The 144179-nt window shown below is 42.4% G+C and overlaps 2 protein-coding genes and 1 pseudogene across 2 annotated transcripts; 2 read left to right on the forward strand and 1 right to left on the reverse strand.

Moving 5' to 3' along the window:
• Positions 1–6090: 6090 nt before the first annotated feature.
• Jmy (junction-mediating and regulatory protein) lies at positions 6091–75802 on the reverse strand. Its single transcript, NM_021310.3, has 11 exons — positions 74296–75802; positions 48615–48788; positions 40561–40711; positions 35614–35783; positions 29922–30087; positions 29382–29569; positions 28801–28887; positions 18580–18675; positions 17009–17615; positions 15433–15743; positions 6091–11413 (listed from the first exon to the last, which is right to left on the reverse strand). Exons 1-10 carry the CDS (start codon positions 75298–75300, stop codon positions 15436–15438), a joined length of 2952 nt encoding a protein of 983 aa, NP_067285.2. The 5' UTR covers positions 75301–75802; the 3' UTR covers positions 6091–11413; positions 15433–15435.
• Positions 24415–24884, forward strand: Gm6109 (predicted gene 6109). The gene has a single exon (XM_884704.8). It carries the CDS (start codon positions 24482–24484, stop codon positions 24827–24829), a length of 348 nt encoding a protein of 115 aa, XP_889797.1. The 5' UTR covers positions 24415–24481; the 3' UTR covers positions 24830–24884.
• Gm30155 lies at positions 37839–38178 on the forward strand (annotated as a pseudogene).
• Positions 75803–144179: the final 68377 nt, after the last annotated feature.

Consider the following 144179-nt stretch of genomic DNA (forward strand, 5'->3'; position numbering starts at 1 on the left):
TTTATTATCTGAATAATACCCTGAACACTATAATTTTGCTTGTTTTTAACTTGACTGGAATAATGTATACCATGTATATCAAGTATACATTTGGCTTTGATTTGCTCCTTGAGGGATTCACCCAAATTGCTGTCTTAAGCTAGCCCCCTTTCTCTTGCTGTCCCCGACTGTATGTAGGAATACTTTGTTCACTTACCTACGGATAAGACACTGGATTGCTACCACTAGGACACTTGTCTCCTGATTTGGATGTATGTACATCCAACACAAAATTGTGTCTCGAGAGCATCATGTCCAGTCTTTGTGGGTGTCCTGTAATTTTCCATTACAGTACCTGTTTAGAGTACTGTCAGCAGGATAACACTATATTCCAAGTCCATTTCTACACTTGGAATTGTTGGTCTAAAGGATAACCATTTATAAATGCATGTCTTGCTATTCAGTGAGAATAGCTACTAAGGAAGCTAATTGTTTTTGTAGGTGCTATACTGGTTTTCCTCCCATTTCTCTGACATTTTTTAAGTGCTTATTTTTTTAAACTCTTTATCTCCTAGATTTGGTAGTATTGCAGTATTTACAAAGTTCAGCAGATACTTTTGAATTCTGCACACAGCCACCCCCAGTCAAGTGTCTTGCTTCCTACCTTTCCTCACTTTGTCTAGCTTGTAACAGAAGCAACTCAGATGAAGCAGCCATGGTGTCTTTCTCACCTGAGAGAAGTTCAACTACTTGACAGAGCAGAGGGCCATGCCCCAGGCAAGAGACCAGTGTTAGCACTTGTACTGGCTGGTTTTGTGTATCAACTTGATACAAGCTGGAGTTATCACAGAGAAAGGAGCTTCAGTTGAGGAAATGCCTCCATGAGATCCAGATGTAAGGCATTTTCTCAATTACCGATCAAGGAGGGAGGGCCCCTTGTGGGTGGGACCATCTCTGGCTGGTAGTCTTGGGTTCTATAAGAGAGCAGGCTGAGCAAGCCAGTAAGGAACATCCCTCCATGGCCTCTGCATCAGCTCCTGCTTCCTGACCTGCTTGAGTTCCAGTCCTGACTTCCTTGGTGATGAACAGCAGTATGGAAGTGTAAGCTGAATAAACCCTTTCCTCCCCAACTTGCCACTTGGTCATGATGTTTGTGAAGGAATAGAAACCCTGACTAAGACAGCCCTTCTCATCCTGTGGATACAGTTAGTTACCTGGTTCATCTGAAACAACTGCAGGGGCACTCAGTGAGACAACTGGATGGTCTGATTTGTCACACAGGTTGAGTCAGGTAATGGGACAGACTTGAGAAAAGGTGAAGGTCCTTAGGTGACGTGACACCATGGTAGAAACCTGATGGATGCTACCTTGGTTTGCTAGGGCTGCTAAATCCAGCTGTCACAGGCTGATAGCTTCACATTGCAGTTCAGGAAGTGCAAAAATCAAGGTGTCTGCAGGACTGACTCCTTGTGAAGGCAGAAAGGAGAGGATTTATACTGATGCTGAAAGTTTATAAACAGCTTTCCCACAGTGACCAAGCACTGGTAATACTAGGTGAGGGCCCACCCTAAAAAGATCACTTTGAGTAAGAGCTCTGTGTACTCCACATAAAAACAGGCATGGTAGCATCGATCTGTAAAATCAGCACTCACAAGGCAAGAACAGGGAGAGGGTAAGCAACTTAAACCCAAGCTATTGCTAGTGACACCTTCCCTTTAAATAAAACACTTCCAAGTGAGAACATGTGCTCAGATACAAATGTTAAGACATGGATATATGGGGATTCCATCTGCACCTGGAGCTGACCCTGTGCCACAGCTCTCCATCCCCAAATCCCTTGGGGAGAGACCTGATCTCCCAGGAGTGCTGACACAGATTTACAGGAGAGACAAGTCACAAAGACAGCAAGACCAACTAACACCACAGATAACCAGATGGTGAGAGGCAAGTGCAAGAACATAACAAAAACCAAGGCTATTTGGCATCATCAGAACCCAATTCATCCAATACAGCAAGCCCTGGATACCCCAACACAACCAGAAAAGCAAGACTCTGATTTAAAGTCACATTTCATGAAGAAGGACATAAATAGCTCCCTTAAAGAAATACATGAGAACACAGATAAACAGGTAGAAGCCCTTAAAGAATTACAGGAAAACACAATGAACAAAACCATCCAGGATTTAAAAATGGAAACTGAAACAATAAAGAAATCAAAAAGGGAAACTAACCCTGGAGATAAAAACCTAGGAAAGAGATAAAGAGTAATAGACATACATAAGCATCACCAACAGAATACAAGAGATAGAAGAGAGAATCTCAGGTGCAAAAGATACCATAGAAAACACTGACACTAACCCAATCACAAAAGAACACACATGTTATACATGTACTGATAAGTGGATATTAGCCCAGAAGCTCATAATTTGCAAAACACATGAAACTTAAGAAGAAGGAAGACCAAAGTGTGGACACTTGGCTCCTTCTTAGAAGGGGGAACAAAATACCCATGGAAGGAATTACAGAGACGAAGTTCGGAGCAGAGACTGAAGGAATGACCATCCAGAAACTACCCCACCGAGGGATCCATCCCATAAACAACCACCAAACCCAGACACTATTGCAGATACCAACAAGTGCTTGCTGACAGGAACCTGATATAGCTGTCTCCTGAATGGGTCTGCCAGTGCCTGACTAATACAGAAGTGGATGGTCACAGTCATCCATTAGACAGAGTACAGGGTCCCCAATGAAGAAGCCAGAGAAAGTACCCAAGTAGCTGAAGAGGTTTACAGCCCCCTAGAAGGAACAATGATATAAACTTACCAGTACCCCCAGAGCTCCCTGGGACTAAACCACCAATCAAAGAAAACATACGGAGGGACTCGTGGCTCCAGCTGCATATGTAGCAGAGGATGGCCTAGTCGGTCATCAATGGGAGGAGAGGCCCTTGATCCTGTGAAGGTTCTATGCCCCAGTGTAGGGGAATGCCAGGGCCAGGAAGTGGGAGTGGGTGGGTTGGGGATCAGGGGGAAAGGGGAGAGGATAGGTGATTTTCAGAGGGGAAACTAGGAAAGGGGATAACATTTGAAATAAAAAATCTAATAAAAAATAAACTAAGTCTGTACAAGAGAGAGAGAGAGAAGGAAAGAGAGAGAGAGAGAAAGAAAAGAAAAGAAAAAGAAAAAGAAAAAAAGAAAGATAGATACTGACACAACAGGCGAAATGCAAAAATCTTCTAACCCATAACATCTAGGAAGTCCAGGACACAATGAGAAGACCAAACCTAAGGATAATAGGTATAGAAGAGAATGGAGATTCCCAACTTAAAGGGCCAGTAAATATCTGCAAAAAATTTAGAGAAGAAAAGTTCCCCAACCTAAAGAGAGAGAGATGCCCATGAACATACAAGAAGCCTACAAAACTCCAAATAGACTGGACCAGAAAAGAAATTCCTCCTGTCATACAATAGTCAAAACACCAAATGCACAAAACAATATTAAAAGCGGTAAAGTAAAAAGGTCAAGTTACATATAAAGGCAGACCTATCAGTATTACACCAGACTTTACATCAGAGACTATGAAAGCCAGAAGATCCTGGGCAGATGGTATATAGACCCTAAAAGAACACAAATGCCAGCTTAGGCTACAATACCCAGAAAAACTCTCAATTACCATAGATGGAGAAACCAAGATATTCTATGACAAAACCAAATTTACACAATATCTCTCCACAAATCCAGCCCTACAAAGGATAATAGATGGAAAACTCCAACATAAGGAGGGAAACTATACCCTAGAAAAAGAAAGTAATTGACTTTCAACAAACCCAAAAGAAGATAGCCACACAAACATAATTCTACCTCTAACAACAAAAATAACAGGAAGCAACAATCACTATCATTTAATATTTAATATCTTAACATCAATGGACTCAATTCCCCAATAAAAAAACATAGAACAACAGACTGGATACACAAACAGGACCCAACATTTGCTGCATACAGTAAAGGCACCTCAGTGACAAAGACAGACACTGCCTCAGAGCATGAGGCTGGAAAACAACTTTCCAAGCAAGTGGTCCCAAGAGACAAGCTCTAATGTCAAGCCACTCTAATGTTGAGTAAAATGGGCTTTCAACCAAGTTATCTATAAAGGTAAGGACACTTCATACTCAAAGAAAAATCTACCAAGATTAACTCTTAATTCTGAACATCTATTCTACTTCATGAAATTCGCAGGCAAATGGCTGGATCTAGAAGATAACATTCTGAGTGAGGTAACTCAGTCACAAAAGAACACACATGGTACGCACTGATAAGTGGATATTAGGCAAAGACCGTGGAATAACCATAATACAACTAACACATGAAGCTCAAGAGGAAGGAAGACCAAAAAGTGGATGCTTCAGTCCTACTTAGAGGAAACAATATAATCAAGGGAAGTTGAGGGTGGGAGGAACTTGGGAGGAAGAGAGGAGAGGAAAAAAAGAGGAGAAGTTTTGCTTAGAGCTCCAGCAGTTTGTCTACAGAGAGCTCAGGAGGCAGAGGAGCAGTTGGCAGAGGTTAAGTTAATCTCCTGGAGTCCACAGAATGCACCACAGGGTGGGTGCATGCATGACTCAACCACTCTATAGAGCTATGCAGAGGCAAAACAGTGGAAAGACCATGTGGAAGCCATTGCCACAGAATGGCTGAAAGATGAAGATCGAAACCAGAAGATGGCTTTATGCCAAAGGGGAGGTCAGAGTCAACTCTGGTAAGACTGAGAGTCAGATGTGGGCAGAGATCGAAAGGTCTAAGGGCAATAGTTCATGAACTGTGCAAAGTGGGGAAAAGTGGACAGGTCTGGGTTTACCTTAACAGGGATAGTCAAGGACACCATTTCTGGATCAGAGATTCAAATGAAGAACTCATTAAACAGCTGGACATGGAGTGCTAGTGAGCTGAAAAGAGTCATAGGCCAGAAGAAAACCACCTATCCAGAAGAATCACTGAATAAGTTAGGTTTTTAGCTCAGCCATTATGAAAGCCTAAGTTTAATGCTCATAAAGGTAGTATGAGCTGGGGAGTAGCCCTTAAAACTTAGGTAACAAGAAAGCAAGTCAGAGCAGGTAAAAAACCTTCAGGTATCGGGACATACAACACTATGGCCACCTTTTCTGACAGTTTAGGGACGTTGTAGTTATGTCTTGGCTCAAAGATAATAGAGCTGAGCCCTGCATTGCACAGACATAAGAGCCTTGTCTGAAAAGAGGATCAGAGCTGGACTCCAAGACCAAATACTGAGGAGAATAATGTGAATGACTGGAAAACCTGGTCTACCAGACATCTGGGTCTTTGTTGCAGCATGAAAATGATCCATTTATGGGGAGTAGCTGCCAACTGGACAAACCTGACCTCAGAACCACAGGGCTCTGTGCAGGGCTGTCCTCCAAGCAGCTAGGCTCCTAACCTAAAATCTGCCATGATCTGGCATTCGGTTACATAAAACATAGTGCTAATCCAAGTCCCATGCCTTGGGGAATAAGTAGATCCTACCTGTTCTGCTACTGCACTATTAGGACAGAAGGTGGCCAGTGTCTGCTGGCCTCTAGTAACTATTTCCAAGTATGAAGATAATCTCTTTAAATTCATGAACTCCTGAAATGAAGACATTGAAAAGATCTCTGAGTTTGGAGAAGGATGCTGTACAAGTAAAGCTGCCATGACTGTTTCATAATAGCATTCAAGGAAGAAACAGTTCAGGGGTGGACAGTCCAGGAATCTGGTTAATTGTGAATCATTATGGGAATGCAGCATTGGAAATACCTATGAATGTTTTTGCAAAGGTGTAACTGACGAAGAAAGACTTTCAGTGAATGTGTGGACACCATCCCGTGGTTACCTGGACTGAACGGAAAGGAGAAAGCAAGCTGAACACAAGGGGTCTGTTTCGTGACCAGGCCGTCATGGACTTGTTCCCCTAAACTCTAAGCCAAATAAGCTCTCTCCCAAGGTTGCCCCTTGTCAAGGAAGTAACTAATAAACTTACTAAACTTGTACCATATTGCTATGCTCCATTTTGAAATGAAAAGTTACTGGTGATAATATATAAACAAACAAAATCAAGTTAATTCAAATAAATATCCTTTATTAAAGAAAAAAAGGAATATTGTTAAGCACCAAAACTGTGTGTTGTTACATTGCATGTACAATAAGAAAGGTGAGTGCAACACTGGATGAGCAAGTACTTAACTCTGAAGTCAGGAGTGTGAAATGTAAAAAAGCAGCAACTACGATGCAGAAAGGCTGCACTAAGGAGAAGGCGACAGTCAAAACAGTGATTGGAGATTTCATAGTATTGCTATAAATGCCTGCTTAGTAGTTTCCTTATACTTGTAATACTTAAGTGTTAATTGAGCATATTTACGTATATAAATTTGCAAGAGATGGCATTTATAGTATGCTGTGGACAATCCACTTAATGTCATGGTGGGAATGCCATCTGTAAAGCCAAGCATAGTGCATAGTGTTTTGCCTTTATAACATTGCACAAAGCAAGTAATGGTGAGTCAGTCTGCCATTGTAGTCTTCATTTACCCACAACTGGGTAAAATGACAAAAGTGTCAGTTTATGTAGCCCCAGTGGGCTTTACTCATGCAAACTGACCTGCATCCTTCCGTTTCTCATTAAACTACATATTATGGTCTCACACTTGGCAGTGCATACAGTACAGAGAGAGATTCAACAAGGCAGTGGGGACTGTGTCGAAAACATTGTAAGAAACTGCTATAGGATGCAACCCTTGTTACATCACACAAAATAAGGGGAAACCACAGGAAAGGGAAATGCCACCGGTAACTGCAAAGACTTCATAGGAAAGACAAAGGAATTTGCATGGAGAAACCTAAAATGCCGCATTACACCCCTTGACAGTTAACTATACAACATGCAAGAAAAAATGTTTTCTCCTGTTAAAACTCAACTCTAACACCCATGCCTTTAGTTTTTAAACATTTCATTGTCTTCCCTACTCATTTCCAATACCCTAAATTGGGCCACTGTTAACTATAAGTGAATCTACAAAAAAAAAAAAAAAAGAAACTTCCCCTTGCTCTCAAAACAAGTGATTCTCTGAGGGTGGAAGTGAAGCAGCTCTCATGAACACTTTAGCATGTCATCCTCAGAGGTAATTTCTCTATATGCACCTTACAGTGGCCCCAAAAAATTTGCTTTGAAGAGAGGGTACATTTATAAACTTGGAGCTCAATCCATTAAGTCATATAAATGCCACATTGTATATTTACTGTGGACAAAACAAAAAATTTAAAATAAGAACATCTTTAACATAACTCAGGGAACATTTAGTGGACTGTCTCTCTCATTGTCTCTCTCTGCATCAGGACTGCCTCCTACCTTTAAAAGCTTCTGTTTACACATGGGATAGTTTAGATAACAATATAAACTCATTTTCTGGGAAAACCTTTTAAGTTACATTACATAAATAGGCTAAAAATACCATCGCCTCCTATTTCCAAGCAATTAGGCAGGATTTTAACATGCTCTAACATAAAGTTCAGGCCTCACGACTGCAGTCGTGAGGCCTGAACACAGTGTGCTCAGCAGTAAGGTGCTTCTGCTTTCTCACCCTCTTCCATCTAAAGTCTTGATGGTCACTGGCAACACCAAGCACAAATAAAATGTTCAATATGCACATTTAGCTTTATATAATCATTTATATTCAGTGCAAAGATGAGGAAAAATTAAAGGTCTCCGCTTTCCCTGTCAAGTGCTTGCATCTTAAGCAATAGTCTGAAATGTCCTGCAGTTGGTCAGGATCTATACTTATTTTACTGGTAAAATGTAAGAAAGCTCAAAACTCCCTGACAGGCCCACTAAAGACCCAAAGTCACTGTGCAGATTGATGTCTGTTGATGAGTGTATTACAAGGCTGGACTCAAAATATTGGTTTAAATAAATACAAACATATTCTGTGAGTGGATTCCATAAAGAAGTCTCAGGGAGTCTAGAGAATGCAACTGTATCAATGTGCGTGCCCCCATGCCATGTGGATGCTGTCATTCTATATCCTACTGAATTCTAATTCTTAGTGTGTGGTGTCTGCAGTACACCGTGCAACTTACCACATTCTAGGACTTACTGTGGCACCAAGGATTGTTCGACATTCATATTTATACAAATGAGAACCCTCTGAACGTTCACACACACTGTAGAGTCCACAAAGTGTTCACTATACTACACCAGTATCTTTTAAAAAATGGATTTTGCAACAGGTGTAGTCGCACATGCCTTAGTCCCAGCACTCGGGAGGCAGAGGCAGGCAAATCCCTGAGTTTGAGGCCAGCCTGATCTATAGAGGGAGTTCCAGAGCAGCTAGGGCCACATGGAGAAACCCTGTCTCAGGAATGGGGAGGGGGAAGAAAGTTTTAAGTGCATGATGAGCAACTAAGGAATGATTGTTTTTATGCTGTCTCATGAACTTCATATCCCTATATAAAGCACTCTTTAACTAGGGTCATTGCTTAGACCCTAAAATCCTCATTCGCCAGCAATTTCTTACTACTAAAAACCAACTAGGACCTTTAACCTAGAGATATCTTTTCTATACATAGCACATCGGCTACTATACATTATTTTGGTTGTATCGGGGACATATTTGAAATTTGACATTCAAGTATGAATAATAACACTAGATTAAGCATCTAGTTAACTCCTGCTTTCCCATCTTCAGTATAAAACACTTGGGAACAGCAAAGACAAGCAGTGTCTGTGGATACTGGGCACCGTGGAAGGCTAACTACACTGGGAACTGGAAACATTGACTGACTGCCATGACAACTAGACACATGAATGAACTCTGAAGGCCAGAGCTTATCACTTATGGTCTGATGACTGCATCTAAAATTAAGCAAAACTTCTGTGTCTAGGAAAGTAAGGGAGAAAAACCACATCATGCTTATTGTCATTTTCCTGGGGCCCTAAAACCACTTTAAATTAATGAGGGCTCACCTGGTGATTTGATGAACACATGTATACTAGTTATTTTAAATTATATTATTATGAGTAACTCCAATGTGTGTGATTTTGTGAAGTAAAAATCTTTTCTTGAGGATTAAGAAGCCAATGCTAGAGATGGAACATAAGGTGTTGCACTTTACTACTGAGCCATGCTCCAGTACAAAAACAAGACTCCCGAGGCAGAGAAGCTGGCATGTTGGGAGAGAATCATTTACTTGAAAACAGGCTGAAGGCTCACTCCAGGCTGTAATCTTGGATTGTCAGGATGTGCTGAGAGCTGCTCATTGTCCCAGTTCATCCCCACTTACAAAGCCCAGGCACGTGGTGCTAAACAGAGTACAACACAATGGCTTTTGATAAATTATATTTCATATTTTCCTATAGTTTAAAAAAAGGGACTGGAGAGATTGCTCAGAGATTAAGAGCACACACTGCTCCTTCAAAAGACCCAAGTTTGGTTCCTAGTAACCAAGCCAGAGCCTCTGTACATAGTTTACATAATTTAAAGTAATTTTTAAAATGAATCTTAAAAAAAAACAAAAACCAAAAACAACCAGGGACGCAGGCATCTTGGTGCATACCTGTAAGAGAGGCAGAGAGAAGCAGACTGCTGCAGAGTGCCTGGCCTGCACAGCAAATCCTAGGCCAGCCAGGGCTACACAGCAGGGCCTGGCCTCAGAAGTAAGTAAGCAAAGAACCTGAATATATAATGCATCGATGGATAGATCTGTAAATATTACAAGTTTATAAACGATGGCTGATTTTTAGAACATTTGTAAGTTTTGAAGCTTTTCAAATATTTCTTTATCTAGCCAATGACTCTTTGGGTTAAACACATTTTGGTGCTTTACTGGGGGTATAAAGGACACACAGATCATCTTAGAATGAGGCTTATATATCAGAGCTCTTTTAATTGTTGCGGACAAGATGTGTGAATTATGCTTGGACTAAAACCAATATATAAAGTAATTGCTACATGAGCTCCCAGTCTCATCAATAAACATGAATGTTTTAAGTGCAAAAATTTGGTTTTCTATAACCCGTTACAAGAATCTTTTTCATAATTAAAGAAACACATCTCTTAAAAGTGACCAGGAAGCCATGTTCCTGGAGGAAAACTATGGCGGGCATTGAGAGGCTTTCGCTTCTGGGAAGATTCTGGGCAACGCCGGGAAAGAACTTTCTACAAATGAAGTTCTTTTTGGTATTTCAATTCCTCCATATAAAGCACACACTACAATGTACTGTAAACTGGGTCCAGCATATCTGCCCTCATGCATGTTCACATAATCAAACCAATGACAATCCCTGCCGGCCCCGTTCATAAATGGACCCTTTAAGATACAGCCAGGTCAGCATTGGATCTACACATGTGAGTTTAAAGATTTAGTGACAGCAACAAACGTTCTCCTAAAGTTCTATACACAGAATAAAAAAACAAAAAACAAAACCACTAAAATGCCAGCTGGAGGCTTCGGGCCCAGCTGCCTTCTGGACCTTTACTGAATACATGCTCCTCACCACGGAGCATAACAATAAAAACGTAACCGGGTGCACGGCTTGTAATTTGAATCCCCACTGTTGAATCCTGCTTTTTTGATTCTCAATAGGAAAGTCTTGAGTTATAGTAATCAAGCAGTAGTTCAAACAAAAAGACTAAAAATAACATTATCAAATTACAAAGCATTGCTTCTCATAAACAGGATGCACATAAAATTCAAACTATTCTAAATTCAGAATTATGAAACGCTATTTTAAAAGCATGGAAATTTTAACTTCAAATTCTTACAAAATGTAAGACTGTGGCCTCTTAAAAATATGCCTTGTTAAATGTGTCGTGTTCTGGTGCACACATTGATAGGTATATCTCCACTGGCTTCTCAGATACTGAACTTCTCTGGAGATGAATAATGTGGAAATTTTAAGTGCATTTCATGGTTTTTTTTTAATTCCTGACCATAACTACCTTGATCAATGTCTTCTGTAGCATGTCTCTCTGTCTCTACAAGCTGACATGGAAGCGGCTGTGCTTCAGCACAGATCTTCTCAGTTCACTGAAAGATGAATCCCAAAGTAGCTCGTACAGCAGACCTCTGCCAACCCAGTGTTCTTCCAATTCATAGCAATGGGACTGGCCACTATGAGATTATGATTGGGCAGATGGGGAGGAGGGGTGGGGAAGGAACAGCCGTCTCCAGGAGGCTTGTTCTCTCTGCAGTCGGGAACATTGCACTATCAATGAGAGGGACTGGACAGTAGTAACCTCCCGTTTGTGCTTCCTTTTTCAAACCACTTTGTCAATATACTCAGGACATAATGGAATCCAATTGTGGGACCAAGAGCTTAGATTTTTTCCCCAAAGGAACCAGAGCCAGTCTTCATCCATGGGTATTTTTCTTCTCTCTTAAGTCACCTGTTTGCAAACAAAATGATACAATATTAGAACAAAATGCCTGTAGGACATAAGTCAGTTCCCTCCCACTCTTGGAAATACCTTCAATGCACACTTGTTTTAATAGTCACCTATGTGGTAATGGTATAGGGTTTCCTTTAAATAAAATGTTTATAATTTTTAAGTTAGATGTTATTTTATGTGTATGAGTGTTTGCCTGAGTATGTCTAGGTACCATGTGCATTCAGTGCCTGTGGAGGCCACAAGAGGATGTCAGATCCCCTGTGACTGAAGTTACCTACTGAGCTGCCATGTCGGTACTGTGAATTATATACAGGGCCTCTGGGAAAGCAGGCGATGATCTTAACAGTTGAGCCACCTCTCCAGCCCCATGATGTTTGTATTCTTAAAGTAGTAAGAATAAAAGTCATTTCATATAGATTTTGGTCACTATTTTTTTTTTCCATTTTTTATTAGGTATTTAGCTCCTTTACATTTCCAATGCTATACCAAAAGTACCCCATACCCACCCACCCCCACTCCCCTACCCACCCACTCCCCCTTTTTGGCCCTGGCGTTCCCCTGTACTGGGGCATATAAAGTTTGCGTGTCCAATGGGCCTCTCTTTTCAGTGATGGCCGACTAGGCCATCTTTTGATACATATGCAGCTAGAGTCAAGAGCTCCGGGGTACTGGTTAGTTCATAATGTTGGTCACTATTGAGAGTGTTGGATTCCCTTTTGTTTCTGCTCCTCTTAGGAAAGTAACACCCATTAAATGGGTGTCTTTAAACTTCAATACAGGCAGATAGGTTTTATCAACTGGCCTATTAGAGGAAGTTTAGATAAAAACCATTCTTTAAATATACACCAACAAGAAACATGTTTCTGAAGTTATACATGGGCACTGAGTATCTGAAACATAGCTTGTGTGACTCAGAAGCTAACCAATTTTAGACTATAAGGCTCATATTTTTCCAATAAGTATATTTTTGTTTTGATAGGATACTTCACTGAGATGTGCTAGCAGGAATTACAACATAAAAACAGCATCTGAATCAAAACCTGGGTTTTGGGGCCTTAAATCTAAAAGGCTAAGTGCAGAGGGGTAACTATTCAAAATGTTATGTCACCTGCATACTGAAAGGTATTGTTGTAGCCCCTGTCAGATAAACATTATTAGGATAAATTTCTTGTGTTCCCTTTTCTGCAGCTTTCTTAGAATGATATATGTGCCCCATTTTCTTTTCACAGTTATACTTAGAAGTTTGAGAAAGGGCTGGAGAGATGGCTTAGCGGGTAAGAGCACTGACTGCTCTTCCAAAGGTCCTAAGTTCAAATCCCAGCAACCACATGGTGGCTCACACCATCGGTAATGAGATTTGATGCCATCTTCTGGTGTGTCTGAATGTACTACAATGTACTTACATATAATAATAAATAAATCTTTTTAAAAAAAGATGAAATTTGAGAAAGACCCTACATGAGACAAATCAGAACCTTGTCATAAATTATAATTCTGTCTCATGAAGCTACTTCAGGACACTGTTAGCCATGGCTATCTCTGGGAAGCCTTACAGTAGGATGAGGCAGAGCAACATTCATCTTTCAAAAGGAACTCTAAAACTTTCAAAGGTGTATAGATCACACATCTGCTGATTGTTTCAATACTTTAAGAACTACCAGCCCCTTGCAGTCCCTCACACAGTGTCCTGACACTCATGGCCAGACATGTAAATCACCTCAGCTGAAATATACAGATGCTGAGGCCCTGCCTTACGTGTCAGCCAAGACCTGGTGAGATGGGAGAAGACAAGCATGGAAATGCTGGCAGAAGCTGCCGTAGCAAAAGAACTAAGGATAGCGAGCGAGCAGTGGTGACTGGCTGAGATACACGTGTAAGCAGCAAGAGAAGCCACAGGAGACATAGCAGGAGCAAGAACAATAAAGAGGGAGGTGATACATGAATATCTACTATGGAAGAGACTCTAGGAAGACAACCCGAGCCTCTGAATATCAACACACTAATGAGAAACACTGAGGTCTGTATACTCCTCTATGTTTCTTAAGAAAATAAATGCCAGTCTTTTTTATAAAGTACAGTATAATATACACATATGTGAGCAAAACAGTTGAAATCAGGGCCTCTGCACACAACAGCAATAAAGGGAAACACGGGGGGAAGGCAATGCTCAACCACATGCCGGAGAGAGTGTGATGTTAGCCTGTGTGTGAGCTTGAGGGGCACGGTGCAGGGAAAGGTGTTTTCCGAATGCACCTCTAGGTCCTAAAGTAACAGGTAACAATCCTTTTAGGAGTAATGCTTTGTTTGAATACTTCATATTTTATTGCACCAAGTTTTAGAAATCCATGTGCACTTGCATATACATTAAAAATCCACTTAGATTTGGAGTCAGAGACAGGAATCCACACTTAACAAGTGCCTAAGGCTAGTTCATAGACTCCTACATAGTCAAGGACCACGGTACACACCCTCTCATCCTAAGATGACCCTGTATACATCCCTGCTAAAATTTATTTTAAAAATGAAGCTTTCCCCCCAAGCCCCATGAGACAAGATCTGTCTGTAGTCTTTGCTGTCCTGGAGATGACTATGTAGACCATGCTGGACTGAACTCAGGGATGCTTCCTCTGTCTCTAAATGCCTGAGATTAAAGGTGTGTGCCACCACACCCAGGGTAAAAAAAAAAAAAAGCTGTCTTGTCTATATCCCCTCTAGAAAGAGTGCTCCCTCTCTCTTTGGGGTTTGCTTGTCTGTTTTTGTTTTGAGATGGAGTTTGGATACATAATAAACGCTGTCCTCAAAGTCCTCAATCCTTTAACTATGTAACTAACTTATGACATATGCCATAATCACTATTCTTTTAATGTAGTGTAATTTGTGCTAATAACCTTTAATGTCACAACTCACAAAGACCAAGGCAGATGAGAAGGGAGGCAAAGACTAGCCTGATCTATATATCTAGTGGCCAGACCAGCTAAAGCTACAAGATGAGATCCCATTTGGTGGGGAGGGGGGTACCCTGCAGGGGTGCGCAAGCAAGCAGCAGATTGCAAGAATTACAATGCATGTGTGTAAACAATTATACTGTACACAGGATTCAAGTTGTTTATAACTTATTTATCAATGTAGCTATAATGTTTATTATAGACAATGAAGAATGGCTGAATAGTTTTCAATATTTAGAAAGCTATATAACCAGACAACTTAGTAATTTTCTAGACTGAGAAAACTCCCTTATGGGCAGCTAAGAAAGGATCAAAATTCAGTAAGCCTAACTTAAGTAATTCAGTTAAAAAGGCTTTTCTGGTCAAGTTAAAAATAAGACTATATCTCTTTACTTGGAATATAACTACACTGTAGATATTTTTAACGAGCAAGATAGAAAAAACACACAGCTAGAAGTCTTTTAAAGGTGCTTTCCAGAGTTGGAGAAATGGCTTAATGATTCAGTGCTCTTGAAACCCTGCAAGAAGACCTGAAAAAGATACCTAGACTATATGTCAGAGGGCTCACAACTGCCTGTAACTGTATCTCTAAGGACCCAATGGGCTTTTCTGGTCTCTCAGGGTACTGAATATATACTACCCACCAACACACACACACACACACACACACACACACACTGAAAAAGAGAAATAAAATACTTTGCCAGCCATACTATGTAATGCATACCATGATGGCAAGAAAATCACAAGGAGTTCCAGACTAGCCTGGATACAGAAGCCCTAACTTAAAAGGCAAATAGAGGAGAGAAAACAACTGCAACAGTAATACACTAGAAATACACATGATTAGTTGCAAGGGGGACTGTTGTATAAAGGGGCAAGATTTAAAAAACAGACACTGAACTGAATATTTTTGAGTTAAAAATTGGAATTCACACATCTATTATCCATGCTCTACAATGAAGCCATACACGACGCACATGGTACAGACTCCACAACAAATGCTGGAGCTCACCAGCGAAGTCAAAGCCGTTAAAGCCGGCTGCTAAAGGCTAAGTAAGGCTCATGTACCTGCTAGTTCTCCCAGTCTGTGCACGGCAAAGCCTCTTCCTCATCCTCTGACTCTGGGGACGCTTCTTTGATTCTTCTTAGAGCTTCGTGGATACTCCGTGTCAAAGGGTCGGTATCAGGCAGAAGTGTGAAGGATTCTCTCAAAACTTCCTTCTGAACCTTCTTCAACTTTACCCCTTTCCTTATCTGCGCCAAAATATTATTACTATCATCTTCATCAGGAAAAGGAGGCAGAGTCCGCTGTTCAACCTTTTTCAGATGAAAGCTACCACGCTTCAAGGATGCTAACACTTCATCCATGGGTGAACTCACTTTGGAAAACAAAATAAAACAATCAGTAAGAATTATTGCTCTTAAAAGTCAATCTGTGTGACCTCCAATGCACGGTGACTAGGACAGGTCTTGACATGTGAGACCTCTTTGTACCCACAAACCAATCCAAAGTAAGACAATGATTGATTACATATTTCTTTCTCTTATTGTTTTTTAAATTTAATATTGGAAGATGCCTCAGTGGGTAAGGTCCTTGCTGTCCCCAAGTTCAGAAACCCCAGAATCCATATAAAAGCTGGACAGAGTTGTGCACACAGTGCTATAACCCCAGCTCCTGGGAGATGCAAGGACATGGCAGAGGCTGATAGGCTGGGGCAGGGTTATTGGCTAGGCAGTCAATCTGAAACGGTAAGCTCCAGGTTCACAGGCAAACTCTCAATAAGTAAGGCAGACAAGAACTGAAAACAATCTTAAAAGTCGACTGACCCTCATCCGTCCCCCACTCCCACACATCTCCCCCTACACACTCCCATCCCCCCGACTCCCACAAATCACCCCATGTACTCCCATACACCTCACACATACACACACTCTCTCATAACTCACACACTCATACACATTCCCCACACACAAGCACTCCCACACACACCTACCCCTCATCCAACCCCCCCCACACACAAGCACTCCCACACACACCTACCCCTCATCCAACCCCCCCCCACACACACAAGCACTCCCACACACACCTACCCCTCATCCAACCCCCCCCATACACACAAGCACTCCCACACACACCTACCCCTCATCCAACCCCCCCCCCACAATTTAATGTTGGGTCACTGTCAGTGCATTTTTACAGTTAGTTCACATGTGAGGTTCTATTCAGATTGTTATGAAAGATTTTACAGAATATTCTCAGATCAATATGTAATATGCAAGATGCTCTGTTATATTTGCCCCTATGCAAACACAAAGTCCCTCAAAGGCAAGGGAAATGTGTTTAGAAATAGCTTTACTAATGCATATTGTGTATCTGATGAGTTGCACATATAACTACCTGTTCTTTGTCTTTTTATATGAAGATCACTCTTAAGTCTTCAACACAAACCAAATAGATGGCCTTTTCTTACGGAGAACAAAAAGTACTACTTAATCAAATGTCACTTCAGAGGCTATCTTAGAAACATGACTATCAAATAATGTTCATAAACTGTATTTTAAGCTTTGCAACACATAATTCAATGCAAAGCTCCTTCCCTGTGCTTCCCTTTACAGCAGAACCAGAAAGGTCCTGTGCACTCACCTCTCCTCCTCTGCAGCCCTTCCACAGTCTTTCTGAGCTTTTTCCGTGCGCTGACCAGCTGGCTGCTATCAAAGAGGTGTGCTGCGGGGGCACTGGCCGACTTTGGGATGCTCCTCTCATTGCCCTCCGTCCTAAGTGCATCTTTCTCCAGTGTCTCTGCAGTGGTGGAGGCCCCATTGTCCTTTGCAACAGGCAGGGGTGGGGGTGGAGGTGGGGGTGGGGGTGGGGGAGGGGGAGGTGTTGGAGGAAGAGGGGGTGGGAGAGGATCTATAGTAACAGAACACGGTTTGGGGTCAATACTAGTCAACAGTGGAGCTGACTGTGGAGGAGGCAGTTCAGAGCTGACGACAGCACGAGGAGGTAATGAGGTGGATTCAAGTTGTTCTGATGAAGTGTCTTCAAGTTGGACAAGGCTCTGGGGTTCTGCTGTCTGTGAAGGCCCAAGCTGGCTTCCTCCTCCTCCCACCTCTGTCTTCTCCTGCCCCTGCAGCACTGTTGGCAGAGAGTGACACTGCTCCTCACAGGGCACAGGGCTTGCTGTGCTTTTTCTTCTTGAATGCGCCACTCGTAATCTGGTCGACTTAAGGATGACTTGCCCGGGGTACCTCTAAAATAACAGTTACTGAGTGAGTTATTGTATGAAACTAACTTGACAACAAATGCTTAATTTCTTTTTTCTTTTTTTTTTTTTGGTTTTTCGAGACAGGGTTTCTCTGTATAGTCCTGGCTGTCCTGGAACTCACTCTGTAGACCAGGCTGGCCTCGAACTCAGAAATCCACCTGCCTCTGCCTCCTGAGTGCTGGGATTAGAGGCGTGCGCCACCACGCCCAGTCGCTTAGTTATTTCTTTAACAGAATGTTATTCATTTAGCTCTTTACTGCTTTTATTCAAAACAGGGAAAAAACAAACAAGAAAACAAACTAGGATACCTGTGCCTGTCAATTCCTTTGAAACAATTATCCCCAGCTCCTTTATTATCTACTATCAAATATGCTAAGACTTGTTCCCTCTTATTCTCTTACCTAATTAAGCCAACTGCTTAAAAACAACATGGGCAGGGCCTTTTGTTTAGTCCCAGCACACAGAGTCTGAGGGCAGCCTGATCTATATACATTCCAGTCTAGCCAGTGCTACATAGAAAGACCTTATCTCACAAACAAGAAAACTAGCCAAGTGACTTTAATCTTCAGTGGAAGAAACAGTACATAAAACCCAACGTACATACTAAGAAACTATTTTCAAATGCTTAAGTAAGGGGGGAGGGACTTCTAGGGCACCTTTTAAGAAAATACCTGATAATTTTCTTATAGGAGTGAAATAAAGTGTTTTTGTACTGTTAACATTAACAATTTTTTTTTTTTTAATTCAAAAGATTCCAGGCTTTCTTGACACTATCTTTACTCTTTATATACTCAGGAGGTGGTGCTCCAAGGGCAAAGAATATTACTGCTGACTTAGCCAATTTAACTGCTCCAGCTGGGAATACACTCTAAACAGAACCCCTACAATCAGAGTCCTATGGCTCTCTCTGAAGAGCAATGTAAATCAAACATTAGCACATTTCTATTACCTGCTTAAATGTTCGAAGTCTATCCAGTGTCCTCTGTCTCTCTTGGCTAACCCAGGCACTTTTTCTTTCCTCTTCATCATGCAATTTGTCTCTCTTCTGGTAAAGAAGAAAGTAATTGCATTATACGGTGCCCAATTTATTTTAATTATTAACAAGAGAAAGGGAAAGGAGAAGATTTCTCCCTAACATGTCAAATTAGTTAAGATGATCCACTGAACAAAATCTTTGACAATGCAAACCTCTATACTTCCAATAAGTTCACGGTGGTCAGATAAAGTAAACTGAACACTGCTTTGTCTCAGGGGTTTAGGCTACAACAAATTTTGTCAGAATTATTTCTGGCTTCACATTCAGCCAACTCAAATATAAGTGACTTTTCAAATAAAATCAGCAACTACCACATCAATAATTTTTCGTTTGTCTGTTTTTGTTTTCAAGATAGGGATTCTCTGTGTAGCTCTGGCTGTCCCAGAACTCTATAGGACATGGCTGGCTTCAAACTCAGAGATCTGCCTGCCTCTGCCGCCTTCAACTTAAATCCCTTTTCTTTGAAAGGAGGGGAACCATGTTAATTTAATGTTACACAGTGTATCAACCAGCAGTTAGAAAAATATGCTTCCAATATTGTTCATGAATCATGTGAGTAATACTACACCCTGTAGTAGGCATGCTATTAACACTGATGTTTGTAACTTTCTCCTTACTGTTGAATTACCTAAGAGTTACATAACAAAATCTCATTTGTCAGATATTTTAGTTAAACAAATGAAGACTTTCTAGGTAGGCAAAGTGTGTACTGGCTGGTTTTGTGTACCAACATGACACCGCTGGAGTTATCACAGAGAAAGGAGCTTCAGGTGAGGAAATGCCTCCATGAGATCCAACTGTAAGGCATTTTCTCAAATAGTGATCAAGGGGGAAGGTCCCCTTGTGGGTGGGACCATCTCTGGGCTGGTAGTCTTGAGTTCTATAAGAAAGCAGGCTGAGCAAGCCAGGGGAGGCAAGCCAGTAAGGAACATCCCTCCACGGCCTCTGCATCAGCTCCTGCTTCCTGACTTGCTTGAGTTCCAGTCCTGACTTCCTTTGGTGATGAACAGCAGTATGGAGGAGCTGAATAAACCCTTTCCTCCCCAACTTGCTTCTTGGTCATGATGTTTTGTGCAGAAAGAGAAACCCTGAGTATGACCAAGTGTTATCACTTTTCTAATGTTATCCTCCCCACTTCAGCACGGAGTGAGAGAGACTACCATGACCTGCTCAAGGCTGACACACAAACTCAGGAAGCAGTCATATTTAAAACCAGAGACAAAGCCAAACTGGAGCTGCCTCTCAAGACTAATTTCACCTAGGAATTAAGCTCTTTTCTCTCACCCTTTCACCTCATGGCTCAACTTCAGCCCTGACAATAGCAGTTCTTGCTCCATGTGCTTGGATGATGATATCAAAGCCACAATCAAAAGATCTTTGTTTCCTTAAAAACGTAAGAGGTGGATTGGGAGTGGTGGCACAAACCTTTGATCTCAGTGCTCAAGAGGCAGAGTCAGGAGAGGTCTCTGGATTCAAGGCCAGCCTGGTCTACATAGTAAGTTGCAGGACAGCTGTCGCTAAAAAAGACCCTGTGGTGTCTCAAAACAAACAAGCAAAAAGAAAAGGAAAGGAAAGGAACAAAGATGGATTAATCAGCAAAGTGCTTACTGCAAAGAGTGAGAAGCCATGTGTAGAAGGAGGTACCAACAGGCAGACTCCTGGAGCGGCTGCCAGCCAGTGTAGCCACTGGGGCAATGAGACCCCTACACAGACAACTAAAATGGAAAGAGACTAAGAAAGACAACAGAAATTGAGCTCTAGCATTCGAGGATGCTCCCACATGTATGTATGCAAGCATGCGCACGTGTACACATAGCCAAGGCCCAGTGATACACATTTATAATACTTGAGAAACAAATACAGAGGGATTGTTGTGAACTCTATTCTACCTTTAAAAAAAGTAAAATAAGGTGTGAGGATAGGTGTGAAGATATCTGGATAATATAATTTAGTAATAATATTTACAAAGGAAAAAAAAAAACCACCTCAGAAAGAACCTGTATCCAGAGTAAACACAGCACTTGGAGGCCATGATAGCAGGAAGGCGGGCGTTCATTCTGAGTCAGTCTGAAGACAGTGACACCTTGTCAACAGACAGAGCAGCCAACGATAGAAAAGATCCCGACTTACAACCCAGGAAATCATTTGGACCTCAAGAATGGGCATGTTAGGGCGGAGATAACCCAGTGAATACAAGACAGGTTATCCTTGTCCCATTCCAAGACAGTAAGAAAGGAAAGCACACAGGGCTAGTGATGGATGACTGTGCCTTGAAAGCTGCAAGTACGTCTGAAACAGAACCTGAAGGTATCGCACGCACTATGACACAGCCCTGAAGCACGGCATTTCCCTGGCATACACAAGCCGCTAAGTTCTATCTCTAGCAACACAAAACAGTGACAACCACCACAAAATGGAAAAGAACAGTTTACAAGACAACATGAACTGAAAATTTCCATGTGAAAACATGGTATTTCTTAAATAGGTCATCTAATAGATTCACCAAAAAAAAGGCAAATGTAAATATTAACAGAAAATAACATCCAATGAGTGGTGGGTCTCAGACGTACTCACTATCACATCATTACTATAAAATATAGGGGCAGTATCTCCAAATTGTGTTGGAGAGGTAATGATTACTGGACACCCAACCTGTCTTGTTGTTGCTGTTGTTGTTGTTCTTCTTCAGTCCTGAGTCAGGGCTTCTCTGTGTAGCCCTGGCTGTCCTGGAACTCACTGTGTAGACCAGGCTGGCCTCAAACTCAGAGATCTGCCTGCCTCTGGAGTGCATGCATCACCTGGCTAACCTGTTCTTTTTGTACAAGGGAAGCAAGACATTCTCCAAACAAGAATTTAAGAAATTATCAGAACACTGTCCTAAAACAGTTCCTAAAGAGAAAACCCATGCCATGCATTCCAAAGGGAACAAATATACTTAGAAATCAAGAACTGAGCAGAAGCCGTGCACTTGTCCAGATCTACAGCTGAATCTCAACTGAGAGGGAGGGAGGAATCTGATATTTTTACATCGAAATCTGTAGCACACTCAACAGAGACGGGAACTATGAGGAAGTTTCCATATTGCCAGCATTTATCTAAACAGTGCTCAATGCTTCCCAACTGTCCTGTAAAGGAATCTATACAATTCTAGTAGTTCTGTCAGAGTTGTGATTAAGACCTCTTGCTAGAAGGAGTAACAATTTTGGAATTCATTTTTTAACTTGTAGCTTTACTTTGGGTTGTTTTATTCTTCTATAATGATCACACATCACAATATACACAATAAAGGTTTTCAACTGGTTGAGACAAACACTGCTTGTCAAGTCGCTAAATTAAAACTGCTCATAATAAACGTAAACGCCTGCCTCTGACTCCTGAGCGCCAATACCACGAGGCATAATTAATCTTAGGAGTAGTAGTGAGAAAAACGCTTAGGACATATTTCAACATCTGATGTGTGATCAAACATAGGCACAAAATACAAAGGGGGTAAAACATGCTTACATAAGAAAACCATTCAAGGTCACACACTAGAAAAAGTGATGTAATTTGTTAAAATAGTTTCCATGTACCAAACCGGTAAGAAAGGCCCTTTAAGAACAAATCCAAGTTCTTCTTGGTCACTGATTTATGAGCCAACTACATACTGCATCACACATCAAGAGAAGGGTGGAGCTGGCATCCTTTTTCTTTTAGCTCGTGCTAAAAGAAACCTTGGGTTTTTTTTGTTTTTGTTTTTGTTTTTTTTGATAAAAGTTCTCACAATGAAATTCAGGTTGGCCTTGAACTCAGCATGCACTATGATTGGCTAATAGAGTGGGGATTTCTAGGTGGAGGTAGAGCATCAATATGCTGGGGGGGGGGGGGAAAGAGTATCAGTTTTCTAATTTCACCAATGATGGAGGTAGGAGGTAGGATGCTACCCTTTAAATTGGGAATGCAGGAGAAAAAGAGGTTTGGATTAGAGAATGGAACAGACAAATCTAATGAGATTAAGACAACTTGGATATGTGACAAGAAGGAATGGTAGATACTATCCTTATGAATGAATGTATGAATAAAATTCTTAACTATGCAGCAGATAGTGTGTAAAGGGAAGCTCTTGGCAGGAAGATGAATGGATGAAGTAGTATTTTACTAACTATTAGGTTGAAGGGCAGGTAACGAATTCATACGTAATTAGGGAACATCTTCAAGAAGGTCTGAATGGCCATCCTGTTTCCTAATGGGTGGAAATGTTTTCAGAGAGGCTAGATACAGTTTATAAGTCTTGGTGGTAGTGGGACATATCCTCTGGGTAAGTGTTGGTTCCATGACTACAGCACAGGACAAGGAATTCTAAATGACTAATAATAAACACAACACCGGCTTTTCTTTCTCTTATGTTAGCTGAGTCAATTATTACTAGATACAAAAGCCAGGCCTCTCTTCCTAGGTCTCAGATACAGACTCACTACACCATCTTCAAGGTCTCCAGGCAAAAACAAAAACAAAAAACCAAAGAGAAAACATGCTTTAAAGTCCACATAATAGCAAAGTGGATATTAGCCAAAAAAAGTACAAATATCCAGGATAAAATCAAGAAGGTCAACAAGCCAAAGGGCCCAAGAGAGGATGCCTTAATCCCACTTGGGAGGGAGAAGAAAGGAATCACAAGAAGGGGGAGGGGGTAGGAGAGGGGACAGGAGTAGAAAAGGAAATATGATCAGGTATTGGGTGGGGGGAACAGAGCTGAAGCCCTGAAGACCAGCAGAAAGAATAGAAACAGACATCCTCTGGAGGTAGGAGGTGCGGAGACCCTCTAGAATGTACCAGAGACCTGGGAGGTGAAAGACTCTCGGGACAGGTGAACAACTTTTTAAAATTCATCTATTTTTATTTTATGTACACTGGTGTTCTGACTATATATATATGACTATATAAGGGTGTTGGATCCCCTGGATCAAGAGTTACTGATACCCGTGAGCTGCCATTGGTGCTGGGAATTAAACTCAGGTCCTCTGGAAGAGAAGCCAGTGTTTTTTAACCACTGAGACCTCTCTTTAGTCTCCAGAGGGCAACTTTTAGAATCAATTCTTTCCTTCCACTTCCATCTTAGGCACCAACTCGGGTCACAGACATATATGGCAAGCACCTTAATCCACCCACTGAGCCCTTGCCAGCCCAATAATGTAGTGTAGTGAGAAAATCTAAGGACAGGGATTGGATATGGCACAGTCAGAGCACAGGGAGTATGTTATATACCCAGTAGGACTCCACTGGAGAAAACTGAATTTTTCTTTGACCGTGGGAAGTAATTGCAGGCAGCTTCTTAGTCAGTGCTGTGTTATTAAGTGTATCAGTCTTGTTGTATCTGGAAGACAGTCTCCTTGGAAACAGATACCACCTCTGGTTCTTAGGGTCTTTTTATCTTCTCTGCCCTACACATAGATTCCTGAGCCTTGAGGGCAGGGGTGTGAAGACAACCTGTTTAGGACAGAGTAGTCCGCAGTCTCTGCACACTGTCCAACTGTGTCTCTGTTAATATCCACTTACCACAGGAACAAGCTCCTCTGATAGGAGTTAACCAAGGCACTGACCTATATCCCAGCCTGGTGTGATCTTTTGATATTTTTGAGATTGCCGTGTCTAAAGCCAAATCTGTCCTCAAACTTAGAATCCTCTGTCTCAGCTTCCAGATTACAGACATATACCCCATGCCCATTGTAAGTATGTTTTTGTTGTTTTGCTTTTAAGACAGAATGTCCTTTCTCGCTCCCCGGCCATCTTGGCGGCTGGTGTTGGTTGGGGGTTGTCCCACACCTAAGGCAGGAAGATGGTGGCCGCAAAGAAGACGAAAAAGTCTCTGGAGTCGATCAACTCTAGGCTCCAACTTGTTATGAACAGTGGGAAATACGTGCTGAGCTACAAGCAGACTCTGAAGATGGTCAGACAAGGCAAAGCCAAGTTGGTTATCCTTGCCAACAGCTGCCCAGATTTGAGGAAATCTGAAATAGAGTTCTATGCCATGTTGGCTAAAACTGGGGTCCATTACTACCGTGGCAATAATATTGAACTGGGCACAGCGTGTGGAAAATACTACAGAGTGTGCACACTGGCTATCATTGACCCAGGTGATTCTGATATTATTAGAAGCATGCCAGAACAGACTGGTGAGAAGTAAACAAGAAAGTTTTCCTTTAATAAAACTTTGCCAGAGCTCCTTTTGAAAAAAAAAAGACAGAATGTTTCTATGTAATCCATGCTGGTCTCAATTTTTCGGTGATCTCCCTGCTTTTATTTGCAAAATGCTAGGATTAGAGTTGTGTACCACCTTATCTGTGAAGGATGTTTCTAATGGGAAAACACAATTTGCTTTCTGACCATACTTTTCTTATTTAGGAACTTGTTAGGGGTAGTGCTAGTCAGCAAGCAAACCACATTCTCTTCAGGATTTTAGAGTGAGTATTAGATGTTAAACTCCCCTCGGAGCTGCACTTCGAGACAGGGTTTCTCTGTGTAGCCCTGGCTGTCCTGGAACTCACTTTGTAGACCAGGCTGGCCTTGAACTCAGAAATTCGCCTGCCTCTGCCTCTCAAGTGCTGGGATTATAGGCGTGCACCACCACACCTGGCCCGGAGCTGCACTTTTAACTTATGTGGTTTCTATGGAAAACTTAACAATACGGTTAATGTATTAGGAGTTATATTTTAAATGCTATTATCACCCAAGAAATTCCAACAAAGATAACGTAAGTTTCAAAAGAGGCTTTGAGAGGCATTTACCAATTGTAATCAATTGAAGATTCTAAGCATGCACAACCTGAGATTTATGAGCCATGCACATGAGCGTGCAGCTGAATGCAGGCCAGGACAACGCTGAATGATGTCCTCCAACACAAACAATGCAAACTTACAGCATTATGCCATCGGGGAGGACTGCGTAGTTTGCGTGTGAATTTGAGGTAACTCGAATGGCCACGCCTGAAGCCGACTCTCCTTTCCCTGACTGTGTATGTTTTACAATGACTTACCTTGTTTCTGTTTCCCTCCATCACATCACATGTTCTATCTAATTCTGAGGTTTGGTCAAATTTTAAGATAACATTTATCTCTGAGATTCCTGTTTTTATTTCTTTCTTTGTCCTTAGAAAATTCTTTGTGGACAAATTTAAGAATAGAATGTCAGTAACTAAGCTAAGAACCCAGGTACAAATGAGAATGGGGCACCATCATTACCAGTTCGATTCCTTGTCTAACTCTACACAGCACTTTCTGACCCACAGACTTAGAAATGAAAGGGCAATAATTAATTTGCTATTTCTAGCTAAGAGAAAGACAGTCATATAATTTAAGGATAAGTGACTAATATCCTGTTTAATTATGATAATAAGGGACAGCTTTAGCTAAATTGTGCCAAATTAGCTTAAGGAACTAAAAATGAACTAAAGTTTACTGATCTTTAGGGTGATGCCAAAGGAAGAAAAGAAGCTTTAAAATAAGCAAGTGCAGAAAAATATAGCCATCCTAGCATTTTTGGTACTCAATTATTTATAAGCTACATGTGTTGATTAATATATCAAAACCCACTGCTATCAGAACTCACTGTATGTAAATATGATATAGTACCATAATGGGAAAGGAGGAAATTCCTAATGTAGCTCACATAATGTAAACTAGTTAGTTACACACAGCCACTTGGGAATGTAGGACAGCAGTAATTTCTCAGCGTGACAAACATGACATCATACCCAATAGTAAGAAGACAAAGCTTTCTGCTAACTGGAAAAGGCCAAGGTGTCCCAGCTAGAGGTCCTAGCTAATGTAGTAAGACAAGAAAATGAAATAAAGAAAATGAAATATACCACTAGAAAATATAAAATTCTGGGCTGGAGAGATGGCTCAGCAGTTAAGAGCACTGACTGCTCTTCAAGAGGTCCTGAGTTCCCAGTAACCACATGGTGGCTCACCACCACCTATAATGAGATCTGATGCCCTCTTCTGTTGTGTCTGAAAACAGCTACTGTGTACTCATCATATATATAAAAATAAAGTAAAATCTTTTAAAAAGAAGGAAATATAAAATTCTAATAAATAGGAAAATTAGTCCATGTTTGTAAACAGTAAAATTCAATAAAATTGCTTCTTCTCAATTTTATCAAGAGTCTCAATTGCAAATTATCTTGTGGTATTCTAAACTTTAGGCAGACTGCAAGGAAAAGCCTAGGGTTAATAAAACAACCTCTAAACAGACCCTTAGAGACAAGGTTACCTGACCTTTGACTAAAGGACAAAGGCAATGCCATGGAACATAAGCAATTTGTCCAACAAGTGGTGCTGAGGCAAACAGACATGAGCATGCCAAAAGGGGATGTAAACACCTTAGACTTTCCAGACAACTTAACTCAAAACAGGTTGTAGGGCTAAGTGTAAAATGTAAAGCACAAAAGCCTTACAGTGTTTAAATAAGAGATACAATGTACTGGCTAGTTTTGTGTCAACTTGACACAGCTGGGGTTATCACAGAGAAAGGAGCTTCAGTTGAGGAAATGCCTCCATGAGATACAACTCTAAGGCATTTTCTCAATTAGTGATCAAGGGGGAAAGGCCCCTTGTGGGTGGGACCATCTCTGGGCTGGTAGTCTTGGGTTCTATAAGAGAGCAGGCTGAGCAAGCCAGGGGAGGCAAGCCAGTAAAGAACATTCCTCCATGGCCTCTGCATCGGCTCCTGCTTTCTGACCTGCTTGAGTTCCAGTCCTGACTTCCTTGGTGATGAACAGCAGTATGGAAGTGTAAGCCGAATAAACCCTTTCCTCCCCAACTTGCTTCTTGGTCATGATGTTTGTGCAGGAATAGAAACCCTGACTAAGACATACAACATAGCATGAGACACATCATAGCATGAAACACAGCAACTAGGAACTCAGGTTTGCTCAAAGTAAAATCTCTGCAGAGGACACTTAGGGATAACCGTGTACTAGGGAAAATACAGTAAAAGACATCTGATAAAGAACTCTTTTAAAACTCAACAAAAGCCAGAGTGGGTGCACACCTGGGAGGGGGGGAGGTTCTCTATATAGTGACTTTAAGGGCATGCTCTGTACGCTCTGTATGAAGTCCAGTCAAAAAGTAAAAACCCTGAGCAAGGAATCTGATGATGACAGAAAACCATGCTCAGCAGCAGTTACTTGAGAATGAGAACTAAAACGACTGAGATACTACTCTACCTATTACAACAGCTGTCAGTCATTCTGAAAACAACAAAAAGCTGAATAGGGTTTAACAATATAGAGCTCTCATTTAATGTTGGGTAAGTGCACACTAGCACATTTACTTTGTAGACAGCCTGACAGTTTCTTAAAACAATATAATCTTACCTTAGTATCCAACAATCCAAACATTCAATCTGCACTATTAGGTGAAGTAAGTCAACCTGAATATGCAACATGTGTATATTCCAAACATACATAGGGCAGTAAAATTAATCTGATCCTATAGTCACAGATTCATGTCATTTTGCACCTGATCTCACAATACCAGGCAAGAACTTCAATGTAATCAACAGGAACAATGTGCCAACACTGACCGCTACTAACTGTAACACATGTACAACTGTAATAGTAATAGAAAGCTGGAGGTGCGGCTGGGAAGGGCACATTGGAACTCTCATATGTATAATTTTATTTTGCCTAAAACTGATCTCTCATTCACTCATTCAAACATAATCATTCACAGTGGACATAATTCTCAATCAATAGTTACCCCTTTCAGACACAAGTGCAGAGAGAATCCCTATAGAAGCATCCCCTGTCAATAAAATGTCTTTGCTCCATTAGCTTAGCAGGAAATAGGAAAAGTGGATGTTCTCATATAGAGAGAGGATTTCTGAGAACAGAGTCAGGAGCAAAAGGGGAACTCTGAGGAGATGGCCGCCTAAAACCGATAAAGTGACCAGTCACGTGGCACACAGGATAATTAAGTTATGGGCTAGTCAGAGAACAGAGCCAGGCAACTGGCCGAGGCAGGTATTCACTTGGAAATCTCAGAGTTGTTATTTCTAGGAACAAAGCACACAGGTGGGAAGCCCGAAGGTTACAGATGGTGTCAAGTACACACAAGTAAGATTCTGTCCCAAGGCCCTAGAAGCCCTACTTACTATTTGTATTGTATGATGGGCTCTATATTCATCTTCACTCTGAAAACGCTGCTGGAACTTCTCATGGTGTTTTGCAATGCAAATTTCCTAGAAAAATATAAAATATATAAAACTTAGGAGGACCACAGCAAAGTCTATGAGACTTGTTTTACTTAGAAGCACGGGAGCTAATGAGGACTTGCTCCTCTCTCCTTTACCAGACTAGAGCGACGGTCAGGACTGACCACGTGAGATCTGTCTAACCCTGACAGCTGTGTGTCAGTTCACTCTGTAACACCCCAACCTCATTATGTAAGGCTATGCTACTGACATCTCTCCATCAGGGAAACCTCTCCTGCAGGGATGCAGAAACCATGTCCATTAGCAAGTAACCCTCTGAATAGCTAGAGTGCAGCCATTCAGATGTATGTAAGACGGCACCTCTAAGAGAAATATATTTAATGTAAGGGGCTGAGAATAGGTAATAGAGATTTCCTTTTAAGAATGGAAGTAAAAATGGCCAAATCATAGTACTAATCATAATTTGAATTATTAGACATGGATCAAGGATAAAGTAATGAACAAAAACAAGATTTCAATACTTTTTTATTTCTGAGGTAGGCTTTCTTGGCTGAGACACGGCCCCTTCTTGCTTCCAGCTGGCGTGCCTTCTGCTGCAGTTTCTGTAGCTCTTCCCTCTGGGCGTGCACAGACGCTGCCATCTCTTCCTTCTCCAGCATGGCCTCCATGCTTTCGTAAGTGTCGTAGTACACCACTTCATCTCTCTTTTCTGTTATAGAAGTGGTGGTTAAAGAATGAGATTCTTCACTAAGTCATGATTAAAGGGTAAGGAAATAGACCTCAGACTAAATTAAGCAAATGCTTAGCAGTGTCTGGTACAAAGTAAGTGTTCAATAAATACAGTCCTCACTCTCCCACATAGCACACAGGCAAAACTGCAAATTCTGATTCTAGATGAAAATCCTTTAACAAAGCAGGTACACTACAAACTACAAACGCCATGTGTAGCCCAAACTGTTGAGTTTAAGGGTTCCTCTAGGAGCAGCACAGCTGGGATCCACGTGCACTCCCTCCTCACCCTCTATCTTTTGTGGACTTCTGTGGTTAAATGCACACCATACCTGATATAAGTCTCTTGATGCTCTCCAGCTGTGCAGTTAATAACAACTCTTCACACTTCAAGATTTCAAACTGTACTTCATACAACTGAAGTTGCAGATCATAGTAGTCAGATTCCAGCTGATCCAATCGAGCTATAGCTTCTGTACCACCCTGTAAGCTTTGCATCTGCAGTGGAAATAACATTATTAACTGCTTTAGGAAAGAAATGAGAGCCAGGCACTGGCAGCACACTCCTTTAACCGCACGCCCAGGAGGCAGAGGGAGGGGAATCAGTTCGAGGTTAGCCTAGTCTACAGAGTGACTTCCAGGACCAGCAGGCCACAGAAAAGAACAAAACAAAACAAATGAACAAATGAGTGAATGAAATAAGTAAAAATGAAATCAGATTCCTGAGCTGGGTGTGGAACTGATAATGGAGAGAAGACCATTTAAGGCTATGTGCCTGGAGAACTAGGCACAGGCTTGAAACTCTCGACTCAGGAGGTGAATCTGTTAGATCAATTCAAGGCTAGCCTGCTAAAGAATTTGTCCAAGGTCAGTCTGACATTATCTTAGACTAAACTGTAAAGGAACTGGGAACAGCTCAGCTATGAAAGTGCTGGCCTGCTTGTACAACAGTCCAGTCTAGGTTTAGCTTCCACTATGTAAGTGGCAGGGAGAGACATCTATACGTTTAGAAAATATGCATAGAACCAAAGAAGAGAAGGGCACCTCTTACGCATAAGGGAAAAATAAAAACACAGTCATAAAACAGTAAAAAAAAAAAAAAAAAAAACCTTTAATATAACCTACCACAAAACAAACTTTCAATGTCTCCATCATAGCTTGTTCACATTTAGGGGACCAATGTCTTATCACCCTAACACAAATGTCAATATTCCTCTTCTCAATTCAAAAGCAGGCATTATGTTAGATGGCTCACATATGCCAAGTCGTGGGATCATGACACCTAGAAACTAGACAGCACCATTTTCTCTAGAAGTAAGGAGTAAGCTTGCAGATCTGAGACCCACAGAGTTGTTCTGTTCACATAAAAATGTGCTTACTACCTTCATTGTGAGATGTTCTGAGGGACAGTACCAAGAGCTTAAATACTCATACGATAGTGTTCAATATTCCATGTACTAAAGTAAAACTCAAATAGGGAAATATAAACTTATTTTGAACTTGCCTACATGCTTTTAGGCAAAGGCGGAAAGAAATAAATGAATTGGCTTCAATACACACACACACACACACGTTTAGAATATATATACTCAGAAATCAAAAAAGACCATTAGCTTAAATTTTCTGTTGTGAAAGAGAAAATGCTGTCAAGCTTTTTACATGAAGATGGGCTCCTTTCTGAAGTGTTGTTGTGCATTCTCTGCTAACCAGAGGACAAGCACTCTGATAACTGTTACTGTGCTTCTATAACTAGTCCCTTAATAGTATCTTAGCTTAAGTATCTTCTACTTCAATTAATAACTATAAAGAAAATACCCGAAGTTTAAATCAAAATCAAATCAAAAGAAACAGTGCTTAATCTTTGTCTTAGTCAACGTTCTACTGCTGTGACGAGCCACTGTGACCAAGGCCACTCTTATAAAAGAAAGCGTTTCCTTCAGGACAGCTTATAGCTAAGACCTAATCCTTCTCAAGCAGTATTGCTTCTTGATGATTAGCATCCAAATGGGGTCCAAATGGGGACCAGTCTCATTCAAGCCACCACAGCTTAAATTTGAACAAAATTCAAATGCTCATGGGATTATCAATACCTAAGAGTTAATTTGGAAAATGTATGTATTTCAAGTTCATCATTATCTTCATGAAAAGCATTACCAATTATATTAATTCACAATTTTAACCTTTTAATTTTATTATCAAGAATTTTCTTTTTATAATAAATAAAAACAGTGCTCTGTTTGAGCTCCAATGACTTTCCCTTCCAGCAGTTAACTTCCCACTACCTCAGTGTCTTCCCAGACGACACAAAGGTTAGGGCTGGGTTACCTGGTCCTGTCTCTTCCCACCTGAAAATGCAATACTGACATTGTTTTAAGAACAAATCTCCAGCACGCAGGAAGCCAGCCTCTGTTGTACAAGGTAAATTTCAGGCCTGCCAGGACTATCAAGACCTTGTTTCAAAACAAACAAACAAAAACAAGCCTCTCTTAATCTAAAATCATGGGGTAGGACTATGTTACAAACAAAGACTTCAAGGGCAAAGCATTTGCTTGGAATGGGTTTAATATTTTACATGTGTTCTTTTTCTCATGAGTAATGCAAGACGCCTTAAATTATAGCTATTAAAGCTGACAGTACATCACAGTTAAATACATATAAAGCACAATACCTATATTATACATACTACAAACATAAACTTGGCAAGAATGACTGACAATTGTTTTAAATGCTCTGAAGAATTCAGACACATAATGCAGACACATAAAAGCACACTGTTACAATCATGGATGTTGACGACACAGACTCACAAACTCTAGACCTCAGCCTCTTCCTTCTCTACGCTGGAGGTCTATTTATAAAAAGCTGTACTTTCTAATGTTAGGGGTCAGGGGTCTTTGCCTTTGGCACCCTGTATTGCCAGAACAGCTCAGGATCAGACAGATCATGTCAACACTAAGAAATGAGATGAAGGTAAAGTCTACTTCACAAACAAACCGGCTGACTTAAAGGAAAATCCAGATTAAAAAAAAAAAAGGAACCAGCTCAATAAAGGGAGAGTGCAGTAGAAATGCCTCAGGGAAAAATAGGATGGGGCTGAAATCCTTCAGAGATTGAATACAAAGTGTAAATTGGCCCAGACAAGGTCCAATTTTACCTACTCGAATAAGAAAACATAAGGGTAAAAAGAACTGCTTTCTAGGGTAATCTATGAGCCCTTATTTCAAACAAGCAGAGAAGCCTAAGGAAGTACAAGGACATCCTGGACTATACAGTGAGACACTATATTACATTTTTTTAAATTAGTAACTGTCATTGTAGAACATCTCAGTATACCCAAGCCAAAATAGATGCATTAATATAATCGTTATGTGTAAAAGTTGTTCACTTGCATTTATGTCTAAGTGCCACAAGCAGGTAGTACTAAAGGAAGACACAAGGCTGCTGGGCCCTTCTAGAAATGGAATTACAGTAGGTTGTTAGCTGCACTGGACGTGGTCTAGAAAAGCATCCGGTCAGTCTTCTTAACCATTGATCCATCCGCCTCTAGCCCTGATAAAGCAATACATTCCACACAAAATGGGGGGCCTGGAAAGATGGCTCTGCAGGTAAGAGGACTTGTTACTCACACGGTAGACAACCACGCATAACACCAGTTTCAGGTAATCAGATGTCTCCCCTCCATGGGCACCTAGCATCTATATGGTATACATGCATACATACAGGCAAAATATTCATTCACATATATATATAATAAAATTTTAGCCTGTACTATTAAACGCAGACATTAGAGCTTGACAAATCCACTTTCAACCTGGTAGGAGGTGGGCCATGGTGAGCTGGACTTTCTCACACACTCACGGGAGTCTGGACTTGTGTAGCTGAGGATGAACTCAAGCCCTGACTTTTCAGTCTCCACATTGAAGGTATGAGAAGCATGCTCCACTACACATAGCTCCATGTTCAGTATGTTAAAGTCAAAATGACTAACCAAGAGAGGGGGAGAAAAGCAGGCCTATACTGGGTAACGGACCTGAATCCAGAACAAAATTCTTTAAAAGAAAAAAGTTATTAGAAAAAAAATCAGCTAGATATTTGGACAGACACTTCTTAAAAGTAAATATACAACATTGTTTTCGAAATTCTAAAAGTCATACATTGTCAGTGGAACTGAATGCCTAAAACTCAGGGTTTTATTGCTTTATTATGCAGTTCTCTGCACACACTGGCTGGCGATAGCTAGATTATTATATTATGTGACTAAGTGGCTTTATTCTATTGACTTTTCATTATTGTTTTAGTGCTGGATATCATGTGCATTCTATGCAAAAGTTCCACAATGGAATTACACTCCCTAATAAAAAAGGCAAGTGTCTTTAGCCCACTGAACCATCTCAATCCCAGACGCAGCCTTTTAAAAAGGCTGTATTTTGAAAAAACATGAATAAGATATGGTCAAAGATCATAGTGAAATTTGACAAATATATGTGAAAATGATCTGTGGGCTTGATCAGATCACATGTCTGTGTACACTAGTCTCAAGCTTGGGCACAGCATGGAGATGCAGAGAAGGTATAAGGAAACCACAAGAAACATGTCTTTCTTCTGGGCTTAAGCATGGATGTGCACTCCTTTAAGCCCAGTACTCAGGAGGCAGAGGCAGGAAGATGATGAGTTCAAGGCCAGCGGCTTGATAGAGCAAGCTCCAAGGTAGTCAGAGTAGCACAGAGAAATCATATCTCAAAAAACAAAAAGAAAAAAAAACAAAAACAGAGAGAAACTTTTATTTCAATAAGCATTGAAAATTCATTGGCCTTTTTTGTACCTTGGTGTATGCTACTCCCTGTTAAATAAAAAGCTACCATGTGTCCAGATCTTTACAGGTGGCAATCTTTAAGTGGGTGCAATCACAAACATTATCTCATAGAAATGGTTTAAAAATGGGGTACAAAGCCTGGTAGTTTAAAGGAGAATAGGCCCCTGATAATGAATGGCCCCACAGGCTCAAGTTTGAGTGTCTGGCCCCAGTTGGTAGGGATGGGAGGCTTTGGTGGAGGACTTATATCACTGGGAATGGGTTGTGAAGTTTCAAGACAGTCACTATCGCCAGTTGGCTCTCTGCCTTGTGCTCCTTTTCAAACTGAAATGCAACTGCTCCAGTGTCATGCTTGGCTACAACTATGCTCCCTGTTATAATGGTCACAGACCCTACGCCTTGAGAACCATGCCTTGGTCATGATGTCGTAGCACAGCTATAAAAAGTAACTAAGACAAGAAGAGAGCCATGTGTCCTAATTATCAACTGTCAACCTGACACAGCCCAGAACAACTCGTAAAGAATCTCAGTTGAGTAACTGTCATTTTATCATGTTGGTCTGTGAATATCCATCAAGGGCTGTAATGACTGGTAACAGATGCTGGAGGCCTTAGCACACTGTGGGCAGAACTATTCCCTGAGCAGGTGGTCCTGGGTAGTTTAAGCAAACTAGCTGAACAGGAGCTGAAGCCAGTTAAGAGAAGAAGCCAGCAAACAAGTTTCTGCTTCAAACCCCTGCCTGGATGTTCCTCAGTGATGAACTGTGACCTGGAAGTAAACCAAAGAGGCCCTTTCCTCCTCTTAGCTATTGGTCTATATTTTATCACAGCATCAGAAAGAAACTAAAACATGCTAAGTATGGTGTCATAGGCGATAGACACAGAAACTGGATGCCTGAGTTGGCCAACCCAGCTTAATTGACAAATCCTAGGGCAATGAAAGCTCTTTCCTCAAAGTGGTCATCAACTGAGGAATGATACACAAGGCTTCATGCATACACAAACACATGCATCTACATCTGAACACACGTGTATACTAACACACAAACATGCACACAGGTACACACACACGCACAAAGCACATAATATTCACTGACAATATTATCAAAATGGTGTTATAAAAATATTAAATGTTTCTCAAAATCAAGAATCTTATTTATGCAAATCGTAATGTTTTACGTTTTCAACATTCTTAATGATAGCTTTTGTTACCTCTTCTTTTAGTGCATGTTTCTTCTGTTCCAGACAAATTTCTTTAGCTCTCATCATCTGCAAAGTCTCTTTAGAAACTGCATACTGGAGTTTTTCCATTCGCTCAGCAGCTGCTGCCCACGATGCTTTGCCAAATTTCTTCTGATCTGCTCGCATCCGATCATACACAGCTGTTAATAGTAATTTAGTAGAAATATTAAGGCACAAAACTACTAGACACTGAAGAACTATAAAGTTTTCGATTTCACTGGCTTTCACAATCAATTACACTCAATGTCTCTATCTCATAGTGCTTTCTCTGTTATCATGTAGTGGTGTATGCCTTTAATCCCAGCACTGAGAGGCAAGTAAATCTTCAAGTTTGAGGCCAGTTTGGTCTACATTGTGAATTCTTGAACAGCCAGAGCTACATAGTAAGACACTGTCTCAAACAAAGCAAAGAAACAAGCTTCACCACGCCCTGGGGAGATGGCTGAGGAGGGAAGCATGTCTGCTGCTCCTGCAAAGGACCTGGCAGCATCCACACAAGCACCTGTTAAAACCACTTCCAGAGAATTAGATGCACTTCTTCTGGCTTCTGCAGGATTCTGTAAAAATGTGGTGCACATAAACTCACAGACTCACATACATACATACATACACACACACATAAATTAAAAATATGTATAAATTGTAAAATAAAAGAAAATTGAGGCTGGATATGATAGGCTACATATTGAGTTAGTTACAGGACAGCCAAGGTTACATAGAGAGACCCTGTCTTAAAAAACAACAAAAAAGAAATAATCAACAAAAATAACATTTAGGAATGGGAGGGGGCGTGAACATATTGAACACACATGCGCAAAAAGAGATATATGTATATGTTAGCTGAAATCTATCTAATCCCTATATATTCAAAATATTCACTGACTCCCCCAAATGATAAACTTAATGTCTTTAATGCACAGTCTAATATACATTCTGTTATCTTGAATAGTGGTATATGCCTTTAATCCCAGCACTCAGGAGGTAGAGTAGTTTCAGAAACAACATTTAGGAAACTTTGTGATGACCAGATGCCGGAGGAGCTAATGCCATGTGCCAGTGCAGATGGAACCAGCAAGCCCTCAGAGGCAGCACAGCCCTCTTCTTTCCCAGAAGAAAGAGCTTCTTAGCTTGTGATAATAGGACTGACTGGATGAATCAAATGCTCATGTTGATAGACAGCTAATATGTTCCAATTTTAAAACGCAGAAATGGAGAGATGGCTCAGCAATTATGAGCTCCCAAACTCTTCCAGGGGACCCGAGGTCAATTAGCAGCATACATATTGGACAGCTCAGAGAGAAAAATGCCAGCTCCAGAAGCAATACCTTGGGCCTCCATGCGCATCTGCAGTCACATCCATACAACCACACAGACATATGCATACAAATGACTAAAGTAAACTCTTTTTTTGAAAAAGCATATCACAGATAGGAGCACTGGCAGTGGTGCCTCCTGAAATCCAGATACGTATGCCAATCCCACTTTAACAAATGACAGAAGCTGGAGATTAGACTAGCAACATGGGATAATCTCACTGTATTTTCAAAGGTGATTAATTCTGTAGTATTTGTCTTTTACAATATAGAATTTAGTATAAGCTTTGCTTTAAATTTTTCAGAAATCGTTTATTTTAGTTCTATTTATATGTGCAGGTATTTTGCCTAAATTTGTGTCTGTGCATGCCATGTGTGCTTGGTGCCCATGGACACCAGAAAAGAGCATCAGGTTCCCTGTAACTGGAGTTAACAGACAGTTGTGAGCCCCTAGGTGGGTGCTGGGAATTGATCTGTGTTCTTTGGAAGAGCAGTCAGTGCTCATAACTGCTGTGCCATCTCTCTAATCCCCGAACTTCTTTCTTTAAAAAATAAATAACTTCATTAATAAGTCACATACATCTTAAAGTAACTGTAAGTCAATTCCTTATGCTTACCTTCCCCATTCCTACACTGATGCTCAAATACAGCCATCTATTAAACCACTTCTGGTGCTTACTTTACAAATATTGGTATTTCTTGACTTACAGTCTTCAAAAATCACATGTTCCTGTTCTGACAAATAAGGAATTTGCTTCCTTAGAAGTTCTGCTCTTGGGATAGGGGCTGTGGCGGTATGTGGGATTACAGCTGCGGTAGCTGTGGGACTGGCTAAGAAATACGAAAGCTCCTCTGGGCTCAAATAGAATTTTACAAGAACATAATGGATGGAGAGGAGAAAACCTATGGTAGCTATGAAGGCCCTGATGCTATGTATGTAAAATTAATACCTTCTGATGGCCCTGAATTTATTGTAAAAAGAGAACATGCATTAATATCAGGAACAATAAAGGCCATGTTGAGTGGTCCCGGTCGGTTTAACGAGAATGAAACCAACGAGGTCAATTTTACAGAGATCCCCTCACATGTGCTATCAAAACTGTGCATGTACTTTACCTACAAGGTTCACTATACTAACAGCTCCACTGAAATTCCTGAATTCCCAATTGCACCTGAAATAGCAATGGAACTGCTGATGGCTACAAACTTCCTAAATTATTAAATAAAATAAATTAATTTTATTAATTATTAAAATTAATATTAATAAAATTAATTGTTAAAAATTAACTTAATTTTTTTCAGTATTTAATACCTGTAGTTCAGTCAGTAATTTTTTCACATATAGCATGTTGCCTATATGAATTGAAACTCTAAAGCTAATTGCTGAGCAGATTTCTTCTGTCATTTGCATGCAGAGTTGAAATTTGTTTGCTACATCAACAAATTAAGGACATTTCACAAGCCAAAAAATAAATAAATAATGCCAGTCTATAGATGGGTTGCTTTCTCCTTTGGATATGACCTTTAAAATTATAACTGATATAGCAAATCCTGGAATGTAAATGTAAATGAATATATTCTACGGGTAATATAGGGGCTTTTTATGTTTTTAGTGATTTTTTTTTTAAAAGAACCTGATCTTATGCCACTGAGCATTACTAGAGTTATGCAAATAATTACATGGGAAACATGTTCATAACTTAGCCAAACCTTGATTTTTATAACTCAAAGAATAAGAGTTGAAATTTCTTATGTGTTATTTTATAAACTGCAGTATCTTATGTTTTGTTTATTGCCACAATTCAAGTACTTTATTTAAAAGCAATTTTGGAAGCTAACCAGTTATATCTTTTAGAATAGTAACTGAACTGTAGCTATCTAGTCAAGTAAATGACTTAAAAGTTCAAAAAAATAAATTAAAAAATTAAAAAAAGAAATTCTAAGTCAGGCGTGGTGGCGCACGCCTTTAATCCCAGCACTTGGGAGGCAGAGGCAGGCGGATTTCTGAGTTCGAGGCCAGCCTGGTCTACAAAGTGAGTTCCAGGACAGCCAGGGCTACACAGAGAAACCCTGTCTCGAAAAAACCAAAACAACAACACCACCAAACCCAAACCCAAAAAAAAGTAGTTCTGCTCCCTTTTCTTGGTCTAAGCTTTGCTGCTATAGTCACTGCTGTTCTTAGTGGCTCTGAGGGAATAGCTTTTTTCTGAAAATAACGCTTGCTTTCAAATACCTGAAATCATATTAAATAACATGCCTTAAGCTCATTTTAGACTGTGTTCAATCTGTTTCCCTACAGTGTGCTCAGTCTAACTTGGCCTTAAGAAAACAATGAAACCACCATTACTATACCTTGAATTTTTGATGTAGTCATATTGTATAATAAGCTAAATGCATAGCTTTGATCTTAAAACTATATACACTGCCATTCCCCCCATCCAGAATAATGTATTTACTGAAAGTAGGCAACAACAGGTTAAAAGAAATACTAAAGAAACCAAAGGTCCACCATAGATGTTGGAACCAACATGTTAAAGAACATAGAGGTTAAAGAACATGTTTGCAGTTTTGAGTACTATCTTGGGTCAGTAAAAGACCTCTTGTAAATTTTTGTAGAATAGAATCCTTTATTTCTTTCTCATATCATGTTTCTTTGCTCTTCAATAAATACAAAGCAAAATCCTGTTAGGGAAAGGCTGCAAATGAAGAGAGACACAGGAAGACACGTTTGGATTCACTGTTAGTCTAAACAGAGGAAGAATCTTTGTAAACATGTACTGTGACAACAACAAGAGGAGCTGAAGTTTTCCACCTAGCATCTCCTTGGTCCTTAATTTAGGGTCTCAAAGAAAATATCCCCACTGTCTATTTTATATCAAAATTATTTCTGCCATTTTAAATTTCCTAGCCATCTTTTAAAATTGTATTCAAATAGTAAAGCAACTGTAAGATCAATAAAGAAGAGTGTACTACAGGGGGAACAGTCTATTTTAACTAAGATACATTTTAAAGTCAAGTCTGAGGTTTAGTTCTGTAAAAAGTTCACTTGTTTGCATACACATGGGAAATTGTTTCAATCGTGTTTCTCCATCCATTGGCTTTATCCAAGATTAAATGACCTTACTGTGCCTGTTTCTGTATTTTTAATGGGGCTTCAGACCTTAGTAGGCCCCAGACCTTATCAAAACTGACTGGCATCCAGGCCATAAAACTCAGCACATAGACAGTACCACCTGACAAAGGAAAAACAAAGACCTAATCCATCAAAAGCCATAGCTCTGGGAAAGTCTCTAAACGTACTGGCCTTGCTTTTTGCTTCTGTAGTTCTGCTTCTGGCAGACTAAAATTGTTAACTGAAGTATGTGAACCCAGAACATAGTTTTCTGCTTAAAAGTTCATCCTAAGAAAGGCTCAGATTTCAAACACCCAGTGCAATCCAGCGGGGTAATAAACCCAAGCAGTCTTCTTGGTGGCTACCCCACAACAGCTCTCTCTAGCTTTTGCTATTGACTTAAAGAATGGGTATGGCATACACAGACGCTTTGTTCTAATCATAAAAAACTTAACTACTCATCTTTGAAAATGCCTGAGTCTTAAAGCTTACCTTTCTGAGCTTTTGCTGTTATTTCAAAATATTTGACGGTGAGATCCTGAATAGACAAAACAGCCATGTGAGCTTTCCGCTGCCAGTCAGCATCTTCTTTCTGTAGACTCTCAATTCTTCGAGGGCCCAAATAATCATTCTCCATGGAAATCTTCAGAGAAAAGAGGGGAAATCTTTTACTCATTCCTCAAACATTTTATGGGTGTAATGTGCCATAGTCAGGCTTAGTGCTAAAATAAAGAACACTACTTGCAACCTGCTCTAGAAGAGAAGTTAGTGATTTTAAACTGAACAACAGTACTGAAGACTTCTAACATAGGAATCTGTCCTCCATTCTTCCCTTTCTACCTTTGTCAATCTTCCCATTCCCACCCATCCCCATCCCTACCCCGCTAAATAAATACACAGCATTTGGTCATTTCTGAGTGTTAAGACAATGAGTAATTGCCAGGCATGGTGGCACGCGCCTTTAATCCCAGCAGAGGCAGTCTGGTCTACAGAGTGAGTTGCAGGACAGTCAGGGCTACACCGAGAAACCCTGTCTTGTAAAACCAAAGACAATGAGTAATTTATTTCCTCACTTACAATAGTTATTCTCTTTTAAATTTCTGTTCCCTTTGTTTTATGTTTTTTGTTTTTTTAAAGGAACTAAGGTCTGGCATATCCCAAATAAGCACTTTATTCTTTTTAGATAAAAATAAACTACCTATGTATTATAAAAGTCACAAACAACAAAGCTGAAAACAAATGAACCATATATCTATATACATAATCCTGCTTTATCATACACAAAAGATTGATTTAAACAGATACATTTAAGCAGATTATAGTGGCCCATGTCTGGTACCCCAGTCCTTGGAAGGATGAGGCACAAGTGGAAGGAATGTTAATAACACTGTTAAGGATTAAAAACCAGGAGTTGGAGTGTTGGTGTATGCCTTTAATCCCAGCAGTCAGGAGGCAGAGACCAGTCTGGTCTACAGGGTAAGGTTCAGGAAAGCTACAGTTTCATAGAGAAACCCTGTCTCAAAAAGGGGGGGGGGGGTTTTAGAGAGATGGCTCAACGGTTAAGAGGACCGGCTGCTCTTCTAGGAGACCCAGATTCAATTCCCAATACCATGTAATTCACAACTATCTGTAACTCCAGTCCCAGGGGATCTGACACCTTCTTCTGGCTTCTGTGGGTGCCAAGCACACACATGGAATACAGATAAACATGCAGGAAAAACACCTTTGCACATTTAAATAAATAAGCAACAAAGAAAAACTAGAAAACAATGGAAAGCAGATAAATGTAACTCATCCATGGCACATCTTAACATAATAATAAAAAAAAACATCAGGTATCAAATCACTGAAATCTAATAATGGATTCCAAAAGTAAAAATAAAACAAGCCATATTCTCTAAGCAATGCAAGAAACAGAATTAACACCTTAACCAACTGAAATTTAACACCCTTACTTTGAGGGAGAATGGAACTTTAAAAATTAAGGACCTAGGATTTAGTTTTATATATGTTGGAATTAATTTTGTAAAGGTCGGGGCCAGAGATATAAACCTGGGCATCAGTAACACAAAGGAAGCATTAATAAAACCATGAGGGTAAATAAGGTCATCTAAGGAACGAACACACACACACACACACACACACACACACACACACACACACACACACACACACGAGACAGCCAGAGCTATTTACACCAAGAGCTTTTTGAACTAAAGGGGGAAATGAATACCAGACATGTAATGAGAAAGCTGTGTATAACCAGTCATAAAATTCAAGTCTTTTCAATATGAATGTTTATTGAGTTTCTCTAAATATAAAAATATGCTATAACAGTAGGTGGATACAGATCAAAACCATAGATAAAATAAATTTCAATTACACAATAGAGTACCAAAGAAATAAAAGTATATAAAATATACTACTGATGTCATCTTTGGGTGACAAATTTTCTACCAGATATTTTCTCCCTGTTCAATAACTGCATTTTCCAAGGGCCAGTGATATAAGTCAGTGGCAGCACTCTTGCCTAGAACTGCGTTCAATCCCTAGCACTTTCAAACAAACAAACAAACAAGTTTCTACTGGGCGTGGTGGTTCAAACAGATTTTTTTCACAAAGTTAAGAGACATAGTTTCATTATTTATTACAAAATCTTTTGCAAATACCTTATTGAATCAACAATACATTTAAATGATCATGGTGTGGCATGCCTGAAATCCCAGGTACAGAGAGAGGCCTTCCTGTCTCAGCCTCCCTCATCTCCTCCTCCTACCTTCTAGTGCTAGTTTTGGTGTCTGCAAATGCTTTTCAGATCCTGTCAATGGGAAGGTTGGAGGTGTCCTTCTTTCTTCTATCTGTGTACCTTTGACTCTGCCTTACTGCAGTGAGGCATCCTCCCAGGCTTGCTCCTATACACCAGAACTAACAGTTGCTTCCTCAATGACAAAATCAAGTCTCCAGCTTTTTCAACTCCAGCCTCATGTTGCAACTCTATCTTCTCCACCAAAACATGCCAATACCAGAATACTAAGTGCCCTATCCTTAGAGGGCTGGATCTAAGTGGGCCATCAAGGCCAATACAAGAAGCAGCATATTAAGCTCCATGGAGTCTTCTCTGTGTTTAACTCAGTAAATCCAGTCCCTTCCCTTTGTGGGGGCTCTTTTTATAGCTGCTTCCTTTAAGGTAGCTTACTCTCTTGCCTTAAGTACCTGCCCTACTAGTTAACTAGTACCTAGTTAACAAATCTTTCTATTGGAATGCTCACTGTTGATTTTCTAGCTTAATATTCTGGTCAAACTGCAACAGATTTTACTATGGAATAGAATTTAATAAACACAACCTAGAATATACAAACTCAAAGCTCCTAGCTCAGAACATTAAGACAAATTATTTCTATCTACACGAATACACGTTGTACCTCTGAGCAACAGACAAAAGGAGGGGATGAACATCTAGAAAACTGGAATTCTGTGCTATGGCTTCTGTGGGAGGAGGTTAAAAGCAGAACAATACCTCCATCATCTGAATGCTGTTGGATTAGTTATGTGTCTGCCTCCGCCTTCACAAACAATATAAACATGCTTTATGCACCACGTTTCCTCCGCTGCTCTGTAGACATTTGAACTTAGCAGCCAATTGCTAGAAAGCTTGGCTAATCATTTTATTATATTTTATTGTACTCAAGGCACTAAGCAACAATCCTCTCGTAACATCTTTTCCTAACTTGGGAAACTTGAAGATGTTACCGCAGCCCTGCTCAGCTGGGTTATGTGCTAAAAACAATGACAGCTCTGTTTGGAATTTCAAGGCTAGAGAGAAAACAGAGCCTGTTTTAACATGGAAAAAGGTATGTGTCAGTTTTGGTAGTCAGCAGGGTAAAACAAATTTATAAATACAAATTGTCTGGCATGAAACTCCTTAAGTACTTCATTGCTAGGATACTGCATTTTGTAAGAAACTATTATGATATCTCTGTGCATTAAGATATTGGGAGAACCTAACTTCGGGTTCCTCAGTGAAACAAATGCCAACACAGATTTGTGAATATACTTATTGATACTGTAAATACAATGTAACTTTTTAGGCAATGGGAATGTTTGTTCAATGATAAGCAATTATCAAGAACTTTTTTAAAAAGCCTTATGTGTTTATTTATATGTATGTGTTTTTCTGTGTGTGTGTGTGTGTGTGTGTGTGTGTGTGTTATGTGTGTGTGCTAAAGTGACAGTGGAGGCCAGAAGAGGGCATTAGATCCTTTGGAGTTGGAGTTAAAGATGGTTGGTTATAAGCCACCCACTATGGGTGCTGGGAACCAAAATTAAGATCCTCTGGAAAAGCAGTAAGTATTCTTAATCATCAACCCATCTCTCCAGCCCAATCAGAGCTTCGTAATACACCAGCCAAGACTGAAATATATAACTGTAAACCAGGAGGCACGTGCCATCCTTGCTACTCAGGATGCCAACAAGGCGGATCCAAAGCTCAAGGCCAGATTGCTCAGTGAGAAAGCTGAGGATGCAAGCCAGAAACAAAGTATGAGTAACATCAAAAGACCCTGGATTTGATTCCCTGCCATATATCTCATAAAAGATTAGTATCCAAATAGGAGATGCCAATTTAAAAAACAACAACAACCTGGCAAAGAACCTAAGGAAACAGGACATATGGCTAATTGGCATATGAAAATTGTTCTATATCCCTAATCATTGGGGAAAGTAAGTCAGACCCACAATGAGGTATCATCTATTTAACTGGATCTTCGCAAAGACAAAAGGTTACAAATACTGGAAAGGAAGTAAAGAAAGAGGTTTTGTACACTGCTGTGGGAACACATTGGTGTTAACTATTATGGTAGCTCCTCAGACAAGTAGAAACAGACCACATAGTCTTCCAAGCTACATCTAGATGCATGCACAAAGGACTTGCCATCAGTATGCTGAGATATGTGTGTCCAATATTAACTCAGCATTATTCACAATAGTGAAAAGATGGGATGAATGTGCGTGCTCATCCACATGACGAATGGACAGAGCCAGCACAGACATGCACAAAGACACATATAAAAATGCCACTCAGCCTGTACTAAGGAGTAGAATGGTACTAACCAGACACACACAAAGACACATATAAAAATGCCACTCAGCCTGTACTAAGGAGTAGAATGTACTAACTCATGTAGAAGGGAGGGACTTGGGGCATAGGGAAGATTTTGGTTAAAGGACACAAAATTTCTTTTAAGACTAAGTTCAAGAGATCGATACAACACGGGAAAATATACTTAACAATATATAATACCCTTTTTAAAAAACCTAACAGCAGATCCTAAGTTGTTCTCACCAAAATCTGACTAATTATTTAAGTTAACTAGTTCAATTTTGCCCTTCTACAGTTTGTAGAATATAAAACACATGACAAATAGTTTTATTAAGTATTAACTTAATAAATATAAATTGTAAAGACACTGTTAAAAGTGATTTTATTCAATATACCAATTGAGACCTCACTACCATAGTTTAACCATGTCTCCTTAGCCCAAAAGGTTCATCTGTTACAAACTTGTTCCCAGAGTGGTGGGTAATGGAAGTTTGGTAAAGCTCTTGAAGAGGGTGTGCCTGGTAAAAGACTCTTCCTTCAGCTCAGGGCCTGACTGACTGCACCATCATCTCCTCACACTTGCACCTCCAATGCTGCCTCCACCTAACACTGTCATACTGATGCTCTCCCCGGAGCTGACACCATGCAAAGACTACTAACTTACCTTTCCTTGGGACTGAAAAGACCCTGCCTTAGACATTTTGTTTCAGTATCAGAAAACAGACCAACATACTGACATACTATAAACATTATTACATCTTCCAATCTATTAATATGCTCCACCTTCCAGTTAGACACCCAAAGCTATAACTCACAGCTTTCATGCTGATTATACACCAAAATTCCATTAAACTTGCATATTTTTCCTAATAACACCTTTAAGATTCCTTTGAATTTTTAACACGACCTTTCTAAGAATACTACGTTTTACTTAACTTTTTCCAGTGTATCTATTATTTGACTGCTGTATTGGTTTACTTCTGGGGAGCCTTCCAGACCAACCCTGACGAAAAGGAGTGAGAAGATGGAAATGCAAACTGGGAGAGGCTCAGGGTCAGGTCTACATAGCGAGCTTCGGGGCAAATAGGAGACATAAACAGAGACCCTGTCTCAAAAAAGAAAAAGGACACACACTGACACACACACAATCTATGTTTGCTGACTTAAAAATAAATTTAGACTAAGTTTCTAACCTATACTGAAATATGTTTTTCATGTAACCAAAGTTTGGTTTCACAGGTTTTTGTCTAAGTTTTGCCTGTTTCCTTTCTTATTCTCAATCTTTTTCCTTTTTAATTTAATCCATCTTTTTGAAACTTGTTTGTTCTGTAATGCTGAGCATACACTCTACCACGGTTTTTTTCTAACAACTTTGGTGAGAAGCTTCAAGAGTTATTTTAGACGCTACTCTAAGAAATGCTTAATGTCATAAAATGTTCCACAAGCCAAGCTTCAGTTTCACCCCTGATGTCTTGTAAAGGGTGCAGAGCAGAGTCAGTCCTCCCAGAGACATCAGTAAGCCTGCCCAAGGTTTAGCAGTGCCCACACAAGGCAATCCTTTTAGAGACGTGCTAACAGCAGTACTAAGGACTAACCAAAACCACTGTAGACTACCGGTTAGAAATGCTTTTATAATGCTATCAACTGAATATAAATCTGTTACCTATACATACAAAAACATAAAAGTAGAATAAATTTCAGCATCCGTAAGAACACAGTAGTTAAATATACATATTGCTACTTTTCCTACTTCGAGACTTGTAAACTGGTAATTATCCCTACACACAATACACATCATACCAATGGGTCAGAGTGAAACGTGTTTCTACCTCTATTTTAGGCAATAATTTATCTTTATAAATTAAGATAAAATAGTTCCAGGAATTATAGTATTAAAGGGGCTAAAATATAAATCCTAGGTTTAATTTAACCATTGTAAAAAAAAATGTTAAAACTTTTGAAATTTTACTGCTATAGCTAGCTTGACTATAATCTTCTATTTAAGTCCCAATTCTCAATTATTGTGCTGGTTAGTTTGATATCAACTTCATACAAAACCAGAGTCATTTTAGAAGGAAGCTCAATTGAGAAATGCCCCCTACTAGATTGTCCTGTGGGTAGGCCTCTTTGATTGATGATAGGACTAGGAGTTGGGGGGTAGGGGGCACACAGCTCACTGTAAACAGTGCTGCCCCTTAGGCTAGTGGTCCTGGGGGTTCTATAAGAAAGCAGGCTGAGCAAGCCATGGGGAACAAGTCAGTAACAGAACCTCTCTATGGCCTCTGCATCAGGTCCTTCCTCCAGATTCCTGCCCAGTTTGAGTTCTATCTTGACTTCAGTGATAGACTATGATGAGGAATTGTAAGCTGGAAAAGCCTTCTCCTGCCCAGGTTGCTTTTGGTCATGGTACTTTATCACAGCAAAAGAAACCCTAAGACAATGATCTTCAGTGAAACTAAAATGTATCATATCTACAAGATACTATGTAATCCTAATAAGCAACTGATTTTAGTTGTGCTTATAACAAATACTTTGCCAAACAATTATACTTACTTTTTAAAAAATGTGTGTATTTTCTAACTTAATATATAAATAAATATAATTTTAAAACTTTGTCTTTGGAATGACACCAATCTACACTGATGACTATTTCAAGCTACAGACAAAGACATAAATGATCCCATTGTGTAATGTGTGTAATAGTTCCACTTACCATAGTCATCTGACACACTATGAACTCAAGAACTGGGTGCAGTGAATTACTAGGAAATACGCCTGTATACAATATATATACACAATATATATATACAATAAGCATTCTTAAGAATCCCAAAGAATAAAACAGTAGAGGTTGAATGGTGTGAGAGGTAACAGCTTGGAACAGCAAGTATAGGGAAATATCATTTTTCCCTTAAAGGAAGTTACTCATGTAAATAAATGTTCCTCCTCCCACTGGTTCCTAAGAAAAATGGAGTGACAGTGACAGTCTACAGCTTTTCTCAAGTGGATACTCAATACTCACCGTGTTGATTAATAGAATCTTAACTCGTCAATCCTGAATTGCAAAGGTGCAACACTGCAACAGTCCAAACTGGTGGGACAACCATGACATCTAGTTCTTTCCTGCCTTTCAGGTTAGAGTCTCAAAATGTCTACAGTTCATTTCTACAAGTTAAGTAAATTCTAATATCCAGTCTTAGGTTTCTGACACCTTTTTAATGAAAGTGCGTATTTATAAATAACTGAGAATTCAGTATTTTTCAAAAGTTTAAGACTATGGCAACTGAGGATCCTAACAAGGACTTTGAAAAGGAAAGACCAAGAATCTGTTTGCATTATTTAAAAAAAAAAAGAAAAACTTTTTTAATTAAAATGTGTGGCTAGCAAGCCTCTGAACTACTAAGCAGAGTGGCTACAGTTTAGGCTTAAAAAAAGAAAAGCAAAATACCTTGATCTGCTGTCTTCGTAGCATGGCCAGTTCTCGCATGTCTCGGAATGGCTGAAGTAAATACTGGTAGAGTTCAGTTGTGGCCTCTGCAAGGCTGCTGTAGGCTTCATCCTCCATCTGATACAAGTCCAAAAGCTCTACCATGCTTTCTATAGTCTTGTGCTTGTCCAAGAGCTGTGAACAAGAAAGATTCAATGCTAAGAAAACTAAATACAGTAACTCATAATAAATACTGTACTTGCTTTTGAGCCAGAATCAAGGAAGTAAACACACAATTTGTATGTCATCACTCCTTTCTATACTTCAAGTGTCTCAATGTACAAGGTCACAACCTAATTCACTAGAGGGAAAGAACTACTACCTGCCTGCCTTTAAATTGACATCTAGTAAATGTTCTTCAATCATATAATGAAACAAAACCAAAGAATACTCTATCATTGTGCTGGTTGATTGCTGACACAAACCTATACCCATCTGGGAAGAAGGAATCTCAACTGCAGACTGCCGTCGGGCTAGCCTATGGGCATTTCTATGGGGCATTTTCTTGATTACTATTTGATGCATGAGGGCCCAGTCAGCTGGGGGTAGTGTCATTCTCAGGTAGTTGAGTAGACGCTGTAGAGAAGTTTCGTGACATCCTCATCCATTTACTGAGTGGGAAAGCAACCGCAGCTATATAAGATCCTATCTCAAAAACTACCTACCAGTACCAGTATGCGACAGACACACACAGACACACACGAAAACCCACTACTACCTCCCAAGCATGAAGACAGAGCTATCAAAAAACTCTTAAAAACTGAACAGAACTAGTATAGTGAGTATTGCTTTTCGTTTTTTGTTTGTTTTACCACAATGAAATTATAAGAACTTGAAAATTCTCAAAATCTATAAGAGACTATAAAGATATGGCTCAGCACGTTTGTACCTTCTAAAGGGCCCAGGTTTGATTCACAGCACCCACATGGTGGCTGAACAACTAACTCCAGTTGACAGGGGGGTCTACACTTCTTCTGGCTTCCAGGGCCCCCAGGCACACACAGTGTACCGCCATACATTCAGGAAAACGCCCACACATAAGATTTTAAAAAGTAACTTTTTTAAATCTGAAAAATAAAGAACATGCTTAGAGATATACTAAAAGAATCACAAGAAATGTAGACAATATTTTAAACTGATAATTTATTGTATGCATGACAATGGTTCAAACTCTACATGCTAAATTGAAACATTTTAATTGGTTGCATTCTCATTATATATGAAAATTATACTACATACTTTTCACTGTTAAACAAGGGGAAAATTCCAAAAAGGGGGAGTGGGGCTGGGTGGGTATGGGGGACTTTTGGTATAGCATTGGAAATGTAAATGAGCTAAATACCTAATAAAAAATGGGGAAAAAAATGAACTGGGAAAAAAAAAAAAAAAAAACAAGGGGAAAATTTACAGTCATGAGACAGGCTGCTACCCTTGACATTTTGTCTGATGGGCAAGTACAGAGAGCTATAACTTTCTGAAGAAACCAAGAACAGAAAAAGTCAGTGTGAGGAGAACTGGATTGCTGTGTTCAAGCACACACATCCCCACCTGCTCCAAAGACAAGTAGGGTCACTCACTGCCTGGGCCTAGAATTTCAAGACCAGCCTGGGCACCTCTTCTCTCAGAAAGAACAAAAATATAAATAAATATGGAAAAAGAAAGGAGGAAAAGAGGAAGGAGAGAGGGGGCAAGGAGGGCTGAAGGGCAAGCAAGCTCATTTTCTGGGAACCAAGAACAGGGTGGGAAAACCTAAACTGAATTGGTGAACTGTTGCCATCTCACTGTAGACAAATTTGAGAGTCCTGGTGCTAGACACCCTGGACCAGGAATGTAGTTCAGTGGTGCAATACTTGTCTTGACATATCCCAAGTCTCAGCCGGGTTCAATGACCTAGTACCACAGAGGAAGAACAAGGCCCTATCCTAACTTTTTTGCGTTACTTTCTGGATGAGAATGATTCTTGTCTTAGTTAAGGTTTTACTGTGAATAGACACCATGACCAACGCAACTCTTACAAGGACGGCATTTAATTTGGGCTGGCTTACAGGTTCATAGGTTCAGTCCATTATCATCAAGATGTCCAGGCAGACATTGTACGGGAGTAACTAAGAGTTTTATATCTATCTGAAGGCCCCTAAGAGACTCGTGGTTAGGAAGGTCACATTGCCCACCCCCACAGTGACACACATTCTCCAACAAGGTCACACCTCCTAATAGTGCCACTCCCTAAGCCCAGCATATTCAAATCACAACAGTTCTCGGGCAAAAATTCCGAAAAATTCCTTCTGCTTCTAGAAGACTAAGTAGCCATTCTGGATCTATCTGATGCATGAGGGCCCAGAATTTCATGTCACTTTCTGTGACATTCTGTTCTTTTTTTTTTTTTTTTCCATTTTTTATTAGGTATTTCGCTCATTTACATTTGCAATGCTATACCAAAAGTCCCCCATAGCCACCCACCCCCTCTCCCCTACCCACCCACTCCCCTTTTATGGCCCTGGCGTTCCCCTGTACTGGGGCATATAAAGTTTGCGTGTCCAATGGGCCTCTCTTTCCAGTGATGGCCGACTAGGCCATCTTTTGATGCATATGCAGCTAGAGTCAAGAGCTCCGGGGTACTGGTTAGTTCATAATGTTGTTCCACCTATAGGGTTGCAGATCCCTTTAGCTTCTTTGGTACTTTCTCTAGCTCCTTCATTGGGGGCCATGTGATCCATCCAATAGCCGACTGTGAGCATCCACTTCTATGTTTGCTAGGCCCAGGCATACTCTGACAAGAGACAGCTATATCAGGGTCCTTTCAGCATAATCTTGCTAGTGTATGCAATGGTGTCAGCATTTGGAAGCTGATTATGGGATGGATCCCCGGATATGCTAGTGTCTACATGGTCCATCCTTTTATCTCAGCTCCAAACTTTGTCTCTGTAACTCCTTCCAAGCTTCTAAGGAGGGGCATAGTGTTCACACTTCAGTCTTCATTTTTCTTGAGTTTCATGTGTTTAGGAAATTGTATCTTATATCTTGGGTATCTTAGGTTTTGGGCTAATATCCACTTATCAGTGAGTACATATTGTGTGAGTTCCTTTGTGAATGTGTTACCTCACTCAGGATGATGCCCTCCAGGTCCATCCATTTGGCTAGGAATTTCATAAATTCATTCTTTTTAATAGCTGAGTAGTACTCCATTGTGTAGATGTACCACATTTTCTGTATCCATTCCTCTGTTGAGGGGCATCTGGGTTCCTTCCAGCTTCTGGCTATTATAAATAAGGCTGCTATGAACATAGTGGAGCATGTGTCCTTCTTACCAGTTGGGGCATCTTCTGGATATATGCCCAGGAGAGGTATTGCTGGATCCTCCGGTAGTAATATGTCCAATTTTCTGAGGAACCGCCAGACTGATTTCCAGAGTGGTTGTACAAGCCTGCAATCCCACCAACAATGGAGGAGTGTTCCTCTTTCTCCACATCCACGCCAGCATCTGCTGTCACCTGAATTTTTGATCTTAGCCATTCTGACTGGTGTGAGGTGGAATCTCAGGGTTGTTTTGATTTGCATTTCCCTGATGATTAAGGATGTTGAGCATTTTTTCAGGTGCTTCTCTGCCATTCGGTATTCCTCAGGTGAGAATTCTTTGTTCAGTTCTGAGCCCCATTTTTTAATGGGGTTATTTGATTTTCTGAAGTCCACCTTCTTGAGTTCTTTATATATGTTGGATATTAGTCCCCTATCTGATTTAGGATAGGTAAAGATCCTTTCCCAATCTGTTGGTGGTCTTTTTGTCTTATTGATGGTGTCTTTTGCCTTGCAGAAACTTTGGAGTTTCATTAGGTCCCATTTGTCAATTCTCGATCTTACAGAGCAAGCCATTGCTGTTCTGTTCAGGAATTTTTCCCCTGTACCCATATCTTCAAGGCTTTTCCCCACTTTCTCCTCTATAAGTTTCAGTGTCTCTGGTTTTATGTGAAGTTCCTTGATCCACTTAGATTTGACCTTAGTACAAGGAGATAAGTATGGATCGATTCGCATTCTTCTACATGATAACAACCAGTTGTGCCAGCACCAATTGTTGAAAATGCTGTCTTTCTTCCACTGGATGGTTTTAGCTCCCTTGTCGAAGATCAAGTGACCATAGGTGTGTGGGTTCATTTCTGGGTCTTCAATTCTATTCCATTGGTCTACTTGTCTGTCTCTATACCAGTACCATGCAGTTTTTATCACAATTGCCCTGTAGTAAAGCTTTAGGTCAGGCATGGTGATTCCACCAGAGGTTCTTTTATCCTTGAGAAGACTTTTTGCTATCCTAGGTTTTTTGTTATTCCAGATGAATTTGCAAATTGCTCCTTCTAATTCGTTGAAGAATTGAGTTGGAATTTTGATGGGGATTGCATTGAATCTGTAGATTGCTTTTGGCAAGATAGCCATTTTTACAATGTTGATCCTGCCAATCCATGAGCATGGGAGATCTTTCCATCTTCTGAGATCTTCTTTAATTTCTTTCTTCAGAGACTTGAAGTTTTTATCATATAGATCTTTTACTTCCTTAGTTAGAGTCACGCCGAGATATTTTATATTATTTGTGACTATTGAGAAGGGTGTTGTTTCCCTAATTTCTTTCTCAGCCTGTTTATTCTTTGTGTAGAGAAAGGCCATTGACTTGTTTGAGTTAATTTTATATCCAGCTACTTCACCGAAGCTGTTTATCAGGTTTAGGAGTTCTCTGGTGGAATTTTTAGGGTCACTTATATATACTATCATATCATCTGCAAAAAGTGATATTTTGACTTCTGTTCTTAACAATAGTAACTATTTTACCAGAACCTAAACTACTGGGGTTTACCAGAACTGTACTTACCTAAAAGAAGAGATACAGATCCAACTCATAACCCCCCTTGCCTTCTGTCACAGGATGAGGGGGGATAAGGTTAAACACTGAGAAGCACTTGACAAGATGAAAACCCAAAGTCACAGCCTGTAAGACTGACACCTCAGTGTTCCATAGAATACTTCCCCACACTTCTTCTAGTACCTTGCCACCATACTAACAGAGGCTCCTATGATAACAAGGAAGAACCAACTGACAAAAGGATACTACATCTTAACAAGCTCTCTAGGGACACTCAACGACTATCAGACAAAATTTTAACCTGATACCTAGAATAACAGTCTTAATTCCTAAGCCACCTTCCTAATGCTGGGATCCTTTAATACAGTTCCTCCTTTTGAGGTGACCCCCCAACCATAAAACTATTTTAGTTGCTATTTCATAAATGTAATTTTGCTATTGTTATAAATTATAAATATCTGATATGCAGGCTATCTGATATGTGACCCCTGTGAAAGGGTCATTTAACCACAAAGGGGTCGCAACTCACAGGTTGAGAACAACTATTCTAGTCAGCTAAACATAAAACTGCACACTAAACACCTATTAACATCATCTTTTCCACTCAGATTATGCCTAGGCTCTTAATACAAAGTCACAAGACACACTAAAAGACAAAATGTAAGAAGAAATGATCCTAACCAGATTCAATAAAAGACAAGATAGATAGTAAAATTAACAAAACAAATTCTACATGACTATAATTAATACTATATACTTAATCGGAGAAAAGAAAATAGGATTAGCTAAATTAATTGCCTGACGTAGACTTCAGTGCAAAGGAAGTTATCAAATACAAAAGAACATTAAATAATGAAAAAACATCCTTAATATGTGTGCATGTGCAAATGGAGCACCAAAATTCAAGACAAATGCAGCCTGCAGGAGAGAGACATGGAATCTACTGTTAAAGAGGAGACTCCAGGACCCAATAAGAAAACATGAACCAACGGTACATCTATCAGCTGGATATAACCACATCTATCTATCTACCAACCACGCTGGTAACTGCAGCAGAACACATTCGGCATTCTCAAGCTCACACATCCAACAAGGCAGACATCTGTGTCATACAAACATGACAAATTTAAGATTAGAAAGCTTATCAGATATGCTCTCAAACTCTAATAAAATTAAATTAGAAATCATTAGCAGAAGGACTACCAGATCTTGTAAATACTTAGATATAAACCAAGTTAATTCTAAATAAGGCATGAGTTAAAGAAAAAGTCTTTAAAAAAAAAATCATGCTGGGGAAGTTTAGAGAAGTGGTTCAGCATATTACTCTTGCACAGAACCCAAATTCATTTCCCAGTACCCATGTTGGATGGCACAATTGCCCAGAACCCCACCTTGAGGGGTAACCAACTTCTGAGCTCCTTAGGCAAGTGCACTCACATGTACATACTTACACACTGGCATAAGTGAATTCTCATAATTGAAATTAAAATCTTAAAAAAAAAAAACCAGTAAGTGAAAATACAACATCAGACTTTTAGACATACAGAAAAGCAATACTTAAGGGGGGAAATATGTAACATTGGAAACAAATATTTTAAATTATATAAAAATAAAAAAAGAAGGTCTGGAGATGGCTCAGCAGTTAAGAGCACCAACGGCTCTTCCAGTGGTCATGAATTTAATTCCCAGGAACCACTCATTGGCTCACAACCATCTATAATAGGATCTGATGCCCTCTTCTGGTGTGTCAGCAACAGTGTACTTAAAATAAATAAATCGCCAGGAGTGGTGTCGCACACCTTTAATCCCAGCACTTGGGGGGCAGAGGCAGGCGGATTTCTGAGTTCGAGGCCAGCCTGGTCTACAGAGTGAGTTCCAGGACAGCCAGGGCTACACAGAGAAACCCTTTCTCGAAAAACCAAAAAGTAAAATAAATAAACAAACAAACAAATAAATCGTTTTAAAACACACACAGGAAAAGATCAAATTAAACCTACAGTAAGCAGAAGAAATGAAAACAAAAAAGAGGGGTCATGAAATTGCTCAGTGGGTAGGGCATGTAACCTCAGGGAATTGCCAAAAGGAGAGAACCCCTCCCCTACTCCAAAACACACACACACACACACACACACACACACTCCCTACCTAAACATTTAAAAGTCAAACTGCCAGGCACAGTAACAGGAAGAGTCTGTTGACAGCCTACTCTTCAGAGTTCCAAGCCAGCTAGAATGACAGAGAGACCTTGTCTAAAATTTAAAAGGTAGTTTTAAAACTAATGATATCAATAAAATAGAAATCACTTTTATTTAAGTGATTTAATAGAAATCGCCTTTTATTTAAGATTTAAGGCGATTCTATGAAAATAATAAAACTATTAGGCCAGTGGTGGTGGCACACGCCTTTAATCCCAGCACTTGGGGGGCAGAGGCAGGCGGATTTCTGAGTTCGAGGCCAGCCTGGTCTACAAAGTGAATTCCAGGACAGCCAGGGCTACACAGAGAAAACCTGTCTCAAAAAAAAAAAAAAAAAAAAAAAAAAAAGGAAGAAGAAAATAAAACTGTTAACAAGAGTTAATGAAAGGTTAACAAAGAGAAGACATAAATACTAACATCATTAGTTAAAGAGGATTTATCCTTTACTGGTCCTGATCTACATCAGGTTCTGGACAGCAAACAGCAAAAACACATTTAAAAAAGATGGTTTTGGGGGTAAAGATCTATATAGGCAGCATGAAATTATTCTAAAGTGCTACAGCTACACAAACAGCTGAAGAAGAGTTCTGGTATTCTTGCTGCAGGACTCAGAATTGTTATATACAATTGGAAGGTGTGAATTCAATAGAATGAAAAATAGACGCAAGTCTCCAACAAAAAAAGAAAAAGAAAAAGACTAGTGTTGACTATTCATAGCATACTCAGAATACCTGATTGCTTTGTCCAACAAACATTTCAACCACACTACATTGCAACAGACTTCTCAGATTGTATGGGACAAAAATGCCCCTTATATGACATATGGATGCCATTTCTTCCTTCAATGAACTTGTTTGAAGTCTACTGGAGAAATACATTAATCAAACTCAGAAAATGTAAAATTGCAATGTGAACACCCTGTGAAAGAGGTTCATCACTTGCAAATAAACTTGCAGATTCATGCACCAGGAAGGCCATAAGGGATTCTTTGCACAAAAGGAAGCAAGCTGTTCCTTTCAAATATCCCAGGTTTCAAAGAATCAGCAAGGAATTATTTCCACACACACAGATCTTAGCCTTGGTGTAATATCACACCCACAATCCTAGCACTTGGAAAGCATTATGTACTAAGATGTAATTCAAGGGCATCATGGCTACAGAGTGAGTTCCAGGCTAGCTTGGGCTACCCAGTCATACAAACAACAAGAACAATAAAAAACAAACAAACAAACACCTCTAACAACAATCTTAACCTTTGTGTGAACATACACAAAGAGGAGTGGGATTACATCAAAAGTACACAGTTGGCAAGCCGCATTAAAAGACTGGAAGGTTTACATAAAATTAGTAAACTGGAGAGGATGGGGGAGCACACTAAGAGATCCAAGAAGTACTAGCCGGCCATGATGGTCCAGAGTTACAAGACTAGGAAGAGACAGGTTAGTTCACAGGCTCCTTGTACTGTCAATGAAGTTGTTGGTGACTGTTAGAAATTTATTTAGATACAAATTTTAAATATAAATTTGGAACTGGAGAGATAGCTAGCTGCCTCTATTCTCATCACCCCATGGCAGCTCAGAACCATTTGTAACCAGTTCCAAAGGATCTGGTGCCCTCTTCTGGTCTCCAAGGGCATCAGGCACAAAAGAGGTGCACAAACATGCAGAAAAAACACACACATCTTTTTCTTTTTCTTTTTCTTTTTTTTTTTTGGTTTTTTTCGAGACAGGGTTCCTCTGTATAGTCCTGGCCGTCCTGGAACTCACTTTGTAGACCAGGCTGGCCTCAGAAATCCGCCTGCCTCTGCCTCCCAAGTGCTGGGATTAAAGGCAAGCGCCACCACGCTGGGCACACATACACATCTTATAAAACAATAGAATTTGGTGATAGACTGGACTTTAATGTATTAGCATTAAGGATGGACTACTAGATTTCTGACAACTCAGTTTCTGATGTATACTAAGACTAAAGACAGGAACAAATAACAGTATTTTTAGCCAGGTGGTATGGTACATACCTTTTAATCCCAGCACTCACCAGGCAAAAGAAAGCAGATATCTGTGTTTGGAGCCACCCTGACTACATAGAGAACCCTGTATCAAGAAGGAGGGAAGAGGAGAAGGAAGAGGAGAACTAAGGATGACAACTAGGTTTCTGACTATTAGGTTTCTCAGGTTTGCTGAGCCTGGAACAAACAGCAATGCTTTCGTAGGAGCAGAGAGATCACAGATGGAAGGCAATGCTTCAAAACGGTGGAGTAAGTGCTGAGATCCGATCTGTTGCTTTGTACTGGAATGTACTCTAAATTCTGTACTCTAGGAGAAGGTTCTCACATGTATAAGCTTTTGTTGTGCAAACCTTGATTCTTGATTTAAAACTTTGGTTAAATAAAATTGACTACAACCAATTAGTGGAGGGATTAGAGATAGGTAGGTTTTATGTTGCCTGAGTGAGTGGAGAGACGAGAGACCAGGTGGAGAAGGAGGAAGAATGAGAAGAGAGGAAGAAGCTGCCATGAGGGGAGATGAGCCATGAGCATGTGGCCAGAATAAACAGCAAGTATTTGGGTACACCACTGAGGAGGCAGCCAGGCCAGCAGTTAGAAATATAGACTAGCGGTTACCCCCAGTAATTGTCAAAGCCAAGTAAAATAACCATTGCCTGAGTCTCATTTATTTATAAACTAGTGGGGGATAAGCTAAAGTTGGTGTATTACAGAAAAGTCTTGTAGGGGTTACAAATGTTCGAGGTAGTCCTCACACTATCAGAAAGACTAATTGAAACAATCTAACAGGCTTATGAAAAATACTGACAGTAAAGGACAGTAAATGTTTTAAGTTCTCAACCCTAATACTGCAACTCCTTTAATACAGTTAGTTCCTCCTGTTGTAGTAACTCTGACCATGAAGAATGGAAACACTGTAGGGCTGGAGAGATGGCTCTGCATTTAAGAGCACTGACTGCTCTCCCAGAGGTCCTGAGTTCAATTCCCAGGAACCACATGGTGGCTCACAACCATCTGTAATGGGGATCCGATGCCCTCTTCTGGTGTGTCTCAAGACAGCAAGTGTACTCACATATGTCAAATAAATAAATACATCTTTTAAAAAAATTTATTTTGTTGTGAGAGCACTGAGACAGGCATGCTACAGGGTCACGTGTTCGACTATACTCATAGTGGATAGCCAGAAGCTAGAAATCACCCAGATGACCTACAGTGGAAGAATGGATACAGAAAATGTGGTTCAGTTACACAATGGAATACTATTCAGCTATTAAAGAACTAGGATATCATGAATTTTGCAGGCAAATGGTTGGAAGTAGAAAATATCATCTTGAGTGAGGTAACTCAAACCCAAAAGGGCATACATGGTGTGTACTCTAAATTAGTCAAAAAAGTTCAGAATACTCAGGATACAATCAAAAAGGTCAACAAGCTGAAGGGCCAAAGTGAGGATGCCTCAATCCCACTTGGGAGGGAGAAGAAAGCAATGGGGGTCAGGGAGCCACAGAGGGAGGGAAGGACCTGAGTGGGAGAGGGGACAGAGAGGGGAAAGGAGGAACATGATCAGGTATTGCGGGGAGGGGGATCAGGAGTGAAGCCCTGAGGGCTAGCAGAAAGAATGGAAACAGGCAAGGGGGGGTGTCAGGAGGGGGTGTGTCTAGAATGTACCAGAGACTTTCGTAAGAGACACTCAGGACTCAAAGGGAGGGACCTTGGATGAAATGCCCAACAGTGGGGAGAGGGAACTTGTAGAGTCCATCTCCCGCAGGAAGACAGGGCATCAAGTAGAGGGATGAGGTTGCCATCTCACAGTTAAAAACTGACCCAAAATTGTTCCTGTCTAAAAGAACTTCAGGGACGAAAACGGAGAAGAGATTGAGGGAAAGAAGGTCCAATGACAGGCCCAACTTGGGATCCATCTGAAAGGGAGGCTCCAAGGCCTGGCACTATTACTGATGCTATGGATGGAGCCTAGCATGGCTGCCCTCTGAGAGGCCCAACAAGAACTAAGAGTCAGATGCAGATACTTACACCCAACCAAAGGACAAAAGCCAGGGACCCCTATGGTTGAATTAGGTAGGTTGAAGACTTACCATAAACATGGAACTGTCATTTCATTAGAAAGAAAAAAACATTTTACCACCCTGGCCCCCCAAAATTCTAGGTAGCATTCAACGGTAGTGAGAAAAGAAAAACAGAGTTCAGCTGGGTCAGTAGGTATTAATAAAATCAAAAAGGAGAAAAAACAGGGTAGGGTTTTCTGTTTTTGGTCGGCATTTGCTTTAAATGATTATCATGGAAAGAAATTTAACCGTGGCTCAAAAATCCAGAATCTTGCAGAGCTTCAGTTCCCAGCAGCACAGGGTCACTCACAACCATCTCTAACTCCAGTTCCAGGACACTAGGGACACCTTCTTCTGGCCTCTACAAGTACCAGGCAAATAAGTTGTGTACAGACATATACATGCTGTCTAAACACCTGCACAAAAGCACAAAGTTTGACTACCGGCACCACAAAAATAACTAAAGAACAATGGAACAGGGTTAGGTGTGGTAGTACACTCCCTTAATCCCAGCACTTGGGAGGCAGCAGGCTGATCTGTGAGCTCAAGGCCAGCCTGGTCTACCTAGTGAGGTCCAGGACAGTCAGGGCTGTTAGAAACCCTGGGTGTTTAAAAAATAGAGAGAATGGAATCTCAGAACATAGTATTTGTAAGAGTCATAACCACTTTTAAAATGTTAGCCGGGCAGTGGTGACGCACACCTTTAATCCCAGCACTTGGGAGGCAGAGGTGGGCGGATTTCTGAGCTCAAGGCCAGCCTGGTCTACAGAGTTATTTCCAGGACAGCCATGGCTACACATAAAAACCCTGTCTCAAAAAACCAAAAAAAGAAGAAAATGCAGATAGTTAGTGTGACAAAGGCCCATAATTCCTGAACCTCCTTTCTCTCTTCCCCTTTGCAGTTAGCCAATTCTGTGAAGTCCAACTCTCACCAGTGGGATGAGACAGTCATCATACCTAGATCAGTGATAAAAGATGGGAAGCCACCATAACCAAGCCAGTTAGCTCAATGCTCACTATTCCAGTTTGGGATGACACATACACATCATTTTTAATAAAAATAAGTCACTGCATGTGTTCCTTTGATTGTGCTGGCTTTGCTTTGTGCTCCTTCCGGCAACACAGACACAAAGGGCCTGCGGGGGGGGGGGGGGGTCCTAAACAGGCACATCCCTACAGAAAACAATTGTACCTTACAGATAAACTTTACTTGTAAATATTTCAACAAATAGACACAGAAAAGATGAGCACTTGCTTAGCATGCAAGCGTCGCCAGCACCACATAAAGTAGGTGTGGCTGCACATGCCAGGAACCTTTAATACCCAGGAGGTAGAGTCAGGAGAGCAGTTCCAGGTCATCTTACTTATGGAGTTTGAGGTCAACCTAAGCTATGAGACCTTGTCTTAAAACTGTTTTAATCTATAAATCAAAATCTACTCAATAGAGTATTGTATAGTTACTAAGAAACTATAGCTTGTTATGGGAGAAAGAATATATGAAGTAGGATAGATAAGGTTCTAAGATCTGGGTAACTATCTGAAAGAAGAGACTCCTATGAGGTTGCCTCCAAGAGAAGGAACTGAACAGACTGAAGAATGGGAAATGAAGATGGGTTTTATAGTCATATTTTTAAAAAATCAGCCATCAAACAAATATGTATGTGGGAGGGTAGGGGGCAGGGGATGGCTTCTTGCTAAGCCAGGGTTCTACTATGTAGCCCAGACTGACCTTGAACTCAACTCCTCCTGTTTCAATTTTTTGGGTTCCAGAATTACAGATATACACTACTACATCCACTGTATAGGTCGTAAATAAGGTTTTGTAGACATTCCTTCTTCACTTACCAAAGGAATTCTAACTTACAAAAAGCAGGGAAGGGGGGAGGGTTAACTAAATCATCTCTTCACCACAATATCCAAAACTATGTACACCTTTCCCAAGGGATGAGGCATAATAGTCTAAAAATGATACATGCCTCTCTTCTTCCTGTGTCCTGACTTTTCCAAAGTGGCAAAGTCAGGTATAGATTTGTCTCTATTTAACAACCCATGTGACACTGAGGTGATGAAAGCAGTATCTCCTACAGCGGACATGATTGATTAGTTTATCATTGAGCTCTCCTCAGATCCCAGCAGTGTTCTAACTTGAGGTCAGAGTGCCCCCCTTCAATGTGGCTCACCACTCGCAAAGCATGTTGTAGGCTACAGATCAAAAACAATGAAAACAGGAAGGATGGGGGGGGGACCTAAATTTTTAATCATAAGCTTTTCTTTTTTTTACCTTTAAAAGGCAATAAATCCTTGCAAGAAAAAGTACATACATGAACCTTATCTTTAATTCTACTTGAAAATGAAACACTTTATTTACAATGATTAAACAAGTTTCACAAACAGCAAAATAATTAAAAAAAAAAAAAAAAGAATGGAAGCGACATCTCTAAACAACGCTCTTCCCAGTCATTCCCAGGAAGTCACTCAAGTGGTGTACAATAATTCAAGGTTACAAAACCTCAGATACTAAAGTGGCTTGAGTTAGGCTTCCAACAGCTGTAGATACTATATTCTGCCAAAATAAAAACATCAAATGACTATATGCTTATTAGTTTATAAGTTTCACAGATGTGTGCAACTGGGGTAGAAATGTTTTCAAATATTAAAATACTTATCTAGTATTTCCAACATGCCTCTTATTCTCCAACAGAGCAGTACTCAACTATGCAGCAACTGAACTTAATACTCTTGCAGCATGTCTTGCAGGGTATCTCACCTAACAATACTAATTTATTAATCTGACTTTGCTATAAAGTTGCATATTTTCCAACACCAGATTACTTTAAGAGCAATGATAACTTATTAATTTCAGTTATTCTATTTTAATCTAAGTAATGTGAAAATAATATTAAAATAAATGAAATGTACTTAAGATTACCATTTACTCAACCGACTTTAAATTGTCTCCTGTAATCCATGAAAAGGGAATTTAATATGGACTGGCATAGGGGTGTGTCACCGCATGGGGAAGGGTTGCCAAAAGAAAGGGGAGAGAGACAATCACTATCCTGAAAAAGTTCAGAGAATGAACAAACTGTACTTTGGACATGCCCTGGTTATGAACTGTGAAGTGTACAGGATCCATAAGTAACACAGAAGTAGAAAGAAATGATGACAGGTGGTTAGGACTGAGGCTGTTAGAGAAGAACAGCACACGTAAAATGTGAGAAGAAGTCTCTACACGAGGATGATGCATGCTTGACCATCTGAGAGCAATCTGAGACACTAAGAATGCAGATGTACCCAGATGTAAAGCATCCCTGCAAAGTATCTGCCAAGGGCCCAAGACCAATCAGCACAGCACAAGCAGTGACAGAAGGGTATATGAAGAAGCAAGGACATGGAAAGTAAAGTTCTGTATTATTTCTACTTCAAGATCTGACAGAGATTGCTGGAGAGCACTGTCAATTATCCCAAGGACCCCTAGCACCAGCCACAGTTCAAAACTATCTATGTCTCTAACTCCAGTCCTAAGGTATTTAATATTCTCTTCTGGCCTCCACAGGCATTGCACGGACATGGAGTACAGACATACATGCAGGCTGAACACATATACACATAATATATACAAAGGGTTTTTTTGTTTCTTTTTTGTTTTAAACTCTTGACAAAGCTCTTCTGCACTTTTAGGGAATTATTTTGCAAACATAAAAACATGAAGTAAAGATTTACTAAGCATTGCATATAACAACTAAGCCTGCCGGGCGGTGGTGGTGCACGCCTTTAATCCCAGCACTTGGGAGGCAGAGGGAAGCAGATTTCTGAGTTTGAGGCCAGCCTGGTCTACAGAGTGAGTTCCAGGACAGCCAAGACTATACAGAGAAACCCTGTCTCAAAAAAACAAACAAACAAACAAACAAAGAAAAAAACAAAAACAAAAATAAAACCCTGTCTCAAAAAAAAAAAAAAAACCAAAAAACAAACAAACAAAAAAACCCCTAAGCCTAATAAGTAAAACAAGTGTGTGTGTGTGTGTGTGTGTGCGCGCGCGCGCGCGCACATGTGTTACTGAGGATAGAATGTACGGCCCTGTTTACACAACCTAGGCAAACACTCCATTACCTGTATTTCCCACCCTTCTTTTCCTTGTACCATACAGCTCAGGCTCACCTTGAACTAAGTATCCAAACATGACCTTGAACTTCTTCCAATCCTGTCTCTACTTCCCAAATGCTAGGCTTCTAAACTGAGGACTTTCTGGATGGGAGACAAATATTCTGCCAAATGAGACACATAGCTCCTTTTCCCACTATTTTAGACAAGGTCTCACTGTATCTCTGACTAACCTGATACTATGTAGACAGATCCTGCCACTCCCTCAAGAGTGCTGGGATTAACAGAGAACCATCATATCTGTCTCCCCACCCCCACACATACATACACACTTTTTGTTCTGCCATAAAGTTACTTGAACTCCTGTAGCTCAAGCAGGGGTTGAACTTGGCCACTCTATTTCAGCCCTAAGCAGGTGGGATTACAGGCTTAGGTCATTAGTAACTACTGTTCATATAGTCCAAAATAACAAAGATTTAAAAGAACTAAATGTGTGAGATGATAGCCTGATTAAATCAATGTAACATATAAATGTACTAAACTATTATTTAGTGCCCTACAAACATAATTATTGTGAAAAACACTTTTCAAGGGTTCCTTAAAAACTACAGCCAAAAAAAAAAAGGTGCCACTCACTTTTCTTCAGAAAAGAGTGTTAGGATCATCTAACTATACATGCATGAGACACACTATCACTATGATAACAAGCTAGCACAGACAGTAACAGCCCACGGTCCCACAGTGTGTCCCATGTGGATTCTGCCACAGTCCCAGGGCCAACATGCCCTAAGTCTTCCTACTCATCACTGACTCACACACAACTTCTAATCCTGCAAGGCCCATTCATCAATACCGCTCACAGGGACACAGGCTTTCACAGTGCCTCTTCTGTTTGGATACACAAATGTTCATTGTCTTACAACTGCTTACTGCATTCCACACAGTAATATGTTATGCAGGCATGTAACTTAGAATCAATAGACCACAGCATGTAGCTTAGGTATACAGTGCCACAGTACCTACATTTATAGAAGGACACTGTATGAAACTGACTTATACCACATAAATCTTCCACTCCTTCACAAATAGGAATAAATCCTTTCTAAGAAATTGACATGTAAAATATTTCTTAAGAATAAAACCCTGGGGCTGGAGAGATGGCTCAGCGGTTAAGAGCACTGTGTTCTTCCAGAGGTCCTGAGTTCAATTCCCAGCAACCACATGGTGGCTCACAACCATCTGTAATGGGATCCAATGCCCTCTTCTGGTGTGTCTGAAGACAGCTACAGTGTACTCATATAAATAAAATAAATTAAAAAAAAAAAGAATAAAACCCTGGTTGGAATAAAACCTTTCAAAAAATTGATTTATAAAATATCTCTTCATAAGAATAAAACCCAGGCATGCTGGGAAAATGGCTCAGTCAGTAAAATGCTTCGTGAGTTCAGATACCTAACACCATATAAAAAGCCAGATGAAAAGCTTGTGTACAGTGGTATGCACCTGGGATCCCCAAGCTGGGGAGGCAAAGACAAATTCCTGAAACTCAAACATTAACCACAGCTGAACAGTCAGAGATCCTACGTCAAAAGGTGGAGAGCAACTGAGGAAGACACCCAAGTCTGACCTCCACATGCATGCGCACCACGCGCACGCACACACACACACACACACACACATATAAATGAAAACTAAATAATATAGCCGGGCTGTGCGTGGAGTGGCAGGTCTACACTATCAGCACCATAGACACAAGGGGACCAGCAGAAGTTCAAGGTCACCACCGGCTGCAAAGTCAAGCTACCTCCTGGCTATATGAGATCCTGCATCTAAATTAAGTAAAAGCCAACTCTTTCGAAAAACATATTAATAAAGTAAAGGTAGGAGGAAGTCAGTTGCAGGCTACAGAGAGAATGTCTTGTGTCTGTATGGATGTGGCACCTGTCGATGATAAATTTGATGGCCTAAAGGCAGGAAATAGGAGGTGGGACATCCAAGAGGCAGAAAGGATTCTGGGAGACTTCCAGGCAGGATTCACCCAGGAGGATCTTATGAGAACAGAGGCATGGTACCTGAGCACTGGTAATCATGCACATAGCAGAATGTGAATTAAAATAAATAGGTTATTTTAAGTCAGAGAAGAGCCTAGTTACATGGCCAAGTTATTTGTAAATATATTTTGAATCTGAGTCTTATTTCTGGGAGCATAGAGAAAGAACACCCTAGCTTTTACAAGAGGCTGTTCTCAACTATCAGACAAGTCATACTCTATAAAGGCACATAAGAAAGACCACAGCATGTAGCTTAGGTATACAGTGCCATAGTACCTACATTTATATAAGGACACTATGAAACGGACTCCCACAAAGATAATATTTTCAGGAGCAGTTGAACTCTTGACTCAACAATCCCATGACTACCCATAACTAAAGATATGGAAGTACAATTTAAAAAAAAAAAAAATCACAACATTTTGAAAGAGTAAGTATTAAAATACTGACCAAAACAGCCAGCACTTAAAAAGTAGAAAGGAGGAAAAACTAGAAATAATGAACAGATGAGTATAATACGTTGGTTGTCACCCTTCCTAACACAGCCATCCTTTAATACAGTTCCTCATGTAGTGGTGACTCCAACCATACATTTTTTTGTTGCTACTTCATAACTGTAAATTTGATGCTATTATGAATTGTGATGTATTCTACATGCAATCCAGAATGTGATAGTTTGCATATGCTTGGCCCAGGGAGTGACACTATTAGGAAGTGTGGCCTTGTTGGAGGAGGTGTGCCACTGGGGCTTGGGCTTTATTTAATACCCTTCTCCTAGGTACCTGGAAGTTGGTATTTTCCTAGCAGCCTCCAGGTGAAGTTGTAGACCTCTCAGCTCCTCCTGCACCATGCCTGCCTGGGCGTTGCCATGCTTCCACCTTGATAATGGACTGAACCTGAATCTGTAAGCCAGCCCCAATTAAATGTTCTTACATGAGTTGTCTTGGTCATGGTGCCGGTTCACAGCAGTGAAACCCTAACACAGAGTATAATATGTAGTGAAGCTTAAGGGGCTACACTGGGTTTCTGTTATTGTTTTTCTTTCTTTTTTCTCCCCACCACACCCCAAGACAGGGTTTCTCTGTGTAGCTCTGGCTGTCCTGGAACTCACTCTGTAGACCTGCTGATCAGCTACCTCTCCAGCACCATGCTCTGAAATTGTAACCAGCCACCCCAACTAAATTCTTTCCTTCATAAAAGTTGCCCTGGTCATGGTGTCTCTTCACAGCAATATAACGTTAACTAAGACAGTCAGCCTGGACAATACAGTAAAACTGTCTCAAAAACTTAACAAAAAAAGAGACACCAGTTAGAAGCAGAGTACAGAACTCTGGGGTATGGGTGGGGAGAATCAAAATTATAACCAGCTGTACCAAAAGGACCACAATATCCTATAAAGTCAACCAAAACAATTAGATTCATTTGTAGTGGTAACATGTCTTGGGAGTCCTGGAGGAGTTTCTGATGATGCACAAAGCTAAGATCAACCTGCTATTTTTATTTTGACACTGTATCCATTTGGGAATATTTTACCTTTGTGGGACCAGCTTCCGTCATCACTAACATGGCTGTAATTGCCAATCTGGTTTTTAGTAGAAATAGGTTTGGATTTCAGAGGAATCCAGCAGCCAGCTACTATACAGTACCACAGGAGAAAGAAGACAATGATTGGAATGATGGTAGTTTTTATTTACTCTGAGTTTCTACACACTAGGCATAGGGCAGGTATAGCTCACTAATGACCTGAAATAGGCTCAATTTTACATCTCTTCAGAAATGAAGAACCAGAAGTACAGAAACTCGGTAACTTCTCAAAAGTTTAGTCCAAGAAAAACTTACCAACAGCTCCCAGACTAACTCATGTTCTTAACTACCATGTGGCATGTACTCGGCCAAGTTGTTCTCTTTTGAGTTTATAGAGAGTAAAAACATGAAATTCAATGAAAAAATAGTAAGTTGAGTGGGGCAACTAGAAAATGGTGCAGTCAAACAAAATTTAAAAAACAAAACATACTTTCAGATTCCTCCCAACTCTAATCTATAAATTCTAAGCACACTGACACTCAATACAGTTAAGAGGTGTTCCTTTATCTATTCTATGTCAGGCAATTTTCACCAAGACAAATAAAATATCCTTAAGAAGAGCAGCTTCAGGCTCCACAAAGCTTAATACAGAAGAAAAACGGCTCAAGAAAAACAGTCAAATCTAAGGAACTCCAGGGAGCCCAAGTATAACAAACTGTTTACAAAGCAGCTTCAATATCAACATAATTTCCTTTTAATACAATGACTTATGATTCCCTTGAAACTTTCAAGGTTTGAAACTGCTTGGGAAGTTAATCTATACATTTTCTCTTTTACGCCTTTGTTACTTTTTAATTTAGTTCCCTAGTACCAAAAGTGCACTTAATATAAACAATAAGGAGGATTTCTAAACTAAAAACAAAATGAGAAGTTAACATCTTTCTTCCCACTTTCAGATCCACCAAGAAACACTAGTATAGAAAATAAAATATTTTAAGTGCAATTATGGAGGGGAAAGTAAAGATTAAATTAAAAGCTATGACTCAGTTGTTTTAAATGGGATTAAAAGTGGCAGAAGACAAGTAGATTTTAGGCAGCAGCACACTATGCCATATTCTCTACTTCCACTTTGGAGGCTAATAAGTAATATGAAGAGATACTTTCTGAGAAGGCATTTTTTTTTCTTCCTTTCAAATAGTATATATCTGTGAAAATTTTTTAAAGTGAAATATGCCCACATCTAAACCAACTTACTCCTGACCAGAACAATATAAAACAGAACTTGAGGAAAATCTAGCCAGGTGTGGTGAAGGAATCCTTTAGTCCTGTACCCCCGACCCAGGAGAGGTATGCACAAGAGGATGAGGCCAGGCTGCTCTACACAGTTCCAAGCCAGCCAGAGCTATATATATATGGTGATACCTGACTCGAAAAGATAGAACAGGAAGAAAAATTACACACTGAGTGTTCCTCCTGTAGCTTTAGATTGAGTAAACACAAAGAATCTTACACACACACACACACACACACACACACACACACACACACAGAGAGAGAGAGAGAGAGAGAGAGAGAGAGAGAGAGAGAGAGAGAGAATGAATGAGAGTGTGTCTGAGGAAGGACCTGGCATAAAGTCAACAGAAAGTCCTTCTTGCCTCATCGTCCCAAAATCTGGAATTACAGGTATAAGCCACCATGACTCACTATAAAAGTAATTCCATAGCTGAGCGTGGTGGCGCATGCCTTTAATCCCAGTACTCGGGGGAGGCGGGGGGGGGGGGGGGGCAGAGGCAGGCGGATTTCTGACTTCGAGGCCAACCTGGTCTACAAAGTGAGTTCCAGACAGAGAGAAACCCTGTCTCGAAAAACCAAAAAAAAAAATAATAATAATAATAATTCTATAAGTAAATCTTATACATAAAAAAGCCAGGTTTGGTGATAAACATCTTTATTAGCACTTGGGAGGCAGAGGCAAGCAGAACTTGTGACTCAGAGGCCAGCCTCAGCGTCTACACATAGAACTCCAAGACAGCCAGAGCTAGATGACATGTGCAAATCAAGGTTTTCCAAAAACTTTAAGTAATATGATGATGAGTCCTGACTGTAGATTTGATAGAATTTAGAATAATCACATAAACGAACCCCTGGCCATTGTAAGGGAGCTTCTAGGTGAGGTAACTGAGGTAGGAAGCCCTACCCTACACATGGATGGTACCATTCCATGGGCTGGACATCCTGGACAGTATAAAAAGTGAGCTGAGTCGGGCATGGTGACGCACGCCTTTGATCCCAGCACTTGGGGGGCAGAGGCAGGCGGAATTCTGAGTTCGAGGCCAGCCTGGTCTACTGAGTGAGTTCCAGGACAGCCAGGGCTACACAGAGAAACCCTGGCTGGAAAAAACAAACAAACAAACAAACAAACAAGTGAGCTGAGTATCAGCATTCGCCTTTCTGCTAACCACAGAGGAGCAATGTTACCAGCTTTTTCATGTTGCCATGGCTTCACCACCATGATTAACAGCAACCTCACACTGTAAGACAAAATAAACCCTTCCATCCAGCCAGCACATGAGTGAGGCCATGTCAGAATCCCCTATCTCAATTTGTATGACCCTATAGTGTTTCCAGAAGTTGGTACTGTATGTTACAAAATGCTACAAAAGTAAAAAGAACCTTGACCTGGGGGTCAAGGCCCTCTTTTACAGGTGTCCCCTAAAGACCATCAGAAAACACAGGTTATTTACTTACATTACCATTCATTAACAGTAGCAAAATTAAAGCTGAAGTAGCAAAATTAAAGCTGAAGTAGCATTGAAATTAATTTTATGGTTGGGGGTCACCACAACATGAGGAACTGTAAAGAATCACAGCATTGGGAAGGCTGAAGAACCAGGATAATCGTAGCATAGAAAAGTAGAGGCAGGAGCATCAGGAATTCAAGGACAGGCTGGACTAACCAAGACCCTTTTCTAATGATTTTTTTTTTTTTTTTGGTCAAGAAAAGGAAAAAGCAAGTAAGAAAAAGAAACCAAACAAGTAGCAAGTTATGGCAGAAAAAGCACAAGGTTGGCAGGACAAGCCTAGTCTGCAACTGAATGTCACTCTAGCCAAAGCTATGCCCACTTTAAGCCTCAACCTTGGCAGACAGGCCGGGCAGTGGTTGGTGTACACCTTTAATCCCAGCACTCGGGAGGCAGAGGCAGGTGGATTTCTGAGTTCAAGGCCAGCCTGGTCTACAGAGTGAGTTCCAGGACAGCCAGGGCTACACAGAGAAACCCTGTCTCAAAAAAAACAACAACAAAAAAATATATATATAGGCAGACAGTCACTTAGAGTTAAAACTCAATGGTGGAGTACTGCCTAGCATCAAGCTGGCTTCCACCAGGAATATTTAGAGCTCAATTACCTAACTGGTGCTAATAAACACAAGTTACAATCCTCAAAAGATGGAACGACAAACTACAACATCTTGATTACATGAAAGAAAAAAAGCCATACTTATTGGAAGCTACCTTTGTAAAATGCTAGCTAATTACTGATTTCATACAGTCCTAATTTGTAAAGCATCCTTCGGTTACTTCTCTGCTCTCATCCTAGACTGTAATGAGTCCTAATCAAAATCCAGGCTGTTCTGACTCCAAACCCTGCTAAGTCGTACGTACACTGTGCCTCTTTGACAGCACTTTCTGCTCTCAATGGTTTTAACTTGGATGACCTTGAACTTGTGATCCTCCTTCCTGACGCCCACTCTCAAGTGCTGCATCTACAGTGTGGGATACTAGGGAAGGCTACTGTGCTGGAGATTGAGACCAGGGCGTCAGATGTCCGGCAAACACTCAGAAGCCACTCTTCGAGCCCCTAAGCCTTTTTGCTGTGTAAAAGTGTAACAAGTCGAGAGTCGGGATATCCCAGTCAGGAGGCTAAGGGAAGAGGATCATAAATCTGAGGACAGTCTGGGCTGCATCTCGTTTCTGAAAGCATCTTCCTTGAAGAATATACATCTATCAGTTTATAAAAACTGTATTTACCTACTTTACATTAAAAGGACATGCCTTAGTTATGTTGACTGCTCTGAACAAGTGGCAGGGGAATTCAACCCTGTCAAGGCCTTGATATGTTACAATGTTAATCTACACTTTTTTTTTAATGGGAGGGCTAGAACTGTAGCTCAGTGTAGAGGATTTGCCTATGTAAAAGACCTTTTGTTTGAATACCCTAACTGTAGATAAAACCTCTCTTAAGTCACTGATCTAGAACAGAAACAAATATGGAATTTATAGCTAGGAAAAAAATCATACTATGAGGGCAAATAAGATTCAAGGAAATTGAAGAAAGAAAAATATAAACAAGAAATACATTTTAAAAGTATCATTATTGAATCTGATTTACCAGATATAATTTTGTCCAATTCCACAAGCTATGTTGACTGAAAGATAACACAAAACCAAGTAGGAAAAATAAACTCAACAGAACTAATACAAGTGACATATAATTGCTATAAAATAGATTTTACCCTTAAAAAAAAAAGTAGCTACAGTGTGCGTCTATCCTTTCAGTGCTAGTAAGATGTTGTACTCAAGGGAACCCTGGGCTGTTCAAGGCTTACAGAGTCCTGTTTCACCAACCAATGTTACTGCCAAGGGATGGGGTATTGTAGTTCACTGGCAGATCACTTACTTAGCATAGTGCAAACCACCCCACATACCCTGCCGGACACAAAAAAGCAAACCACTAATACAGAGAAGAATGTAGGCAGTAGAACACATTCACAACCTACATAGTTACTTAGAAAGAAAGGTTCTTGATACACTTCCATCCTCATGTTCATGGAAGACACTAATCTCCACACTGAACTCCATCTTCCAGTATAATTCAGGGTAGGTATTATAGACAAACGTGTGTTATCATTGAGAGCTATTCTCAAAATACCATTCAAGTCAACTTCATAAAGAACTGAAAGATTATGTATTTATTGTTAAATTTATAATAAACATTTGTTTCCCAAGACAAAAGACTCTTTAAAAATTGTTTCGGGTTTTTTTTTCCTCTGCTAAACAGAATAAAATAGGTATGTGGTGGCTCCCACCTCTAATACTAGCACTAAAGAGGCTGAGCAGTAGAATCTGGAGTTTGGGGCCAACTTATGCTACCTATTAGTTTCCAAGCCACTCTGGCTACAGAATGAGACCTTAATTTAATTTTTAAATTTCATTTTAAAAAACACCTCAAAGAGAATAAAACATCTAGTTAATACATTTTTAACTAAGAAAATGTGTTTTAGAAAAAAACTAACCCTCAAAACTGAGTCCTAGAAAATTAACTTTTTGGAAGCTCATTTTTAATAAAAGATAACCACCTTTTATTATGTATCAAATAAGGTTAAAGCACACATTTTAAAATTAGAGATAAAGAGTTTCTAGTTTGGAAAACACTAGCTATCATTTCCAGTCTGAGAAAGGAGCACACACACCATTGGTTAATAAAACACTACTTCAAAAAGCTTAAGAGAAATGCAGGGTAATATGAACACTAGAAAGAATGTCTTATTTGTCACCTCTTTCCAAAAAGATTATCAAAGTCTCCAGGAAGTGAGCTAGTAAAGGGAGAAATGAAAACAGGTTCCTGAACTCTAGGAAGCTCCACATGATGCCTACCATCCAGTAACCCAGAGAAGTGTAGTCCTTCAAGACAGCTTGTGACTAGGTGCTTCTGGCTGTCCTGGAACTCCCTATTCACACCAGGCTGGCCTTGAACACACAAAGATCCACATGCCCGAGTGCTGGGATTAAAGATGTGAGCTAGAGTGAAGAGTCTTGATAGAGGAAGTTGTAAATGTATGCATAGTGTATGGTGTAAGTGAGAAATAATAGTCTAGCAAAGTCAAACACCAAATATTCTAGTAAGAAACTAAGAACATTCCAGGTTCCTGGCCTAATATCAGTTAAATATACATACAAATGACAGCAATTCAGGAATAAAAACTCCATGAAACAGAGCTTCTCTCCATCCCAAGTTCAAGCACAAAATACTGTGACATTAAAACAAATTGCTTTGAAAAATTGTATATTGCCCATTAGAAGTCACCTTATTAAATTACACTTTTTAGTACATTTCTACAGAAGAGGCATGACTATAAACACACACTGAAGAGCTCACTACGTATAGCCTTTATTTCCTGTTATTTAAAGACTCAAGAAGTATGTTAAAGTGTTCACACTACATATAAAAGCTCAAAGCATTCCTGCCCTTGACCTACCTTCTCCCTAAAACAGGAGTGAAACTTGAGCCATCTGTAAAGACTTCATAGTCTAAAATCTTACTTATGTCAATTCTCATTTGGTCAAGTCAACACACTTTTTAAAAAATAAATTTAGGGCTGGGTGTAGTTCAGTGGTACACTTTGAGCACCGCAAAACGCTGAAAAGTAAAATTTCATACTTACCTATGTTGCCAGAGCACACAAGGCAAACAAAAGCAGATCAACTTTGATCGGTAAGACAACAATTTTCAGTACATAAACATGACACCCTGAAAGAAGAGCTAATGTCTGGGCAAGCTACTTTAGGGGGAGAGTAACATTCATTTAGTTTAAGATTACAGAATACCTGTTTTTCTAAATGCTTTTATCTCTACCTGTATTTTTAGTAAACTGGGTACTTTTTGGAGGGGTAAAAAAACTCAAAACTTCCCAAAGATCCATCGCTGAGATAAGTAAAGAAAGCCGATCAGGAGCCCTCCTGTTCTTCCTTTTCCCGCGGCTAGAAAAGAAGACACTTCGCAGACCCCAAACCCAGGCTCCAACACTTGGCAGTGAGACGTGAAAACTAGGACCGCTGCTCGGACTCCGCACTCACCTCCTGGATGCGCCTCCTGGCCCGCTGAAGCACCTCTTCATAGCCCTTCTGCCGCAGCTCGCTGAGGCTTTCGTAATACTCCTCCGGATCATCCGTCTCGGTGAAAAGAACCTGAGAAAGGATCTTCCAGCCACACGTGTCCAGGCCGTGGCCCAGGTATACCTGGAGTTGGTAACATAGAGCGTCGATCTCCTGCTCGGTCATCTCGGGGGCGCCCCCAAACAGCACCGTCCACATGCCTGACGGCTCTTCGGGGAACACCGGCAGACACGGCTCCAGCTGGGAGTTTACCGAGCACAGCTGCTGATGCACGGCTCGCAGATCCTGGAAGGAGAAAAGCCCGGCCCAGCTGCATTCTTCGGCCGGAGACTCCAGCTCCGCGGCAGACGGCGGCTGCTCCGAGTCCGGGAGCGGCTGTGGCGCCTCGTCCTCCCTCACCATTTCCAGGACCTCGATCTCCTCGGAGACCGCCCCGGAGGCACTCACCACCCGCACCGACGACACCGGGGGCACCGGGGGCGCCGGCGGGGCTGGCGTGGCACTGGCGGTCGCATCTCGGGATTCGGCGCTTCTGCGGAGCGGGCTGGCCTTAGCCCGCGCGGGGCTACGGAGAGGACTCTCCGGTCCTCTGCCCGCGGGACCCCGAGGAGGATCCCCCTTCAGGCTGCGCGCGCTGCGCGGAGAGCCGCCCTCGGCCCAGGCCTGGCTTTTCCGTGGCCCGGGACTCCGGAGCGCTGCTGTAGCAGAGGCAGCGGCCTCTGACCGACCCCTGGCCGCGGGGCTGCCCGGACCGCGACTCCCATCAGACGCGGGCGTCCCCGCCTGTTCCCGGGAACCGCTCCTCTGTCTCTGGGCCGTCCGGTTGTGACAGGTTATAGCAAACTTGCCTTCGATCTCGTTCCAGGCCACAATGAACACAAACTTGTGCTTCTCGCGCTCGTCGAATACGTGGGGCCGCACCGCCACCCAGTCGGACTCGAGTGTCTCCTCCAGCGCGAACGACATGGTAGCTCCGGTGCCCGGCGAGGGGGGTCGCCCGCCCGGCCGAGTCTCCGCGGTGGCCGCGCCCCCAGCTCACCCTTGCGGGGCGCCTGCAGCCATCTTAGCGCGCCGGCCGCTCACCCACCGGCTCCTTTGTGGTGCGGCTCTCAGAAGAGACAATACGCGGCCCGGAGCAGGTAGTTCACATGGTCACGTGCGGCCGGATCTGTTTACAAGCCGCTCGCTGCCGCAGCGCAGGGCCCTGGGCCGCCGGACCGGCCTGCGCGGAGCCGCGGGGCTGCGTGCTGAGGCGCGCGTCCGCCGCTCGCCCGCCGGGGCCTACCTCCCCGCCGCCCCTCTGCCCCCGGCCAACAGCGCCCAGCCAGCCAGAACCAGAACCAGAAAGCAGACTCCTAAAGCGCTAGTCTCAGCGTCGCCACAATGTTGCCATTCGGCTGTGACGTCTGCGGCTCCACGAGGGACGTAAACACGGGCACGTGCGGCACGCTGCTGACGCGGCGGCGGCAGCAGCGGCAACGGGAGCGGCGGCGCGCGTCCCGCCCGCCCGGCGGCGCCCCGCCCCCCTCCGCGTCCCTCCAGCCGCGCCTGCGCGCCGCCGCGTTCCTGGCCCCAGCCCTGCCCCCTTTTTCCCGGCCCGGAGTCTGTGGCTGCGGGATGACGCTTTTCTGCAAGATGAGAGACTGGTGTGCCCGGCCGCACAGGTTGCTTTGAACCCCCGGCAAGAGGAGCAAAGGCAGAGGGACTCTGAGACTTTGTTCAAGGACCTTGATGTAGCCCTCCTTCACCCTAAGTGAATCTGGATCGCCAACTGTGTTCAGACGCGTCCTAAACAGTCCGGGAACTCTGCCTTGCTTTACAAGGCTAAGCCAAAGGGTTCCATTCTCCCCTGACATCCTTCAGACACAATTTAAGTTAGACATGTATGCAAAACAACTCAGGAGAATACGAAAACAGTAGGAAAATTCAGTCACGTCCTAAAGAGCGTGAACATTTGTCTCAATTTATCCTTCTTTTATTGCTTCGGCTTTCCTCGTTGTGTACTGTTCTGAGAATCTCTTTGGGCAGTCACTGCACTAAAGTTTTGACATTGTATTCAGTTATCAGAGTTCCCAGAAAGCACAAACAAAAAGTTTTTATCAGCCTGGCAAGGCAGTGCATAACTATAATCCCAACACTTGGTGAGTAGAGGCAACCAGATATGGTAATTCAAGGCCAGCAGGGGCTACAAAAGACCTTGTTTCAAAAACCAGCCAGAAAAATCCAATTATTCATACTAAATTGTGTTGAAACATTCCTAATATTGTCTAGTAGGTTTATAATCCACTTTATATTATTGGCGTCATCTTTCCTGTCAGTGTCTAAGGCATCAAGCAGGCACTAATGTATAATAGGAATTAGTTCTTTTACTTTAAGCCACATTTCTAAAACGTGTGAAAATCATCTGAGTCACCCTCACGTTGTCAGCTACACACAGTTTTGTATTGGCCTGACATCTAAATTGATAGTCAAAAGTTTTAGACCTATCTCTTGGCTGAACTTTTTTTTTTGTTTTGGTTTTGGTTTTTTGGAGACAGGGTTTCTCTGTGTAGCCCTGGCTGTCCTGGAACTCACTTTGTAGACCAGGCTGGCCTCGGACTAAGATATCTGCCTGTCTCTGCCTCCCAAGTGCTGGGATTAAAGGCGTGTGCCACCACCGCCTTGCTGAACATTTTAAACTTTAAACATCTGCTTTGAAACCCATGCCTACTCTTGGACCAAACACACACACACACACACACACAGCAAGATTCAGAAAAAGATAAAAATGACTTCAACCTTTTGGAATTCTTATAATGAGCTGCATATTTTCAAAGCTTGTACATATGTGTCAGCTCTTCCGTGCAAATCAAAAGCACCTTTGAAAACGCTGGGAGAGACCCAAGTATGGTGGCCCACTCCTTTATTCCACAACTCAGTAGGGAGAGACAGTCAGATCTCTGGGAGTTCATAGCCAGCTGGTCTACAGGGAGAGGGAGAGGGAAGAGGGAGGGAAGGGGAAGAGGAGGAAGAGGGGAAGGGAGAGGAGGGAAGGAGAGGGAGAGGAGGGGGAGGGGAGGAGAGGAGAGGGGTCTGGGGTGTTACTCAGTGCTTGGGGTACTTACAAAGCACTCATGAAATCCTGAGTTCAATTTCCAGCAACACAAAAATAAATAAAATGCTAAAGGAAAGAAACCCACTGCAAATTGGAGTCTTCAGCAAGTAACGTTACAGAAAAATTGTCCTTTTGATAAAAAGATAACTGCTTAGTTTTTTTGTTTTTTTGTTTTTTTGTTTTTTTTTTGTGATAGAGTTTGAAATCACCAGCTCTCTTTATTCAATACATTTATAAATCTGCAGAATGCAGGCTAAATATGCCTAAAAGAAATCAATGCCAGGCTTGGTAGCTATACCTCAATTCTACCATCTGGGAGTCTGGGGTAGGATTGCCTCCTGTAGTCAGCCTGAGCCACAAGGTTAGTCTACCTCACACAAAACAGAGCAACATTTGATGTACATGGATTAACTGTCATACCTATCTACTGCTATAAAATTGTGACTTATCACAAACCACGGAGGGGAAACGGGTTCATGTTTACACAGGTGTTAAGTATTTTCCCCTAACATACTTGCCACTGTGCTTTTTCAAATGGGAAGTCTCGCTGTTTCAAGTTTCCCCTATCTTAGTCATTGTTAGCCGACAAATGAAAAGAAACAAGCCAAATTCCCATGACATGTTACTGTAGTGCTCTAGCATTCTCTATTTAGGTCCATATCTGATTGTTGGGTGTGTAAGTTACTCCCTGGGAAGAGGTAAAGCGACAAGAAAAGCACGAACACACCATGGCAACTTTGAAAAGGCTTAGAAACTATCGAGGATTGTTTGGTAATCTGGGAACTATTTTAACACTTTGGGCCTTTTAACAGAAACTCTAGTCGTCTGTGATGTTCAAGAAGCCTACCATTCCCTATACAATGTATCCCCACAATGCCATGCAAGGTAGGTATGAAGGGAATGAGTAACTTTAGCTTTGTATGTGAGGGAACAGGAACCCTGGACACTTACAATCAGCCTCAAGGGGAGGAAAGTGAATGACAAGTTCAGGGAGCAGGTGCTAAATTCACTGACAGCCACACTAGATTTTCCCAGAAACAGACTCTGGAAAGAAACTGGGAGACTTCAAGGCCTGGCAGAGCTAGGGGAAAGTGAGATATGAAAAAGAAAAGAGATCTCAGTAGGATTTGGTGCCTTGCATAGTGAAGCATGTTGAACTACAGGACAAAGTATGACTCTCAGGGGTCCATCTCTGATGGACATAGTGAAGCCTTGCTTGGTCATTGGAGGCCCACCCTGAGGAAAGCATGACATGAAACTTGAAATTGGCTCAAGAAGACCGTAACTACTGAGTACTGTCAGTTGATCAAGTCTTACAGCTGGGGTCGACCCTTGTTTTTGTTGCTTAGTTAATTTTGAGTCTTGTTCAAAGAGTCTTACTTCTTAGCTGAGCCTGGTCTTAAACTTGCCCACCTCCTATCTCAGCCTTCCTGAGATGATGGACGTAAACCACCATATCTTCCTCTGGTAGCTGTGAGGAAGTGAGTCTTTCATTTATCTATTTATGTATGTGCTTATTTATTTTGAGGCAAGATCTCTCTATATCACCCTGGCCAGCCTGGCCTGGCCATGTAGACTAGGTTATCCTCTCACTCACGGAACTCCGCCTCCGCCTCCGCCTCCGCCTCCGCCTCCGCCTCCGCCTCCGCCTCCGCCTCCCAAGTGCTGGGCTAAGAAGCATGTGCCAATCTTGAAGGAGGACTTGATTTGAACATCTTCATATCTACCACAGCACAGCCCTGTGTGTCACATGACTGTTTCATAAACACATCTGGGGAGCTGCTCTCCCCAAATACTAAGCCTCATGTTTTGAACAGAAATTTTTATAAAGGAGGTTAGGGCAAGCTACAACCTCTATGACTCCAATTGCTTTCATGGACATACCTAACTTATTATCTTCTCCGTTCTGCATTCTAAAGTCCTCTGCTCTCCCTGCTAGCATCAGGTGCTCACCTGGTTACAAGGTCCAAAATCCTCATTCTTGAGAGGTCTGAATCCTGATAATTTTGCTCATATATCATTACTATCATTACATCACCATACATGTTATAATTAGGCACGGTGGCATAAACCTGTAACCTTAGCACTTGGCAGGATGATCAGAATGATTCAGGTTGGCTTCAACTACATTGTAAATGTAACTTTTATTCACCTGACGGTTTTGTCATCTCGGAGGCTTACTGCCTCTGTCTGCTAACCTAGGCCTTGTCCTGGAAGCTTCTAGCCTCCATACAATCTTATCTAGGCCTAGAGTGTGTTCAGCCTCTGAGACTTACTGCTGAATAATACACCCTTTCTAGGTATTTCTGGCTGGCTGGTCAACTCAGCAGTTCTAATTCAAAGCTCCTCTCCACACTGACAGATTCAAACTGGCTTCTTCCAGCTTCTGACTGAATTGCTCTGTTTGGTCTCATGCTAACTTTGACAATCTGTTCTAATCTTCTGTCTTCACCTGTGTCTAGCTTGTTCTCTCCCTGCACCCTGTCTCTATACAACTGTCCCAGTAGCTCTGCCCTCTCTCCTTTTTTCTCTGCACTGCTCTGTCTTAAGTAGCCTCTCTTTTCTCTCTGTTTTTGTGAGAGTTGGGCATAGCCTACTCTGTCAAATCTTCCTTTGATTCACCCCTTTGTCTGCCTCTCAATTAGACATCACTTTCAAACAATGGTGCTTACTTCCACAAACTAAATTAACTTTCATTGTTTGGGATTAAAGGTGTGAACTAGTATGTGTCTGTATTCCAGCCAGAGGGATTAAAGGTGTGTACTAAGGGCGTGTCTATATTTCAGCTAAAGAAGCCATAGTACTGGTTTAAAATACCTCTATAGTACATAGTGAATTTGAGGCTGATCTAAGCTACGGTCTCACAAAACAAAACAAAACGAAAGAAGAAAGCCTACTAGGGCAAACACCCCAGCGCATCACTCCAGTCCACGTGTGCTTCTTCTTCCTGCAAACCCGTGCTCAGGGCTAAGGAGCTCTTCTTATGACACACTGATTCTTTATCTTGTCCTAGCTGACAGAACCCAAAATGTCCAGTGGAAGATGTTGCCTTAAAGTCCAAAGTCCTTTGCTATGTCCCAGGCAAAAATAAATCCCAAGACCCCTAACCCTGAAGAATCCAGAACTGCGGTGAAGTCCTGCGAGTCTCCAAGAGTGTATGGAATGAGGCCATTCTTCATCTCTTGGTTCTCAGACTCATGTATTCTTCCTACTGGGAACATATGCCTTATAAATGTCTATAATTCATTGTTTATACTAGTATTTTTCAACCTCCCTAAAGCTGGGACCCTTTAATACAGCTCCTCATGTTGCGTTGACCCCCAATCATATTTTCATTGCCACTTCATAACTGTAATTTTACAACCATGGATCATAATGTAAATATCTGTGGTTTTCCTATTGTCTTAGGCAACCCTTGTAAAAGAGTAGTTCAGCCCCCAAAGGAGTCACAGCCCACAGACTGAGAACTGCTGTTCTATCCCATCCCCTGGAGGGTTGTACACTCATCCTTTCAGGATATTGCCTGTGAGCTGGTATTTCTCTTGTGCCTTCAGCATACCAAGCTAAATCTGCACTTAGCCACCTGTTTCTACAGAAGACAGTTTATAATGCATTTGTAAAGTGGGCCCTCCAGTTGGACTTTATGATATTTTGAATCTGTGGACCACATACTGTATAAATGGCTTGACTATTGGTACTGGCTGAGACCTTGGGAACAGGAAAGGCAACCCCATAGAAATGGAATATCTCTTCCTCTGGGTGGCCCGGGGTGGCCTTTACAGAATGAGAGAAAAGGATCTCATGTAGCAGTCGTTTAGCTACCAAGCGCAAACTTCTCAAACAACCGTGACACACGGGGGCTCACCATTGTCTTATTAGAAGGTCATTAGGTCAACCTCAGTAAGTATGGATCCATGGATCCATGGTTTTCTTTTCTTTCTTGTTTTCTTTTTCCCCCTTTGCTAGGGTGGGGATCAGGGCCAGATGATGTTACTCTGTAGGCCTAGCTGCTCTGAAACTTGCTTATGTAGCTCTGCCTACCTCTTCCTCCCAAATGCTGATATTAAATGCATACACCACCATGCTTGGCAGAATCCACACTTTCCAAACCATTCACAAACCCCATCTCTGCCACTGTGGCCGTTCACCTGCTTGCCGTGACAAGGAACATCAACAGCTCAGGTTGTTTTGGCTGTATGATGCCCATACCATGCAGGTGCCTTCTAGAAGGGGCATTAACATGATTCTTAAAAGCCTTCATGCTGCTCGTCCATTCTCATGTCATTGTACCTAACTTCTTGTCTCTAATACTCTAATTTTTCTCTTACTAGGCTTGCGAACATTTATCACTGTCTGCTGATCTATACATAGTTTGACTCTGGGCCCCTTATTTCACACTGTGGATAGTTGGATGTACTTCTATGAAGCTCTGCCTGCTGCAAAGATGTCTTTCACACAGTTAGTTATCCATCTCCTTATTCATGGTCATCCGTGGACAAGACTTTGATGTAAACAGGATCTAATTCACTCACATATGGACCACATGGAGGTCCCATGACCATATATTCCACCAATTGCACGCTGAGGAACCCGTGGTCATGGGCGATAGCAGCAGCTGCAGGATTGCAGCTTCTCGGGCATTTCTCTTGCCTCCTCCATTGGATTTTTGTTTGTTTTGTTTCGAAACAAGAGCTATAGTGTCGGAGATGACCTTGTGCCTACCATGCTTCTGCCTTGGCCTGTGCACCCTGCTTGGCATCCATTTACATTTGAAAAACCTTAAACAGAATAGCAGAGCATTCCTCTCCATGGTACATTGTCTCAAACTCACCACCAGCAAACACTCTAGAAATGGGACTACCACCATATGAGTGTTGTCTGCTTCTGTGCGTGTGCACCATTTGTGCCTGGTACACAAGAAGACCAGAAAGGAGTAAAGGTTCCCTGGAACTGAAGTTTAAAATGATTATAAGTTGATGATTATAAGTCGCCATGCGAATGCTAGGAGCCAAACCTTAGTCCTCTTGAAGAAAGGCAAGCACTCAACGGCTGAGCCACCTCTTTTGGCCACCTAGGGACTATCATCTTTTATCAAGAATACTGCTGTTCCACTTATCATTAAGAATTTGTTGCTTGGCCCAGTGTGATAGTACACGCCTTTAATCCCAGCCCTAAGGAGGCAAAGGCAAGCAGATCTCTGGGAGTTTGAGGCTAGCCTGGTCTACATAATGTGTTCCATGTTATCAAAGCCTATATAGTGTGACCCTGTCTCAAATAATAAAATAAAACAAAAAGAATGGGGGTATTTGTGGCATTCAGCCAGAAGGTGAGTGACCAGTCTCCAAACCCAGCTTCCTCCCTGTTCTCTGAGACCACTTTTAATATATCCTGTGCCTGAAGGATCTCTGGGAAGCAAGCCACAAAAGAGTGAGGAATGTAGGCATTTATAGATGAACATCTGTGAAAGAATAAAGAAGACTGAGTTGAACAGAGAAGTCAACGACCTATCTTCAGACCTCAAAGCAAGAAGTCAAATCAGGGGCCTTCCTGCAGCAATGATTGTTAAAGGACAGGCCAGCAGGACAGAAAATGGCAGACTGCTGGTAGAAAAGCCTTCCTCAGTCATTGCGCGGAACCACCTCAAGAAGAATGTGACCTTGGCAACCTTTGTCACAATTTATCATGAGCCAAGGCCACTTAAGAAGTATATGAGCTCAGCTAAAAGCTGAGACAAGGGCTGGTGAGATGGCTCAGTGGGTAAGAGCACCTGACTGCTCCTCCGAGGGTCCGGAGTTCAAATCCCAGCAACCACATGGTGGCTCACAACCATCCATAAGGAGATCTGACTCCCTCTTCTGGAGTGTCTGAAGACAGCTACAGTGTATTTACATATAATAAATAAATAAATAGATAAATAGATAGATAGATAGATAGATAGATAGATAAAGCTGAGACAAGCTGGTTTGTGGTAGTGGCCATCCATGACACAGGAGCCTGAGGCAAGAGAACCTCAAGTTTGAGGTTATCTGGGCAAACTAGCAACTATCAAAGGAAGGAAGAAAGGAAACAAACAAACATGAATCTGGAATTCTGAAGTGCCTGCTGATTTCATGCAGCTGAGCAGCAAGGTTTTCTTTCTTTTCTAAAAATTTAAGGACAACAACAAAAGATTTATTTAGTTATTATGCACGCACACACACAGATACACACACACACACACACACACACACACACACACGTATATATAGGCAAGGCAACTCTTATAAGGACAACATTTAATTGAGGTTGGCTTAAAGGTTCAGAGGTTCAGACCATTATCATCAAGGCAGGAACATGGCAGCATCCAGGCAAGCATGATGTAGGAAAAGCTAAGTGTTCTACATCTTGTTCCGAAGGCAAACAGAAGACTGGCTTCCAGGGAGCTAGGATGAGGGTCTTAAAGCCCACACCCACAGTGACATACTTTCTCCAATAAGGCCACAACCCCTGATAGTGCCACTCCCTGGGCCAAGCATACTCAAACCACCACAAGTAGTAAGTGCTCTTAACCACTGAGCCATCACAATCTCTCCAGACCAGTTTCTGCTTTTTTAAGGAAAGTCTACTTAAGTGACAGTGCTTGTCTGCATATGCCTTCATCGCCCTTCATAGTACTTTATATCATATTCTGATTTTACAACTTCCAAGATGCCCAAAGGCCCTGGCATAGGTAGCATGCAGGGATGCCACATGCTACATGGCTCCTGGAATTGACCTGACTGAGGCGACAAGAGAATGTCAGACACATGGGTACACCAACACAGAAAAGGTAGGGTCAGATGAAAAAGGTGGAGTTGGGGTCTGGGCTCCGATGGGAAACCATGGCAGCCTTGGAAGCTTAGAGTGTGTATTATATACATCTGAGCAAGGCAACAGGTTTCCTTATCTCAGGAGGAGCTGTCTCTGTAGGAAAGAAGTCTTCAAGAAGTGAACCTCCCAGGGAGTAGCCATGCATGCCAGGGAAAGCTGTGCATCGTGGGAGAAAGCTATGTGAGTATTTTTTGCACACACTGTAAGCATAAACACTTAGATCTGAGGAAGGCTTTGCCATCCCTATGAGTTTTGACACTCCCATAGTGCTGAGACTTTGGTCTTTGACTTGGCCAGCTCACATGTCAACAACACATACACACTCAGGACTTCCTCCATGCCCCACATAGGAGACACTGAGGGTGAAAAATCACCCTCAGGGAGGTGACTGGACTTAAGCAGGAATGGAGACTATGTCTGCCAGCTTCTTCCCCACATCTCATTTCTCCTAAGTCAAGTTTCACCCCATGAGGAGCTCCCATCTCCAGGCTACCACATTCAGCGCTTCAGGAAGACAGAGCCGGTGCCCTGAAGGTCAGGAGCTCGACCTCGCCTGGAAATGAGGGAGACTCATGTCAGAGAGCTTCCCTGCACCAAGCCTGCAGCTGTGGAGAGAGAGAGACAGGAAGAGCGGGGCAGTCTGGGATGACACTGGCGTGTGGAGAGTTAGATGGCAGGGGAGTGACACCCGGAACCCACAAGTGCCATGCTTGATCACAGACTTTAAAGCTTAAGAAAGTCGATCGCTGCAAAAAACAATGTGTGTTTCATGCATATATAGTTAAAACTACAGGCAAATCAAAACAAAGTTTTATTTATCTTTAAGGATATCAATATATATAGTTTTTTGTTTTGTTTTTGTTTTTGTTTTTTGTTTTCCTGAGAAATCTCTCTACATAGCCCTGGCTGTCCTGGAACTCCTTATGTAGGTCAGGCCAGCTTCAAACTCACAGAGATCTGCCTCCCTCTGCCTCTCAAGTCCTGGGCTTAAAGGCACTCACACCCACACCTGGCCCTAGAATGTGCAGGCTCTATTCATTTTCTAATATTTCCTGCAACAGATTTGTAACATTTTCAGTTGTGTGTATGTGTATGCTGTTTGTGGGTATTTACACATGTGAGTGCCAGTGCTTGCTGAGTCCAAGAAAGCTCACTGGAGCCCCTGGAGTTGGAGTTATAGGAAGTTGGAAACTACCTGAATTAGATTATAAAAACTGAACACAGGTCCCCCCTGAAAAGGCAGTATACACCAAGTATGGTGGTGCACACATTTAATCCCAGTATTTGGGAGGCAGAGGCAGGTTATCTCTGTAAATTCAAGGCCAGCCTTGACAACAAGGTAAGTTCCAGGACAGCCAGGACTACACAGTGAGACCCTGTCTTAAGGAGGGGGCGGGAGGGTGGATAGAAGGGGGAAAGGAAAGTAAAAAGAAGAAAAGGGAGCACTCTTTATCATTTTTAGCAAGGATCCATCTTTCCCACTCCCAAACAGTACATTTTGTTCTATTTATTTAATTTACTTATTTTATTGTGTTTCGTCTGCATGTATGTTTGTACATATATGTGCCATTTGTGTGCCTACCATTTGGGTTACTGGGAACTCAAATTGGGTTCTCTATAAGAATAGCATATTATCTTAACTACTGAGGCATTTCTCTAGCCTCATCAAAACAAGGGGGAATTTTTTTTTTCAAGACAGGGTTTCTCCGAGTAGCCCTGACTGTCCTGAAACTCACTCTGTAGACCAGGATGGCCTTGAACACAGAGGTCTATCTCTACCTGTCTTTACCTCCTGAATGCTGGAATTAAAGGCACCACACCGGGACTAAAGCTTTAAATGCTACCTAGAGACAACTGCTTTAAACTGTGACGGAACAGCTTTGCTGTGAGAATGCTAGCCCAGGGTACACAAAACCTCAACACCATGAAAACAAAACAAACAAAAAAAGCTCTTGGTGTATATCTTATTATGTCTCTTTCTCCATTTATTTACACAAAAATCAGATCTCACTGTAAGCAACTCTTCTTACCTAACACATCCTTAAAGTCTTTAAAGGACTTTACTGTTATTTTTTTTTTAAAAAGAACTCCAAGTTATATGTGATAATTATATGCCTGAAATCTTAGGACTGGGGCCGCAGAAGCAGAAAGATTGCAAGCTAGAGGCTAGCCTGGGCTATAAAATAATACCAGTCCAAAAGGAAAAGAAACAAAAATCCAAAAAGAATTCTAATGTGTAAATTTACATAATAATAGCCATTTAGGACATTTATTGAATGTATGTGTGTGCACATGCACACACGTATTGCTGCATACCACACCTAGAATAGGACATTTAAATCGCTACTACATTTATATCCCTGAGCACAGCCTTCATTGTGTCTGTTTTTCTTCTAGGGGCTGCTCTGAGACATTGAAACAGTTATTTAAAACTCATCTAAGCAACAACCATCGGGTGGAATCGGAGGTGCAAGAGATTTGAAAGGAAAGCATCGACAGGGAAAAGAAAGATGCAGACACGCAGACAAAGAAGGAGAACAGGAAGGCTGAGAGTCCGCCCCGCTGCTCGGAAGGACAGGGAAGAAAGGAAGGCTCAGAGTAGAATGGAGCTAAGGATGTGTTGGCAAGGCCACTCCGTGTCTCACAGGAGCAGGCCTGCCTAGTCCCCTTGCTTACTCCACCCCTGGCTGGGAGCCTCGGGGAGGGAAGGGTGGCAGATCCAAAAGCAGCTGCCTGGGAGTCTGTTGCTTAAGCTCGACACTCTGAGGCCCATTCTCAAAGCTGCCATGAATGCCATCTGTGCTTGGAAAGGCGTCCTACTACTCACTAGATCATTGATTCGTGGCACATCGAGGACACACTGTGAGCAGGACCGAGGTACTCACAGCCTAGTCCTCAGCTCCAGTTTGATGGATTACCAGGACATATTCCCAGAAGTTAGAAATGGACACATTTTCAGAATATCCCAAGGGCAATTGGCAGCATATAGGTTCATTGTTACATTTGCAATGATTTTTTTCTTTCGTGATTCTAAGGAAACTACAAAATCGATTTGGGCTTTTTTCTCATTGCGTAGAATGTACTGTACTAATTTTTCATAGTGTAGTAAATCCAAATATTAATAAAGTCTAGATATGACACAATAGCTACATTTTTACAAAATATTTTTGAGAGAGGAAATATACACATCTCCAAGTACAAATTTTCCTCTTGTTTTCCTGTCATAATAAGCCTTATTTTAAAAGTATGTTTTGAGCCCAGCATGATGGTACATGCTTGTAATCTGGGAACTTGAGAGGTAGAGACAAAACGATGAGGAATTTAAGATGAAATGAGCCAATTCAAGTTAGAGTATATTAAAGCCAGGTTTATCGAGTTCGCTTGCCTCAAGGAAGGAGGCCAGGAAGTTGGCAAGGGGAGGCGTGCAGGGAGGGGGAGAGAAAGAAGAATGCATGCACAGAGAGAGAGGAGAAGGGGAAGAGTGTAAAGATCAAAATGTCTAGAGGATGTAGGATGGAGCCCCTGGGGGAAGGGCAGCCCAGCTCCTGGGCTGGAAAGTTCAGGGTTGGGGACAAGGTATAGCAGGTAGAGACTGAGGGATGCTGGGAGAACCCTGAGGCCAGGTCTGCTGCTTTGATACATAAAATAGGCAGGTCTCAGAGACCAAAACCAAACACTAGGTAACAAATTTCTAGGTTATTGTGAGATACTGTGTCAAAAGACAATATGATGCTTAATTAATTATTTTCAAAAAGATCTCATTAAGCAACCCGGGCTGACTTTAACTTTTCCCCAATGCCTCAGTCTCAAAAACATACTTTTACAAGTGTTTATTTCATTTTGTGTGTATTAGTGTATTGTCTACATGTACATATGTGCACCACATTTGTGCCTCCTGCCTGTGGAAGTCAGAAGAGGAAGTTGGATCTCCTGGAACTAGCGTTATGGATGGTTGTAAGCCATTGTGTGGGTGCTGAGAACTGAACCTGGGTCCTCCTCAAAAGCAATAAATGCTCTTAAGCATTGAGCATCTTTCCAGCCTGATCTTCTTATTTCATATGTTTATGTATATTTTATGTTTGTCTTAGGGTTTTGATGCTGTGAACAGACACCATGACCAAGGTCATGATAGTTCCTGATAGTTTTCCTGATAGTTCTTTTTTTTTTTTTAAATATTTTCTTTATTTACATTTCAAATGTTATCCCCTTTCCTAATTTCCTCTCCGAAAATCCCCTATCTCCTCCCCCTCACCCCTGCTCCCCAACCCACCCACTCCCATTCCTGGTCCTGGCATTCCCCTATACTGGGGCATAAAGCCTTCACAGGACCTAGGGCCTTTCCTCCCATTGATGACCAACTAGGCCATCCTCTGCTACATATATAGCTAGAGCCACAAGTTCCACCATGTGTTTTCTTTGATTGGTCGTATAGTTCCAAGGAGCTCTGAGGGTACTGGTTAGTTCATATTGATGTTCCTCCTATGGGGCTTCAGACCTCTTCAGCTACCTGAGTACTTTCTCTGGCTCCTTCATTGGGGACCTTGTGCTCTGTCCAATGGATAATTGTGAGCATCCACTTCTGTATTTGCCAGGTACTGGTAGAGCCTCACAGGAGGCTCCTGACAGCAGGCTCCAAGGCAACTCTTACAAGGACAACATTTAATTGGGACTAGCTTGCAGGTCAGAGGTTCAGTCCATTATCATCAAGGTGGGAGCATGGCAGCATCCATGCAAGTATGGTGCAGGAGGAGCTGAGAGTTCTATATCTTCATCTGAAGGCTGCTAGCAGATTACTGACTTCCAGGAAGCTAGAATGAGGGTCTTAAAGCCCATACCCACAGTGACACACTTACTCCAACAAGGCCACATCTTCTAATAGTGCCACTCCCTGGGGCAAGCATATACAAGCTATCACAATGTTGTTTTCTTTAGTTTTTTTCTCCTTTTCTTTCTTTCTTTCTTTCTTTCTTCCTTCCTTCCTTCCTTCCTTCCTTCCTTCCTTCCTTTCTTTCTTTCTTTCTTTCTTTCTTTCTTTCTTCTTTCTTTCTTTCTGTTTGTCTTTTTTGTTTGTTTGTTTTTTTCTCTATGTAACCCTGGCTATACTCATTCTGTAAACCAAGTTGGCCTTAAATGCAGAGATCTACCTACGTTTGCTCCCAAGTGCTGGGACTAAAGGTGGGCGGGCAATCTGGATGGTTATGTATTAGTTTCTATGGCTACTATAATAAATTATTTCAAATTTTAACATTTTTACTCTTGTTTATTCACTTCTGTTTATTTTATTTGGTTTTTTCGAGACAGGGTTTCTCTGTGTAGCCCTGGCTGTCCTGGAACTCACTTTGTAGACCAGGCTGGTCTCGAACTCAGAAATCCACCTGCCTCTGCCTCTGCCTCTGCCTCTGCCTCCCAAGTGCTGGGACTAAAGGTGTGCACCACCATGTCCTGCTTATTTTATTTTTTAAAATAGAATTTCAAGGAGCCTAGGCTGGCCTCAGATTTGCTACTTAAGCCAAGAATAGTGGCACATATTTATCATATTGTCACTTGTGAGGCTCAAGCAGCAACAATGGAGACTTCTAAGTCCACCTGCACTGCCATAGTTAAACTGTCATTATTATTTTATGTTCCATAATTCAAAATTCCCCCAGATGTTATTTTGTTTTACTTTTTAATTTTTAAAGACAGGGTCTCTCTAATATGTACCCCTGGAGCTATCCTGGAACTCACTATGCAGACCAAGTCCGCCTAAAACTCACAGAGATCTACCTACCTCTGCCTCCCAAGTGCTGGGATGAAAGGCCTGTACCCCTACACTTGACCTTGGTTTTGCCTTCTTAAAAACCCTTTTTATCTAGTTAAGATGAATTCTCACTGTGAGAAAAAAGTCAAGAGGAAGTGCCTTCTAATCTCCCCAAAAGATACTCTGCTGCGCTCAGTTTAACCCTTCCTCGGGGCTTCACTTGCACGCAGGAGCCTCGTTCTGGATAGCGCAGGGTGTGTTCAGCTTGTCTTTAGAAGTCAGCCAATTCTGCAGTCTGCCCATTACATTTCTCTCTTGTTTTAGCTCCCTTTTCATTTTCTTTTCTCTACAAAGCCATTGCACTACCCTCTACCAACTCTTTTCTCTGACTTTTCTAAAATAATACAAACTTCCTGGCCTTGTACTTGCTAACACCTGATTTGATGTATTCTTATGCAGATGTGTGCATGCACAAATCGGGATAACCTTAACTGACTTAGTACTCGATATGCAGACCACAATGGCCCAGAACTAACAGTCCTACCTTCCTCTGTCTCCAAAGTGCTGGAATTAAAGGGGTGTGCCACCACACCCAGCTATCTGCCTTGGTTTTGAGGCAAAGTGTAATGATCCTTACTTTGGCAAATTGTCACCTGATGTTTGAATTCATTGAGAAGGTGACTATGGGAACAGAGTCGGCCTACGTCATCAGAGCCAAGCATGTTTATGGAGATGGGCTTATATGGAGATGGCCTGCTCCCCTGAGGGAAGAGAAGAGTAAAACAGCCCAAGAGTAACAACATTGTATCCTTGAGAACGGCTAGAGAGTGAATGTTTCCAGCAGAGGTTACTATTATTTATCCCATGATATAAAAGTGTCTTCAGCTGGAAGAGAAGCAGGAAGGTTCATCCATGGAGAGAAAGTCCATCAGGAAAACCAGCTGACAGCCTCCACTTGGCTTCTGCTGGATGTTAGGAGAGTCCACTTTGATGATAAAATCTCTGCCTGTTCTCTCTGCTCTTTTACTTGGGAGCCTCACCCAAGGGACACTGCACTCTGTCTAGGACTAGCTGGGGAGTTCTAGCTGAGTGTCTCAACGGAATTTCCCCACTCAGTTCCTGCTGGAGTTTTGAGCTTGAGATTGGATGATGTTTTGCTATGTATCCATTCACCCAAATGAAAAACAGGTTATTCTCTGCAGCATACAGAACATAGGATCTCTCACTGAAGCGGGGCATCATTGATTCAGCCAGGCTGGCTGGCCAGACAGACCCAGAGGTCTTCCTGTCTCTAGATTCCCTAGTGCTGGGATTCTAGCACACATTGCAGCATCTGGAAGTCTAATCCAGTGCCTTGGGCTTGTACAGCAAGCACTTTCCTAACTAAACCAAGTCCTCAACCCCTCATTTAGTCCTCACAGTTCATGCTCAAACTCAGTCTCATTTCAGGACATGTCTCCTCACTCCACGTAATTTATGACAGGATGATAAAGGGTGGGGTTGAGAGATTTGTCACAAGGCCTCTAATGATCCTAATGTATCAACAGGGTTGAAAGTGACTTAGTCTAAGTTCTGGGATCATTGTTCTACACCTACATTCTTCCTTCTCATGAATCAGTTTCCCTCAACTCCCCATGAACTGGACATGACGTCTTCTGCTTTCCCCAACACTTGGTGCTAAGGATCAAGCTTGGGGCTTAGACTAGGTTAAGTAAAACTCTACCACTAGGTGTACACTCCCAGTCTCGTCTGTCTGTCTGTCTGTCTGTCTCTATCAATCTATCTATCTATCTATCTATCTATCTATCTATCTATCTATCTATCATCTATCTATCTATCATCCTTCCACCCATCTATCTTCCTCTCTTCCTTCCTTTCTTTCTTTCTTTCTTTCTTTCTTTCTTTCTTTCTTTCTTTCTTTCTCTTTCTTTCTACCTATCACTATATTGCCTTCAACTCAAAATCTGCCTGCCTCAGCCTCCTGAATGCTGAAATATAAATTATGCCACTGCTCCTGAATCAGCCACTGCTTTTCCAAAACCAGTAACTTCTCTCTGACCCAGTTCAATCCCACCTAGTGCTAAAGTAGTAGATGTACAAATATACTCTGGTAACTTTCTAGAAGTTTTGTGCTTGATGTTTCAGTGCTTCCCATTTTAACATATGGTAATGATTGCCCCACTGCAAAACCCCGTATCTTACAACAATGACCATGTCTTTGATCCAGTGGGCTGGGTGGGGGAATAGGGATTGTAGCTCTCTGTTCCAAGTACTGTTGGAAGGGAAAGATTGACTGGGACTTAAAAATATGTCTTGTTTCCAACCCCCACTGCCTTTTTCTTAACAAAGTAGCTGGACTATTTTATACAATGGCTCTGAGTCTTTGAGAACATGAGTAGAAGCTGTCTGGTTTTTATGGCCCTGATCTATAACTAGCATGGGATACCTTTGCCATATGCTATTAGTCAGATGAAGCCACAAGCAAGTCCAGATTTAAGGAGAATGAAAACAAAAACTACCCTGCATGAAGAGGACCAGCATGTGTGAATAGGGGCATACAAGTATGCAACCAGTGGAAAAGAATATATGTCAGTTGAAATTATTGAATGAAGGTGGATGGATGGATGGATGGATGGATGGATGGATGGATGTGTAAATGGATAGATGGATGGATAAATGTATGGATGGATGTGTGGGTGGATGGGTGGTTGAATGGACAGGTCAAAAATGTAAATCATTGATTTTGGGGTGTGGCTCAGTGGAAGAACACTTGCCTAATGAGTATGAGACCCTAGGTTCGATCCTCAGTATCAGACACTAATACAAAAATCCCTACAAAAGACAGATTGTCGCCAGTCATGACTGTATATACCTGTAATTTCAGTATTTAAGAAGGCAAGGCAGAAGAATTAAGTTCGAGGGCAGCCTAAGATACATAGTAAGACTGCCTCACAGAAATTATTTTTAAAAATAGACTGTGCGAAACTTGGAACTTTAAACTAGACCAGGAGGAATTACAGGCACCAGGTCTAAATCAGGTAGGACAGAGGGCAGGTAGAGAGGAACATATCCTGGGATAACAGAGCAAGGGCAAGCGTCATTAGCAGCAGGGGCTCTCTAGCTCAGAAGGATAAATTTTAATCACTAAGGTCAGAGCCTGGCACCAGAAACTGAAGACAGAAAATTAAGAGCCAAAGGACCAGGATAACTTGATGAGGTATCTGTAAGCTCAGCACTTAGTAGTTTAAGCAAGAAGAAAGCCATGAATTTAAGTTCAATCTAAGCTACATAGTCAAGCCCTATCCCAGAAATGAAGGGAGAGGGAGAGAAAAGACAGGAGGGGGGAGGGGGAGTGCACCAGAGAGTGTGTGTGAGGTATGTACCATATATGGTAGTACTTGCCTGGAATTCCAGTATTCAGGAAGCTGTTGTGGGCAGTTTGCCTGGAGTTTGGGGCCAACCTGAATCACATAGTGACTTTTGTCTAGAAACCTGGATGTAAAATGAGCAAGAGAATGAGACATTTCTCTAAGGGCACAGGGACAAGGTGGCCAGAAGCCAACAGCTTCTGATGGCTTGGCTCCAGAAAAAATCATTATCCTCCTTCTGATCAATAATGCCAAAAAGGATGTCCTGTACTGATATGCACTCCCTGGTCTACAATGGCAAAAATATGCCATATAGGCTGAGTTTTCCTAATTGCCTGATGAATAACCATTCATAACTCAAACCCCATTGTTTATACTGAAAACTACCCAACCTATTATGTAATACATTTTTATGTTTTATTACCTGCTAAGAATACCAGTTCAGTTCAGACCTGTGTCTAGGAAAAAGTATAAAGTGATAGAAAGTTTGCTCTTAGCATATCCTATTTTAATCTATGTGTATATGTGTATGCCTGAGTTTATGTATGTGCACCACATTATGTAGGTACCTGAGTATATGTATGTGCAGTATACATGTGTATGTATGAATGTAACCATGGGGGCCAGAAGAAGTCTTCATATACCCTGGAACTGGAACTACAGGCAGTTGTGAGCTGCCTGCTATGGATGCTGCAAACTGAGCCTGGATCTTCTGCAAGAACAGCAAGTAGTGACTGCTACTAACTGATGAGCCATCCCTCCAGCCATGTAAATTAAATTCTAATGTAGTGTGTGTGTATGCATGTGCACACGTGTGCAAGCATGTGTAAGCATGTGTGTACACAGCTCAGCATTCCCCAGCATACTGTGGCACATGCATAGAGGTCAGAGGACACTTCAAGGGAGTCAGAGCTCTCTTCTCCCAGTGTCTATCAGGGGATTGAACTGAAGCAATTCATCGGGCGGACAGCAGGAGTTTTCCACACTGAGCCACCTCACTGATCTAGCAGGTTCTTTCTGAGCTGTCTGTCCCTCCCGCCCCCAACCCGGGGGCCCCAGGATCCTTACTGGATCATCTGTTCGATCTACCATCTCTTGCAGGAATAAGTAGCTCTTAGTGTGAGCTGGTGGTAACCTTTTTTAGGGGAAGGGTGTTTCACAAAATATGATGTGGTGGTAGGTCTCCAAGGTGGCCCCTGTAACCTCCTTTATTCACAATGCTGTCCTGTCCTGTCCTGTCCTGTCCTTCCACAGGAAGTGTTGTTGGTCTCTGTGACAAACAGACTATGAGTGCTCTGAGGTAATACTATGCTGCTTCCATTGCTCAGTTGTTAAACCCTGAGGCTTTGATTATTGAGTGTTCTCTTTCTCATCTACCCCTATCTTCCATCTCTGCCCCTGCCTCCATTCATGCCTCTGTTCCATGTCTCCTCCCCATCCAGTTCGCTAACCTGGAAATATGATGTCACATTGTGAGGGGCCCTGTGTGGAGGCCCACATGGTGCAGACTGCAGCCTCTGAGCATCAGGCATTCTTGTGAACATGGAAGATAGATCCCCTAAGACAGTTTAACCAGAACCATATGAGAAACCCCGAGGCAGAACCATCCAATCAAGCTGATTCAAAATTCTTCAGCCCCAGGAACTTTGAAAGCTAATAAGTGTGTGTTCTTTTAAGTGGCTACACTCCAGTCATTTGTCATGCAGCCATAGAAACTTAATACAGATGATGGTGCATGTCAGATGTTTCTGGAGGGCTTGATGGGTGTGTGCTTCCCAGGTCACAGTTAAATGAAAGACATCCAGTTTTGGAGCAAAAGCCAGAAATCAATCATCCTTCTCTCTCTCTCTCTCTCTCTCTCTCTCTCTCTCTCTCTCTCTCTCTCTCTCTCTCTCTCTCCCCCTCCCCTCTACACACACACACACACACACACACACACACACACATTTACTTTGACTGTGGGACCTTGGGGGATGGAGCAGGGTGGGTACAAGTGCCACAGCATAGGTGTGACAGTCAGAGGTCAGCTCTGTGGAGTCAGTTTTTTTCCTTTCTTCTTTATGTGGGTTCTGGTGATTGAACTCAGATCACCAGGCTTGTGAGACAAAGGTTTTACACGCAGAGCCATCTATCTATCTATCTATCTATCTGTCTGTCTGTCTGTCTGTCTATCTATCTATCTATCTATCTATCTATCTATCTATCTTTTTTTAAGCTTTTACTGGTTCTTTGTGAATTTCACATCATGCACTCCAACCCCACTCATCCTCCCTCCCCTCATACCAGCCTTGAACTTCCCTCCAAAACAGAGGAATTTCATCGTGGAAGCTGTAGTGTGTCACAGTATGTCACACTTTTGCCCACACTTTTTTGATTGCAAATGTTCATTACAATGACTTCTTGGTCTGGTATGAAGCCCGTGGATCAGTACTGGGACTGCACTGGGACTCCTCTCAGATATCCTGTTGTCCTGGATCATGGAGACCCTGTAGTTTTGAATCTGTAGGACGAGACCCTTCATGCACTTCGGCAGATCATTGATGAGGTAGATGTTTGGGTGGGCCAATCCAAAGCCTTGGGGTCAGGGCCTAAGAGGCATCTGGACTGTTCAGGCCATTGGCTCTTCTGCTCTCAGCAATCCCCACTTCCAGGTCCAGTTCTACCCTGCTGCCCGGGTGAGGGGCAGGGCCTACTCTCCTGAGTATTGCAGTGAGGGACATGGCCAGTTCTCCCACTCTCATAACCCTGGGGCCATAGATGGTGAAAAATGAGGAGGGAGGCAGGCATCTCTCCCTTGTCTGCACCACAGCAGGCCAGGGGCAGGGCCTGCTCTGGAGTGCTGCAGCAGGTGAGGGGCAGGGTCAGCTTTCCCACTCTGATGACCTCAGGGCCAGCTCTCCTGCCTGACATTGGTGGCAAGGGACACAGGGGAGGGGTCATCACTTCCTCACCCATGTCACTATATGACAGACAAGCTTGGGGCCAGCTTTCCCATCCTCACACCCTCAGGGCTGGCTGTGGCCCCACCATCAGGGTCAGCTCCATTATGCTGCTGGGGAGGGGGAGAGGGAGGGACAGCTCTCCTGCCCACCACCCATGGTGAGAGCAAAGGGGAAGGGAGGGGAAGAGGCAGGGCCAGCTCTTCTACACTCTTGCCCTCAGGCCAACTCACCCACAACCCCCACATCCCTGGCCAGTTCCACTGTGCTGACCAGGCAAGGTGCAAGGCCTGCTCTTCTGAGTGCTTTAGCAGGCGAGAGACCGGGCCTGTTCTTCCACTCTGATGACCTCAGGGCCAGATCTCCTGTCTGCTATAGGTGCCAAGGAGCACAGGGTGAGGGATGGGGGTGGGGGCAATCATTTTCCTTTGCCTATGTCACTGAAGGGCAGACAAGTTGCAGGGCCAGCTTTCCCACACTCACACCCTTGGAGCCAGCTCAGTCCTTCCTGAGGGGACCGAGACCCAAAAGTACATGGTATATACTCACTGATAAGTGGATATTAGCCATAAAGGACAGGATAACCACATATAATCAACAGACCCAAAGAAGTCAAATAACAAGGAGGGCCCAAGTGAGGATGACTGAAGGGGAAACAAAACAGATATCAGAGTCGATGGAAGGAAAGAACTGAGTGGAAGAGGGGATGGGGAGGGGAGGGGGCAGGCCATGGGAGGGAGAGCAGGGGAGAAAGAAGATGGATTGGTGACAGTGGGGAGGGGGTGTCACAGAAGGTCTATGGGGACAAATCTAGCTGATACTCCTAGCAGTGGGGAATCCTGAAGTGCCCACTTCTTGTAGTCAGGCAGGACTCCCAGTGGAGGGATAAGGACAGCAATCCACACATAAAACATTTGACCCAAAATGTGTTCTGTCTACAAGAAGTACAGGGACAAAGATAGAGCAGAGATAGAGGGTATGGACAACCAATGACTGCCCCAAATTGAGATCCATCTGATGGGCAAGAACCAATCCCTGACACTATTAATGATGCTCAGTTCTGTTTGCAGACAGGAAACTTGTGTAACTGTCCTCTGAGAGGCTCCACCCAGCAGCCAATGGGAAGAGATGCAGGGACTTGCACCCAAACACTGAATGGAGCTCAGAGAGTCCTGAAGAGGATAGGGACTCCACAGGAAGACCAACAGAGTCAACTAAACCGGACCCTTGGGGGCTCCTAGAGACTGGATCACCAACCAAAGAGCAAGCATGGGCTGGACCTAGGCTTCCCCACACATATGTAGCAGATGAGCAGGTTGGTCTTCGTGTGGGTTCCCCAATAACTGGAGCAGGGTCTATACTCGAGCCTGTTGCCTGCCTGCCGGTGGATTCCACACCCCTAAATGGCCTCAGTGGGAGAGGATACACCTAGTCCTGGATCAACTTGACACCTAGAGGAGGGCTTCCCCTTTTCAAAAGAGAAGGGGAAAGTGGAATGGGGTGGGGGAGAACTTGCATGAGGGGATACTGGGAAAGAGGAAGAGCTGATATTGGGTTGTAAAGTGAATAGATAAATAAATAAACTTAAAAACAACAACAGCAACAAAAATTAAAATAAAGGAGAAATCCCTAGTGTATTCATGAATAGCGAAGTTAGGAGACGGTGTCCAAGGCACTTGGGACAATGATAGGGAAGATTGGGAAGTAGACGTGAGACATCTTAATGAGTGCCCCTCAAGACTATAAGCCTAAGGTAGGTAGAAGAAACAAATGGGATGTTTCTGACAGAAATGAATGTTTGAGTTGACTTACCAAGTCTTCTTTGTGTTCACTAACATCAGCACTAAGCTCCTTAAGTGTGGTATATCCGGAGAGGAGGTACCTCTGTGAGACTAGAGTAATAAATCTCAGATTTGAAAAGGCTCTTCCACCATCATGAGATTCCAATTTACAGCCCTCTTACCTAACTATGGCCAGAGGTACATTTTTACAGTATCCTCCCATTGGTTCCGCAGAGAAGAAAAACCAATGTTTTATTTTATGTGCAGCAAGGCACATGATTAAGGAATATATAATAAAAGACAGATTAATAGAAGAAAAACACACAAATTTATTACTACCGATTTTATGTGACATGGAAGCCTTCGGACATGAAGAACCAAAGGAAGAGCAAAACTTAGGTTTGATGGAGAGTGGACAGGAGTGCAGGGGTGTGCGTGAACAAAGAGCTCGTGAGTGAGCTCATGCTAGCAAGTGAGTGTGAACTCGGCAAGCCAGTCTGCTCAGATTCTTCTGGGCTGCTCTGTGTCTTTGAGGATAAACAAGTTCCTTTCCTGCCAGGATGAGGAGGGCAGCGTTGGAATGAAGGCTTTACGACCTGCTTCGGAGGAAAAGGGCGGTGAGACCTTTCTGCTTTTGCTGTTCTGGTGCCAGGGTGCCACGTTTGGGGGTTAGCGTGTCCTGAACGCCACTAGTTTCCTTTCAGCTTTTCGATACATTTATAGCTGTCTACTTCTTCCTCGGGAAAGCTTTCCAAACACTACCCTGCCTCTTTCTTTCAGCTCCCCTTCCCACTTTTTTTTTGAAGTAATTAACGACAGTAACGAGGAACTGCACATAGCACATCTTTGGCTCAGAATTAGACACTGTCTAGATGGTCCATGAATGCTAATATTAACTTTTGCCAAGTCACTAGGATAGCCATTATTTCCACTCTTGCTGTGTAGGTGAGAAGGCCACAAGACTTCCAAGTGGCTGAGCTCAGATTAATTTTTAAATATACATAATAAATTTACTCTTTTATATAGATTTTAAAATATATATAACTATGTATCTATATATAACAGACATAAATTTATATAAAATATACTTATATATAAATTATATATATTGTATGTATATGGGTAGAAGTAAGGTCTTTTTTTTTTCTTTTTGGTTTTTTGAGACAGGGTTTCTCTGTATAGCCCTTGCTGTCCTGGAACTCACTTTGTAGACCAGGCTGGCCTTGAACTCAGAAATCCACCTGCCTCTGCCTCCCGAGTGCTGGGACTAAAGGCGTGCGCCACCATGCTCAGCTCAGGCTGGCCTTGAATTTGAGATGTAGTTCAGTATGACTTTGAACTTCCAATCCTTATGTTTCCATCTCCCAAGTGCTATGATTACAGGAATGCACCCCCATGCCTGAGCCCAGGGCCTCATGCATCCGAGGCATGCCATCTATCAACTGAGCCACATTTCCAAGCTCTAGTATTTAACTTTTAAACATGTTTGTTTGTTTTTGAGACAGGGTCTTACTACATAGCTATAGCTGTCCTCATACTCACTATATAGCCCAGGCTGTTTTCAAACTTGAAACAACCCTCCTGCCTCAGCACCTGGATGAGCAGGGATTTAGGAAGCAATGGGTTTGAGTACAAACTTTCCATTCTGAACCATCCCAGTTCTTTCATGTCCCAGGCAGTAACAGCATCCTGATCATGCACTACATCAGTGAGTCTGATTTGGTTCCATCCCTAGAACCCATGTAGCAAGGCTGAATGTGATTATACACATCCATAACCTAGCACTGCTACAAATATCCAGCGTTGTTACAGGGTTTGCTGCACAGCCCTGGCTGGCCTTGAACTTTAGGTCCTCCTGACTTTACACATACCACACCTAGCATGTTCCTGTCACATTGAACAAACTGCCTAGCTCAAGCAATCTTTCCAAAAGGAAACTTTTTTTTCTTAATTCTAAGGATGATCCATCCATCTGTCCATTTACCTATTCAGTCAATAAACAAATATTTAATATCTTGTGTTTACAAGATTCTATTCTGGATAAATAGTCTCTGTAAAGATGTTTTGGGGGGCTGGTGAGATGGCTTAGTGGTTAAGAGTACCGACTGTTCTTCCAAAGGTCCTGAGTTCAAATCCCAGCAACCACATGGTGGCTCACAACCATCCATAAGGAAATCTGATGCCCTCTTCTGGAGTGTCTAAAGACAGCTACAGTGTACTCATGAAAGAACCTAGTGGGGAAACCCCCACTCAATTCCCGATTTGGCGTGCACCCAAGAATCACGAACAGAACAGAACGCCTTGATGTAAAAACATGAGGTAGTTTAATGGCGGAGCTCTAGTTTGAAACGTATCTCACACAGGAGACAGTGGATTCAACCGTTTTAATGGCGGAGCTCCGGGTCGAAACGTATCTCAAGCAGGAGACAGTGGATTCGACCATGAGGCTTGGAAGCTAGGGGTTTTTATAGAAAAGGGTCTGGGGCTGGGGGAGGAATTGGCGCTGTTTCACATGATTGGTCCATTTAAACATCAGCAGACTGTACATGCAGATAACATTTAACTTAGGTCAGAAGGGCGGGAGATAGGGAGGCGCCAGGCCAGTCTGGTCATGTCATTCTCTTTATCTTTATGGCCAAGCAGCCTCAGGAATGCCTTAACGATGGGCCTGCCCGGGCATGTCCTGGCCTGTTCTGCTATGTTCTCAGCCTCAGGTTTCAAAGCTCACAAACAACTCTTTGGGCTATTTGACATAAATTACATGAATCACAGGTCTCAAGTTTTATTTTCTTTCACTACCATTCAGTATGGTAGCTATCTTTCTTGAGATAACTTTTAAAACTTTATTTTTCTTCTCAGTGTTAGGCATCTCTTATCTTTTGTTAAGAAACAAATGTTTAATCTTAGTCCCCAATACTTTTTTGAGCACCAAGTTTTTAGGAAAATAACTTGAACAAATGCAAAATCCTTTTAAAAAATCCACTTTAGGGGAGGGTGTGCTAGCCACAGGGATGTTTGGAAATGCCCAGTTTGTATTGAAAATAACATAGCACATGTTCATGTGTGTGTGTGAGTGTGTGTGTGTGTGTGTGTGTGTGTGTGTGTGTGTATGTGTGTGTGTGTGTGTGTGTGTGTGTGTGTTTATCATTTGCAGATTCAGAGCATTGGAGTGGTAGAAGAAGCATGCACGCATCCTCTGGGAGTTTAGGGTGGATTAACATAGTACTGCTTCAGGAAAGTATTAATTTAAAAATATATATTGCCTAGGCACAACAGGGAGTGCCTTTAATTCCAGCACTTGGGAGGCAGAGGCAGATGGATCTCTTTGGGTCTGAGGGCAACCTGGCTATGTGGTGACATCCAGGACAGCCACAGCCTATGTAGTGAGAAAGAAGAGAGAAAAGGTATGGGCTAGATATGTAGCTCAGTAGCAGAACACGTGACTACCATACCCAAAGCCCCAGCCTTGATCTCCAGTACCACCCCCACCCCCCAAAGGCACTTCAAAAGTAACTCAGAGTATTTGATTTGGGAGGCTGAGGCAGGAGGATTGCCTTGAACTTGACAAAGCCCAGGTTAAATGTAACAGACCAGTCAGAGCTACAAAGCAAAAGCCTGCCTGAAAACCAGCGACCACAGAATTAAGAAAGGAGAGATGAAAGCGACTCATTTTGAATCAGAATTTTCTAGCATAAAGCTAAAAAATTCTTCTCTTTGGATTCTGGGAAAGTTGCATGATTTCATGATTTTTATCATTTTGCTTCTTACTGGTTGGAGTTCAGTTTGTTTAGCTTTCATACAAGCCTTTCTTTGTGATTTATGGAAGTCTCCATTTGTTAACTTACTTGTGTTTATTTTTGTTTTTAATTACCAGCACTGAACCAAGGTGACCAATGATAACAACTACAACTCTCACCTTCCTGAAGACATTGGGCCTTTGACAAAATGCTATATTTTTCTTAAGTCTTTGCTTCATGTTTGAGTCTTCAAAGGTTAAACAGAATGTTTTAAGACATTTTATTTAAAAAAAAAAATCAAAAGTTTGATGTTGGGCGTGATAGCACATGCTTATAATCCCAGAGGTCCAGGTAGGAAGATTCCCACAAGTTTGAGGATATCCTGGGCAACACAGTGAGTGCCAGGGCATCCAGGGCTATATAATAAGATCTTGTCTTAAAAGCAAAAAGCAAAAATAAACAAAATTATTGTAATTGAAGTTATAGCTTCAAAGACACAAAGGCAACCTGTCACCTTTAGAAGCTGCAGTACATTTTATGGAGCCAACACTCAGAAAGCTCCTTTGGTTATCTTCTAGCTCTTGGCTGTTGCGTATCAGTTTCCAGACTGTGGCCATCTTGAACCAGAGCAACTGTGATCACAAGCAGATGATCCTCATCTCTGAGACTGAGCCTATTAACATTCCCTTTGTGGAGAGAGGAGGCTGGCTCACCAGGCTTATACATGGACATCCCTGTGTAGTTACTTTTTCTTACTGTGATGAAATACCAAGACCAAGGCAGTTTAAGAGAGGAAGAGTCAATTTTAGCTTATGGTTCAAGAGTGATAGAATCGATGATGGCGAGGAAAACAAGGCAGTCGGCAGCCAGCTCAAGAAGATGAGCGATCATATCTCAACCTCAACCATGAAGCAGAGAGCTCAAAAAGAAGGAGGGGTGAGGTTAGTAATTCTCAAAGCCTGCCCCCAGTGACTCAGCTCCTCCAGGAAGGCATCACTACCTCCCAAAACAGAATCACTAACTGGGAACCAGGGATCTAAAAACCTGAGACTTTGGGGACACCTTCATTCACAACACCACAGCTGTCATCAGTTTTACAGAAGAGGTAAACAATGGACTGGGGGAGCGGGGTGCAGCTCTGGTCACACAGCTGTTCTGAGTCACCCGTGCTTCTGTGAGTAACCCCAATAAACTCTTTGGCTCACCAAACTAGATTTAATTAGAATCCCTTCTTTGTCTGCTGGTTCCTTCTCCATCTTGGATAAACAGACACTTCTTTTACACCTCTTAAAGAAAAGGCATGAGACACAGGGTTTCAGAGTTCCCCACCTCTGAGGTGAGAAGGAAAGGTCACATTCTGGCAGCTTGAGGATCTCTTAGGATATTTTGGGGACCTTAAGAAGAGATAACTAGGGCAGTCATGATGATCCACGCCTTTAGTCCCAGCACTCAGGAAGCAGAGGCAGGAGGATCTCTGAATTTGAGGTCAGCCTTGATCTCTATAACAGGCTCCAGGACAGCCAGGACTACATAGAGAGACCCTGCCTCAAGACAAAAGAGAAAACAACACCCCCACCCCCACCCTCCAAAAAGAAGAAAAGAACTTCATCCACATCTAAAAGTACTATAGATGAAGTCTAATCGCTAGTTCTTGGTGCAGCCACCAAGCTTTTGGTGGCTTTTAAAAGCCTACTTTGAGGTATGAGGTGTGGTGGAAAGATAAGACACAGTATTAATATAATGATATATGTATGAAAACAACGAAACCTGCTTCTTTCTATGTTAACCAAAAAAACCCCACAATTTTAAAAACAATGACAATAAAACACTATCTTATCTGAGGAACAAGCTCCAAGCTGTGAGGTAGGCAGCCTAGGAAACCAACTTTCAGGTTCCTTATGGAAACTTCCTGTAAACAGGCTGGAAAAAAAAAAAAAAGCCAACCATGGTAAATGTCTGTGGTGTTGATGATCAGGACCAACTCAGTGAGAGGGGGCCTGGTTAAATGGAGGAGTCTCGTCCTGGCAGAAAGTGCTTCATCTTAGAGCCAACAGGTTGATTTCCTTCCAGCCTTGAAGTGTCTGTTGCCAATATGTGTTACCTCAGCCAGACCAGGAAGCAGCTGAGAGAGAGAGAGAGAGAGAGAGAGAGAGAGAGAGAGCGCAGACCTGGAACCCTGGCACTCACACTCTGGAGGCTGAAGCAGAAGGATTGCTGTGAGTTTGAGGACAGTAAAAATTTTATTCAGAGACAGGCTTGGTGGCACACGCCTTTAATCCCAGCACTTGGGAAGCAGAGGCAGGTGGATCTCTGTGAGTTCAAGGCCAGTGTGGTCAACAGAGTAAATTCTAGGACAACCAGGAGTATGTAGGGAGGTTTATGCCTCAAAACAAAAAACAAAAATCAGTCGGGCGTGGTGGAGCACGTCTTTAATCCCAGCACTCTGGAGGCAGAGGCAGGTGGATTTCTGAGTTTGAGGCCAGCCTGGTCTACAAAGTGAGTTCCAGGACAGCCAGGGCTATACAGAGAAACCCTGTCTCGGGAAAAAAAAAATCAAATGTGATTTGGTGAATACAGACTTACAGAAAAATGAACAAACATGACCCAGTCTCTTAAATGAAATGACTCACAGAACGCTGCTTAAAAGTCTCCCACGTGACCAGGAGCTCTCTCTTTTGGGCGAGGGGGATGGCTTAGTCACGGTGGTTCTCAATTGGCGGGTCGCAACCCCTTAGGCAAACCTCTAGCTCCAAAAAATATTTACATTAGGATTCATAAAAGTTTTGAAATAACAGTTGTAAAGTAGCAATGAAAATAATTTTATGGTCGGGAGGGGGGGTGGTCACCACAACAGGAGGAGCTGTGCTACAGGGTCTCAGCATTAGGAAGGTGGAGAACTGCTGGCTCAGTGGGAACTGTACTTAGAGTGTGTGAGGAGCTAACTTGCACACAGCCAGCCATGGCTGTGTATGCCTGTAGTCCCTACACTCCTCAGCTAGACAAGAGGTGGAGGCAGGACTCTGGGAACATGTGTGCCAGCTACCTTGGTATAACAAGAGACCGTGTCTCAAAACAGGTGGAAGGTGTGGACCAGCATGGGACATTGTCCTCTGACATCCACATGCAAACTAGGATATGGGTACATGGCTCATACACAAAGATCTTTTTGAAATTCTTTTTCTAAACTAATCAAATCATAATGATGTTTTTTTAGTTTAAGAAACCTAGACTAATAAAACTCTGATACTTTATACTTGATACACATCTCTCCCATTTTTTCCCTCTTTCCTTTTATTTTTTAATCATGTACCCCGGGTTGCGGGTGAATTCGTGATGCGCTTGCCTGTCTATGCCTCCTGAGTGCTGAGGCTGTAGGTTGTTAGCGCTACCATCCTGCTGCTTAACCCTGAAAGTCTGTTCTGAAGTTTATAACGAGGATATAGGAAACAAATGTTTGGACCTTAAAGGGAGAAAAATGATCGGCTGCTAAGAAATAAATCTTTTGTATTCTTTAGAGAGCTATTTGGCGCAATCGCAGGTTGTCTGGATCTGGCCCTACTTGTAGTATTTGATCTATATTGCACCTGTTCATTAGCTGCAAATCAATAATGAATGAGAAAAACATCTCCAGACACAAAGTTTATTCATAAATTGGACTGAATCCTCTTATCATTTATTCACTGCCAACTTTTAGCAAGTTTTCAATTAATTTCCAAATTTCTTTGCTATCTCCTAGCCACTGCTCTTCAAAATAATGTTTCCGGTCCCCCTCCGCCTTCCTGACGTGATGTCACTGAGCATTCCGTCCTCACGCTGGTCAGATGACCCTTGAAATCCAGCTTTCAGTGAGGTTGGCCTTTCCCCTGGAATCAAAAAAAAAAAAAAAAAGACATTGAGAGTTAAAGCCCAGCAGCTCTGTACGTGCTTCAAAAAAGCTGTCATCCACTGCTGTGCTCTCGTGGTCCTGGTTTCTCTGTGGACAGGCCACTGTGGGGGCTACAGAGAAGATCCGACAAAAACGCGCTGGCCATGCCTCTAAAACAAAGCCACATCTTAGTCCCTTAATCTGTTTTGTCAAACTTAGTATCTGGAGGCAGGTTCCTTGGTCCACCTGAACCTGTCAGGAGTGCCAGACTCAGCATGTGACGTCAAGAGAATCACTTGATCTTAGGGGTTCCAGATCAGCCTAGAAAATCAAACCTTTTTTGTGGTGAATGAACAGATGAGTTGGAAATATTCTAATTGAAAATTTAAATACAAAAGTATTTCCCTTACACTAAGTGGTAAACATATGCCATCGCATTTGTTAAAATTCATGGATTGCCAGTGTAAGCAAGTCCTCTTAATATGCTGAGTGTGGCACTACACACCTTTAATCAAGCATCTGAGAGGCAGAGGCAGAGGCAGGCAGATCTCTGTCATTTTGGAGTCAGCCTGGTCTACAAATTAAGTTCCAGGCTAACCAGGGCTGCAGAGTCAAAAGAAATTAAAAAAAAAAGAAAAGAAAAGAAAGAAAAGAAAAGAAGGAAGAAAGGAAGGAAGGAAGAAAAGAAAGGAAAAAAGAAATATAGAAAGAAAGAAGGGAGGAAGGAAAAGAAATATAAAAAGAAAGGAAAGAAGGAAGGAAAAATTTATAAAGAGAGAGAGAGAGAAGAAAAGAAAAAGAGCTTTTATTTTATTTATGTATTTATTTATTTATTTATTTATTTATTTATTTATTTTTGGTTTTTTGAGACAGGGTTTCTCTGTATAGCCCTGGCTGTCCTGGAACTCACTCTGTAGACCAGGCTGGCCTCAAACTCAGAAATCCATCTGCCTCTGCCTCCCAAGTGCTGGGATTAAAGGTGTGTGCCACTACTGCCCGGCAAAAAAGAGCTTTTAATATACACCATAAGCTTTAGCTGGCAGTGCTTTGGTCTGTGGAGTCTAACAGTGCACAGTGCACTGATGGAGGAGGCTGTAGATGGTCGCTCAGTGGACATGTTTAGGGACTGTGTAGTTTCTGTCTAGTTTTTCTGTTAACCTCTTGCTACTCTAAAAACAGCCTATGAGTTAAGAAAAATCAAGATCAACTGATTTTCAAATTAACACAGCAAATTCACTTGTACAATGCCATGAGAAAGAATGCAAATGCATAAAAAAATTCTAAGTTGAGTTTTAAGGCTTGTGACCTGTGCACAATTGGTATATTGTTTAAAATCTGAAACTGTAAGACTGGAGAGATGGCTCAGCAATGAAAAGCCTTGGCTGCTCTGCTAAACCACCTAGGTTTGGTCCCTAGCATAGCTCTACCACCCAGTATTCTAGTTATAGGGACTCTGACCCTCTCCTGGCCACCTCATATACTAGACATGTACAGGGTACACAGGTACACATGCATGCAAAACACACATACATATTACATAAAAGTTAAAATGAAAAGTATTTAAAGCTATAAATAATACCTCACTAGGAATGGTAGTTACACAGCTGCAGCCCTTGCTTTGAACTAGCCTCCTACACTAGACCAAGGAGGAAAGATAAAAATGAAGGCCCTGATCACCAGGGTAACTAACATGAAGCTGTTTTTCTGGCCTCTAGACACCAGGAAAGGAATCACTAACCTTCCAGTAGGCGTGGTGAAGGAAGCATAGTGTGGGGCCAAGCTGCTTACTTTGTGGCAGCCAAGGAGCAGAGAGGTTGAAATATGCCTAGAGAGTAAAATAGTCAGAACATTGCTAAAGAGTTTAATCATCTTACAGCCTTTCCTGATCCTAAAGTACCGCCAGATCATAGGGTGTTCTCTTCCTGTCCCTCTCCCTGCCCCCTAATCTCTCCCTCTCCCTTCTTTTTCCCCTCCCCTCCCTCTCCCTGTCCTCCACCCTATCTCAGGTCTCATTATGCAACGGCAGCCCTGGCTGCCTCAGAATGCACTATGTACACTACCCTGGTCTCTCTCAGTCACAGAGACCTAGCTGCCTTCCAAGTACTGTAATTAAAGGTGCACATCACCACGTCCAGCCTGCTGCTCCTCTCTAAAGCCTTCGCACATCTTACATCTGGTCCCTAAATAAAAATAACGTCATACTTAAGCCACCTCTTCCACGTCATGTAATTGCCATGAGTAGACTGCTGTTCCTGTCTGGTCACTTGCCCACGCCCACCCTCTCATCCCCTGCACTGAACGCCTGTCTGTCTGTCTGTCTGTCTGTCTGTCTGTCTGTCTGTCTGTCTGTCTTCACTCACTCCATTCTTCCAGGCAAATGATGATTAGCAAGGACCTGCTACCAGCCCAGCTTGGCCTGGCTTCCTGCTGGGTACCCGCTCCTTCCATGGCTGCTCCAGTTAGCTCTCTTTCTAAACATTTCCCTGGGAAAGACTTTCTCTGTTTCTTTGGTTCTCTCCGTGCCACAAATCTGCCTCTGCATTAGTTTCCCAGCCCCAGTCCAGGTCAGCATCAGGTGGGTGGGCTGTAACAGTTTTCTTGTGTTCTTTGCTGTGCTATTGTTACTCCTGTTTGGGAGCTACACTCTGAAATCACCTTGAAGTATCTAGTCTCTTGTTCAGTTAGTACTTTCAATTTCCCCTCCTCGTCATCAGTGAAAAATCTTGGTAATTATTTATTCCCTGATCTTTTCAGTTGGTTGAGCCAGACATGCTGTCTTTCCTCGGCAGGATGGGTGGGCAGTGGCATAGCCAGTGAGAGGCCCAGGGAATGAGAAGGCACCGTTCAGGCTGAGTTATGGGAGACTTGTAAGATCTAGAGCAACCATAGTCCCAGAATTCTGAATTCAGCCTTGCATAGATCCAAGGCTGGTCCAGTGCCATACTCTTGTCCTAGCACCCATTCCATACAGGTCAGATTCCAGGGAGAACCATTTGCCAGGTTGATTTTGGCTGTTCAGAATCATGACCCTCTCTGCCAGGCAAAACAGTTCACCTTGGAAGCCAGGTGTGAAACTCTGTGATCACAACTCTCATAGCATCTACCACAGCACGCTCACACACACACACACACACACACACACACACACACACACCTGTGCGAGTACTTGACCCTCTGATTCTCCTGGCAGAGGCCATCTGACTGTAGGTGACCAGTGTTAACAGAAGTTAGCATGAGCCACATCACTTAAAGGCCCAGGCTAGGCTTTAGACTGACTATATTCTTGTGATGACTTCTTACAGAGAACCCCTTCTTTTTTAGGGTGATAATGAGACGTTATTCCTTCCAGCTCAGATTACAGGGTGAAAGAACCAACTGTTCTACTCCTCTCTCACACATTTTCTGTGGTAGCTGCTGTTGTGGTGCGTGTTGGGTGTCGCATCAACCCAAGCTGATGGTGCTCTTTGGGGAGGCTGTGGCACCTCTAAGAAGTGGGCCCTGGGTAGAGGAGGTGGGTCACTGATCTTTGGAGGCAAACCCCCATCCTGGTTCTTTTTTTTTTTTTTAAGATTTATTATATGTAAGTACACTGTAGCTGTCTTCAGACACCCCATAAGAGGGAGTCAGATCTCATTACAGATGGTTGCTCTCTCTGGCCCTGCTCTCTCCCGCTCTGCTTGCTCCAGCCCAACATCCTGGTTCTAATCTGACTTCTCAGATGCCCTTGGAGCAACACCACCACCACACTCTCCTGCATCCCTGGGCTCCTCCATGTTTTCCTCTTTGAGATGTAACGAAACATCTAAACCTATGAGCCAAAGGAAAACTATTGTGTTGTTAGGGATTTTGACTCAAGAACAAGAAAGGTAACAAATACCATCGCCAAATCTGCTGGAGACTATAGAACTGCACGAGCTGCCCTGGTGCTGCCTCAGAGCACCATGCAGCTCGAATGCTTCATATTGTGTCATATATCCAAGGTGATTTATCCCGTGCAAACCAATGGCCATATGTATGTGTATATGAGCGCTCTTGCAGGATTAGAGATCAGCAGGCTTTTCATTTTGCTAGAAACTAGGCTAGAAGAGGTCACCACAGCCCTCTCTACACATAGGCTGTCAGGGATTCCCAGCTGCTCACAGTCCAGTCCAGATCCCAGCCCATCTCCCACAACTTTGGTCACTCCACTAAAATGACCTCTTATGCACCCCACCTTCCCTGCTTCCTCAGCCCCCCTTTAGGGCTCCATTGACCTCTTTTTACAGGAAGCTATCCTTTATGTTTCAAAACTTCAGTCCTTGAGTTTCTCAGGAGTTTGTATGACATCAAGCTTTTGCTATATCCTGGTGTAGCCTGCTTCCACATTGGGAGCTGTAAATTCAACAGTGAGCAGACTTCATCTGCGTGGCTCTTTGGGGGCCCTTGCTAGAGATCTGTCCACATGGGAATAAAATTACTAGAAAATGAATGATTCAAGTTGGTCATTAACCCATTTTATGAGAAAAGTGTAGCAAGAGAAATAATTTATGTCACAGGTGGCTTTCACCCACTTTCATTCTTTCTGGGCATACTTAGGAAGACCCCTCTCTGTGATCAGCCTAAATAGAGTCTACTGACATGTGGGAAGCCGCCCCCACATTCGCCGTTACAAGATGGCGCTGACAGCTGTGTTCTAAGTGGTAAACAAATAATCTGCGCGTGTGCCAAAGGTAATTCTCCACCCCATGTGCTCTGCCTTCCCCGTGACGACAACTCGGCCATGGACTGCAGCCAATCAGGGAGTGATACGTCCTAGACAAAGGATAACTCTCCTTAAGAGGGAAGGGGTTTCGCTTTCGTTTTTGGGCTTGGGGCTTACTCTCTTGCTCCTGAAGATGTAAGCAATAAAGTTTTGCCGCAGAAGATTCTGGTTTGTTGTGTTCTTCCTGGCCGGTCGTGAGAACGCGTGTAAGAGTTGGTGCCGAAACCCGGGACGAGAAAATCCGGGAAGAAAAAACCCGGGACAAGAAAACTCGGGACGGGAGTTAACCATCACCGGCGCAAGGAAGATTCCTCATTCCAGAACCAGAACTGCGGGTCACGGTCATAAAGGTTCCCGTAAAACAGACTGTTGAGAAGGATTCAACTGTGTGAATTCAGAACTCTTCAGCTGGGGAACGGTGGTAATGAAGTGTTCCCGTAAAACAGACTGTTGAGAAGGATTTAACTGCGTGAATTCAGAACTCTTCAGCTGGGGAACAGGGTACCCGTAAGTATAGCTTTACAAGGTAAGTCTGGCCTTGAACTTTCTAACGAAATTCAAGACAGTCTATCAGAAGTGGGAAATAGCTTTACAAGGTAAGTCTGGTCTTGAACTTTCTAACGAAATTCAAGACAGTCTATCAGAAGTAAAGTGGGAAATAGCTTTACAAGGTATGTTTGGCCTTGAACTTTTTCTAGTGTTAGGAGCCTTTTTGTTCCTTTTCACATGTTATCAAGTGGTTAAGGCAGGGCTAAAAATTCTGGATGAAATTCAGGGCAATCTATCAGAAGTAAAGCGGGGAGAGAGAGTAGGAACAAAGAGGAAATATGGTACACAAACTAAGTATACAGGCCTTTCCAAGGGTCTTGAACCCGAGGAAAAGTTTAGGTCAGGTAAGAATACCTGGGGAGAGATTGGAAGGAAGGAGAAGAAAAAAGAAAAGAAAAAAGATCAATCAGCGGAGGCTTCTAGGAGAAGGAGCCTATACTCATCACTAGATGAGCTCAAGGAGCCAGTTCTTAGTAGTTCTGAATCAGATGAAAAGGCTATTAGGGCCTGGAAGGCGCTCTCCCGAGCAGGTGAAGCCACTGGACAACTAACAAAGATCGTCCAGGGACCTCAGGAGTCCTTCTCAGATTTTGTGGCCAGAGAGACAGAGGCAGGCTCTTGCAGCCTACAAGGTCTTATTGTCCACCCTGGAGTTGTAGATCAGGATTATAAAGGGGAACTTCAGGTTCTCTGTTCTTGTCCTCAAGTTGTCTTTTCTATATCACAAAGGGACAGAATAGCTCAACTAATAATTTTGCCAAGCCTACATGGCTGTTTTCCTTCCTCTGGTATTCCTTAAGCTGCCAGAGGGATTGGTTCTACTGAAAGTGATTCTGATTACTTAATAATGCCTTTAGATTGTTGTCAAATTTTATCTACTCATGCCAGGCCATTACAGGTCTGGCAAATGGATGTCACGCATATTTCCTCCTTTGGGAGAAATCAATATTTACATGTTTCTATTGACACCTGCTCTGGTGTAATGTTTGCCACACCTTTAACAGGTGAAAAAGCCTCACATGTGATTCAACATTGCCTTGAGGCATGGAGTGCTTGGGGGAAACCCAAACTCCTTAAGACTGATAATGGACCAGTTTATACATCTCAAAAATTCCAGCAGTTCTGCCGTCAGATGGACGTGACCCACCTGACTGGACTTCCATACAACCCTCAAGGACAGGGTATTGTTGAGCGTGCGCCTCGCACCCTCAAATCCTATCTATTAAAACAGAAGAGGGGAATCGAGGAGGCTCTACCCCGAGTATCAAGAGTGTCTGTGTCTATGGCACTCTTTACACTCAATTTTTTAAATATTGATGCTCATGGCCATACTGCGGCTGAACGTCATTGTTCAGAGCCAGATAGGCCCAATGAGATGGTTAAATGGAAAAATGTCCTTGATAATAAATGGTATGGCCCGGATCCTATTTTGATAAGATCCAGGGGAGCTATTTATGTTTTCCCACAGAATGAAGACAACCCACTTTGGATACCAGAAAGACTCACCCGAAAAATCCAGACTGACCAAGGGAATACTGATGTCCCTCGTCTTGGTGATGTCCAGGGCGTCAATAATAAAGAGAGAGCAGCGTTGGGGGATAATGTCGACATTTCCACTCCCAATGCCGGTGATGTATAATGCTCAAGTATTCCCCTGCTTTTTACCACTAACTAGGAACTGGGTTTGGCCTTGATTCAGACAGCCTTGGCTCTGTCTGGACAGGTCCAGACGACTGACACCATTAACACTTTGTCAGCCTCAGTGACTACAGTCATAGATAAACAGGCCTCAGCTAATGTCAAGATACAGGGTGGTCTCATGCTGGTTAATCAACTCATAGATCTTGTCCAGAAACAACTAGATGTATTATGGCAAATAGCTCAGCTGGAATGTGAACAAAAGTTTCCGGGATTGTGTGTTACTTCCATTCAGTATGAGAAATTTACTAGGGCAGCTAATTTGTCAAAAAGTCTTTCTCAGTATATGTTACAGAATTGAACGGCTGAATTTGAACAGATCCTTCGGGAATTGAGACTTCAGGTCAACTCCACGCGCTTGGACCTGTCCCTGACCAAAGGATTACCCAATTGGATCTCCTCAGCATTTTCCTTCTTTAAAAAATGGGTGGGATTGATATTATTTGGAGATACACTTTGCTGTGGATTAGTGTTGCTTCTTTGGTTGGTCTGTAAGCTTAAGGCCCAAACTAGGAGAGACAAGGTGGTTATTGCCCAGGTGCTTGCAGCTCTAGAACATGGTGCTTCCCCTGATTTATGGTTATCTATGCTTAAGCAATAGGTCGCTGGCCACTCAGCTCTTGCACACCACGAGGCTAGTCTCATTGCACGGGATAGAGTGAGTGTGCTTCAGCAGCCTGAGAGAGTTGCACGGCTAAGCACTGCAGTAGAAGGGCTCTGCGGCATATATGAGCCTATTCTAGGGAGACATGTCATTTTTCAAGAAGGTTGAGTGTTCAAGTGTCCTTCCTCCAGGAAAAACAACACGGGACCAGACCAGGACCCCTCTAGGTGATGAGCCTGGAAGGAGGTTATGTGTACGGCTCCTTTACCTGCACACTGGAGATTTGACCTCTATCTCCACTCTCATTAATATGGGTGGCCTATTGCTTTTATTAATAGAAAAGGGGGAACTGTGGGAAGCCGCCCCCACATTCGCCGTTACAAGATGGCGCTGACAGCTGTGTTCTAAGTGGTAAACAAATAATCTGCGCATGTGCCAAAGGTAATTCTCCACCCCATGTGCTCTGCCTTCCCCGTGACGACAACTCGGCCATGGGCTGCAGCCAATCAGGGAGTGATACGTCCTAGACAAAGGATAACTCTCCTTAAGAGGGAAGGGGTTTCGCTTTCGTTTTTGGGCTTGGGGCTTACTCTCTTGCTCCTGAAGATGTAAGCAATAAAGTTTTGCCACAAAAAATTCTAGTTTATTGTGTTCTTCCTGGCCGGTCGTGAGAACGCGTGTAAGACTGACAGACATAACAGCATAGGGTATTTAGCCACTCCTTCCGTTTCCTAAACCAATGGAAGAAAATGAGGCATTGGGCCCACAGCTGTGATTATCAGAACTGGAATTCAGAGCTCCCTGGCCCAGTTCTTGTATGTCTATGCTTTGTTCCACAGATTTCTAGAGCTTTCTTGATTGTCCTTCTGGGAAAAGGGAACCCAGACTTCAGTGACAGTCATACCAATAACTGCATGTTGAGCCAGGCATGGTGGCGCACGCCTTTAATCCCAGCACTCTGGAGGCAGAGGCAGGAGGATTTCTGAGTTTGAGGCCACCCTGGTCTACAAAGTGAGTTCCAGGACAGCCAGGGTTATACAGAGAAACCCTGTCTCGAAAAAACAAAACAAAACAAAAAACCTGCATGTTGGTGGAGTGTGCTATGTTTAAATAAGGCTAGAAATGGGTCTCATAGTGGCTCCAGCTTTGCTGGCTAAACATGTAATCTGACTTTGGATGGGAAACCTTGTGTTCATAGATCTGGCTCTAGAGGTCCTGTTGTGGACCCTGGTACTGGGAATGTTGGGTACTGCGGTATGAAGAGGGCTCAGGGCAAGACTTAAGGGTTTGAAGACCGGCTCTGCTCATTTCCTGAGAGTCTGAGATAAGCTCTTCCATTCTCCTGTTTCATCACCTATAACTTGGGGACAGTAACAGAAATCTCTTGAAAATGTGCCCATCTGTCACAGACAGCAAGTTATATTGTAGCTGCCAGCACCAGGGAAAGTTGGAGAAGCTGAGCTTTCAACTGTATCTATTTCTCTTGTTTTAAATGTTGATGTAAAGCTATGGCACATTGTGTGTGTCTGTGTGTCTGTGGGTTTGTGTTGTGTCTATGTGTATATGTCTGTGTGTTTGTGTTTGTCTCTGTGCATACAAGTCTATGTGTATATATCTGTGTGTTTGTGTGTGTCTGTGTGTCACCATGCTTCTCTGCCATCAGCCCTCAAGTCTGTGGACCCTGCTTCTCAGCCAAATCCTTCCTTTTTATCCCTAGGAGCTTATTTTATAGGTGCTGGCAGATGGTGTGTGGCATTGACAGCATTTGCCTTTCTCAGCATGTCCAGTTTTCCTAGCTTGTGGGTCACTCTGTGCCTTTCCTCAGAGAGTCGAAACATACATAGCTTTTGGAGGGTTAGATTTTCTGAGGTTTCTGGGCCCCCTCCTCCACTTGGTGAGGCTCTAATGCTTGTTTGGAGTGTGGCTTTCTTGATGCTGCTAACAGCCTCAGTTTCATGTTCCATCTCACTGATGCCTCCACTCAATACACCTCAAGTGACATCCAACAACCCTTAGCTCCTAGCACTCCATCATGTCTGACCTGGCTTTCATCCTGAGAAAACACGGAAACCAAATTCAAAGGGTGGTACTTTTAAGAGCCAATCAATCTTCACCATGGATCTTGGCTACACAAAACTGGCAAAGCCCACTGCCCTACTTTTATGTTTAGAGAAGTCAGCATGTGTAAAGGCTGATTGAAGGGCCTGAGCTGGCCCTGTCTCTGGGAGTTAGGCCATTTGACCAAGGGCCAGGTGCTTTACCAAACTCCCTTCTGCACAACTCCACGGTGTTATTTGCTCATAGCTGTATTTACACATCAGCTCCCCACCTCCCCGAGTAATAACGATGCCAAACCCTATCACTTCCAACAAACCACTTCTTTATTTGCTTCATTTTCTCTAATTCTCAGACAGAGGAAAAGCTTTGCGTGGCTCCAAGAGTAATGGTGAGTTCTGGTTAGTAAAAGACCTATTCTGGCTAGGTGTGGTAATGCACTTTAATCCTAGCTACTTCAGGGGCTTGGGCAGGAGGGTCTTGATGTATAGAACTGTTGTGATTTATAAAAAAGAACCAAGGATATGTTTTGTAGAGCGCAGTATGCTGAGGTGGGAAAGGTACCTCGGTAGGCCTATGCTGAGACATTCCTTCCCCCTGAGTACCAGTCATAAGACAAGTCAGGTATAGTGTAAAATATAGTTTATTTAGGGCCCAAGAAGGGAAGTTGAGAAGGGAGGAGAGAGAGAGAGAGAGAGGGAGGGAGGGAGAGAGAGAGAGAGAGAGAGAGAGAGAGAGAGAGAGAGAGAGAGAGAGAGAGAGAGATCGGCCAGGAACACTGGAGAGAGAGGACTGGAGAGAGAGGGAGGAGGGGAAGAAGGAGAGAGGAAGAAAGAGGTCAGAGAGAAAAAGAGGGGCAGAGAGAGCAAGGAAAGGTCAAACAGCCCCTTTTATTGCAAGCCAGGCCTACCTGCCTGTTGCCAGGTAACTGTTGGAAGGGCCTAGAAGGAATGCTAACATTCCTCTGTTGTGGTTTAATTTAAAAAGGAGAAACTAGAAAGAGGAGATGATGAAGTAGAAATAGGGTCATAGTGATCTTTAGCTTTTTCCTGCTGACTTTGGGGCAATATGTTTCTGGGGACTTAAAATGTGGATGAAGATGTTGGTCCAGTCTTAGGAGAGATGGCTGTTTCCTTGCTGTCCAGGGTCTGTGGAACCATCTGTGGGTCAGAAGAGGCAGGTCCAGTAGACACATCTGTGTCTATGAGAGTAGATTGGAGCATCTGTGGGTTGTTGTGTGGTTGGGGTGAGGGAAGTTCCAATACCAGGGAACAGGAGAGGGATCCCACCCTCTGGGATAGATAGCAAGTGGGACCTTAGGCGATTGATTGGCAAGTGTACTTATCTAGATGGAGTCTATTTGGTCCATAGATAGGTTTCCTGGAGCTTATAAGTTTATAAAATAAATAAATTTGTTAACAACATGAACAGTCTTTAAGGTGATCCTAGGGAAGACAAAAACCTTTCATGGAGCAGAAGGAACAAGAAGGGCCTTTTTCTTCTCTCTAGGAGACTATACACACACACACACACACACACACACACACACACACACACACACACACATATATATAAACAATGAGAGACATTTTTAAGCTTACCTCTAAAAGACAAAGGAAAACCTTGACCTTGTGAAAATGATAGTTGATCATATGGATTTATCATGAGAAACACCTTAAGTCTATAGTTAAAAGGCAACCAAAGGAAACTTAGCATTTGAACTAGGATAGCTTATCAGCTATAAGTATAGATTTAGCACGAGAAACACTAAATAAGTTAGAGGACAATCAAAAGAAACCTAAAATTTGAGCTTGTGATTATAAAAGTAGATCGATCATACAGTGAAACGTTTTATTAAAGTAAGGTTTATTTATAAGAACTCCATTGGTAAATGTTAGGATAGTGGTGTAACAAGGTGAGGAAATATGAAGCATTTGATCAATGGAAGCTGAATTTAGATGAGTGACCAAGGCAGCTCAGTCAGTCAACAGGTTCTCCGGGGAGGGAGGGAGGATTAAAAAGAAAAAGACAACTAGATGACACTATAGTGTGGCCCCAGCCAGTTCTGAGGCTGAAGCAGGTTGATTTTTTTTTCCCAGTCTGCTTTTATAACATTTTAATTACACGCAAGTAATAAGGTCAGTTCTAGGTTAAGGAACAAGCAAGGCAACAAACACAAATAGTCAAGGAACAAATGAGTAAATAAAGTCCTATGCTCAATGTTTCTAGGGGCTTATCAGGATGACCAAGATAAAAGAAAAGCCACCTTCCTATGCTGAGTTTACCTTGAGCTTTGTATTAGCCCAAATGTAAATATTCTTTTTTTTTTTAATTAGGTATTTTCCTCATTTACATTTCCAATACTATCCCAAAAGTCCCCCATACCCACCTCCCCACTCCCCTACCCACCCACTCCCCCTTTTTGACCCTGGCGTTCCCCTGTACTGGGGCATATAAAGTTTGCAAGTCCAATGGGCCTCTCTTTCCAGTGATGGCCGGCTAGGCCATCTTTTGATACATATGCAGCTAGAGACAAGAGCTCCAGGGTACTGGTTAGTTCGTATTGTTGTTCCACCTATAGGGTTGCAGTTCCCTTTAGTTCCTTGGGTGCTTTCTCTAGCTCCTCCATTGGGGCCCTGTGATCCATTCAATAGCTGACTGTGAGCTTCCACTTCTGTGTTTGCTAGGCCCCAGCATAGTCTCACAAGAGACAGCTACATCTGGGTCCTTTCAGCAAAATCTTGCTAGTGTATGCAATGGTGTCAGCGTTTGGAAGCTGATTACGGGATGGATCCCCGGATATGTCAATCACTAGATGGTCCATCCTTTTGTCACAGCTCCAAATTTTGTCTCTGTAACTCCTTCCATGGGTGTTTTGTTCCCAATTCTAAGAAGGGGCAAAGTGTCCACACTTTGGTCTTTGTTCTTCTTGAGTTTCATGCGTTTAGCAAATTGTATCTTATATCTTGGGTATCCTAAGTTTCTGGGCTAATATCCACTTATCAGTGAGTACATATTGTATGAGTTCCTTTGTGATTAGGTTACCTCACTCAGGATGATGCCTTCCAGGTCCATCCATTTGCCTAAGAATTTCATAAATTCATTCTTTTTAATAGCTGAGTAGTACTCCATTGTGTAGATGTACCACATTTTCTGTATCCATTCCTCTGTTGAGGGGCATCTGGGTTCTTTCCAGCTTCTGGCTACTATAAATAAGGCTGCTACGAACATAGTGGAGCATGTGTCCTTCTTACCGGTTGGGACATCTTCTGGATATATGCCCAGGAGAGGTATTGCGGGATCCTCAGGTAGTACTATGACCAATTTTCTGAGGAACCGCCAGACTGATTTCCAGAGTGGTTGTACAAGCCTGCAATCCCACCAACAATGGAGGAGTGTTACTCTTTCTCCACATCCTCGCCAGCATCTGCTGTCACCTGAATTTTTGATCTTAGCCATTCTGACTGGTGTGAGGTGGAATCTCAAGGTTGTTTTGATTTGCATTTCCCTGATGATTAAGGATGTTGAGCATTTTTTCAGGTGCTTCTCTGCCATTCGGTATTCCTCAGGTGAGAATTCTTTGTTCAGTTCTGAGCCCCATTTTTAATGGGGTTATTTGATTTTCTGGAGTCCACCTTCTTGAGTTCTTTATATATATTGGATATTAGTCCCCTAGTGCCATGGGGTTGGGTTAGCAGGGAGAAGGGCGGCGAGGAGGGGCAGAAAGTGGAGAGTGGAGGCCAGTTGCAGTGAGTGACAGAGAGTGAGAGTGCGAGGTGGAGGAGCAGAAACAGAGAGCGAGTTGGTTGGAGCGAAGCCTGTACGTAGAAATCTTTCCTTTTTCTGGATTGCTGGAAAGAGTTGTAAAATTTTCTTTTTTTTTTTTTTTTTTTTAAAGATTTATTTATTTATTTATTATATGTAAGTACACTGTAGCTGTCTTCAGACACTCCAGAAGAGGGCATCAGATCTTGTTATGGATGGTTGTGAGCCACCATGTGGTTGCTGGGATTTGAACTCCGGACCTTTGGAAGAGCAGTCGGGTGCTCTTACCCACTGAGCCATCTCACCAGCCCTAATTTTTTTTTCTTTTTTTGGTTTTTCAAGACAGGGTTTCTCTGTATAGCCCTGGCTGTCCTGGAACTCACTTTGTAGACCAGGCTGGCCTCGAACTCAGAAATCCGCCTGCCTCTGCCTCCCGAGTGCTGGGATTAAAGGTGTGCGCCACCACGCCCGGCTTAAATTTTCTTTTTAAAGCGCTGTTAAGCAACCATTTAGAGTTATTACTTAGTGGGTATGGGAGGCATCCCAGTAGGGAACCTTGGAGTAGCAGCAAAGACCTTCCCTTTTTGGGTAAGGATAGGAGTTATTAATTTTATCATTTGCAGCATCCTGAGGATAAATTACTAGAGCCAAGGGTTATTCATCTTACTATGGTGTCCGAGGGTAAATTAATTACCAGAAAGAAATGAGCACCCAGGCTAGATTTACCAGGTTGTCACACAGAAACTAGTGACTGATGGAGGCGGGGGTGGGGGGTGGGGTGGGGGGGTGGCAGGGGAGATGAGAGGTTGGCCAGGAACACTGGAGAGAGAGAGGAGGGAGGGGAAAGGGGACAGAGGGAGAAAAGGGTCAGGGAGAGAAGAGAACCAGAGAGAGAAGAGGCAGAGAGAACTATGAACAGGGTCAAACAGCCCCTTTTATAGCAAGCAGGCCTACATGGCTGTTACAGAGAAACTGTTGGGCGGGACCTAGATGGAATGCTAACAAGAATAGCCTGGGTAACACCACAAGACCCTATCTCAAAATAAAAACAGAGCAAAATTTAAATATACTTGCTGGTCTTCATACCCTACACAAGCAGTCTTTCCAATGGCCCCTTTCAGATTCCGTTTGTAGGGACCTTGAAAGTCAGCTCAAGATACCCCAAGACCAAGTACTTAACATAAAGGATATTTATTTGCCCCAGAGGGGACAAAAGGGCAAGAGTGAGGGACAAAGACAGGAGATAGATGAAGAGGGAGAAGGGGAATGGCACAAGGGAGAGAGGAGGGGTATTTGTCTCACAGGACAAAGGACTGACTCAGGAGCCCTTGGAGGAGACAGGATGTGGCCCACAAGAAAATGGTGGTTTATAAAGGTAAAGGGGGGAAACCCATCTTAAGATGAGGTGTTTAATTTTGATTGGCATGTTAATTAGGTGAATCAAAGGGGATTTGATTGTTGGACTTCAACACTTTGATAGCTGGACCTTGGCAGTCAGCCTCAGGAGGAGGAAGTAGCCAAATAAGGGAACAGACCTAAATTGCTAGCTTTAGGAACGTAATCTAATGGTTTTTAGCAAGGCAGAGGGAGTGAGGGAGGGGAGTAAGACCTATCAGAGCCATGTCTGCCGTGCTCAAGCTCGATAGATTCCCTGCACAGTACATAGGCCCTACAGCCTTCCACTCTGGAGCCTTCTTCCCACCCAGATCTGGACACAAGTAGACTGTTTTTGTTGGTGTTTTTTTTTTTTTCCCCCTCGCACTCTAGCTCCATCAGTCTCCTTCCTCAGCACCTAGCCTGATGTTTGTAAAGATGAATAAATACTTTTGGTTCCAGTGCTGGGAATCAAATCTAAGACCACATGCCCACTAGGCAGCCCCCCACCCTTTCTACCTTCTCATTTGAGGGGGTAGAGTCTTTCTGGATTATCTAGGCTGGCCTTGAACTTGTTCTATAGCCCAGGGAGTTTTAGAACCTATGCTCTTCCTTCCTTGGTCTCCAGATTAGCTGGAATTATAGTTGTGCATATATATATATATATATTCCCTTTGAAAGAGGCAACTATAAAATCCTATAAAACATAAAAATCACACAATTCTCTGGGATACATCCATATCCTCAGAATGTAGTAACTTCCTTTGAAATTCTTTCTAATCAGTTATTTTTTTAGAGGTTACATATGATGACACATGTGTTTAGTCCCAGCACTTGAGAGACAGAGGTAGGTGTATCAGTGTGAGTTCAAAGCCAGCCTGATCCCCAGAGAGAGTTCCGGGACAGTCAGGGCTACATGGAGAGACCCTATCTCAAAGAAAAACAAAAATAAAAACCAGAATTTTTTTTTAAGGGTCACTTGGTACATGCCTTTAATTGAAGCACTCAGGAAGCCAAAGCAGGAGAGTCTTTGTGAGTTCAAGGTCAGCCTGGTCTATATGGTGAGGTTCCAGGTTAGCCAAGGTGCTGGGGAATGGCTCTGTGGGTAAAGTGCTTACTATGAACATGGAGACCAGAGTTGAGACCTTCAGCACCCACATAAAACACACTTTGAGTGCTCACCCCTGAGCTACATTCCTAGTCTTACTTAATTTAACTGAAAACAGTTTAACTGTTGCCTGATGCCCGAACTCTTCTGACTCCAGGCAGAAGAAAACATCTGCCAAGTCAGTCATCCATTTTCTTGTTATTGTTGTTATTATTGCTGCTGCTGTTATTGTTTTGTTTTTGTTTTCCAGGAAGGGCATCATCACTGTGCAGCAGGCTGACTCGCGTGGTAGCCTGGGTTCACTCACTTCAGGTCATCTACCTTCCTTTAGAGTTCTGACATTTTGTGTGCTGGGATTATATATCCCATCATGCCCAGCCAGCACTCCCTCTAATAATGGGTCTGCATGACACAGAAAAGAAATTCAGAAGTTATGAATGCTCTCTGTAGATTCCACAAACTTGTTTGGCAGGTTGGACTGTGGGACTCAGAATCCTTTGGGATTCCTGCCCTAGTGGGAACTGGACACATCCTTTTCCTTGGAAGCAATCAAATGTGACTTTAGATACTGCCGGAAGGGACTTGGCAGGTATAATCAAAGCCCCACATGTGTAAATTGCTCAACAGGAAGTCCTGGTTGGGCCTCATTCTGTAAAGCTCTCTTTTGGTAATGGGGAAGATCAAAGCAACCTTCTGCTTGTGAGAGACTAGGAGGCAGAAGGGGAATGCCAGAGAATTTGAGACAAACATAACCCATGGGACTTTGACCCCACCAAAACCAAGACCCCTAAATGCAGATCCCTCACAGAGGGGCAGTCCTGACACCCAATGTTGATGGGACCTCCTCCAACATGTAACTCCTGCCCAGAATACATCTACAAAGGCAAGGCAGTCAATGCGTTGCTTCCTATATCCAGTGCCTCTGCGGCCCTGTAGTGGCCACCTTCAATCTAACATGGATCACAGAGCAGCCCCAGCTTCTAGAAGCCACTAATGGATGGAAAGAGGGAGATTATGAGAGGAATGGAAAATGAGCAGAATAGCCAAGAAGGCTCTGGAGAACTGAGTTGGAGGCTGCATGCTGCAAGAACTAAAGAGCTGTAGGCCGGCAGCCAGGGCCACACTGCTCAGTTCCTGGTCTTAGGAGAGGCAGCAGACACAGGACAGAAGGAGAGGGAGTAGGTGATCTTCCTAGAGAAAGTCTGGAGACTGCTGTGCTCATACATCCTGCTCAGGCTCCAAAGCCCAGAAGATAAGAGCTTGTAGGTATGGCAGAGGTAGGAGAGGAGAGCATTTGAGAGGATGGAAAGGGAGGGGAGGGTGTGTGGGGCTCCCATGGCAGAAGGTTATGCTATAGGACCTGGCCAAGGTAAAAAGGAGAGACCTGGGTACTAGCACTGCAAGGGCTGGGAGTCCTGCAGACCTAGAAGGTTGACCTTGAACTTACTTCAATCCCCCTGCCTCTCTTACTCTACTTCCAGAGTGCTAGGATTACAGGCACGTGCCACCACACCCAGTAATAAGAAGTCTTTTTTTTTTTTTTGGAGACAGGGTTTCTCTGTGTAGCCCTGGCTGTCCTGAAACTCACTTTGTAGACCAGGCTGGCCTCGAACTCAGAAATCCACCTGCCTCTGCCTCCCGAGTGCTGGGATTAAAGGCGTGCACCACCACGCCTGGCTAAGAAGTGATTTTTTATGACAGAATAAGACACACACACACACATACACACACACACACACACACACACTACACTCTAAACCTTAATGCATGTCAGGATCACCTGGATGGCTTACTCACACCCAAGCCTCTTGGGCCTCTTGGAATTTCTGAGTTGGTGACCTGTGGTGCAGGCTCACGACTGCCTTTCTACCCCAGTGTGGAGGTTCAACCTGTATCATCAGCACTTGGAAGGCTGCTGAAGCAGGAAGATCCAAAGTTTTATTTGAGCCTGGGATACCTACTGAGAACCTGTGCACTCTGCTCCCATAATCCTAAGAATTATGGGCTTCTAATAAACTCACTGAGGAGAGCACCTCTCTTTACCAAATAGTAAGTCCACAGAGGCCGGCTCTACTTGACAACATCTGTTGTTAACAAATGTGCACAGTGGCCTCGGGAGGGTGGACTGACTGGTCTGGTGACTCTGAGGATATGGTATTATCCTCAGCTGCTGGCTAATGCAATGGAGCGGGTCAGACTTAAGGCCCCAAATCACAGGAAATCACTGAAGCAGCACCGGGTAGGACACCCATAAAGCTAGCATTCCTCTGTGTAGTTATACACCTGCATCCTGCTTTGCTTGGGTGTTCCATCCAGTGTGAGACCACACCCAGCACAAACAAAAGAGTCTACCATCAGAGAGTGATCCGGGTCACAGGCCAGTAGGAGAATGGAAATAAATTCAATGAAATGAAGTTCTGGTGCTGATGATAAAAAAAAAATGACATTGTACTAATTTAGATTTATAGATGCCCATGCTATCTGCAATTACAGCAGTGGGAATCTGAACTTCTCTTAACTCCAAAGAGAATGAGGGCTTCTTTTTTTTTTTAAGATTTATTTTATTTTATTATATATGAGTACACTGTAGCTGTCTTCACATGCACCAGAAGAGGGCGTCAGATCTCATTACAGATGGTTGTGAGCCACCATGTGGTTGCTGGGATTTGAACTCAGCACCTTCGGAAGAGCAGTCGGTGCTCTTAACCACTGAGCCATCTCTCCAGCCCCAAATGGGGGCTTCTTTATGCCCAAAACCATTTCACCATGAATCTCTCCATGTCTCTGTCTTTGTCTCTCTCTGTCTCCCTGTGTCTCTGTCTCACTCTGTGTGTCTCTCTCTGTGTATGTTTCTCTCTCTCTCACTCCCTCTTTCCCCATCTCCTCTCTTCTCTCCCCCCTGTCCCTCTCCTCTCTGTAGACAGGAGCTTGTGTACCCCAGGCTGGCCTTGGACTCCAGATTGTAGCCAAGACTGATTTTGAATGTGAGAGACTACATCAGCTACTCTATAAATGTGTTCTGTGAGTTAGAACGTCATGGGAATATTTCACACGGATTAACTAGTGATTTGGAAGATACAACTTTTAGAATAAAGGATTGCCACACTCGGCAAGGTAAGGATGAATCTTAAACACTGTAGGCTGATGAGGTAGGGAGAAGATGAAACTTTAGCATGCTGATTGACAGTCCTCTTAACTTCTCGTTTCATATGAATGATCCTTTTAAGAATCTTAGTTGATAATGTCAGTAGCTGACGCATAAACCCCCTGACTCTGACTGGGCAGTTGGCACACATTGGTTTGGGGGCTTCTTACTGTGTCCCTCTTATGAGGTCATAGAGTTCCTTTTATATCATATACCCCCCCCCCAAGTGATTACTTTACCCTTGATGTTACTTCTAATTAGAATAAGAGGACAGTTTGTTTTTTTATTATTCATCCTATGAATCTCTGAGTGTGTTTTTTTAAAAAAAATTCTGCCTCATACACTATTCAAGATGATTGCACTGGTGCAGGCAATTTAGATGGAAGTGATTTAAATGAAATTTATTTAAATTTAGATTACCACTCAGGAAGGGGGGGAAGCGAATGTAATAAGTTTGACTGTGGCTTCCTATCTCTTATTTAATTTTGCCTTCTTATTGTTCTCCGATCATAAATAAACATCTTCATTTTTTAGAAGACCTATACTATTGACTTCAAGTGGTGATTTGTTTAGATAGTTTATCAAATTATTTCTGCTGTTTAATTAGGAGAGTGAGGCAGTTAAAACAAATAGTCGTGAGTTCATTGAGAGATTTAATCGCTTCTGAGTCAACAGGCTTTTATTTTATTTGGCATATTTTATGATTACGTTAACATATGAACCAATACACAGAAAAACAGTGGCATGTAAATGTCTTGTATGATTAAGATAAAACATACAGGAAAAAAATTAAGAGCACTCAAATCTGCTGCTATTGATATACCTTCAGACAGATCTTTCCTCTCATCCCCTGACTCCTTGGCAGCTGGTCACTGGGTGGGAAGTAAGTACATCTTCAGGCTTACAGCTATTTCTTTACAGAAACCCACATAGGAAATGAGATGCGTATTGCTGCAGAATCTAAGAGACTAAAAGGTTAGATTTGTGTGCCCCACACTTCCCTCAGCTACCACCACCCACCCTCTGGACACCTTTCTTTCCACCACTCTCCATTCTCAGCAACACTGCCCAGCATCTATAGCTCATTATGCCAAGGGCAGTGTCCGGAGACCATGGCAAAAAGTGCCAGTCTCTGCCTTGCCTCCTCCAGTGCTTCACAGACACAAGGCACTGTCACAGCTTTCTGCAATGGTTGCATGGGACTCAAAGGAAAGAAATTCTGGAACCTTTCCTGTAAGCTATACAAATATGTCACTATAGGCTAAAAAATTATAATTTAAGAGGTGGGAGAGATGGTTAGGAGCACTGACTGCTCTAGCAAAGAACCCAGGTGTGATTTCACAGCACCCACATGGTGGCTCACAACTGTCTGTAACTCCAGATCCAACACCTTCTTCTGGACTCCGTGGGCAGGTATGCAAGTCGTGCAGAGACATTCATGTAGCAAAACACCCATACACATAAAAATTTAAAACTAAATCATAACAGACTCTTAATTTAGAACATATACTTAAGATTATTATTGTTGTTGTTATTATTATTACTACTATTACTTTGAGACAGTGTCTCACTTTGTAGCCCCAGCTGGTCTGGAACTTAGTTTGAACGCCAGGTTGCCTTTGAACTTGCAGTGATCTGTTGCATGTAATTGTAAAAACACACAGGCTCTTTTGCCCAGGACCTCAGCCCTGGCTCCAGTGTAGCTTGGAAATCATTCTCCAGCCAGCTCGTGTTCCCAGTTTAGCTCTGAGATCCGCTGCTGCTGGCCTCACTCCTGATTTGCTCTTTCCTCCCGGCTAGCTCCGACTAGCTTTGCCAAGCTGCCAGCTATCGCCCCAGCTGCCCACCTTAGCTCCATGAATGAAAAACACTAGACAGTTTTATTAATTCAGAACTTGCCAGATAACACAACGGCTGGGTGAAGAATCTCCTGTCCTAACCTTATCAACTAGCCTGTTCCAGCCATCTGCCTGTGGCAGTGGCCACCATTTCTAGCCACCCGAGATCTTACATGATTGTTATATGCCTCCAGAGCCTAGCAGAGAGACCTCCTCCTTCCTTGCATCCCTCCTCTGCCTCCTGGGACCCGGAAGTCCCACCTTTCTCTTTGCCTAGCAATTGACTTCTGCATTCTTTATTGACCAAATCAAGACCCAATTAGGGCTGGGCGTGGTGGCACACGCCTTTAATCCCAGCACTTGGGAGGCAGGGGCACGCGTATTTCTGAGTTCGAGGCCAGCCTGGTCTACAAAGTGAGTTCCAGGACAGCCAAGGCTACACAGAGAAACCCTGTTTTGAAAAACCAAAAAAAAAAAAAAAAAAAAAAAAAAAAAAAAAAAAAATTAGGGAACCAGATTTTGGTATTAGCTCTTCCCGCTATAGAGATCTACCTGCCTATGTCTCCTGAGTGTTGAGATGAAAGGCATGTACTACTACATTTGGCTTAATTTTTATTTTATTTTATTTTATTTTATTTTTTAAGAAAACAGGGTTTTGGAATATAGTCCAAGCAGTCCTCGATCTTGTTATATAGTCAAAGTTGCCTTTGAACCCCAAATCCTCCTGCCTTAACTTATCAAGACCTGGGATGACAAGTGAGTGCCACTAAACCTGGGGTGACTTTTGTGACCCTTCAGTTTCATGCCAGCATTTTTTAGATGAATGCACTATGAGTGGTCATGTCAAGATCTATGTCCCTGTTTTCAGGGCTAATTAGCAGAGTTGAGACCAGAACAACAGAAATCTACTCTATTGTGATATATATGCAGACACATACATATGTGTGTCACAGAGAGGCTCCCTTCCGCGGCAGTCACTGGCATTGTGTTATGTAGGGTCTAGAATGTGAAGTCATACAGACTTACAGCAGAGGGACAGAGTTAGGGACAGTGTTAGGGACAGAGCCTGGGTCTAGACCTACAAGGTCAGATCCTGTCTTCTCCACCCACCAAGGGAAGTTGTTTCACCCAGGGAGCCATGATTATTAACCTGGTTACAATATGAATGTGCTGGCAGCGTCCTGCTCTGAGAGAGGGAAACTGGTATTAGATAAGTAGCAGGAAGCATTTATGGGTTTTGGTGCTCGATAGTTGTTAACTATTGCTTCTGAAAGGCACACTGGGAGAATCTAATCTGGTTTTTTGGGGGGAGGTGGGGAGTTAAAGACAGGGTTTCTCTGTATAGCCCTGGCTGTCCTGGAACTCACTTTGTAGATCAGGCTGGCCTCGAACTCAGAAATCCGCCTGCCTCTGCCTCCTGAGTACTGGGATTAAAATGCCCGGCTTCTAATCTGGTTTTAGTTTCTAGTTTTGCAAGGTTTGTAGTACTGGGGATGTCCATATCTTGTTTTCTTTTAAAGGTCCTTCCAGCCTTAAAACCATGAGAAAGCAGAATTCTATTTCTGACCCAACCCTCTGCCCCTCAGGCCAGGGGTCCACACCTGACTCTCACTCAGAGGAGGGAGCTATGGGCAGGGTTCATCCTTAGAAATAGCCCCAATATCTGTAAAAGGCAAACAATGCTATTTCTATCTGTAGAGTCTTGATATGGAAGTGGGTCAGAGGTTATCATCTGGCTGGCTTTGAATTGAAACTGCATTTTTCTATTGGAGATGATAGTGATGAAAGGGTCTGGTTACTCCCCACCCTCAGCCCCCACCCCATCCCATAGCCACCCCTTGAAGTTATTATTGAATCAAGATATCAGAGAGGGTCAGGGAAAAGGGACTGTCTCAAAACAAAATCTAACAAAAGATAACACAAACAGACATCTGCACTTACCGATACCATCACTAGGATGAAAACCCCAACTGATACCATGATACTGTGGGGAAAAGAATCTCAAAAGAGGACTTCCATTCCAGTGTGGTGGTTTATCACTGTAATCACAGCTTTGGGGAGGCTTAAGGCTGGCTGGGCTACATAGAAAAAAAAGTCTACACTGTAATGGTTATGTAGAAGACATATTCAGTGGCTAGGTGTGATGGTTCACACCTTTGATCCAGAGGCAGGTGATTCTCTGTCAGGTACAAGCCAGCCTGATCTCCATCGTGGGTGACAGGACAGCCAGAGCTACACAGACCCTGTTACAAAACAAAACAAAACAAAACAAAACAAAACAAAACAAAACAAAACAAAACAAAACAAAACAGCACAATGGATGTGTTCAGTTCCTCAAATGAAGACAAACTTGATCTCAGACTGACCCAGAGGTTAGAAGACAATGTTCTGGAGTGCATGTGTTTGCTTCCTTCTTTTCACCAACTTAAATCCTCTCAAATATTGTTTCAGCCACAATCTGATGAAGCACATAGGCCAGCAACTCTAGAGTCACAGTCATCTGACGTCCTTTAGCTTTCACCACCCCACCCCCCATTTCTCTCACCAATCCTTCCCCAAGTGCTTCACAGTGGTTTTAGATGAATGAGATAATGAGCCATTTTGCATCTTAATATGAAATTCTCATGCAAGAGCTCTTGTTTCTCATCCAGAGTAACTTGCCCAAGGTCTGTGTAGACCCTTGGCTGATGATGGAAGATCTCACTTGATGAGTGAGCTCTCAGTCAGCTTCTTTTCAGGAGGGCAATGCATTTTCCTTTCACCTGAGCTGAGAACTCTCCATGTACTTTGTCGACAGGCTCTTCCTCCTCTGCACGGGGCCAGCCCTCTGATCTGTTCTTTCTCATTTATTTTCCTTCCTATCTGCAGACTGGTCGGACAGGTCTTGGCCTCGGGAGACAACAGGTTGCAGAAACCTTGGCAGCCCTTGCTCAACCATTGCCCCAGTGACTAAGTATGTTTGAGATTCTCTCTTGCTAGACTTTTCCCCCACACCATTTCAGAAAATCACTAATATGTATGGGCCATTAAAAAAAAGAAAAATCTATTTTTTTCCCCCGCTTTCAAAATGACCACTGTGCTTATTAGGCTCCCAGATCACTTTCTTCACGTTGCTTCCTGGAGCAGAAGTTTGTCTCTAGTCACCCTTTGCAAGGCTGAGCCTCATTGCTCTCTGCTTTGACTGAAGTCTATTCTGTCTGCCCAGCCCTGAAGTAGCTTTGACTTACCTTAGTCTATTGCTTTTAGTGTATCTGCTAATTTAATTCATATTATCAAAATGATTCTTGGGAGGGAGCTTTATTCTCATCTTTTGTTTTTCTGACGCTGGGATGATTAGCTCTGGATGACAGGCATAATAGCAGTGGTGGCGTTTCCTAGTCTTCCCGCCTCTGCCCACATGTGTTGACACACACGCCCGTCTGTGATGTCTCTCAGAATCCATCACGGTTCCTCTAGTCTAGAGAGAACGCAGGGGCCTTTCCTCCAAGCCTTTGACAAAGGGACCAAAGGAACCAGCTGCTGAACAGATCCCCACAGAAAAAAGATTTCTGACGAAAGGAAGCCACTGTTTATCAACAAGGCACTCTTTAGTCTCCTCTGTAGGCAGCATACTTTACTGGGCTTTCTGCTCTAAACAATCTTGAGGCCTGGGAGGTGTGGCTTAGCAGTACAACCCTTCTCCAGCATAAGCAAAACCAAGGAAGGGTTTTATCCTCAGCATCAAAAAGTCAAAGGTCTATGCGTTTTAGTTCTTTGTTTTGTTCTTTTTAAGACAGAGCCTCACCGGGCAGTGGTGGTGCACGCCTTTAATCCCAGCTCTTGGGAGGCAGAGGCAGGTGGATTTCTGAGTTTGACGCCAGCCTGGTCTACAAAGTGAGTTCCAGGACAGCCAGGGCTACACAGAGACACCCTGTCTTGAAAAACCAAAAAAAAAAAAAAAAAAAAAAAAGACAGAGCCCCTCTCTCTTTAGTCTTGGCTATCCTGGAATTCACTTTAGATAAGCAAGTCTCTAACCTACAGAGAGCCCCCTGCCTCTGCCCCTCAGCCAGCTGAGATTAAAGACATCTGCCGCCAAGCTGGGCCTGGTTCTTTCATAGATGTGAATGTCAGCAATGCTGTTTCCAGTCTGTATGTTTCTTCTCCTTCCGTGGTCATTCTGTGGCTAACCCTTGTGACTCGGTAGATATATCAAGCCTTTCATAAAAATATGTTACTGCCTGGCATGCTGGGATGATAGACTGAGAGAACCCAAAGAATCGAATATCTGGTCTGAACTTAAGGTTCTGAGAAACTTTAGTCTCCAGTAGAACAGGGAAAGACTAGCTCTCCTGTGCAAAGGAAGTACGTTCTATGAGAGCTCCAATTTTAAGTTTGTGTTGGCTGGTTTTGTGACACTTTGGCACAAGCTAGAGTCCTAGGAGGAGAAGGAGCCTCAGTTGAGGAAATGCTCTATGAAATCCAGCTGTAAGGCATTTTCTCAATTAGTGATCAATTCAGGAGAGCCTAGCCCATTGGTGTGTGGTGCCATGCCTAGACCGGTGGTCCTGGGGTCTCTAAGAAAGCAAGCTATGCAAGCCATGGGGAGCAAGCCAGTAAGCAATACCCCTCCATGGCCTCTGTGTCAGCTCCTGCCTCCAGAATCCTGCCCTGCTTGAGTTCCTGTCCTGACTTCCTTTTTAATTATGAACAGCAATATGGAAGTATAAGCCAAATAAAGCCCTTTCTCCCCAAGTTGCCATGGTGCTGCATCATAGCAATAGAAAGACAAGTTGACTATATATGTATGTGTGTGTGTGTATGTATATGTATATACATATATATAATCACAATATATTTTATTTTATTATTTTCTGATATAAAAAAATCACTTCCGCTAGGTGTGGTGGCAAGTGCTAGTAATCTTTGCACTCTGGAAACAGAGTTAGAGAGGCAGGGGGATTGAAGTAAGTTCAAGGTCAACTTGGTCTACATTAAATTCAAGGCCAGTCAGGGACCACATAGTAAGACCCTGCCCTCTGCACCACTAGAAAAAGTTTTGGTTAGCCAAGTGTGGCAGCTCATGCCTATAATCCACAATTGGGATGCTGAGGCAGGACGGTCACTGTAAGTTGGAGGCCAGCCTGGGCTACATAGTAAATTTCGGGATAATCGAAGCTACAAAGAACAACTTGGTCTCAAAAGCCAGAAATCCCTCATAGTTCTTTACCTCTGCTTGAGTACTTTCCCTATTCTGGTTTTGAAAGAAAACTTGGAAAAGAATAAACACAAAGACAGAAGCTTGTAGCAGACTCCCTTCAAGAGGAAAGTCACTGAGGGCCAACAGCTAGGCACTGGGTCGAGTGGCGGCTCAAAGCGGCTGGGCTCCTTTCTCTTCTAACCCGTGCCAGGCACAGGCCACTGTAGCCTCCTTGGCATCTGCTCATGACTTCGAGCCCATCTTCAGAGCTGCGTGCCTCTGAAGACAGCTGATTCTAGTCCTTGCTGGCTCACAGGGCAATCCTGCCACTGTATCTGCTGGCCAGGTACCATGGAAATCCGACAAGCCTGTCCACCACCCACTGGCAGATGGGTTTTTCTCTCTCCCCTTTCCTTTGTTACAGTCAGAAAGAGGCCCAGCAGAGGAGGAATCCGCAAGCATAGACACAGCCCTGTACACCGAGGGCTTGTGAAACTCACTCTACACTCTACGGAGGAAAACAATACTGCGGGGGTGTCATTTTCAGCGGTGTTGCTGCAGGTGTGACGATCTAACTCGTACCTGTTTCCCTGCTCCCTCTAGGCTCGGTTTCCTCTCTTGCATAATGCACACACCAAGTTCTTTGTGCTGTTGATAGCAGAGAGCCCATGGATATCTCATCTCGGAGAGCCCTGGGGCTCTCTAATTTGTAAGTCAAATATTTTAGACCCCCATGGCAAAGATACATTTTTAAAAATCTTATATTTTTATTGCTAAACCAACATATCAATGTTAGAGGCTAATTTTATTTTACTTTTGGAAACAAAGCCTCGTGGAGTAGCCCAGGCTGGGCTGGAATTCACTATTGTAGCTCGTGCTGGCTCAGATAGGTGATGCTCCTGCCTCCGGATTACAAGTTCATGTCACTGGACCTAGCCCAGTTGTATGAGTTTTCATACATTTTATAATATTCTGTTTTCCAAATATACTTTTTAGGTTAATAGGTGACTTCTGTTGAGGTTTGATCTGTTGTACTGTAATTCTAAATTCTGTACCAGAAGGTCTAGACCTACAAGTGAATTCTCACATTTATAAACTTTTGTTGTGCAAACCTTGCTCCTTGATTTAAAACTATTGGTTAAATAAAAGTGACCACAGCCATTTACTGGAAGGATTAGAGTGTAGGTGGGTTTTGAGTTATCTGCTTGGGGATGGAGAAGAGAGGAGAGACCAGGGGGAGAAGGAAGAAGAACAAGAAGAGAGAAGGAAGCCACCATGAGGTGAGATGGGCCATGAGCACATGGCTAGGAGAAAGATCAAGGATTTGAGGTACATTGCTGGGGAGGTAGCCAGGCCAGCAGTTAGAAAGGTAGACTAGGGGTTACCCCCTCCCCAGTAATTCTCAAAGCCAAGTATAATAATCACAGTCTGAGACTCATTTATCTGTGACCTAGTGGGGGGGGGTGAGCTTACATTGTTTGTACTACAGATTTTATTTAATGATAAACTGTAATAATAGGGGTATTTCTTTGGAGGAAGCCATACTTTTGGTTCCAAACTCTTAGAATAAATCAGACACTGAAAAGAATCTTGGAATGGAATCTATTTAAAAATAGACCAATATGCAAAGCTAGCATGCAAAACTAACCGAACAGCAAATATGTAAGAAATAGTGACGACTTGGGGTAAAGAGGTTAATTCCTGAAGGGATTTGACCGTAATAACAGAAACTGCCAGACCTATGTCACCTAATGTCTTTACTGCAGTGTCCTCATCTGTCAAACTGGAGCATAGTAGAAATGATGGCCAAGGGGTTGGGGACACAGCCCAGGAGTGGAAACACTTGCTTTGCAAGCATGAGATCTAAGTTTGATGATCAGCACCCATGTTAAAAACTGGACACTGTGGCCTTTACCTGTAATTCCAGCACCTCGAAGGCAAAGAGATCAGGATTCCTGGGGCTCACCAGCCAGACAGCCTATGCTAAATGGTAAGCCTCAGTACCCAATATGAGACTTGCATCCTAAGATAAAATGGAGGCTTAATCTCAGTACTAAGGAGGCAGAGGCCAGTAAATCTCTGAGTATGAGACCAACCTGGTCTACAGAGTGAGTTCTAGGACAGCCAGGGAAAGACAGAGAAACCCTGTCTTCCAACAAAGCAAAAAAGTAAGATGGAGAGCAATTGAAGAAGACACTTGTCATTGATCTCTGGCTTTCATACACAGCACACACAGACACACAGACACACACACACAGATACACACAAACACACAGACATACACAGACACACAGACACACCACACACACACACACAGAAGACAGCAGAGAGACAGAGACAGAGAGACATAAATAAAATAATTTCTTTTACAAAGAGGGCCAGATGTGGTGATGCACAGTTAATCCCAGCAGTTGGGTGGCAGAGGCAGGTAGAGCTCTTTAAATTTGAGACCAGCCTAATCTAGATTTCCAGCCCAGCCTGGACTACAAAGTGAAACTTTGTCTCAAAACAAAAACAAAAACAAACCAAATCAACAACCCTGTACCAGTATCAGGTGGGTGGTTAAACTAGACAGCCTGTAGTGCACTTTTCTGAAGGATTCTGACTTAGTCTAGGGCCAGGACCCTTTGTTTTATACACTGTAAACCTGTGCTGCCCTTAGTGTCGGTTCCATTTACTAACTTCACTGCTGCTATTTTCTTTAATTATCTGAAGCATTTGCCAATGAGAACATAAACTTTGTAGTTTGCATAAGTCTTTGTCAGTCTGCATGATGTCATTACACCTTAGGGTGGGTGGGGAGACTGGGATAGAAGCAGGGACAGTCTGCCCTGTCAGTCAGCAGGGAGCCAGCCACAGGACTACACCGTAAAGGCCATCGCATTTGGTTGAGGACTGTACAGCACACAAAGTCGTCACTTTAGACTTTAAGAGCACAGTGAAAAATTGTGGGATTGAACTGTGGATGCAAGCTGCGTCCACACTCACATCAGCGTAGTTTGCATGCGACTCAGGGGAGTTCCAGTGACTTTCCTGCTGGGAGGGTAATTGCTTCCTTGATGGAGCTTACAGTTGTGCTTAAACATTGGGAAACTATTCATGACACACCTGATGGTAATACTTTCCTTCCGCTTGGCTCTCAGTCCAGGTACACACCAGTGTGTGTGCATGTGGGCCGCACAAGTTTTGTGCCTGGGCTCTTCCTCAGTTGTTCGCCAAGTTACTATTTATTTATTATTATTATTATTATTATTATTATTATTATTATTATTATTATTATTATTATTATTATTATTATTATTTTCGAGGCAGGATTTCTCTGTATAGACCAGGCTGTCCTGGAACTCACTTTGCAGACCAGGCTGGCCTTGAACTCAGAAATCTGCCTGCCTCTGCCTCCCAAGTGCTGGGATTAAAGGCGTGCGCCACCACCGCCTGGCTTAGTAGCAGTGCTTTTAACTGCTGATCTGCCTCTCCAGTCCCTTCGCCTTACTTTTTATTTATGTATTTTTAGTTTTGTTTTGTTTTTCGTTTTCCTTTCTTTTCTTTTTCTTCCTTTCTCTTTCTTTCTTTCCTTTCTTTTCTTTCTTTTTTTTTTTAAAGATTTTATTTATCATATGAAAGTACACTGTAGCTGTCTTCAGACACCAGAAGACGAAAGAATCAGGTCTTTTTATAGATGGTTGTGGCCACCATGTGGTGGCTAGGATATGAACTCAGGACCTCTGGGAGAGTAGTCAGTGATCTTAATCACTGAGCCATCGCTCCAGCCCTCTTTCCTTCCTTCCTTCCTTCCTTCCTTCCTTCCTTCCTTCCTTCCTTCTGTCTGTCTCTTGTTCTCTCTCTCTCTTTCTTTTTTCTTTCTTTCTCTCTCTCTCTCTCTCTCTCTCTTTCTTTCTTTCTTTCTTTCTTTCTTTCTTTCTTTCTGTCTCTCTCTCTCTTTCTTCTTCTTCCTCTCTCTCTCTCTCTCTCTCTTTCTTTTTGAGACAAGGTCTCTCTATGTAACCCTGGCTGTCCTGTAACTTGCTGTGTAGACCAGGCTGGCCTTGAAATAGTAGAGATCCATCTCTAGCTGCTAAGTGCTGGGGTTAAAGGTATATTCCACCACACCCAGAGCTATCTATCTATCTATCTATCTATCTATCTATCTATCTATCTATCTATCTTCTAGCTATCCTGTTGGGAGCTGGTGATAGAGAGGGTAAGTAAACTGCCCATGTGCCATATGGAGATCACAGTACAACTTGAGGGAGTGCACCCCCTTCTTCCATGTGGCTTTTGGGGATCAAACTCAGGTTGTCAGGTTTGGCCCAAGAGCCTTTCCCTGTTGAGACATATTACTGACCCTCTTTTTCTTTTGTGAGACAGAGTTCTCACGGAACCTGGAGCTCACTGATTCCATTGGGCTGGCTCTAAGCCCCAGGAATTCTCCTCCTGATGCAAGTTTCCTAGCAGTGAGAGTATAGATGTGACCACTATCCCTAGGATTTTATGTGGGGACCGGGGATCTGAACTCAGGTCCATGTGCTTTTGTGACAGGCTGAGCCATCTTCTAATCCTTAACTTTGTTTTTATCACTATGGATTTTGCACAAGATGGATAGTACATCATTTCACACAGACGCCATATCACTTCTTTGGGGCTGATGGGGACAGTACAGTTGATTCTGTTACGATGAACTGAAAAGTGCATCTGGCTGTCACGTGTACCAGACTGGCTCAGAGAGTCAGTGCCTAGGAAACAGTTGCTTCTTGGTATATGCTTTTGTCCTGGTCTAATGTTTCCCAGGGCTGTTAATGTGTAGTTACTATGGAGATAGATGAAAATAAGCATGGGATGTTTTATATCAAATTGTGAGCAAATTTCTTATATAAAAATAGAATGTAGATCTGGAGAGATGGCTCAGGAGTTAGGATTCTATATTATTTTTGCAGAGGACTAGAGTTATAATCACTTGTAACTCCAGGTGCAGAGGGTTTGATGCCCTTTTTCAGACCTCTGAGGACATCTGTATTCATGTGCACATACCCTGTCTCCAGCACACACACAAATGCACATAATTAAAGATATAGAGTCAACAAGTAGTCCAGACAAAGGCTTTCAAAACAAAAGTAGGTTTAAGACGTGATACAGTGAGGAGTTGGAGGGGCAGTCAACAATGCTGAACAGCGTCCCAAAATATTTTTATTCAACAACTTTATGCTGTTGTTTTGTTTTGAGACAGCATCACATGTAGCCCGAGTGGCCTTAGATGCTCTTGTAGCTGAGGATAACCCCGAACAACAACTACCTCTACTTCCTAAGTGCTGGAATTACAGGTGTGTTTCCACATTCTTGACCCCTCCCTCGCCCATCTTAAGATGAGCCATTTGCTGTGAACACTGAGTCACATCGTTAAAATGCGCAGCATACCTTACCAGAGAAATAGTATCTTTTCCTTTGGTGGATTGGACCAATTTCGATCATAGTAACCATTCTCTTAAAACAAAAGTAGTTACATGTTCGCATCCATTCACGATGCTGTTTCCCATGCAAAGAGATTGTTTCTATGTGCTTGTTCTGTGTTTAAGTTAGTAATATTGTAACTCAGACTTAAAACATGAAAGGGTGCTGCTTTGCTTTGAGTAAATTAGGATTTGCTTTGTAATCTGACCAACTAATAAACAACTGTGGGCAAACACCCAGAGCAGTGTACTTTTAGAAACTTCAAAGAGGGTTGGCTGGCTGTAGGTAATTACGAGTCTTTATGCTTGTGTTATTCATAAGGAGTCCTGTAGGATGAGGGTGGTGCCCACAGTCACTGGGTAACTTGACCCAAAACCCTTGAGACGCCAATGACAACAACAGGCCCTCAGAGTTATTGCTTTGTCAGAATGTAAATGGCATTGCCAGAAAGGACATGTGTTATTTACATACATTAAATAAATATTGAAAAATCAGCTTAGGCTAAAAATATTCAGAGTAAGCTGGTAGCAGTGGATACTGAAAGAATGAACTCATAGCGTGCTCTTTCAAAGCAAAAATTCTTTTTTATCATGTCTGTGCAAGTTTTGATCTTTAAAGTAACAGAAGCCAACATAATTCCAAAGGGAGGTGACATTAAGTTTGGCTGAGAAGTGACAGATGCATATGAAAGCCAAGTACATATCTCAATTTACTATATTACTCTCTTAAAAATGTATACATTGCTACATGTAAGAGACTGTGTAGTCATGGCTGTTAAATTTGAGAATTACTTTAACAAATTCTATTTTCGCTACCTTTTTTTTTTTCCTTACAGCAACAGAAGGTTTGCTGTGAGACTGGCTCTCCTAAGAATGTCGAAGCTACACATTCTCTAAGTTATTAGAGACACAAAGTCTCACTAATGACTGCCTAAACATGAGCTGAAGAAGGATCAAGATAGACACGCCAAAGTGGATGGGAAGGCCCAGGGGGGCTCGGCTACTCACAGAGAGCTACAGGCAACTCGGGGACACTGAGAGCAGGAGAGATAGTCTTCCCCAGGGAGGACCACACTGATTGGCTACCCAATACCAAATGATCAGCCCTGAAAACATGCACAAATGACAATATACAGATTGAGCAGGCTGTAGTTACGTATTTAGGAATATATATGTTTGTGTGTATGTGTATGTGTCTGTGTACAGGCATGTGTATATATGTGTATGATACATATTATATACAGGCATATGGAATATGTTTTTAATGAGCCAGACATGCCGATACATGTTATTAATCTCAGCTCTTGGGAAGCTGAAGCAGAAGGCTTTCCCAATAGGGGGCTACATAGTGAGACGCCCCCCACTTTTTTTGTGTTACAAAAAACAAACCAACAAGAAAAGGCTCAGCAAAGCAGTGTATCTAGCATCTGTAAAACAAAACTAAGAAATTAACTTCAGAGTCTTTTTTTCCTGGCAGGTGAGTTGAACAAACAAGACTCCTGTTTATATTGTACTTGGCTTTATGGATCAAGAAGTTGACATTTGGTCTTCCTAAGAAGGCAAAGAAGACCTCTGTGTTGGGGAGGAAGAAACAGGAGATTGAAGCTCCTTTAATTTATGAATCCTTGTTCATACCCATCTTCTCCCCAACACAAGGTCTCCCTGTGCCATCCAGACTGTTGTAGAATCCCCCTCAGAAACTCAGCAAGTCTTAAGCTTTGCATCCTTCCATTTCTGCCTCCCAGGCTCTAGGATTACTGGGACAGCACATTCTTTCCTGCAAAGCGTCTTCCTGTTGTTGGCCAGGATTATCTTGAGCTTGTGGCCTTGACTGATGGATCACCCAAGTAGCCACACTAGTGCCTTCTAACAAGTGCTGGCTAGTTGTCTGTTAACTTGACACAAGGTAGAGTCATCAGAGAAGAAGGAGCTTCGGTTGAGAAATTGCCTCCATAAGATCAGGCTGTAAGCAAGCTTGTTAGGCATTTTCTTAATTAGTGATTGATGTGGGCCATGGGGGATGCCCATTGTAGGTGGTGCCATCCCTAGGCTAGTGGTCCTGGGTTCTATAAGAAAGCAGGCTGAGCAAGCCATGAGAGCAATTCAGTAAGCTGCACTCCTCCATGGCCTCTGCATCAGCTCCTGCCTCCAGGTCCTGCCTTGTTTGAGTTCCTGCCCTGTTTGACATCCTTCAATGATGGAGTACCATGTGAAATGTGTGAGCCTTTCTTCCCCAGGTTTCTTTTGGTGGTGGTGTTTCATCGCATCAATAGTAACTCTCCTAGGGCACACCACCACAACATCTTTTATTACTTCCTGATTTTTAAAAATGGACAGGCGGGCTGGAGAGATGGCTCAGTGGTTAAGAGTGCCGACTGCTCTTCTGAAGGTCATGAGTTCAAATCCCAGCAACCACATGATGGCTCACAACCATTTGTAATGAGATCTGATGCCCTCTTCTGGGATGTCTGAAGACAGCTACAGTGTGCTTACATATAATAAATAAACCTTTAAAAAAAAATGGACAGGCTTCTATGCCCACTTTCTTGTTTACAGCAACTCCTCCAATGAATAGATTCTTCCAAGGAGTTTGGAACCTCTTCACCAAATGCTCGTGCACTTGGATAAACTGTTCAGGTGACTCCAGTCTCCCAGCGAAAACACTGGCATGACTCAAGTGATTCTGAGCTGGAGGAGACTTGAAGGATGTAAAACATCCGTCCTTCTTATTTTACATAAAAACCCCCAAGCCTTTGGAAAACCACAGAGCCAGTGCACAGCAGAGAAATGGAACAGGAACCAGAAGTGCCTTGAAGTGGATTCTCTAAGTGGGAGTCATTGTCTGAGGGTTGCTGAGGGTCCTGCCTGCAGGTCCATGTTCCTTCCTAGGAGTAGTTACTAAACACTCCCGGTCGGAAACATAATTTTAGACGACTGATCTGGGCTTCGTATTTAAGGACATGAATTTCGAGTCTGTTATGTACAAACAGTGCCAAACAATTCACTTCACACTGTTTTATAAAACAATCAGACGCTGCTGCTGCTGCTGCCTGACTCTTCCTTATTGGGCTGTGTCCTTAAATGAACTCTCACACTCGAATCCTTCTTTTTCTGTTCCTCTGAGAGGTTCACTCACACACAGAGGAAGCTAATCCGAAATGCTAAATTCTCTGGCCTGCATTTAGAAATAATTGTCTTTCAAAAAAATAGTCTTCATCTTAACCTTAGGACTAGATAGCTAAGTAGACAAGACAAGCGGTCCACCACGCACGGTGGACATACTCAGGACCCTTCTTTTCCTTTGACTTGATGTGTATTTGGGGTCACAGTCAATTTGCACAAAGGAAAGAACATTAGGAAGTTGGAAAAGATATGAGAACTACATTGCTATTAGCATCCTGGAAGCATATTGAGTTACTGTGGTCCCAATCCCCTGAAATTCATAGAGGGGTGGGCTGCAGAGCGTGGCTTTGTGGAGGGTATAAAGCCGATGCTCTTTACTGATGGGTACACCCACATAGCGCTAGGCTTTCTTATGACCTTGTGTACAAGAGAATGCTGCCTTTCCTTTTGGCTACTGCTTACTAGAGGGAGGGGGCTTGATGCTGGTTGTTTACATTTTAATTTCTGCATTGATTTATCCAATAGCTATTTTCTAAACAATTAATATGTTCCAGACATGGTATTGGTGTTGGGGCATAGTGTTTGTATGTACTAAAAGAAAAAAGAATTAAATGTGAGATCTAAGCCTTTATGGCTGAGACAATGAGACGTAGTAACGCAGACAGGATAACTTGATGAGCAATACTAAGTCGTTGCACAGAGTGCTGGGAAGTAGAGAGGTTTGACCTAGTTACAAAGCAAAGCTTCGCAGGAAACTGGTGCTTCACCAGAAATGTGAAAAGTTGTGGGTTGGGTATGATCATGCACAGAGGCACATGAATCTCTGTGAGTTCAAGCCCAGTCTGATCTACATAGCAAGTTCCGGGCGAGTCAGAGCTCTGCAGTGAGATCCTGCCTCAAGAAGTTGGGGTCATTGCTGAGTAGTGGCAGCACAGGCCTTTAATCCCACCAGTCTTGGGTCAGATACAGGCAGATCTCTGAGTCTGAAGCCAGCCTGGTCTACAGAGTCAGTTCCAGGACAACCAGAGCTGCACAGAGAAACTGTCTGAAAAAAACAAAAACCAAAACCCAAACAAATAAAAGTAAGTTGGGTCATTAAAAAGGGAAGAGCGTTTTAGTTTAAAACACTCTATATGGGCTGGAGAGATGGCTTAGCTATTAAGAGCACTGACTGCTCTTCCGAAGGTCCTGAGTTCAAATCCCAGAAACCACATGGTGGCTCAACAATCATCTGTAATGAGATCTGATGCCCTCTTCTGGGGTGTCTGAAGACAGCTACAGTGTACTTACATATAATAACAAATCTTTAAAAAAAAAAAAACTAAAAAAAAAAACCCTCCACTCTATATAAGGCTCTATGATAGTCGCTGATGAAGGGGCATGGGATCTATTAAAGTCTTTTTTGTTTTCACTATAGCATGGCAAATGCATGGGGCGGAGGTTAGAAACTGGATAGGTAGGCTGGTTAGGTTGTTAGAATGTAAGCATGCAGTGCTTCAGTAAGAGAAGTGGAGGTGACAGGGAGAAAGTGAGTTTTGACAGATTGTCGATGGCTTGCACATTGGAAGTAGGGAAAGTTGTCATGGTGACTGGATGGCTAGTTCACTGACACTGGGGACCACGGAAGGTGCGGAAGAGTAGGGGAGCATGTGACATGGAAGTACGGATCTGTGTGAAGCCTGGTCACCTTTGAGGAGTCCAGGAAGGGGTGACAAATTGTTAGGTTTATAACTGTTTAAACCCGGAGGACACAGGGGCTTAGGCAAAAGATTCCAGTATCTGAATCATCTCCGAATGGATTGTAGATGAAGCAATAGAAAGAGAATATTTTAGAATTGATTTAGACCGAAATACTCCTCCCTCCCTTGACTCTGCTTAGTCACATTCCTTGCTTTGCAGATGTCTAATAAGTATTTGTTTGTTTTAAGGTAAGATCATGAAAGTGAAAGCAATGTCTACCATGTGGCCTGCGATTGGTAATGTTTTCTATACCCGAAAGGATACATTTTTTGAGGCGTTCAACAAACATACAAGAGCTCCTTTTCTTCCCGGGGCAGGGGGGGAGGGGGCTCCTGCTTGTTGCAAGGCAAATGCTCTGACCACTGAGCTACACCCGGGACTCCCAGAAATGCTATCAATTCCTCTGGAACATGTTTAAGCCCTTTCTCTAAGTGTGAATAAATTACCTTCATACTTGATCAAGGTCTCTTAGATTTAGGGTTTTAAAACTTGGACAAGCATGAATTTCAGTAGAAACCTCCCTGCAATTATGACCCACAGATGCACTCTGGCCTTCTAGTGTCTGCATGACTGTTTCCTCCCTGGTTTGTTAATCCTTTAAAGTTTATTCTTTCAGGTACAGAAAGCTTACCAATCGCCTGCTATCTGTGGGGGCGTGGTCTTCACTTTTGTGTGGGCGTGGTCTTCACTTTTGTTGTTTTACCTTACAATAAACAAATATTTGTTAGATATTTTCTGGGTCCATGATAGTACGAGACAAAGTGAGAACTGTAATAAGTTGAATAAAGAAATTTCTTTTCCCCTATAGTGCTTGGGATTGAACCCACAGCCTTATGTACATTAGACAAACACTCAACCACTGAGCTACACCCCCAGCCCTAGAATGGAGGATTTTATCTGCACAGCACCACAGACAATAATGATAGCTAAAGAGGAAAGTGATGTGGGGTCTAATAGGAACCCCTTATGTCTATTGGGACAGACCTCGAACGTGACGAATGAATTACCACCATCAATCTATCCCTTCCCCAAGCTTAGATTACCATCTCCGACTCACCATAAATGGTTACCAGAACAGAGCCAGCCAGCCAATTGCAGTACCAAGGCTTTGAATATCCCGAAACTCTGAGCTAAATAAACCACAGGGCTCATTGAAGTTAGCTGCCTCAAGCATTTTACTACAGTGATGAAAAGCTAATTAAAGTAACTTTGTACCCAAGGAAGAATTTGCAGGTGTATAATGACATTAAAAAAAAAAAGTGAAGAAAGGTGAAATCGAATAACAAGTGAATTATAGTACTTTCTGAAACATAAGTTTTCTTTTAGTTCCTCCAATTTTATCAACGAGAGACAAGTAAATTCAATTTGTTTGCAAAATGAGGTTTTAGTCTCATTAAACTTGGCCTAATTATTTGTTCGAAGCACAGTGAAGTGGCCATCTCTGCTCTTTCAAACTTCCGCGGCTGAACTTTTAACAAGGAATCAAACTGCAGCCCCTTCCTTCCCACTCTCATTATTCCTTTCTGAAACTTCACTCACACTTATGAACACATCAATACCCAGATGGTGGCCACCAAGAAAGTGACATTCTTGGTGTACTGCAGGGCCAGCAAATCTGCACAGGTCTGTGGTCACACGGAGCAAGGTTAGCTTTTCTATTGACTCCACTTAGACGGCCCTCAGCTCCTCACAGCAGGTTGTCTGAGCCGAAACCTTGACCACACAACCGGGGGTCCACGTGTGTCCAGTTACAAGATCCCTGTGAATTTATGCAAGCACCACATTCTATAAAGCTAGAGATACTCAAGTTTTCAAACCCCGGGGGACTAATTGGAGAGAGGCTTTATGTCATTGCAGTTATTTTTGTTTGTGGGAAAGCCAACCCAGTACCTGTGCGTGCCAGGCGAGTGTTCTAACACTGAGTTACAGCCTGGAAGAAAGCTAAAACCTTTAACTTTTGCTCACCAAAAAATGCACTTTTATCAATCACTGCCAGCTCTCAGTAACCCCCAAGGAGAAAAGGAAAAGGGTTTTGTTTGTTTGCTTGCTTGTTTTGTTTTTGGAGACAGGGTTTCTCTGTGTAGTCCTGGTTGTCTTGGAACTCACTCCAT

The sequence above is a fragment of the Mus musculus genome, chromosome 13, assembly GCF_000001635.26.
Source record: "Mus musculus strain C57BL/6J chromosome 13, GRCm38.p6 C57BL/6J".
Classification (NCBI taxonomy): Eukaryota; Metazoa; Chordata; class Mammalia; order Rodentia; family Muridae; genus Mus; species Mus musculus.

Coding starts and splice junctions, on each gene's coding strand:
- Gm6109 (XM_884704.8), top strand. CDS start 24,482: ATGGTGGCCGCAAAGAAGACGAAAAAGTCTCTGGAGTCGATCAACTCT.
- Jmy (NM_021310.3), bottom strand. CDS start 75,300: ATGTCGTTCGCGCTGGAGGAGACACTCGAGTCCGACTGGGTGGCGGTG. Junction 48,789..74,295: donor CCAGGAGGCGCATCCAGGAG/GTGAGTGCGGAG, acceptor TCTTGTTCACAG/CTCTTGGACAAGCACAAGAC. Junction 15,744..17,008: donor AGGGCTGCAGAGGAGGAGAG/GTGAGTGCACAG, acceptor TGTTTTCCAAAG/TGAGTTCACCCATGGATGAA.